The sequence below is a fragment of the Telopea speciosissima genome, chromosome 11 (genome assembly GCF_018873765.1).
Source record: "Telopea speciosissima isolate NSW1024214 ecotype Mountain lineage chromosome 11, Tspe_v1, whole genome shotgun sequence".
Lineage (NCBI taxonomy): Eukaryota > Viridiplantae > Streptophyta > Magnoliopsida > Proteales > Proteaceae > Telopea > Telopea speciosissima.
Genome location: NC_057926.1, coordinates 47,392,206 through 47,536,384, shown reverse-complemented (window position 1 = coordinate 47,536,384; position 144,179 = coordinate 47,392,206). Strand labels below are relative to the sequence as shown.

The 144,179-nt window shown below is 41.5% G+C and overlaps 5 protein-coding genes and 3 pseudogenes across 6 annotated transcripts in view; all 8 read right to left on the bottom strand.

Moving 5' to 3' along the window:
* The window catches only part of LOC122646002 (beta-glucosidase BoGH3B-like), an 18,709-nt gene extending 1,188 nt beyond the window's left edge, over window positions 1-17,521 (bottom strand). The window contains exons 1-6 of one of the 2 annotated variants that reach the window (XM_043839456.1): window positions 17,422-17,521; window positions 16,948-17,164; window positions 16,709-16,799; window positions 15,459-15,604; window positions 14,810-15,056; window positions 14,416-14,703 (exon numbers count right to left, since the gene is read on the bottom strand). In XM_043839456.1, the coding sequence (XP_043695391.1) occupies window positions 14,416-14,703; window positions 14,810-15,056; window positions 15,459-15,604; window positions 16,709-16,799; window positions 16,948-17,164; window positions 17,422-17,506 (1,074 nt within the window). In that variant the 5' untranslated portion in view covers window positions 17,507-17,521. Of the gene's footprint in view, window positions 13-117; window positions 365-791; window positions 938-1,957; window positions 2,049-2,197; window positions 2,415-2,646; window positions 2,909-14,415; window positions 14,704-14,809; window positions 15,057-15,458; window positions 15,605-16,708; window positions 16,800-16,947; window positions 17,165-17,421 lie in introns of those variants that run through there. The other variant, XM_043839455.1, reaches the window with a different exon arrangement.
* Window positions 17,522-24,342: 6,821 nt separating this feature from the next.
* Window positions 24,343-27,722, bottom strand: LOC122646004 (beta-glucosidase BoGH3B-like). The gene is made up of 6 exons (XM_043839457.1): window positions 27,556-27,722; window positions 27,317-27,407; window positions 26,309-26,454; window positions 25,631-25,877; window positions 25,237-25,524; window positions 24,343-25,140 (listed from the first exon to the last, which is right to left on the bottom strand). The coding sequence occupies exons 1-6, from the start codon at window positions 27,705-27,707 to the stop codon at window positions 24,400-24,402; spliced, it is 1,665 nt and encodes a 554-aa protein (XP_043695392.1). The 5' UTR covers window positions 27,708-27,722; the 3' UTR covers window positions 24,343-24,399.
* Window positions 27,723-41,468: 13,746 nt separating this feature from the next.
* LOC122645240 lies at window positions 41,469-43,915 on the bottom strand (annotated as a pseudogene).
* A 13,339-nt stretch (window positions 43,916-57,254) lies between these two features.
* On the bottom strand, window positions 57,255-61,449 carry LOC122646005 (beta-glucosidase BoGH3B-like). Its single transcript, XM_043839458.1, has 8 exons — window positions 61,282-61,449; window positions 61,079-61,169; window positions 60,811-60,956; window positions 60,201-60,447; window positions 59,807-60,094; window positions 58,967-59,710; window positions 58,734-58,735; window positions 57,255-57,324 (listed from the first exon to the last, which is right to left on the bottom strand). Exons 1-6 carry the CDS (start codon window positions 61,431-61,433, stop codon window positions 58,970-58,972), a joined length of 1,665 nt encoding a protein of 554 aa, XP_043695393.1. The 5' UTR covers window positions 61,434-61,449; the 3' UTR covers window positions 57,255-57,324; window positions 58,734-58,735; window positions 58,967-58,969.
* On the bottom strand, window positions 57,258-123,730 carry LOC122645999 (annotated as a pseudogene).
* Window positions 106,496-107,410, bottom strand: LOC122646000 (trihelix transcription factor GT-3b-like). The gene is made up of 2 exons (XM_043839453.1): window positions 107,074-107,410; window positions 106,496-106,936 (listed from the first exon to the last, which is right to left on the bottom strand). Exons 1-2 carry the CDS (start codon window positions 107,386-107,388, stop codon window positions 106,496-106,498), a joined length of 756 nt encoding a protein of 251 aa, XP_043695388.1. The 5' UTR covers window positions 107,389-107,410.
* A 12,804-nt stretch (window positions 123,731-136,534) lies between the features above and the next one.
* LOC122645239 (probable beta-glucosidase I) lies at window positions 136,535-137,020 on the bottom strand. The gene has a single exon (XM_043838569.1). The coding sequence runs from the start codon at window positions 137,018-137,020 to the stop codon at window positions 136,535-136,537; it is 486 nt and encodes a 161-aa protein (XP_043694504.1).
* Window positions 136,568-140,148, bottom strand: LOC122645238 (annotated as a pseudogene).
* Window positions 140,149-144,179: the final 4,031 nt, after the last annotated feature.

The window sequence follows — 144,179 nt, the reverse complement described above, 5'->3', positions numbered from 1 at the left end:
TATGACCATACCCTGTCCCATGTAGCAGCCCATACAAAGTGATGACCACTAGAGAGTCAGGACCAGGTCAAGGGTAGAAATGTAAATTCAGAGATGTTGTATGATAATTTATGCTACCTGGAAGGACATCTCTTGTTTGAGAATGCGAGTGAGGAGGAAAGGATTGGCATGCATCTTAAGCCCGTTCCAGCTAGAGTAAGAAGCCATGATAGTTGACACCCCCATGGCGATTACATCAATATAAGGGGTCATGTGGATGCGATACAGGTCGTCATATGTGGTCACCGTGTTGTACTCGTCGACCCCTCCTTGTGTCCCACCATCGCCGGCGTAGTGTTTTGCACAAGCCAGCACTTTCCTTCCCCTGTAATGGACCCATTCAATAACAATCATCATAATTTAGAATCTCCACCATTCAATAAATGACTAGAGACCACGGTTTTAGGAATCGATATCGGATTGGTCATATCAATTCATACGGATCTATGATACGATACATATAGAAGGTGAAATTGCAAATATATGATACTGGATTGGCATCTTTGAAAGCAGAACCATCACATACAAAACTTCAAATTGACTCATTAGGGCTGCGTTTGTTATGAATTCATGGAATTCATTCTAGGTCAATTTTGCATTGTCGAATAATAAGAATAGTTGTTTTCATTGTCTAAGAATGCAAAATTGACCTAGAATACATACCAAACACAGTCTAGATCAAGTATTTGTAGAGGATCCGATCTCAATAGGGGTGAAAAAGGAAATACACATTAAAAAGAAAAAGGAAGTACCCAGAAGAGAGGAAAGGGTAGCCAAGGGTATGATTGTGAGGAGGGTTGCCTTGTAGGCCTAGTATGATCTTGGCCATGCTCCTCACAATCTGTGTATCCTCGCTGTAGCTCTCGTAGCACCGACCCCACCGCGGATCCCTACACACCTGCAATTCCACACACCCAAAATCCCAACCATTTTCAAAGAGATTAATTAGTTAAAAGATGAACGAGACCACAACCGTGGTAAGAGATGTTGATTATCCAATAGTAGGTGCTACTTTTGAGGGATCGGGGACCTACTCTTTCTTCGAAATGGTATAGGAACAGCTGATACTATACTACTAGGGATTGGAAAGTTGCTCCGGTTTCTAACCCGATTAGTGACTTAGGGCTTTGAAGTGGCCTTTCCACTGGTAATTTAGGTTGGAACTAAGTTTTTTTTATTTATTTATACAAGTAGAAACTTATAAAAAAAATTTAGACCATATGATTTCTTAATCAGAATAATTAAAAATCATTTTAAATGAGAATGAATTAAAAAAAAATTCTTATCTTAACATAATTAGTGAATTAAGAGGTTGAATCCTTAAATTTCTTTTAGATAACATGTGTTTTTTTCAATGAATATAAATCATATGGAATATCATTTTATATAAATACTGCATTAAATGATTTTCGTATAATAACATATATTTTTTTATACGGTCTCTACACAATCGTGCATGAATCTTTTGGTCAATTCTTTTTTATTTCAAAGACAAATAAAGAAGGTAGAAGGCTTCTAGAAGTTGTAACCCTTATTTTTAGTTTTTCTTTTGTAAGTAGGTGAACTTTATTTAGGAGAAACATGCTACAACGAACATAACTCACGCAACCAAGGAGAAGATACTGGCCAAACTGTTGAGCACGTAAGCGACAGCCGATAGAGCCATCCGGGCCAGGGTGTCATTGCTCCTGCTACCCGTGCTTGCAACCAAAGAAATTGGATAATTTCACTCCTTTGGCTTCATAAATACTCTCTTAGGTTTTTGTATTTTTTAAAATGTCCTTTTTGATTCCATTTCTTTGGCTGTGAACCGGGTAGCATGAACAATCCTGCAACCGTTGTATAGCCTTACTGCTCTGAATGACCGACTTCGATTGCTCTTGCCGTAGAGACAGAGAGAGAGAGAGAGAGAGCTTACAGCAATACAGGGAGCAAAAGCATACGGCATTCCGGTGCCCAGAACCTCCAAAGCAGTGGCACTTCCGATCTTCACCATTAATTCCTCATCCCTTCATCAGAACAAAACAAGAAAAATGAGAAAACAGGAAAATATTGGCCAAAAATCTGATAACAATTTATCTTTCAATGATCTCAAGCTTCTGTTTCTCTCACAGTAGCATAGATTCAAACAAACAGAAAAAGAGGAAGACAGAGAAACCTTGCAGCTCCAAGGCCGATGTTATGAGGAAAAATAGTGGCACCGAGGACGTTATTATGGCCATGGACTGCGTCAGTACCATATATTATGGGAATCCCGAGCCTTGCCGACAACGCAGACTTCTGGAACCCATCGACCATGTCCGCCCACATTGCAGGGGTCGCGTTTGGTGCTATAACAGGACGACCGTTCGGCACTACTCCAGTCAATACACTCCCTGAAATTAATAATCGTCACTGTTTCATCTTCTTGAGCTTCAAAGTATTCAAGAAAATTAAGTTAAAAAAAAAAAAAGAGAGAGAAAAACTTAGTTTGTGTTTGGTATGATTCTTGTAATGTATTCTATGTTGAATTTGCATTCTCAGATGATTATCATCCTAGAATGCGTTCTAAAAACGCATATCAAACACAGCCTTAGAAAACTATAGAAAACGGAGGAGAGGACGAACCGATGGAATGATTAATAAGGACGTCAGGAGAGGCGACGGAGCGATCGATTTGGGCCATTTGGCCGATCTTTTCATGAGTGGTCATCTGATAAAGGAGATCTGAGATTCGGTATTCGATCGGGAGTGTTGAATCCTTGTAACGAGCTTGAGCTGTTTCTGCTGAAGCAGAAGGGTAGATGAAGATGAAGAGAAAGAGAAAGGAAAAGAAGTGGAGAGAAGAGTAATGGCGATTGCCATGGCTATGGGAGGTTTTGCTTCTTTGGATTTCTGTCTTCTCCATATTTTCTTAGTTTTCTGTAGAAATGACGATTAGCGACTGAATGTGGAATTCAGATTTTGAAATCTCCTCCTTTTATAGGTTTTTTTTGGTTGAAATTTTTTTAGATTTTGATGAATTCGGTTTCGTGAGACGTGAGACGACTTAGATGTTTGAATATTTCTGTGTATATCTCTTGTAAGAGGAGCAAGTTGCATGCTCATATGAGAATGGATCATCTGTCCACGTATGTGTGCAGGTGAACATATATCTTTGAGCCAATCACATGTTTATTTTATTTCCATAAACAGCACGTATGTGCAGCAGGTTGAACGTAAATTTCAGAGCTAATCACATGTTTATTTTGTTTCCATAAATACTCTTCCCCTTGTAAATGGCAAAAAATAGGACAGGTGTAGCGGTTCAATGCAAGGATTTTTAGGTGAAATCAGAGCCGCATCGTTTATTAAACGATTTCACTTATTGAAACTAAAACCATTTACTAAACAGTTTCGATTTCTCGGTTTCTAAATGGTTTTGGTTTATTGGCCCAAAATGGTTTTGGTCACGGTTTTAGATACTTAGTTCCTAAATGGTTTATCCGTTTTACATTGAATTTAATACTTGTTGGATGTACTCAACATGCCACATTGAAAAAAATATGATTTTAATTTATAGAAAATCCAAAATATTCATAGAAACATTGAATACTATTATACTAATCACTAATGTATTTAAATGAATTCAACCCAATTATGTTATTACAAATTTCACATATACATGCACTTCAACCAATCTATGTTTGACTCTCATTGTTTTCAAATTTAGCAACAACCTATTATATTAAGGCACTAATGAATTCAACCTAATTATTTTATTACAAATTTCCATAAATACTCCTCCCGTTGTAAATGGCAAAAATAGGACAGGTGGTTACCTCTCATATGTACGTGCATGTGCACGTACGTGTAGAGTTTCGTTCATTGTGTTTGGCACGCAAGAAATAGATATAAAAGGTAGGACCGAGTTTCCTTCTAACCACGGTGAATGGGATACCGTAAAGTGGAAGAGGGCGGGAAAGGATATCAAATGAGTATTTTGGAATATACTAAAACCCTAGGAAGGATTTGTGAACCCTAGGATGATGGGTGAATCGTCCTCTATTGGTGGAGGAAAACTTATTCCTAAAAGGTACTGGAAAAAAACATAATACAAAAACAAGGGAGAAATTCAACTTTGCGAGTAGGAAAACCCACAATTTGATCGTTATTACCCCTAGTGAGTTGAATATCCCAAGTACCCGTTTCCCCAATTAATGCTCACGGTGAAGTAGCCAAGTAGTACCCTTTTCCTCTCTCTTTTTTTCTTGTATTCCATATGCTCACAGTGAAGTAGCCAATTCTTGCTTAATCTAATGATGGAGAAACACTCTCGTATGTACATTACAAAATGGGAAAGAGATCGTTGTTTGATCGTGTAAGTCCCTGCATCAGCACAAGGGGCCAATGAGAATGTACGTAGGGGCATCGACATGGATGGATATTTTGATTTCACAATGGGTAAGGTAGTAAATTTGTGTGCTCCTATGGCTTAGCGGAGTAACCATACGACCAAGGAATGTTTTTTTTCCCTTACAAAATATACACTTGACATTACAAAATAGGGAGAAAGAACATTGGCAGGTTGTGTGCACGCATTTTTTTTTGCTAAAGGTCAGCAAAGTATGTATTAACTATCAAATATCAAATTACGTGTTCTGAGAGATCCCCAGATGGGGACTTTAAGATCTACAATTCTTTCTCTCTTCTTTGGCATGATGCCATCAAAGAGCAACCTACACCAACGAAATTAGGGGATCCCACCTACCCCAACTGTCATCGAAACCGAAATCGACCCCTTTCAAGTAAGTCCCACTCTATCTCGTTATGAGCAAAGCTTGGGGCTTCTTCCCACCACTGGGAGACCTGTGCACGCATACACTAGCACCTCCCTGTGTCCTCCCTCCCCCTCCCTTTGACTGTAAAAGCTAGTTTTTGAAGTGAGATCTTGGTGTTGACTCGTGTCTGTGCCTTTCTATAATCTTAGTAGGAGATTTCAACAAAGTTCTTAATTTTGATGTGAAGGTTAGAGTACTTAAATCTCGTTTCTTAGGACTGGCGTGCCTGGAGCTTTTTAATTTTGTTAATAACTTTGGTTTTGTTGACCTCCAATCAAGTAGACCTAAGTTTACATGACTAATCAAGAGAAAAATAAACCTTTTTTTAATTAAACCCTTTTTTGTCAATAATTCTGATTTCTTTTCTGGTTGGAGGAATGTTTTGATATGGGCAAGAGTTTTTTGGATCCATGTAACGAGCTTGATGTGCTTGAGCAGCAGCAGAAGGGAAGATGAAGATGAAGAGAGAGAAAGGAACAGAGGGAGAGAGGAGCTATGGCGATAACCATGGCTATGGGACGTTTTTCTTTTTTGGATTTCTGTCTTCTTCATATTTTCTTAGCTCTATGTAGAAATGACCATTAGCGACTGTACATGGAATTTAGATTCTGAAATCTCCTCTTTTTATAGATTTTTTTTGGTTGAATTTTTATTGATTTTGATGAATTTGGTTTCATGAGAGTCCGACTTAGATGTTTGAATATATCTGTGTACGTCTCTTTTAAGAACAGAATGCGGAGCAAGTTGCATGCTCATTTGAGAATGGATCATGTGCACGTATGTACAGGTGAACGTACATCTTAGAGCCAATCACATGTTTATTTTGTTTCCATAAATACTCCTCCTTCCCTTGTAATGGTAAAAATAGGACAGGTGTAATCGGATTGGTTCGGTGCAAGGATTTTTAGGTGAAATCAAAACCGAACCGTTTATTAAACAGTTTCACTCATTGAAACCAAAACCATTTACCAAACAATTTCAGTTTCTCGATTTTTAAACGGTTTCGATTTATCGACCCTAAATGGTTCTGATCACGATTTTAGATACTTTTTTTTTTTTTTTGATAGAAAAAAAGAAATATATTAAAGTTAAGATGGTAAGTACATGTGCTGAGTTTGAAGGGTATTGGGTATCCCTTCTATAGCATCTAGAGCTATTTTACCGACATAATTACATATGGATGGTTCAATGGACAGCAGAGAAGTTAGACGTTAAGTTTGCTAGTGTTTAAAAACTTGATATCTTATTCCAAGGAATTCTGGTGTTGTCAGAAGGGTGGAGGTAGTTGTTCAAGGAGATGTTGGTACACCAGACTTCATTGGGCTTGATACGTTCTTTAATTGCTGCTTTCCATCTTTCCAGTAGTTCATGTAGTTCAGCTTCTTCTTTGGTCATAGATGGTGAAGTACCTGCAGATGTTAGAATGACCTTTCCATCTAGCAAAATGCAAAATGTCCAACTTGTTATTCTTAAGTGTGGTTCAGAAAGACCTGCGCAGATTAAGATAGGCCATTGAGCATCAAGATTAGTAATATTATCAGGTAGATTATGATAAGACATAAGAGCTGTATTGAAAGTTATGAGGTAGGGGGACAAAGATTGTGGAGTGATATTGAGACCACCCAACCATTTAGATACATATCGAATAACCAAGTTTGGATCAACCTTAGCTGAACCATGGAGCACATTGTGTCTTACAATCCAAATAAAATAACAAGTTATTATATAGAAAAAAAAAAAAAAAAAAAAACAAAAAACCAAGCCAAAGATTGTCACGGGATGAAAATAGAGAATCACACAGAAGATCTAGAGACGTACTGGAGAGAAGCTCTGTTCTCAATCCAAGAGGGCCAAATGCCCAAATATGCTTAGTCCAATCACAAGAAAGGAATAGATGCCACATGGACTCATCACAACACCCACATAATACACATGTAGGATCGACCGTCGCCCATTTCCTAAGCTCGTCTTTGACAAGAAGTCTTGCATTTAAGACACGCCAAAAAAATATTTTAAATTTTGGATGTATCTTAATTTTCCAGAAAAATCACCACCTTCTTGCATTGATGGGGCTATGGTGAGATTTGGAAATGAATTTTGCAGCTAGTTGGGTGGAAAACCGCCCAGAACTTGAAAGAGACATCTCCATTGATCCTCATTGTCTGAAATGGGAATTTTTAAAATTTCAGTACCATAATTAGGAGCCAAAAGATCATAAATTAATTCCTTGTTCAAATTATAGTTTGAGATGAGATTGGACACTAAACTGATTCTCAAAGAAGGTTATAATGACTGAGATAGACATATCTTCTTGTAAGTGCTGGAAATTCCATGTTTGAGTGATCTGCACATTCAATATCACAAAGAAAGATAAAATCCGGATTTATTTTTTTAACATGATGGGTGAGGCACATCTTTGTGAAACGGCTTTGTAAGCCTCTGACATTCCAGTAGAGGATTATCATAGCTAGAAACACAACAGTGAAGAGATAGAAGTATATCATAAACTTTAAAGATAATAAGATGCAAGGGTAGAAGAAAAAAACTAAAGAATCACCTTCTAGGTATAAATTCTCGTTGTAGAGCCTTTTTACTAAGTAGGTACCATGAGAGAGATAAGCTAAGGAAAACAGTAAAATAAACAGAGAAAAAACAATAGAAATTAGAGATGGAATGAGAAGGGGGTACCTAGATTGAATCCAAACGTTCCTGTGATTCACTGAACGTATACAGATGGGCTCTTGGATGTGCATTGATCGATATCCCCTCAAAACCAGGAGTGGAGAGCTCAAAGAACCTTTCTTTGACAAGGATAAGAAGGGAGGACGGATCTGCAGATGATTTCAACGAGTTGGAGAGAAATAACTTAATCTTTTCGAAGTCTGAAACAACTTGAGCAGGCCAGTCAGGAAGGGTATATTTTCTTTTCTTGGAAAAGGAAAGGGTACTTGAATTACCCAAAGAGCAAAGAGATGGATCCAGACAGGAACGATTCTCACGTCTAGGGTTCACTTGACTCTGGTTAGTAAAAACTGAAGTGCCTTGGGAAATATTTTGCTGCAGGAACATAGATAGTTGAGGGTGTGTTGTGGTAGATCCAAACACAACATTGGTGCTAGCAACAACATGAGTCTGAGACTGGATTGGCAACACAGAGGGATTAAGAGGCTGCCAATTTAGATCCTCCGCAATGGTGAACAAGGAAGGGGCAGGACTCATAAAGTTTTCTGGTAAATCCGAGAGCATGATGTCATTGAGGTCATTTGCTCCTATAGTAATACCAGAAGCTAGAAAGTTGAGTAACGGGCCAATTGGATTAACATTGGAAGGAGGAGCTTGAGATTCTGCATTCTCCACTGAAGTCGACCGACGCGTAGGGGAGCTAGAGATGTCCATATCAGATGACGAGAGGGAACCAGTCGCAACCGACAGAGTATCCCCAACAATACCTTGATGGAAGTTGACCATAAGAGGAGGGGTCAAGGCATTATTATAGAAACCAAGTGGTGGTAACTGTGGGTCTAGGGATCCTCTAAGAAGGGACAATGAGCCAAATCATGGAAGTGTTGGGATATCCACGCATAAGGTAAAAAGAATAGTCCCACATCGGATATGAAAGGGGATGTGAGTGAGTTATTAGGTACTTGGACACCCTCTCCTCAACGGCTAGTTTTTGAGGATGGGACCCAAGTCCTTAACAGGAAGATGCGGCCACAGAAGAAGCAAATATTAAAAAGTTCAAACTTGAGCATGACTGGAAAGCTTCCCCCACGATCGTCACGAATTTTAGAAGTCACACAAATAGATCTCCTCTTTGTAAAGATTATTTAAACTCTTGCAGAATCAGGAGGTAACCCTAGTTCAGCTGGGTTCAAGTTGAAGTCAATGCTTGTCAGTTTTAGATACTTGGATCCTAAACGGGTTGCTTGTTTTACACCGAATTTAATGTTTGTTGGATGTACTCAACAAGTCACATTGAAAAGAATATGAATTTAATTTATAGAAAATCCAAAATATTCATAGAAACATTGAATACTATTATACTAGTGTATTTGAATGAATTCAACCCAATTACTTTATTACAAATTTCACATATACATGCACTTCTACCAATCCATGTTTGACTCTCATTGTTTTCAAATTTAGCAACAACCTATTATATTAAGGCACTAGAGAATTCAATCCAATTATTTTATTATAAATTTCCATAAATACTTCTCCTCCCCTTGTAAATGGCTAAAATAGGACAGGTTGTTACCTCTCATATGTATTTTTTTTTTGAAAGAATATAAATCCTATGAAATATCATTTTATATAAATACTTCATTAAATAATTTTTATATAATAACATATATTTTTTTTTTATACGGTCTCTACACAATCATGCATGAATCTTTTGGTCAATTGTTTTTATTACAAAGACAGTTAAAGAAGGTAGAAGGTTTCTAAAAGTTGTAATCCTTAATTAAATTAATCCAAACAGAGAAAAAAAAAAATTGCTACTACCCTGGTTGCAGGAATGGTTAAATACACATACCCCCTAAAATGGACCCAATATTCCGCATGCACCCCTAAGGTTCTGACAATTCCATACGCACCATCGTACGTTTAAAATTCCTTTTTATTGACCAAACTATCCTTTCTTCTAGCACCTCTATAGTTTAAAAAGACCTTTTTGCCCAACCCTCATCTTCTTCAAATCATCTTCTTCTTTTACAAATGTCCACCACCCACCATTGCCGTAGCCACCACCACCACCACCACCACTCACCATTCCAGAAATCGAAACCTGATTTGGGGTAAGAAAAAACATAGATGCTTTTTTTTTGGATTCGCAGACACAACAAAGTTGCACCACCTCTGTTCACTTAGTTCTTTCCTTGTCAATGCTTTAACTTAATTTTAATTTTCAGTCTACAACCAAGATGGTTTGGCCAATCCACTACTTTTTCTCCAGAATGCCGACCCTGGTGTCTGGGGCGTTCTCACCGCTATTTCCAACAATGCGCGCTTGGAAGAGGCCACAGGTTCTTTCCTACCATTTGTCCTTAAACCCTTATTCGTTTAGATTCACAATGTGAACACTCCATGCAAATATATTAGAACAATTGAATGGAGCTGCATGCCACATTATTGGATTGATGCCCTATGCACTGTTGTGGAGCGGAAAAAATAAAAGAAGATTAGGAAGAGGAAGAGGGCGGTGATGGAGGGTGATAGTGGGTGGTGGTAGTATTGGGTATCTACATTTATAAAAGTAAGAAAGGGCTCTTTTGTTTCGTTTCTGATTTGCCTTCTTTGAACTTTTGTTGATCGAATTCTATGTTTTGGCGAATTTTATTAGTTTTACTACGATTAAGCTATTAATTAAGGTGTTTGATACTTAGCTTTCGATTTAAAGCTTTATATACAATCTTAATGAGATCACATTTTGGCTCACTTACATTGTTATTGTGCTAAAGGTATTTTGATCATTTTGAAAATAGGCTAGCTATAATGTTTGTCTCTAATTTCCTTCAGGAACAGTTGCAGATGAAAATTATATACAGGGTCCTTCTAGGCGTCACTATCCCTAATGAAGTATAATGCTTCACTTTTGCCACTTGGTGGTCAATGTGATAGAGGACTCCTCACGCATTTTAATGGTCAAAATTTAGTCCCAAATAAGCAAGGAAAGTTGCTCAAACTCTGATTCAAAATTGGGCAAGAGTTCTTTGTGGGGGCATGTGGTTCCCGTGGGTGTGGGGAGCCAATGAGAACACCCACAGAAGCATCATGGGGGTGGGATTTCTGCCTTTCATTGGGAGTAGGGCGGTCATTTAACCTCCACTGTGTCTGAGTGTGAACAGTACACTCCCCCACAAGAAACTTTTCTCTTTCAAAGTGGTAGTAAAATTATCAAAAATGGAGATGAATATTAAATAAGAAGGAAAAATTACTTGTACACCCCCTAGACTATTGTCCGTTTTCTTAATATACCCAACTTTTCAAACAATTACTTGACACCCCTAAAACCTAACGATGTTAGTCTGCTGTTAGTGTTTAAATGAAAATATCCATTTTACTCTTATGAAATTAAATGACCAACTTACCCTTCTTCTTCTTCCTACTACAACCCACAAATATGTATTATTAATCCCAAGAAACAAAGCTTCTTCTTGGCCGAGAGGATTCTGAGGGCAGTTGCAGTAGAGGGAAGATCGCAACAATTAAGCGATTCAATAGGGTTCAAAGCTGATTGAAGCGAGGTGGTACAAGACCCAGATGGGCTGAGAAACAATAAAACAGATCAAAAGTTTGAGGAGAAAATCCCATTTCTTTCTCTTTCCATTCCTTCTCTTTGACCCTTGCTGGAAGCCATCACCCCTGGTTCTCTTTTCCTCTGAGGACCCAGTTGAAGGGATGTCCTGATGGTTCAAGACCCGACTCAATCTCACCCAATTGAGCTGCAAGAAAGCAAGGGGAAGTACCAAAACAAACGTAGAGAACCGATTTGGGTTCCATGGAATCAAGCCATCTAGGACAATCATCGTTCAAAGATGATGAGCCATTCCCGTCCCCTCTCGTGACCTTCTCGGTGGTTCTATTAACTCTTTCCCCTCTTTTAATCTTAAATTCTTTTAGAGATAAACTCTTACTATGGATGTATTTTAAATTAGGAGACAGATTTTACGGTTCTTGAGCACCAATTTCTATTCTGTCTCTGAATTTAAAATGAGATGGAATCGATCCCTAAGAACCCTAGAACCAGCCTTTGTATCTAGAAATATGGAATTCTTAGGGTTAGTTCGGCACAACATAGTCGTCTTGCAGATGTGATGCAGTAGGGACTAGGGAGTAGGGGCGGATGGGTTGCTAGAAGAAGAAGAAGAAGGAGGAGGAGGAGGAGGGGGGGTAAAAGGGTCACTTCACTACCTTTAAAGGGTAGTTTAGGTCTTTAGGATTTTTCTAACTCTTGACGTCATCACTAAATGGTGACTAACTAACGGACATGACCTACTTGAAAGAAATCGTAAAATGCTGAGAGTATTCAAGTAAGGTTTTGAAAAATGGGGAATATTAAAAAAAACAGGCAATATTCTAAAGGGTGTACAAGTAATTTTCCCAATAAAAAATGAAAATATACATCCCAGCCAGTTCCATCCAGATTCTGAGTGATAATGCTATAAAGAGTAAGAATGGACTTATCTGGATAGTCATGACTCATGAGTGAGTCATCTTATCTTGTGTCATGGATGAATCATGACTGATCCATTAAGAAAAATAGAACGAGGTAATAGATCTCCTCACGTTTAATAATCTTCACACATTTGAGTTTTGAGCATTTTGACCTTTTTTTTATAACTTTTCTTAGTTGTTAGGTTGACCTATTATTTTCTCGGGTTATCTTTTTCTCAATACATTATGTTTGAAATTTGAATTAGTATACTTGTATAAGATTGGATCAAATAAAAACATGAACTAATCTTTATTTTATTTATTTATTTTTTACAGTTTTCTTTTTAGGACGAGTTTTCCTTCAGCCACGATGAATGGATTCAGATGTGCACCGGAGGATATTTTGGGGGAACTTACAAAAACCTCATAGGGTCTTTTAATCTGGGATGGTATGGTGAATCTTCATCGCGTAGTGAAGGAAAACATTTTTCCTTTTTATTGGGAAAATTATCTTTCCATAGTCGCCTCTATGACGGTTCTTTTTATTGGTAAATTGTTTTCCTTAAGTTGGCCGGTTAATTTGGTCATTTTTTATCCGACTCAAACACATGCTTTGCTATGTTTTCAACTTTTTTTAAGCTCTTGCATTTTCTGTTGTTCAACTTTCTGTAGATACACCGAATCTTCAAAGATTAATTTCTCCACATTGCAAGATATGCGTAGGTTCAAATTGAACAGATGAATAATTAGATACTTTTTTTGTCATCAAGAAGAAATGAAAATATTATTGAAAGAAAGAAATGATCTTAAATATTAGGATGTCAGGATTTACAAAGAGAAGCCACTTTTGCTGGTGCATTAGCTTCACCATTGGTGTACCTAGTACATCAGGCTCCTGCCACTACATGGTTTGGAGGAGGCTGTTTCTTAACATGAACCCATGACCACTAGGTCGCAATGGAGCAACCTTACCATTGTGCCGAGGTCTGCTCTCTTCCAAACAAAAACACAACATGAGTAAAAAAAAAAAAAAAAAAACTGATTAAGAATGTCATTTGCTGTAAACATAGACAACTCAATCTAATATTAAAGAAGACGATTTAGAATCTGAAAATATAGTGTGTTTCAATCCTCCTCCAACAATGTGTGGAACTTCTTTTGTGACATAGATTTGATTTGATTTGATTATGGACTCCCCTATAAACGTACTCGGCAACTACTCCTCTAGTTGACGAACAACAGTGGTTCGTATACTCTATTTTATTTTATAGATTTAGCTTGCACAATTATTTGTCTCCTTTTACTAAGGCTTTCTTTCCCAAATGTTACTAGACAAGCAAAGAAAAAACTGAAAAAATGCTCAAAAAAAGTGTATGCCATCCGCTTCCCTTCATAAACTAAATAAGATTGTTACACTAGTTGACATTCCCTTCGGATTAATGGTAATTGTTTCCCCAATCGATATTCCTTGGTTGCGATTTCTACATCAACCTCTATAATCCATCTTAGATTGCCTTCGGTTCCATGAATGTAGTAGAAAAACTCCTATTATGCTTGCATGCTAAGTCGATTTCACCGATGATAAAAATAGATGAAAAAGATGATGCAGAGGAACATAAAACACCATGGCCTCTTTTATGTGATTGGATACCCATCTGGAGCCCATACCCAAACGGGTACAGTGGGTCATAATACGGATCCCCAAAATTCATCGGCAGCTGGTCGACCCGTCGGAACCATGTCGTTGGAAGCTTACCCTGGAAATCATAATCCCCAAATATAACATCAGCAATTCCTTTTCCAGCTTCACTCCCTGGAAGCCAAGCAGCCACCAATGCCTCCATCATGTCAACATAAGGTTCTATCACAACGGGTCGGCCTGACACAACGATAACTAGACATTTCACCTCCTTGCACACAGTTTTGATAGTCTCCTCCCCGTCCAGCGCTAGTCTGAGCTCTTTGCTATCACCGTCTATTTCTGCATATGGGAGCTCACCGACAACCACGATTGCATAGGAAGAATCCCGGTTCTTGTTAACAAATTGCTTGTCGGGTTTTTCTTGGAACATGACCCGGGTCTGCTTGCTAACAACCCTCTTGATGCCTTCTAAGATGGTTGTTCCTTTGGTGATGTTGCCTGAGGTGCCCTTCCATGATATAGTCCACCCTCCACATTGGTAGCCGATGTTGTGTGCATGAGACCCAACCACAAGGATCTTGGGGGCATTCTTACTCAAAGGAAGCATCTTCTCCTCTCCCTTCCCATTCTTCAACAACGCCAAGCTCTTTCTCACAGCTTCTCTTGCCAATTCCCTATGTTTCTGTGGGTCCAAAAGGTTAAAAAGTTAAACAAAATTTAATAACCAAAACACCCATATCAATAAAATCGATTAATTCAGTTAGGTTTTGGACTAACCTTGTGTCCAACCATGGGATGGAGAGACTGGTCAGCCATGGGCCGTTCGAAAAGCCCTTGAACAAACTTCACCCTAAGGATTCGCCTCACAGCATCGTCAATCCTATTGATCGGAATCTCGCCGGACGACACAAGCTCCGTCATGTATGTGAGGTATTGCTGGTATTTGTAAGGGATCATGACCATGTCGATTCCAGCGTTGATGGCTGCCTTCAGGCTTTCTTTGTAGTGTGAACTAGGTGGGTTGGTCATCCGGTCAATTGCTTCCCAGTCTGATATGACCATACCCTGTCCCATGTAGCAGCCCATACAAAGTGATGACCACTAGGGAGTTAGGACCAGGTTAAGGGTAGAAATGTAAATTCAGAGATGTTGTATGATAATTTTATGCTACCTGGAAGGACATCTCTTGTTTGAGAATGTGAGTGAGGAGGAAAGAGTTGGCATGCATCTTGATCCCGTTCCAGCTAGAGTAAGAAGCCATGATAGTTGACACCCCCATGGCGATTGCATCAATATAAGGGGTCATGTGGATGTGATACAGGTCATCATATGTGGTCACCGTGTTGTACGCGTCGACCCCTCCTTGTGTCCCACCATCACCGGCGTAGTGTTTTGCACAAGCTAGCACTTTCCTTCCCCTGTAATAGATCCATTCAATAACAATCATCATAATTTAGAACCTCTAACGTCCAATAAATAACTAGAGACCACGGTTTTAGGAATCGATATTGAATTGGTCATATCATATTATGTGTTGGTATCGGTGTTGGACTGATACCGGATTGATGATACGATACAATTAAAAGGTAAAATAGTAAATGATATTGGGGCTGCGTTTGGTATGCATTCTTGAAATGCATTCTAGATCGATTTTGCATTCTCGAATAGAAATAATACTTGTTTTTATTGTCTGAGAATGCAAAATTGAGCTAGAATACATACCAAACACAGCCTAGATCTTCAGGTACACGTATGTGAAAAGGATCCGACCTCAATAAGGGTGAAAGCGGAAGTACACTTTAAACAGAAAAAGGAAGTACCCAGAAGCGACGAAGGGGTAACCAAGGGTATGATTCTGAGGAGGGTAGCCCTGTAGGCCTAGTATGATCTTGGCCATACTCCTCACAATCTGTGTATCCTCACTGTAGCTCTCATAGCACCGACCCCACCGTGGATCCCTACACACCTGCAATTCCACATACAAAAAACCCCAACCATGTTCAAAGAGATTAATTAGTTAAAAGATGAACGAGACCACAACCGAGGTAAGAGATGTTGATTATCCATTTGTAGGTGCTACTTTTGGGGGATCGGGGACCTACTCTTTCTTCAAAATGGTATCAGAACAACGTGTACTAAACTACTAGCGATGGGAAAGCTGCTCCTGCAGTTTCTAACCTGATTAGTGAGTTGGGGCTTTGAAGTGGCATTTCCACTAGTAATTTAGGTTGGAACTAAGATATTTTTTTTAATTTATACAAGTAGAAAGTTATAAAAAAATTTTGAGATCATATGATTACTTAACCATAATAATTAAAAATCATTTTAAATGAGAATTAATTAAAAAAAATTGTTCTCTTAACAAAAATAGTGGATTAAGAAGTTGAAACCTTACTTTAAATTTCTTTTAGATAACATGTATTTTTTTTCAATGAATATGAATCCTATTATATAAATACTGCATTAAATGATTTTCATATGGGGAAAGTTTTCATACACGGCTGTGTAAGCCGTATATGTGAGAGGGTGAGAGTTTCAAGGCATTTATTAATGGGTGGGGGTTTTTAACTTTTGCAACTCTTTATGAGAGGGGACACAACCGTGCATGCTTACAGGCCGTATATGAAAACTTCCCCCTTTTCATATGATACACAATTGTGCATGAATCTTTTGGTCAAATTTTTTTATTACAAAGGCAATTAAAGTAGGTACAAGGATTCTAGAAGTTGAAACCCCTAATAAAATTAATCCCAACCAGGCAAGGGCTTCCTGTAAACTAAAAAATCTCACAAACATTTTCCATCATTTGAAAGAGAAAAAAAGAATTGTTGTTACCCAGGTTGCAAGAATGCTTCTGCTACCCGTGCTTCCAACCAAAGAAATTGAATAATTTCAGTCCTTTGGCTTCATAAATACCCTCTAAGGTTTTTGTACTTTATAAAATGTCCTTTTAGATTTCATTTCTTTGGCTGTGAACCGGGTAGCATGAACATTCATTTAACGGTTGTATAGCTTTACTGTTCTGAATGACCGACTTCGCTCTGACCAGAGAGAGAGAGAGAGAGATTACAGCTATACACGGAGCAAAAGTGTACGGCATTCCGGTTCCCTGAAGCTCCAAAGCAGTGGCACTTCCGATCTTCACCATTAAATCCTCATCCCTTCATCAGAACAAACCAAGAAAATTAGAAAACAGGAAAATATTGGCCAAAAATCTAATGACAATTTATCTTGAAATGATCTCAAGCTTCTGTTTCTCCCACAGTTGCACAGATTCACACAAACAGAGAAAGAGGAAGATAGTGAAACCTTGCAGCTCCAAGGCCGATGTTATGAGGAAAAATAGTAGCACCGAGTATGTTATTATGGCCATGGACTGCGTCAGTACCATATATTATGGGAATCCCAAGCCTTGCCGACAACGCAGACTTTTGGAACCCATCGATCATGTCTGCCCACATTGCAGGGGTCGCGTTTGGCGCTATAACAGGATGACCGATCCGCACTACTCCGTTCACTATACTCCCTGAAATTGATAACCAGAACAACCCTCATCGTCAATGTTTCATCTTCTTGAGCTTCAAAGAATTCAAGAAAATTAAGCTTCAAACAACAAGGAAAAACTTAGGCTGTGTTTGGTATGCATTCTATGTTGATTTCTTATTCTCGAATATTAAAGAAAGTTGTTTTTATCATCCGAGAATGTGAAATCAACCTAGACTGCTTTCCAAGCATACCAAATACGATCTTAAAAAAAAACTATATAAAACAGAGGGGACGAACCGATGGAATGATTAATAAGGACATCAGGAGAGGCGACGGAGAGATCGATTTGGGCCATTTGGCCGATCTTTTCATGGGTGGTCATCCTAGAAAGGAGATCATAGATTCGGTATTCGATTGGGAGTGTTGGATCCTTGTAACCAGCTTGAGCTGGTTCGGCTGAAGCAGAAGGAAAGATGAAGATGAAGAGAAAGAGAAAGGAAAAGAGCTGGTGGAGAGAGCAGCAATGGCGATCACCATGGGTATGGGAAGTTTTCCTTTGGATTTCTGTGAACTTCATATTTTCTTTGCCTTTCTGTAGGAATTAGTTTTAACGACTGTGTGTGGAATTTAGATTATGAAATCTCCTCTTTTATAGTTTTTTTTTGTGGAAATATCACCCCCTCCCCTCTAAGTATCCATAATATCAACCTAGTACCCAAATTTTGAATAATGATAATGCCCTCCCTTACTTTTGAAAGATTCTATTGACCGTACCCTAAATGGCTAACAGTATTAAAATAACAGTTCAAAAGACGATATTACCCTTTTCTTCTTTCTCCTTCTAGAGAATTTTGATTTGAGAACGGATGAGGATCGGTGCAACGGTGTTGAGTCATCTACCATTCGACTGGAAAAAGTTTCTGAGGCAATTCGTCGAGCATGGAACAGGAGATACAATGGAGCTTCTGGGACTGGATATTACCCATCTCTTTCTCTATACGAAACTGAAACCCAAGCCCTCATCTCCATCTCCAATCTTCTTCCCGCATTCTTCTTCTTCTTCTCCAAACACCCTAACCGAACCCATCTCTCTTTTCCTTCCATTAACCAAATTTATCATCACACTGTGACCCACTCCCTTTCCAAAACTCCAAAAAACGATACCCAAAATTCTGGATTCCAAAATTTGCAGGTTTTGGGTGATTTCAGATAGCAGCCAAGATATTGATCTGAAGCCCACCAAACTAAGGTCGAAGGTTACCTAGGAGATGCCAAAAGTTGGGGCTGAACAGGTTACAAAATCAGATTTAATTAACAAAGCAAACCATGCTGAAATAGGTAGAAAAATAGAGAATCCGCTGGTTTATTAAAACTGAAATTAAGCTTTGGAGATTTGATTTCTATTATCTTTTTCATTCATCTACTGTCTAGTAACCCGGATCTTTATCACCTCCAGTTTGCTGACCGGCCCAGTTCCCCAGTTCCTCTAACAAAGGGGGGCTGAAATGACCTCTCTACCCATGCCCAAACACCCTGCCCGGGTGGGGTCCACCATCCCCCTATTAGAGGAACTAGGGAACTGGGCCGGTCAGCAAACTGGAGGTGATAATTTTCCCGAGTAACCCTACTAGTTTGATCTTCAAAATATCAGCAGCAGTTGATGCTTAGATGGGGATATCGACTGAACTAGGATTTCAGCAATAAAACCCCTAGAACCAGATCGCATGCACTATTCTGTAGGTCCTTCAATCAGGAATTCAAGCAATACTTTCTCAACAGCCTTCTAACAATTGAATATGTTGTAGGAGCAGAAATTAAGAATCGATCAGGGTTGGTATTTGCAGCAGATCACAGTCACAGAATTGATTGGAATTAAAAAAAAAATAGAAAATAGAAGAAAGTAGAAGATATGATAACAGGATTGAGTCTCTCAATACTCTCTATCCCTTGCAGGGCTGGGGCATGCGAGGAAGAAGAAGAACAAGAAGATGAAGAAACGCAAAAAAGGGTTTTTGGGGAAGAAGATGAAATAAGGGTTTGGGGTTGAGAAGGGTAAAATTGGAATAAAATTATATTAAGGGTAATCTGAGGTTTTAGAAAAATTGAAAATGCCCACGTCATCACTTAATGGCGTTTTTTAACCATTAGGTACACTTGATAGAATCTTTCAAAAGTAGGGAAGGATATTATCATTATGGGTAATTTACACATACCACCCCTGAGGTTTTACGAAAGTATGATTTTACCCCCCAGTTTTGAAAAATTCTGCGTACCCCCCTGAGGTTTACAAACGTTAACAAATAAACCCATTCCGTCAGTTCATGACTAATGGTGTTAAAATCAAGGGGTAAAGTTACAAAAATACCCCTTCAAGAAAAAAAAGAAAAAAAAAAAACCTGCAACTCATCTTCCCCAAATCGATTGGGGAAGATGAGTTACAGGTATCCCCATCGATTGCTCCAACCATGGCTTCTATGGAACATCTCCGGTGAGCTTCCGATGTTAATTTGGATTAACGAAACTAGGGTTTTCTTGGTTTTTAGCATATTTCCAATGATTCAAGGCAAATTCCATTCCGGATCTGATTCCTGGGTTTTAAACCTGATGAGATGCAACTGAAGAATTAAAATTTCCAGTTTTCAAAAACAAGAATTATCAAAGCCAATTAATCAAGGCAGATCCTCTTAGATCAGAAAGAGAGTTTTTGATTAGTTAATCTTCTTCTGCAAAGGGGTTTTGAAGAAAACTCGGTTTTTTTCCTTTTCGGATGAGAAGCAAGGAAGAGGGGAGAGAGAGAGAGAGAGGTTTAAACATTAAATAACAGAGAAAATATAAGCAAAGAAAGATGCTGAAGAAGGGAGAGAGATCTTCCCCAAATCTACCTTTTACCTATCTGCTTCCTCTTCAGCTCTACTAACTGAAGCTTCAATCCCAGCAACGATTTCATACCCTCTAAACCTCCAATCCTGGTTGCCAACCCACCTCTGCCTTCGTTCGAGTCAAATCGCCGGCAACTTCCATAAGCCACCCAACCCTCTTCTCCTTCCGTTTCTGAAATCCCAAAAATGAGACTCATAATCACCAATTCCAAAATTGAGCCAATTCTAAGCAAAGACGTAGCTTGTTGGGTTCAATATGAGAAAGCCCAGGAATTGGCCCTTTAAAAAGAAAATCTGAAGTGAGAGTTCGAAGCACGTCAAGTGGTGTGATACCATCGACGGCTCGAACATTTTGATCTGCATGATGGTCGAGTAAAACAGCAACCATGTCCGGGCAGACCATTTCAGCCGCTATGTGTAGAGGAGTCTTCCCAGCCGGTGAATGCAGCCAGATGACAAATGCAACCCTAAAGTGTTTTCATGATCAGAGGAAGAAATCGTCATTCAAGTTGCTTGCAGTGTCTGGCCATGACCCATCTGAAGCTGTGTCTTCTTCGGACACGAGAAAGTGTTTTCTTCATCATCAGAGGAAGAAATCGTCGTCCAAGTTGCCTGCAGTGTCTTGCCTTGAAATTTTAGGAACACCATCTGAAGCTGGGTCGTCTGGGGGAATCAGAAAGTGTTTTCTTGCACAGAGGAATAAATCATTGGAAATATTCTAAAAGCCAAGAAAACCCTAGTTTCATTAATCCAAATTAACACCGGAAGCTCACCGGAAATGTTCCATTAGAAGCCATGGATGGAGCAATCGATGGGGATACCTGCAACTCATCTTCCCCAATCGATTTGGGGAAGATGAGTTGCAGGCTTCTTTTTTTTTTTTCCTTGAAGGGGTATTTTTGTAACTTTATCCATTGATTTTAACACTGTTAGTCATGAACTGACGGAATTGGTGTATTTGTTAATATTTGTAAACCTCAAGGGGGTACGCAGAATTTTTCAAAACTGGAGGATAAAATCATATTTTCATTAAACCTCAGGGTTGATATGTGTAAATTACCCTATCATTATTCAAAACTTGGCTACCAAGGTTGATATTATGGATAGAGGGGGATGATATTTCCCTTTTTGTTTGGGTTGATTTTTTATAAATTTTGTTGAAGTCAGTGTCTCGTGAGACGTCATGTTTGAATATTTCTGTGTACGTCTGCACGTATGTCCCCCCCCCCCCCCCACTCCCCTTTCATCTTGACGTCTTTCTGCCGCCTCCCCCCCCGCTTCCTCGTCACCCCGCCCCCTCCCTTTGACTGTAAAAGCTTGTTTCTGGAATGAGATCTCGGTGTTAGAGAGAGGTGCCAGCGAGGCCTAAGGATTAGCTACAGAGAAGGAATAGATTGTATCAGAGTCGATTACGAAGTTATGGTGGTTAGTCAAGTAGTTAGAACCAATTGGGCTACCACATTGGCTATAAATATGTAAATAAGGGTGGGATTGAGGGTTATGTGATTTTTAGTCTTCTTACCATTCTTCTGGAATGTTCTTGGAGGTTCAGTTGCCTCGAAGCCAGGTTTCTTTCTTTCAGTTTAATACGAAAGAACTTTCTTTTTTCTTCTTCTTCTTCTTGAAGGAGATTCTCATTTTTCTTCCTCTTTCAATTAAGGTCTCAACACCCGCCCGCCCCTTCCCTTTGACTGTAAGAGGTAGTTTCTGGAATGAGATCTTGGTGTTCCGCTTCCGCCCCCTCCCTTTGACTGTAAAACGTAGTTTTTGAAATGAGATAAACGGTGTTTGTCTCGTCTCTGTTGCTTTCTATAATCTTAGTAGCAGATTTCAACAAAGTTCTTAGTTTTGATGTGAAGGTTAGAGTATTTACATCTCGTTTCTTAGGACTGCCGTGCCTAGACCTTTTTAATTTTGTTGAAAAGTTTGGTTTATTGACCTCCAATTACATGACTAATCAAAAAAACCTTTTTTTAACTAAACGCTTTTTTGTCAATAAATAGATAGGGCGACTGTATAGATTCTGAAATCTCCTCTTTTTATAAATTATTTTTGGTTGAATTTATAGATTTTGATGAATTCGATTTCTGAGACGACTTAGATGTTTACATATTAGAAGATCAATCGGTCAAAATAACCATGAGCAGCTACGATATTAGAATTTCTCTTCGTAGTAGGTGATTGATGAGTTGATCCGGCACTGAATGTTTGAATATTTGTGTGCAAGTCTCTTGTAAGAAAGAAAAAAGAATAGCAGTCTTCTTCTGGGAGAGAATATGTTGATGGAGTTTTGTCTCGTTCATTGCTATCTCTTTCCCTTAAGTTTCGGGTTCCGAGCCAGGTGGGTGTCTCATTTATTTTCCCAGTATCTAGGTAAGGGATGTATCTTCAAGATTTTTTCTCCTCCAGCCACTCCGTTGTCAAGCTTGGGTACCCAATTTCTACTATCCTTCTTTTTTCGGTGTAATTATTATCACTATCCTACATTTTTAGCCTATATTTATTAAAATTACCCTACCTTAAATTTCTTTACTGAAACTATCCTTCTTTTAAATTTTTACATCTTCTACCCTCATATTTTTAAATATCCAGATTGTCCTTTATATTCACCTAGTAACCTTCTAATCTATTTAACCTACCATTCTTTTTCTATTTTTTACTATTTTTATCATTAAAATAGTAAAAAATGAAAGCATCTACCTGCTTCTTCTCTCTCTGTTTTATACTCCTTTCAGTTTTTTTTCTTCAATATTTCTACTAAATTAATTGTTATTCAACATTTCATCCTTTGTCTGTATCGTGCTATCGATACGGTATCAGTATGGTATCGGTGACTAGCAAAATCAGTACATATTACTCGATACGAACGATACGATATCAATACTTAGAACTATGATCTGTTCAAAAAAGAACGATGAAGATGAAATGTTAAATAAAAAATTAATTAAATAGAAAAATTGAAGAAAAAACAAAAACGAATGGATTAAAAAACGAGAGAGAGAAGAAGAGGGTAGGTACTTTGATTTTTTATTATTTTAATGACAAAAATAGTAAAAAATAGAAGAAAAATGATAGATTAAATAGATTAGCAGGTTACTAGGTGAAAAGAAAGGGCAACTTGAGTATTTAAAAACTTGAGGATAGAAGGAGATGTAAAAATTTAAAAATAGGATAGTTTCAATAAATAAGTTTAAGATAGGATAATTTTAATAAATATAGGCTAAGTATAGGATAGTGATAGTAAATGCCTCTATCCTGGTTTTCTTCCTTTCTCCTCTTTTTACTTTTTATCTCCTTTTTCTTTGCCTTGTACTTCACGACATCCTCCTTTGTTGCCTGGTCTGGTTTCTCTGCTCTATGATGCTTTTCCTGCTGGTTCCTCTTTCCTCTTGTTGGGCCAGCACTTCGTCCTTTTTTTCTTTGTTCTAGGTTTTGGCGTGTTTCCGTGTTTCTTTTCCCTTTAATTGCCCTTGCCGTTTGGCTTGGGTCATGATGTCGCAATCTCACTGCTTGGTTTGCCGTCTCTCTCCGGTTTGTGCTGTCTCCGCTGATGTGGATCGAAGGATATCTGGTTTGAGGGAGGATCGGTCTAACTCTACCCCGAGGGGTTCTTCTTCTGTGGTGTGGAGGACTAACGTGGTGTCGTCTTCTTCCCCTACTGGGGGTGCTGCATCGAAACCCTTATTTCGCTCAAAAATTTTGTTTGGGTTTATTTTGGGGTACCCTGGCCCGTCTAAAGATACCCTTTGTTCCAAACTTGTGGAGATGTGGGAATCTCTTGGTCTGGTTTATCTCTGTTGTTATGATCGTGGTGGGTTTACTGTAGAGTTTTAATCGAGCGCTGACCGTGATAAGGTATTTGCACTCGGTCCATGGTGGTGTGGAAGGTGCTTGAATAATCTGGTTCCACATGCTTTAAGGCTTTCTTTCCCAAATGTTACTAGTCAAGCAAATAAAAAAAACAGAAAAAAATGCTCAAAAAAAGTGTATGCCATTCGCTCCCCTTCATAAACTAAATAAAATTGTTACACTTATTGACATTCCCTTTGGATTAATGGTAGTTGTTTCCCCAATCGATACTCCTTGATTGCGATTTCTACATCAACCTCTATAATCCATATTGGATTGTCTAAGCTTCCATGAATGTAGCAGAAAAACTCCTATTATGTTTGCATTCTAAGTCGATTTCACATATGATAAAAATAATTGTTTTTATTACCTGAGAATGCAAAAACAACCTCTAATGCATTCCAAAAACATATATACCAAACACAGCCTTGGTATTTCATACATTTACATTGATCAAAACAACAATTATATGAATACTACATACCCTTCTGATCCTCATATAGCCCTTTATATACAAATTTTTTATTATAATCAATACCATAACGAATCAAATAGATGAAAAAGTTGATACAGAGGAAGATGAAACACCATGGCCTCTTTTGTGCGATTGGGTACCAGTCTGGAGCCCATACCCAAACGGGTATAGCGGGTCATAATACGGATCCCCAAAATTCATCGGCAGCTGGTCGACCCGCCGGAACCATGTGATCGGAAGCTTACCCTGGAAATCATAATCCCCAAATATAACATCAGCAATCCCTGCTCCAGCTTCACTCCCTGGAAGCCAAGCAGCCACCAATGCCTCCATCATGTCAATATAAGGCTCTATCACAACGGGTCGACCCGACACAACGATAACCAGACATTTCACCTCCTTGCACACAGTCTTGATAGTCTCCTCTCCGTCCAGTGCTAGCCTAAGCTCTTTGCTATCACCGTCTGTTTCTGCATATGGGAGCTCGCCAACAACCACGATCGCATAGGAAGAATCCTGGTTCTTGTTAACAAATTGCTTGTCGGGTTTTTCTTGGAACGTCACTTGGGTCTGCTTGCTAACAGCCCTCTTAATGCCTTCTAAGATGGTTGTTCCTTTGGTGATGTTGCCTGAGGTGCCCTTCCATGAAACAGTCCACCCTCCACATTGGTAGCCGATGTTGTGTGCATGAGACCCAACCACAAGGATCTTGGGGGCATTCTTACTCAAAGGAAGCATCTTCTCCTCTTCCTTCCCGTTCTTCAACAACACCAAGCCCTTCCTCACGGCTTCTCTTGCCAATTCCCTATGTTTCTGTGGGTCCAAAAAGTTGAAAAGTTAAACCAAATTTAATGACCAAAATACCCATATCAATGAAATCGATTAATTCAGTTGGGTTTTGGGACTAACCTTGTGTCCAACCATGGGATGGAGAGACCGGTCAGCCATTGGCTGTTCAAAAAGCCCAAGAATGAACTTCACCCTAAGGATTCGCCTCACAGCGTCGTCAATCCTGCTGATAGGAATCTCGCCGGACGACACAAGCTCCGTCATGTATGTGAGGTATTGTTGGTATTTGTAAGGGATCATGACCATGTCGATTCCAGCATTGATGGCTGCCTTCAGGCTTTCTTTGTAGTGTGAACCGGGTGGGTTGGTCATCCGGTCAATTGCTTCCCAGTCTGATATGACCATACCCTGTCCCATGTAGCAACCCACACAAAGTTATGACCACTAGGGAGTCAGGACCAGGTTAAGGGTAGAAATTTAAATTCAGAGATGTTGTATGATAATTTTATGCTACCTGGAAGGACATCTCTTGTTTGAGAATGTGAGTGAGGAGGAAAGAGTTGGCATGCATCTTGATCCCGTTCCAGCTAGAGTAAGAAGCCATGATTGTTGACACTCCCATGGCGATTGCATCAATATAAGGGGTCATGTGGATGCGATATAGGTCGTCATATGTGGTCACCGTGTTGTGCGCGTCGACCCCTCCTTGTGTCCCACCATCGCCGGCGTAGTGTTTTGCACAAGCCAGCACTTTTCTTCCCCTGTAATGGACCCAGTCAATAACAATCATCATAATTTAGAAATTCTACCAGCACTTTGCCGGCGTAGTGTTTTGCACAAGCCAGCACTTTTCTTCCCCTGTAATGGACCCAGTCAATAACAATCATCATAATTTAGAAATTCTACCGTCCAATAAATAACTAGAGACCACCCGGTTTTAGGAATCGGTATTGAAATGGTCATATCATATTATATTGGTATCGGTGTTGAACTGATACCGGATTGATGATACAATACAAATAGAAGGTAAAATAGTATAATGATATTAGGGCTGCATTTGGTATGCATTCTAGGTCGATTTCACATTCTCAAATAGTTAAAATAGTTGTTTTTATTGTCTGAGAATGCAAAATTGACCTAGAATACATAGGGGTGAAAATGAAAATACACTTTAAACAGAAAAAGGAAGTACCCAGAAGCAACGAAGGGGTATCCAAGGGTATGATTGTGAGTAGGGTAGCCCTGTAGGCCTAGTATGATCTTGGACATGCTCCTCACAATCTGCGTATCCTCGCTGTAGCTCTCGTAGCATCGACCCCACCGCGGATCCCTACACACCTGCAGTTCCACACACCAAAAACCCCAACCATTCTCAAAGAGATTAATTAGTTAAAAGATGAACGAGACCACAATCGTGGCAAAAGATGTCAATTATCCAATAGTAGGTGCTACTTTTGAGGGATTGGGGATCTACTCATTCTTCGAAATGGTATAGGAACAACGAATACTATACCACTAGGGATGGGAAAGCTGCTCCTACGGTTTCTAATCTGATTAGTGAGTTAGGGCTTTGAAGTGGCCTTTCCATTGGTAATTTGGGTTGTAACTAAGAGTGTTTTTCTTTTTTTATTTATATAGGTAGAAACTTATTAAAAAAAATATTGAGACCATATGATTTCTTAAATCCTATTATATAAATACTGCCATAAATGATTTCCATATAACAACATATATTTTTTTATAAGATCTCTACTCAATCGTGCATGAACCTTTTGGTCAAATCCTTTTTTATTACAAAGACAATTAAAGTATTCAATAAATAAAAAACAATTAAAGTTGGTAGAAGGTTTCTAGAAGTTGTAACCATTAATTAAATTAATCCTAAACAGGCAACGGCTTCATACAAACTGAAAAAATCTCACAAACATTAGCCAACATTTGAAAAGAGAAAAAAAAATTGCAGCTACGCAGGTTGGAAGAATGCTTCTGCTACCCATGCTTCCAACCAAATTGGATAATTTCATTCCTTTGACTTCATAAATATCCTCTTAGGTTTTTATATTTTCTAAAATGGCCTTTTAGATTCCATTTCTTTGGCTGTGAACGGGGTAGCATGAACATTCCTGCCATGATTGTATAGCTTTACTGATCTGAATGACCAACTACGCTCTTACAGGAAAGGGAGAGAGAGAGAGCTTACAGCAATACAGGGAGCAAAAGCGTACGGCATTCCGGTTCCCAGAACCTCCAAAGCAGTGGCACTTCCGATCTTCACCATTAAATCCTCATCCCTTCATCAGAATAACACAAGAAAATGAGAAAACAGGAAAATATTGGCAAAAAATCTGTTAACAATTTATCTTTAAATGATCTCAAGCTTATGTATTTCCCACAGTTACATAGATTCACACAAACAGAGAAAGAGGAAGATGGAGAAACCTTGCAGCTCCAAGGCCGATGTTATGAGGAAAAATAGTGGCATCGAGTATGTTATTATGGCCATGGACTGCGTCAGTACCATATATTATGGGAATCCCAAGCCTTGACGACAACGCAGACTTTTGGAACCCATCGATCATGTCCGCCCACATTGCAGGGGTCGCGTTTGGCGCTATAACAGGATGACCGATCGGCACTACTCCGTTCACTACACTCCCTGAAATTGATAACCAGAACAACCTTCATCGTTAGTGTTTCATCTTCTTGAGCTTCAAAGAATTCAAGAAAATTAGGCTTCAAACAAGTAGGAAAAACTTAGGCTGTGTTTGGTATGCATTCTATGTTCATTTCACATTATCGACTGATAAAAATAGTTATTTTTATTATCCAATAATGTGAAATCAACCCAAAACGTGTTTCAAGAATGCATACCAAACACAGCCTCAGAAAACTATAGAAAACACAGGGGACGAACCGATGGAATGATTAATAAGGACGTCAGGAGTGGCGACGGAGTGATCGATTTGGGCCATTTGGCCGATCTTTTCATGAGTGGTCATCCGAGAAAGGAGTTCTGAGATTCGGTTTTCGATTGGGAGTGTTGGATCCTTGTAACGAGCTTGAGGAGAAGGGAAGATGAAGTAGATGACGATGAGAAAGAAAAAGGAACCGAGGTGAAGAGAGGAGCAATGGCGATCATCATGGCTATGGGAGGTTTTCCTTTGGATTTCTTCAGTCTTCTTCATATTTTCTTAGCCTTTCTGTAGGAATTATGATTAACGACTGTGTGTGGAATTCAGATTCTGAAATCTCCTCTTTTTATAGTTTTTTTTAGGGTGAATTTTTATAGATTTTGATGAAGTCGGTTTCGTGAGACGACTGAGATGCTTGAATGAGGAATATTTCTGTCGACAGCTCCTGTAACAACAGAATGTGAAGCAAGTTGCATGCTCATTTGAGAACGAATCATCTGCACGTACGTCAGCCCACGGCCGACCCTCCCCGTCCGCCATTTTGGAAAGCGGAGATAGTAGGAAATTTCGACGAATCATCTGCACGTACGTCTGTGCCTTTGTGGAATTTTAGTAGGAAATTTCGACGAACTTTTTCATTTTGACGTGAAGGTTAAAGTATATATTTAAATCTCATTTCTTAGTAAGACTGGCGTGCCGGGTGCTTTTTAATTTTGTTTTTGTTAATAATTGTGGTTTTGTTGACCTCCAAACCCAAATTTACATGACTAATAAAGCAGAAAAAAACGCGTATTTTAATTAAATAAAGATAGGGTGACTGTATGTGGAATTCAGGTTCTGAAATCTTTTCTTTTTAGAAATATTATTTTAAGTTGAATTTTTATAGATTATGATGAATCCTGTTACGTGAGAATCCGACTTAGATATTTGAATATTTCAGTGTACGTCTCCTAAGAACAGAATGTTGCATGCTTATTTGAGAATGAATTATGTTTATTTTGTGCAAGTGAACTTACATCTTAGACCCAATCTCATGTATATTTTGTTTCCATAAACTGCACGTATTTGATGTACATCTCAGAGCCAATTACATGTGTATTTTGTTCCCATAAATACTCCTCAATCCCTTGTCAATTGCAAAAATAGGACAGGTGGTTACCTCTCACATGTACGTGCACCTGTACGTATGTGCAGAGTTTCATTTATTGTGTTTGCCACGCAGGAAATGGATTGGGGTCCCCTGTTGTGTGCAGCTGTGTAGACATCCTATTTTGTCTTTTCTCCCAGAGGTTTTCCGTAACGATGATGAGCACCTTCCAAGGTCTAGAGCCGGTGTATTTGTGGATGTAGTGTTAGTGTGTACCGTTTGAATCCATTTACTGATCACCCATTCCCCTTTATCGGATCCCGAACCTGAACTTCCAAGAACCCCTGGAAAGGTTAGCCATGACCCAGACTCCTTGGAACGACCAGCGTGGCCCAAACAGTCCAAACCATGCCCATCGATACTAAAACCTACATCGACACTCAATGGCCCTGAGTCGACACCGAACCCACCTTCCTTCGACATCGAGCCATACCTCTTCATTGTCGAGCAGTGCACTTTTACTGTCTATCTCACTTTGACATTCAGTCAATGGTAATCGACTCCCGATCCATTTCCCTCGATGTCGAGTCTTGTTCATCGACAACTACTCGATGTCGACCATACCCCACTTCGATGTCGAGTCGGGCACTTTCACTGTTGAATAACAACAAATCCAAGAAGCCCAAACCTTCCATATTTTGCTTCGGTTGCGATTCGTTTCGCATCCCAGCCTATTTTTAGTACTTTGGATTTCAATCTTGGCTCCCTTAGGCCCCAAGGAACACCTCAGAGACAGTACCCCCCTGCACCCATACTTAGCCCCCATTCAAAACCTTTGAGTCTTTAGCTTTGGCATCCCACTTAGCCCTGGTCTATTGCCTCTCTACCATTTGAACACCATAATCTCCAAACTTCCCCTACCTCAAGACTAGGAAACACCAATCTAGGAATCTTGACTTGACTGCGAAGTGCCCGAGTACAAGAAACAAGAGAAGCCTTACAAGCGGGGAAACTTGTTCCAACGTACAAATCTCTTGAGTTACAAAAGGGAAACCTCCACATCTTTAGTCTTTTGCTCTCATTAGGTAAGAGCTCATTCTTCCTTTACATTTACTTGATTTCTCGTTTTTAATTTCCGTTTGCATCTCCTGAAGGGGTGTGATCCCATCTCTCCAGATGATGATCACACCTTCTCTCTCCTCTCTCTCCTTCTTCCTAAGTTCATCCATATCACTCTTTTATTCGTCTCCATGCATGCACTTTTGTATGATCCCCATCCCCCGTAATTTAAGATTCCCTCATGCATTCATTTTATGAGTCTTCTCAAATGCCATGTACATATGTTTTCGTTTTTTATTATCGTTATCCACATTCCACCATATGCACAGGCCTAGCCATCATTTTCGTTTCTTTCTTTTTATCATCTCTTCATGCTTAGCCTTGAGTCCACCATGTTTAAGTTATTTAGGCCTTGAGTCCTTTATTTTAAATTCTAGTATACTAATCATTGTTTCACAGTCGAACCTCCGGGTATGTGCTCTTTTCACTCTCCTTGTGTTTTATTTTCTTTGTACTTGCATCTTACGTTCTATCAAAGCATGTTATACCATTGCTTAGCCAAGTAATAGAAAGACTGCCAAGTTCGGGCGGATTGGGGTGCATAATATATTCCTCGGACCATAATTTGACCCGTACCTAGACCAACAAACCATTTGTCCCCAAAAGGGCATTTATGAGAGTCATTACATTAAAACTTAGGTCCTAGACCATCCTCTAGGTGGCGACTCCAAATATTCAATTCACCTCTTTCTTCTCCCTAAAGAGGGATGAGGTGGAGGACACGTGGCGATCCCCTGCCATGTCATTGTCCTCACAGATTGTCTCAACTGCCTTGCTGGGTAGACATAGCAAAGGGCGCAATGACCGCTTTACCCCTGCCTGAGTACCTTGCTCGAGTGGGGATAAGATGATCATTTCATGCCTTGTTGTGTTTGCCCAGCAGAGCAGTTGGGGCAACTGCACAATAGAGGATCCGGATCTGCAAAAAATATATATAAAAGGTAGGACCAAGTTTCCCTCTACCCACGGTGAATGGGATACCATAAGGTGGAAGAGGGTGGGAAAGGATATCAAATGAGTATTTTGGAACATACTAAAACCCTAGGAGGGATTTGTGAACCCTAAGATGGTGGGTGAATCATCCTTTATTGATGGAGGACAACTTATTCCTAAAAGGTAAGGGTAAAAAAAAAAAAAAACATAATACTAAAACAAAGGGGAAAATCAACTTTGCAAATATGAAAAACTCATGATTTGATCGTTATTTACCCCTTGTGAGTTGAATGTCCCAAGAACCCTTTTCTCCAATTAATGCCCAGATTGAATTAGCCAAGTAGGTACCTCACAACCAAGGAAAGACAAGTATATATGTTTTTTCCTCTCTCTTTTTTTCTTGTATTCCATATGTAGCACTGCTTAGGTGATCATTTGCTTAATCTAATGATAAAGTAGGTTTAGGTCTACAACATTAAATGGAGAAACACTCTCGTATGTACATTACAAATGGGAAAGAGATCCTTGCTTGGTCGTGTAAGTCCTTGTATCAGCACAAGGGGGCAATGAGAACTTATGTAGGGGCATTGACATGGATGGATATTTTGAATTAACATTGGTCAAGGTAGTAAATTTGTGTGCTCCTATGACTTGGCGATGGAACCATGCGACCAAGCAATGTTCTTTTTCCCTTACAAAATATACACTTGACATTACAAAATAAGGAGAAAGAACATTGGCAAGTTGCACGCATACACTACCACCTCCCTGTGTTCCCCCCCTCCCCCTCCCCCTCCCTTTGACTGTAAAAGCTAGTTTTTGGAATGAGATCTCGGTGTTTGAGTCATGTCTGTGCTTTTCTATAATCTTAGTAGGAGATTTCAACAAAGTTCTTAATTTTGATGCGAAGGTTAGAGTACTTAAATCTCGTTTCATAGGACTGGTGTGCCTGGAGTTTTTAATATTGTTAATAATTTTGGTTTTGTTGACCTCCAATCAAGTAGACCCAAGTTTACATGGTCAAATAAAATAAAATAAAAACGCTTTTGTAATTCTGATTTCTTTTCTGATTGGAGGAATGTTTTGGTATCTATTTTACCATCCTTAGGCTGTGATCATAACTCTCTTTTGGTTAATCTGAACCCCAATAATGTTTCTTATAATTAGAAGCTTCTTAGTATGCCACCTCATGGTGTCTTGCAAATCTGGTTTCGGTAAAGTGCCATCAATGAAAACCAACTTGTTTTTTGCTTCCAATGACCATTAACATGGATCGGTGCCATGTAGGATACTTATTGCCATCTAGCAGAGGAGTCACCAAGGTTGCTCCAGGTTGATCACTCGAATAAAGATAATCGGTATAAGACATCGGCAAAGCGAGCATAATGGACGAAGCAGATGCATTCTCGGTACCCATAGAAGAAGAACCAGACTTGATGCCAGAGACCTAGACTAATGATACCATGATAAGAAGATATTAATGAGAGGATAAATGATGAGAAGATGCAATTGCATCGGTTGTCTTGAATTGAATCCGTAACGGATGATAATTACAAGAATAATTACACAGATAATGAGATCCTACGAGATATGATTGAATTTGAATATCAAATTTGACATGTGGTCCAATCAGGTCATTTCTCTTGTTTCCAGGGTTTGGAGCTGCCACATAATTTTACATTCGACAAAATTTGAGGGTGCTTGTTTAGAGAACCTCTGTAAACGTGTTAAAATTGAAATTAAATTAAAGTATTAACTACTAACCTATTAGCAAGGGCAATATTGTAACTCAAAACAAGCCAAGAGAGAAAGTACTCTGTAAGATTAGGAATTTGGATACATCATACAAGCAATGCAGAAGCATTTTGCGGGAAATATATATGTGGACGAATCGATTCACCATGATCATTTGTACCAAGTTTATGATTTTAGGTATAGAGTATCGGGGGATCAATATCGAGTATCGGTATCAGATCGGATATGGGGATGATATCAAACAGTATCGGATGTAATGAAAAGTTTTACCCTCAAAGATACCGATACCATAGGGTATTTTGACCATTATACCATTGTGATCGTAGTACCGTGCAATGATAGGATATCAGCCAGGTATTAGTGTTGGTGACAACCGACAAAGAAGTTGTCTGATAAAGTTGTTGCACATGAAAATTTTCACTTCCTAAAAAATCATAAAGGGAACATGAATGGGTAATCTTTAAACTTGATTATCAAAAGCATATGAGAGGGTGGAATCCTATTGCAGACTACTTGGCCAAGCATGTGGTGATTACGGGAGTGTCTTCGACAAACCTTCCCTTTCCTAGTCATATTGAAGAACAATTGGCTCGTGATGCTATGGGTATGCCTAGATACTGGTTTCTGTAATGGGTGGGGGGAGCTGGCTGGCATTCTCAGCCAATGGTAGTGTTCTTCGTTTCTTTCCTGTTTCTGTTTTTGGCTCTTTGTCATTTAATATAATGATCTTCTAGAAAAAAATAGGGTGGAATGAGATTACCCTTATAAAGTTAAATGAACAACTTAAAGTTATTAGACATGAAATTTTTCACTTTCTAAGAAATCATAAAGGGGACGTGCATGGATGGGTAGTCTTTAAACTTGATTGTCAAAAGCATATGATCGGGTGGAATAAGATTACCTTTATGAAGTTAAATGACCAACTTACCCTTCTTCTTCTTCCTGCTGCAGCCCACAAATATGTATTATTAATCCCAAAACTCAAAACAGGTGAGTGATTTCTCTGTTTTATTGAAGAAGATTAGGAGCCAATAATCAACGCCCTTATCTTTTCCAGATTTCTCAATAGTTCACCGATCCCCTCTTTGATTTTGCTACTGTTCTATGATCCTCAGAAACAGAGCTTCTTCTTGGCCCAGAGGATTCTGAGGGTAGTTGCAGTAGAGGGAAGATCGCAACAATTAAGGGATTCAATAGGGCTCAAAGCTAATTGAAGCAAGGTGGTACAAGACCTAGATGGGTTGAGAAAAAAATGAAACATATCAAAAATTTGAGGAGAAAATCCCATTTCTTTCTCTTTGACCCCTGCTAGAAGCCATCGCCCCAGATGAAGGGATGCCCTTATGCTTCAAGGCCCGACTCAATCTCACTCAATTGAGCTGCAAGAAAGCAAGGTGAAGTCCCAAAACAAAAGTAGAGAACCGATTTGGGCTCCATGGAATCAAGCCATCAGGGACAGTCATCGTTCAAAGATGATGAGCCATTCTCGTCCCCTCTCATGACCTTCTTGGTGGTTCTATTAACTCTTTCCCCTCTTTTAATCTTAAATTCTTTTAGAGATAAACTCTCACTGTGGATGTATTTTAAATTCGGAGACAGTTTTTAGGGTTCTTGAGCACCAATTTCTATTCTGTCTCTGAATTTAAAATGAGATGGAATCGATCCCCAAGAACCCTAGAACCAGCCTTTGTATCTAGAAATATGGAATTCTTAGGGTTATTTCAATTTTTTTTCATTTCATGGGCACAAAACAGTTGTGTTGCAAATGCGATGCAATAGAGGGTAGCCACGGATGGGTTGGAAATCTAATTCTTTGTCCTTTGCAGGGTGTAGAGTGCTTATCAAATCTGTGCTTGGTTCTTTACCTGCTTATCTCATGAATTGCTTTTATTTCCCTACCTCTATTTGAAGGAAAATTGATTCTATTTGTCATAACTTTTGAAATGGGGGTAGTGGTAAGCATAGGAAAGCTTCTCTTGTCTCTTGGAAGAATTTGTGTCGGCCATTATCTGTTGGTGGTTTGGGGTTTAGAAGAGCTAGAACCCATAATGAGGCACTTTTATTGAAACTGGGATGGAGACTTTTAACCGATGACAATGCCTTATGGGCTAGGGTTCTAAAAGCCCATTATTCCCCAAACTCTTCCTTTTTTGACCCCAAAACCATTTCAAAGAAAGGGTCTTGGACTTGGAATAGTATAACCAAGGTTGTTGGAACTCTATGATCCTTTACTTTTAGAAGGATTGGAAATGCTCAGAATATTTTTTTTTGGACTGAACCTTAGATTCCCTCTATTCCTGGTTTCTCAATCCATTTAAATACTTCACACCGAACTCACCCTATGAAAGTTTGTTTGTTTTATACCCAGTCCCTCTCTTGGGATACTGATCAGCTAAGACAGCTTGTCCCTGATCATGCCCAAACCATCTCTCTCATCCCCATTTTTTATTCTCCTGATACTTGGTGGTGCCCCTTGCTAAGGATGGCTGTTTTAATACTAAACGAGCGGCTAACTTTCTCATTTCTGATTCTCCTAACCGTGATTTTTCTTCTTTCAATTGGTGGAATATTTTTTGGAAACTTAATTTGCATCCTAAGTTTAAAATGTTTTTTTTTACGTGTATTAAATGCAAGGCTTCCAGTTAAGGATATTGTTTCGAAATGGATTTAGGTCGACCCCACTTGTGCACTATGTGGCACTTGTAATGAGACCCTCTAGCATATCTTCTTCTCTTGTGATTGGGTTAAACATATCAGGGCAGCTGGTCCTCTGGAGCTGAGAACCGAGTTTCTCACCCATCCTTCAATGGAACAGTTCTGTTTGTCTACTTTTCTCTCTCACAGGCTTGATAAGACCACTTTCAACTGGTTTTTTCTGTGTTTATTATAACTTGTTATTGTATTTGGGAAGTTAGGAACAATTTATATTTTAGGTCTGTTAAACCTAATCCTCTCTTGTTTCTGAAAACGTTAAGACTTGGCTACAGGATCTCCATATTTTCCCAACCTCAATTTCATCCCTATCTGTAAATGACTCTTGTTTGGTGGATATGTTTATTTCTTCCATGCCTGATTTAACTATTTTAGAATTTCTTGTTTTGTTATGCGCAGGGGTTGACTCCAGAGACCTAATCTCTTCTAGATGGGCCTTTGGTATTTTGTTGGATGGCAAACTCATTATGGTCAGTACAGGTTTCATTAAGAAATGTCATGATATGGAACCAGAGCTGGTTGGGATAATGACCGGGTTAAATTTTGCTAACAAGAGGTGTGAAGCTGAAAAATGTTTGGTGTTCTGACAAATCATTGCCTAGCCTTCTTCCAACTCCATCCTGATCTCCTTAGCCCTACGAGCTGCTAGCTTAGTTTTTGCAGGACTCGGAATTGTCCAAGGATATCTCTTACCGTAACATAAGTAATGAAAGAATTCTAACCTGGCTAAAATATAAGGCCAAACTAGCTGCTACACAATCTCTTCCTTGTATGTATAAACAATCTTTGCCATCTTTTTAGCATTATAAATTTATCGTTTCATAAAAAATAAAAATAAAAAAGTCTCTTGTAAGAATAGAATGTGGAGCATGTTGCTTGCTCATTTGAGAATGGATCTAATGCAACCTGGTTGAAAGATACGGATTAGGAGAGAAACTAACCGAGCACCCCAAAAGAATAACTGATGGAATCGATCCAAAAGAACCCTCAATTCTTCAAGATCGAAGGAGAAACTCGATCACCGTGGTTTCTTTGGTAAACAAGAACTCTGCTAGGTTCTAAAAATCCTCACAAAGAAGAACGTTTCTTTTTATTATCCAAAAATTATTCCCTACAGCCAAATACGTTGGCTTTTAAATAGCCTCAATTACAACCCATTGAAATTAAAATACTATTCATACTCAAAAGCTAATAACGTGAAGGTGTTATTCCTAACTAAGGACACCTAGTAAAGAACAAACTCTAAACTTCTAAACTCTTATTAAAATAAAGAAATAACAACTTCCTACTTGATCTCTAAAACAGCTCATCACCAAAACTCAAAACAACTACTAATAACGTACTACTAGTGCTGGTGTTCTATACTTGTAGGCTCGATTGGCTTAGCTGGACCATCGCCTCCTTTACGAGCTTGAATCTGTGCAGACCGCCTAATGGCCTTGGGATGATTGTGGCTCGTCTCCACCTCATTTGCGATAGTAATCGGGCCTGCATCAGGATCATCTGCACATATGTGCAGGTGAAAGTACATCTTAGAGCCAATCACATGTTTATTTGCTCCTAAAAACTGCACGTATATGACGTACATCTTAGTGGCAATCACATATTTATTTTTTTCCATTAATACTCTTCCTCCCTTGTAAATGGCAAAAATAGGATAGGTAGTTACTTCTCACATGTACGTGCACCTGCACATACCGTGCAAAGTTTCATTCATTGTGTTTGGTACGCAAGAAATGGATTGGCGTCTCTTGCTACGCACGGCTGCCCCAACTGCCCTGCTGAGCAGACATAGCAAGGCGCACAATGACCGCTTTACCCCTGCCCGAGTGGGGATAAGACGATCATTTCATGCATTGTTGTGTTTGCCCAACAGAGCAGTTGGGGCACCTGCGCAGTAGAGGATCTGGATCTGCAAAAAATAGATATAAAAGGTAGGACCAAGTTTCCCTCTACCCACGGTGAATGGGATACCATAAGGTGGAATAGAGCGGGAAAGGATATCAAATGGGTATTTTGGAACATACTAAAACCCTAGGAGGGATTTGTGAACCCTTGGATGGTGGGTCAACCGTCCTCAATTGGTGGAGGAAAGCTTAATCCTAAAAGTAAGGGAAAATTCAACTTTGCAAATAGGAAAACCCACGATTTGATCGTTATTACCCTTAGACCTTGATGTACAAAAATTTGCAACTAAAATCCATAGTCATGTTTCATAAAAAATTTCCGTAGCTAATATCCGCCTTTTGATGCACATAAATCTACAACTAAAATCCGCAACTACAAAGTTGTACCAATAAATTTTGGGACGCCAAATTCCGCAGCTAAAATCTACAGTTTTAGATTTGCAGCAAAAAAAATCTGCAGTTAAAAATTCGTAGTTATAGATTTGTGGCGAAAAAATCCACATCAAAAAATCCACAGTTATAGATTTGTTGAGCAAAAATCCACAACAAAAAATCCACAGCTATAGGTTTGATGCGGAAACATCTGCAACTAAAAATCCGTAGTTATAGATTTGTTATGGATTTTTCCACAACTACAGATTACCCTTTCCTGCGGTAGGAAATCCATAGCTATAGACTTAGCGACGACACTTGTAATTACAGATAGAAAACTGTAGGTAATCCGCAGCTATATGTAGGCTATTGCTACGGATATTTGGACCTTTTATTGCGAAAAAAATGCAGTTATATTTCCTTTTTGTTGTAGTGTTCACACATTTGAGTTTTGAGCATTTTGACTTTTTTTTATAACTTTTATTGGTTCCTAATTTGACCTATTATTTTCTCGAGTTGTCTTTTTCTCAATAAATCATGTTTGAATTAGTATACTTGTATAAGATTGGATCAACAAAAACATGAACAAATCTTCTTTTTATTTATTTCAATTGTTTGTGGTTTTTTTTAGAACGAGTTTTCCTTCAGCCACGGTGAATGGATTCAGATGTGCACCAGAAGGTATTTTGGGGAACCCACTAAAACCTTATAGGGTTTGTGAATCTTGAGATGGTGTGGTGAATCTTCACCGCGTAGTGAAAGAAATTTTTTTTCCTCTTTATGGGGAAAATTATCTTTCCATAGTCGGCTATATGATAGTTCTTTTAATCGATAAATTGTTTTCCTTAAGTTGGATGGTTAATTTCGTCATTTTTTATCCATTTCAAACACATGCGTTGCTATGTTTTCAAATTTTTTTTTACCTCTTGCATTTGCAGTTGTTCAACTTTCTTTAGATACACCGAATTTTGAAAGATTAATTTCTCCATATTGCAAGGTGTGTGTAGATTCAAATTGAACACATGAATAACTAGACATTTTTTTTTGGTCATCATGAATAAATAAAAATATTATTGAAAGAAAGAAAAGAAGATCTAATCCAATAGGATGTCAGGATTTGCAGAGAGAAGCCACTTTTGCCTGTGAATGAGCTTCACCATTGGTGTACCCAGTACGTCAAGCTCTTGCCACTGCTCAGGTTTGGAGGAGGCTGTTTCTTGACTTGAACCTGTGACCACTAGGTCGTAATGGAGCAACCTTACCATTGTATGAGGTCGGCTCTCTTCCAAACAAAAACATATTAAGATTAAAAAAATGATTAAGAGAGAATGTAAGCACATACAACTCAATCTAATATTAAAAGGGTAAATTACATGGCGATCCCTTGTGTTTCCAAAATATACACCCGGCACCTTTAAGTGGACGGTGTTAAATATAAAATTTAAATGACAATTTTGCCCTTCAATTAACCATTTTCTAATATTTTATTTTTCAAACATAAAAAGTGGGACCCACCACTATTTCTTCCTCTTCTTCTTTCTTCTTATTCTTCAACCATCGCCCCACCACCGCTGCAACCTTCGACCACCCCACTATTGTGTCTACCATCCTCTGCCTTCCTCCAGTAACCCCATATGAATGGAAAAATCGTGGCCATTTCTCCTTGGAGAAGGCCACCCCTCTTGCACGTTTAACCCCTTTATTTTTGCTTCAGTTCTGTTTTAGTGAGTCTAAGACACTCTGTTTCTTTGGGGTTCCATTGAATGGTGCAAGCTTGATTATGCTTGCTCCCCGCATTGTAAAGATTATCAGAGCTTTCAGCCTCCAAATATGAATTCCAGTAAAAGTGTACAATGAAACCGAAGAAATTGGGGCAGTAGGTTAGGGGTTTGATTGCTCAGGGAGGTTGTGGCTAGGGTCACCAAGAGAAGATGGAGCAGAAGAGAGTCCACCATATATGATTTTAACTGAGAAAGGAATGGGAGGTAATTTTCAGATCTCTGACAACCAAATCCACTGAAAAATCTCTCCAAATGGTGAACAACCCCTCTCCCCAGGACCCAGAAACCATGTCTTATTGGGATGCCTTGAAGAAGATCAAGCTAGCATCTGAAACCTCAAGATCACTATTTGGGCATTCTTGGATTTTTAGTTTTTACAGTCTGTTGATTTCTTCGCTTCTTTTTCTACTTTGATTACAATATTGTCTATCGATGGTAGTCGCTTATTAACAATATTTGAATCATGGGTGAAAATTTTTCTCATGCAACTTGTGTCAGAAGAATCTTCCACACACCATACCAATCACATTGTAGGAAACGTTTTCTTCATTAGGAGAACCACATGGTTAGAAAAGAAAGAGAGTATGAATGTGAGACCCACATGATCACAATGTGGAAGTACGAGAAAAATCCTGGTGACATTTACACCTGTAACGAAAATAGTTACAATCTTATTAACCCAGCAAAGACTTGCTTTCCTTTTTTGTGATGAAAGTGTAATCACACAAACCACACACCAATCCCAATAGATTTACTAACATTTACTTGAAAAATATTCTGCAGATACTGGTGGAAGGGACGTCACCAATCCTAGCTAGTAAGATCTATTCCACCTATTTTATCTTGGAAAGAAGACTAGTATCCATACAAGAGAAAAAGAAAGCCTTCCAATTGGCTTTTGCATTTGCATCAAGGAGCAAGCCCAGTTTCATTGTTTCCTTGCAGCCAACCCATGTTTGCAGAAGGAAGGGGGTGTGAAGTTTGGACTGCCATATGGGCAAAATGGCAAGCTCACATCCCATTAAGGGTATCTTTGTCATTTTAAGGCATCAATAGCCAACATGTCAACAACTAACAGGAATACTCTAACGGAGTGGGGCTTAGTGTAACAAGTACCCTAAACTCAGGGGATCGGAGTGTATATTTTGGAAACACAGGGGATCACACTGTATTTAATTAGGGCAAACCTCAGGGGTTGCTGTGTAATTTACCCATACTAAAAAGACGAAGAACGGTTTAAGAAAGACACTAGTTGTTTAGAGTCTGAAAATATAGTGTGTTTCAATCCTCCTCCAACAATGTGTGGAAAACTTTTTTTTTTTTTTGGACACAAATTTGATTTGATTTGATTATGGACTCCCGTATCAACACGTCAACTACTCCTCCAGTTGATGAACAACGGTGGTTCGTTATTTTGTTTTATAGCTTTAGCTTGCTCAATTATATATTTGTCTCCTTTTACTAAGGCATTCTTTCACTAATGTTACTACTCAAGCAAAGAAAAAATGAAGAACAGCTAGCTCACGATGCCATGGGTTTGCCTAGATTTCGATTTTGGTGATGTTAGGCCAGGCCCTCCTGTTGGATCCACCTGCAGTGGATTCCTTGAGGATGGGCGCTAGTGTCTGGGTTTTGTTTTCTTTGTATCTTTTTTTCTTTTCCTTAATACAATGATCTTTTAGCAAAAAAAAAAAGCAAAGAAAAAATGAAAAAAATGCTCCAAAAAAGTATATCCTATCCACTTCCCTTCATTAACTAAATAAGATTGTTACACTCAGTAACATTCCTTTTTGATTAATGGTAGTTGTTTTCCCAATCGATAGTTGCCTATATGACATGCCTCCATCATGTCAACATAAGGCTCTATCACAACGGGTCGACCGGACACAACGATAATCAAACATTTCACATCCTTGCACATAGTCTTGATAGTCTCCTCTCCGTCCAGTGCTAGCCTAAGCTCTTTGCTATCACCGTCTATTAACAAATTGCTTGTTGGGTTTTTCTTGGAACACGACCTGGGTCTGCTTGCTAACAACCCTCTTGATGCCTTCTAAGATGATTGTTCCTTTGGTGATGTTGCCTGAGGTGCCCTTCCATGAAACAGTCCACCCTCCACATTGGTAGCCGATGTTGTGTGCATGAGACCCAACCACAAGGATCTTGGGGGCATTCTTACTCAAAGGAAGCATCTTCTCCTCTCCCTTCCCGTTCTTCAACAACACCAAGCTCTTCCTCACGGCTTCTCTTGCCAATTCCCTGTGTTTCTGTGGATCCAAAAGGTTAAAAAGTTAAACCAAATTTAATGACCAAAATATCCATATCAATGAAATCGATTATTTCTGTTGGGTTTTGGACTAACCTTGTGTCCAACCATGGGATGGAGAGACCGGTCAGCCATGGACTGTTCAAAAAGCCCAAGAATGAACTTCACCCTTAGGATTCGCCTCACAACATCATCAATCCTGCTGATCAGAATCTCGCCGGACGACACAAGCTCTGTCATGTATGTGATGTATTGTTGGTATTTGTAAGGGATCATGACCATGTCGATTCCAGCGTTGATGGCTGCCTTTAGGCTCTCTTTGTAGTGTGAACCGGGTGGGTTGGTCATCCGGTCAATTGCTTCCCAATCTGATATGACCATACCCTGTCCCATGTAGCAGCCCATACAAAGTGATGACCACTAGGGAGTCAGGACCAAGTTAAGGGTAGAAATGTAAATTCAGAGATGTTGTACGATAATTTTATTCTACCTGGAAGGACATCTCTTGTTTGAGAATGTGAGTGAGGAGGAAAGAGTTGGCATGCATCTTGATCCCGTTCCAGCTAGAGTAAGAAGCCATGATAGTTGACACCCCCATGGCGATTGCATCAATATAAGGGGTCATGTGGATGTGATATAGGTCATCATATGTGGTCACCGTGTTGTGCACATCGACCCCTCCTTGTGTCCCACCATCACCAGCGTAGTGTTTTGCACAAGCCAGCACTTTCTTTCCCCTATAATGGACCCATTCAATAACAATCATCAAAATTTAGAATATCTACCGTCCAATAAATTGCTAGAGACCATGGTTTTTTTGGTATCGGTGTTGAACTGATAATGGATTGATGATACGAATAAAAATAAAAGGTAAAATAGTATAATGATATTAGGGCTGCGTTTGGTATGCATTCTTGGAATGCATTCTAGGTCGATTTTGCATTCTCGAATAGTAAAAGTTGTTGTTTTTATTGTCTGGGGATGCAAAATTGACCTAGAATACATAGCAAACATAGCCTAGATCTTTAGGTGCACGTATTTGCAGAGGATCTAATCTCAATAGGGGTGAAAATGGAAATACACTTTAAACAGAAAAAGGAAGTACCCAGAAGCGACGAAGGGGTAACCAAGGGTATGATTGTGAGTAGGGTAGCCCTGTAGCCCTAGTATGATCTTGGACATGCTCCTCACAATCTGCGTATCCTCGCTGTAGCTCTCGTAGCACCGACCCTAGTGCGGATCCCTACACATGCATTTCCACACACCAAAAACCCCAACCATTAGTTAAAAGATGAACGGGACATTATCCAACATTTGAAAAGAGAAAAAAAGAAGAAAATTGCCCTATCCAGGTTGGAAGAATGCTCCTGCTACCCGTGCTTCCAACCATAGAAATTGGATAATTTCATTCCTTTGGCTTCATAAATACCCTCTTAGATTTTTGTATTTTCTAAAATTTCCTTTTAGATTCCATTTCTTTGGCTGTGAACTGGGTAGCATGAACATTCCTTCAACGATTGTATAGCGTTACGGATCTGAATGACCGACCTCGCTCTTACTGGGCGAGAGAGAGAGAGAGAGAGAGAGAGAGAGAGAACTTACAGCAATACAGGGAGCAAAAGTGTACGGCATTCCGGTGCCCAGAACCTCCAAAGCAGTGGCACTTCCGATCCTCACCATTAAATCCTCATCCCTTCATGAGAACAAAACAAGAAAATGAGAAAAACCTTGACGGAATAGTGGCACCGAGTATGTTATTATGGCCATGGATTGCGTCAGTACCATATATCATGGGAATCCCAAGCCTTGACGACAACGCAGACTTTTGGAACCCATCGATCATGTCCGCCCACATTGCAGGGGTCGCGTCTGGCGCTATAACAGGATGACCGACCGGCACTACTCCTACTCCGTTCACTACACTCCCTGAAATTGATAACCAGAACAACCTTCATCGTTAGTGTTTCATCTTCTTGAGCTTCAAAGAATTCAAGAAAATTAATCTTCAAACAAGAAGAAAAAACTTAGGCTGTGTTCGGTATGCATTTTATGTTGATTTCGCATTCCCGAATAATAAAAATAGTTGTTTTTATCATCCAAGAATGTAAAATAAACCTAGAACGTGTTCCAAGAATGCATACCAAACACGGCCTTAGAAAACTATAGAAAACACAGGGGACGAACCGATGGAATGATTAATAAGGACGTCAGGAGAGGCGACGGAGTGATCGATTTGGGCCATTTGGCCGATCTTTTCATGAGTGGTCATCCGAGAAAGGAGTTCTGAGATTCGGTTTTCAATTGGGAGTGTTGGATCCTTGTAACGAGCTTGAGGAGAAGGGAAGATGAAGAAGATGATGAAGAGAAAGAAAAAGGATCCGAGGTGGAGAGAGGAGCAATGGCGATCACCATGGCTATGGCAGGCTTTCCTTTGGATTTCTTCTGTCTTCTTCATATTTTCTTAGCCTTTCTGTAGGATTTATGATTAACGACTATGTGTGGAATTCAGATTCCGAAATCTCCTCTTTTATAGACGACATAGATGCTTGATTGAATCATCTGCACGTACGTCCGCCGCCACCCCTTCCCCTCCGCCATTTTAGTAGGAAATTCCGACGAACTTTTTAATTTTGATGTGAAGGTTACAGTATATATTTAAATCTCATTTCTTAGTAGGACTCACGTGTCCGGAGCTTTTTAATTTTGTTAATAATTGTGGTTTTGTTGACCTCTATCTAGTAGACCCAAGTTTACATGACTAATAAAGAAAAAAAAAACGTTTTCTTAATTGAATAAAGATAGGACCCAAGCTTACATGACTAATCAAGAAAAAAAAACACGTTTTTTCAATTGAATATAGATAGGACCCAAGTTTACATGACTAATAAAGCAAAAAAAAAAAAAAAACGTTTTTTTGATTGAATAAAGATAGGGCGACTGTATGTGGAATTCAGATCCTGAGATCTTCTCTTTTTAGAAAAATTTTTTGATTGAATTTTTATAGATTATGATGAATTCTGTTTCGTGAGAATCCGACTTGGATATGTTTGAATATTTCTGTGTCCGTTTCTTGTAAAAATAGAATGTGGAGCAAGTTGCATGCTCATTTGAGAATGAATCATGTTTATTTTGTGCAGGTGAATGTTACATCTTAGACCCAGTCACATGCATATTTTGTTTCCATAAACTGCACGAATGTGACGTACATCTCAGAGCCAATTATAGGTCCGAAATTGATAGCAGACCAAGTGGAGACCCAACTCAGTCGACGGTTTAAGTTAAATTCAGTCCGGAACTTAAATGCAGTCTGGAACCAACCTAGCTGGTTTAGTTACAGCTCTACTAGACTTAAAGGGTTCCACATTAAGTAGTAGAGTGTGGGCTGGACACTCTTCATCAATTACTTCATTAATTAGAAAAGATACTATGCGTGGGAGTGTGAAGAGGCTAAACCATGTGGATGCGGATCTTCTCAATTGCAATTCCTACTTTATTGGTGCTTTCTATTTTATTGGAGTTAAATTAACAAATTTAATTCCTACTTATTAGGATTTATTCCTCTCTTTAGTTTGCGTAGGATTTATTTCTTTGAATGTAAGTTTTCTTTTGTTATTAGATTTAATCTCAACCATAGGATATTGGAGTTGAAATTGGGTTAAGGAACTTTCTTCTTGTAATGACTATGATAAATAGCCCACGTTGAGGATGAATAAAACAGTTTTTGGAGTTGAATAAAAAAAGAGAGATTATCTCCCACTCAGAACCTTGAAGAGTTTTTTTTGGATCTAGCCTTGAAGAGTTAGATTTTTTTTAGGTATTGAAGATTGCCTTGAAGAGTGATCAGTCAATCCCTACGCTATTCAATCCTGCCCCAATACAGGCTGCATCACAATCACATGTATAATTTGTTACGTATGTGACGTACATCTCAGAGCCAATTACATGTTTATTTTGTTTCCATAAATACTCCTCCATCCCTTGTAAATGGAAAAAATAGGACAGGTGGTTCCTCTCACATGTACGTGCATTTTCACGTATGTGCAGAGTTTCATTCATTGTGTTTGACATGCAAGAAATGGATTGGGGTCTCCTACTACGCGCGGCTGTGTAGACACCTCATGTTGTCTTTTACCCCAGAGGTTTCCCGTAACGATGTTGAGCACCCTCCAAGGTCTAGAGTCGGTATATCTGAGGATGTAGCGTCAGTGTGCACCACCTGAATCCGTTTACCGATCACCTATTCCCCTTTGCAGGAGCCCAAACCTGAACTTCCAAGAAACCCTAGAAAGGCTAGCCATGACCCAGACTCCTTAGAACCAGCCTGGTCCAAACAGACCAACCCATTCCCATTGACACTCAAAGGCCTCGAGTCGACACCGAACCCACCTTCCTTCGACATCGATCCATACCTCGTCACTGTCGAATAATGCACTTTTACTATCTATCTCACTTCGACATTCAGTCAATGGTAATCGACACCAGATCCATTTCCCTCAACGTCGAGTCTTGTTCATCAACAGCCACTCGATGTCTACCATACCCCACTTCGATGTCGAATCAGGCACTTTCATTGTCGAATAACAACAAATCCGAGAAGCCCAAACCTTCCATATTTCACTCCGACTGCGATTCCTTTCGTGTCCCAGCCTATTTTGAGCACTTTGGATCTCAATCTTGGCTTCCTTAGACCCCAAGGAACACTTCCTAAGACAACTAAACACTTGCCCCCCACCATTGGTCCTTACCTTTACTTTACACCCACCGTCGATGCAAAAACCCCCCGGCCACCTGGACGACTCCACCAACCCTACACGAATTTGAGAGTGCACACACCCCTCTACACCTATATATAAATACACCCCGTCTCACGTTGAGGAGGGTTAGACATTCACTTGAGAGGAGCTTTGCTTAGTCCCCAGTTCAGAGATATTGCCCCCCTACACCCATACTTAGCCTCCATTCAAAACCTTTGAGCCCTTAACTTTGACATCCCACTAAGCCCTGGTCTATTGCCTCTCTACCACTTGAATACCACAATCCTCCAAACTTCCCCTACCTCAAGACTTGGAAACACCAATCCGAGAATCTCGGCTTGACTGCGAAGTGCCTGAGTACAAGAGACAAGAGAAGCCTTACAAGCGGCGAAACTTGTTCTTACGTACAAATCTCCTTAGTTACAAAAGGGAAACCTCCACATCTTTAGTCTTTTGCTGTCATTAGGTAAGAGTCTATTCTTCCTTTACATTTTACTTGATTTCTCATTTTTAATTTTCGTTTTGTATCTCCTGAAAGGGTGTGATCCCATCTCTCTAGATGGTGATCACACCTTCTCTCTCCTCTCTCTGCTTCTTCCTAAGTTCATGCATATCACTCTTTTATTCATCTCCATGCATGCACTTTTTGTATGATCCCCATCCCCCGTAATTTAAGATTCCCTCATGCATTCAGTTTACGAGTCTTCTCACATGCCATGTACACATATTTTCGTGTTTTATTATTGTTATCCATATTCCACCTCATGCACAGGCCTAGCCATCATTTCTGTCTCTTTCTTTTTATCATCTCTTCATGCTTAGCCTCGAGTCCACCATGCTTAAGTTATTTAGGTCTTGACTCCTTTATTTTACATTCTAGTATACTAACTATTGTTTCACAGCCGAACCTCCGGGTATGTGCTCTTTTCACTCTCCTTGTGTTTTATTTTCTTTGTACTTGCATCTTACGTTCTATCAAAACATGTTATACCATTGCCTAGAGACTGACAAATCCCGGCGGACTGGGATGCATAATACCTTCCCCAGACTGTAACTTGACCCGTACCCAGACCAACAAACCATTTGTCCCCCAAAGGGCGTTTATGAGAGTCATTACATTACAATCTTGGGTCCTAGACCCTCCTCTAGGTGGCGACTCCGAACATTCAATTCACCTCTCTCTTCTCCCCAAAGAGGGATGAGGTGGAAGACACGTGACGATCCCCTGTCGGGTTATTATCCTCATAGGCTGCCCCAACTACCCTACTTTGCAGACATAGCAAGGTGCACAATGACCGCTTTACCTCTGCCCGAGCACCTTGCCCGAGTGGGAGTAAGACGTTCATTTTGTGCCTTGTTTTGTTTGCACAGTAGAGCAGTTGGGGCAGCTGCGCAGCAGAGGATCTTGATCTGTAAGAAATAGATATAAAAGATAGGACCGAGTTTCCCTCTACCCAAGGTGAATGGGATACCATAAGGTGGAAGAGGGCAGGAAAAGATATCAAATGAGTATTTTTGGAACACACTAAAACCCTAGAGAGAAAGTACTCTGTAAGATTAGGAATTTGGATACATCTTGCATAGCAATGCAGAAGCATTTTGCGGGAAATAGTTGTAAATATATATGTAGACGAATCGATTCACCATGATCATTCGTACCAAGTTTATGGTTTTAGGTATTGAGTATCAGGGGATCAATATCGAGTATCGGTATCAGATCGGATATGGGGATGATATCAAACAGTATCGGATCTAATGAAAAGTTTTACCCTCAAAGATACCGATACCAAAGGGTATTTTGACCATTATACCATTGTGATCATAGTACCGTGGAATGATAGGATATCAGCCAGGTATTAGTGTTGGTGTCAACCGACAAAGATGTTGTCCGATAAAGTTATTGCACATGAAATTTTTCACTTCCTAAAAAATCATAAAGGGGACATGAATGGGTGGTCTTTAAACTTGATTGTCAAAAGCATATGATAGGGTGGAATGAGATTACCCTTATAAAGTTAAATGACCAATTTAAAGTTATTGGACATGAAATTTTTTACTTTCTACAAAATCAAAAAGGGGACATGGATGGGTAGTCTTTAAATTTGAATGTCAAAAGCATATGGTAGGGTGGAATGAGATTACCCTTATGAGGTTAAATGACCAACTTACCCTTCTTCTCCGTTTTATTGAAGAAGATTAGGAGCCAATCATCAATGCCCTTATCTTTTCCAGATTTCTCAATAGTTCACTGATCCCATCTTTGATTTTGCTACTGTTCTATGATCCTAAGAAACAGAGCTTCTTCTTGGTTGAGAGGATTCGAGGCGTGGTGAGAGGAAACATCGCAACAATTAAGGGATTCAATAGGGCTCAAAGCTAATTGAAGCAAGGTGGTATAAGACCCAGATGGGTTGAGAAAAAATGAAACATATCAAAAGTTTGGAGAAACTCCCATTTCTTTCTCTCTTTCCATTCTTTCTCTTTGACCCCTGCTGGAAGCCATCGCCCCAGATGAAGGGATGCCCTTATGCTTCAAGACCCGACTCAATCTCACTCAATTGAGCTGCAGGAAAGCAAGGGGAAGTCCCAAAACAAATGTAGAGAACCGATTTGGGCTCCATGGAATCAAGCCACCTAGGACAGTCATCGTTCAAAGATGATGAGCCACTCCCGTCCCCTCTCGTGACCTTCTTGGTGGTTCTATTAACTCTTTCCCTTCTTTTAATCTTAAATTCTTTTAGAAATAAACTCTCACAATGGATGTATTTTAAATTCGGAGACAGATTTTAGGGTTCTTGAGCACCAATCTCTATTGTCTCTGAATTTCAAATGAGATGGAATCGATCCCCAAGAACCCTAGAACAAGCCTTTGTATCTAGAAATGTGGAATTCTTTGGGTTATTTCAATTTTTTTTTCCATTCCACGGGCACAGAATAGCCGTATTGCAGATGCGATGCAATAGGAAGTAGGGGCAGATGGGTTGCAGGAAGAAGGAGAAGAAGAAGGGTCAGTTCACTACCTTTAAAGGATAGGTGGGTATATTGGATTTTTCTTACTCTTGACGTCATCACTAAATGGTAACTAATGGACAGGACCTACTTGAAAGAAATCATAAAATGCAGGAGGTGTTCAAGTAAGGTTTTGAAAAATAAGAAATATTAAGAAAATAGGCAATATTCTAAGTGGTGTACAAGTAATTTTCCAATAAAAAATGAAAATATACATCCAGATTCTGTGGTTCATGTTAGATCCGATGGGTTCATTCATTCCCTACTGACACGGGTTTGTATACTTTCAATGGACCTTGTGTTCTATTACTTTATTTACTGATAATCTTATTATGGAATACCATAACGTCATCCGAAAGTGTTTATTCTATAAAGAGTAAGAATGGACTTATCTCGATAGTCATGACTCATGAGTGAGTCATCTTATCTTGTGTCATGGATGAATTATGACTGATCCATTAAGAAAAATAGAACGAGATAAAAGATCTCCTCACGTTTAATAATCTTCACACATTTGAGTTTTGAGCATTTTGTCCTTTTTTTTAAGGGTAAAGTACACGTACCTCTCTATAATGCATCCAATATTTCTCGTACCCCTTAAGCGGCTCAATATTTCACGTACCACCCTTGCTTTACACCCCAAATGCCAGATATGTTCAATCCATTAAACACCACCGTTAGATGCCAAAATTTTGACCATTTTACCCTTTGCTCCATTTTCTTAAATCTGAAAAGACTTAATTACCCTAAACTAATTGAAAATGATCATTTTACTTTTTGTTTTATTTTTATAAATGAAAAGACCTAATTGCCCTCATTTATGTATTACCCTAACCTAATTTGAAAAGATTATTTTACCCCTAAATACTTGTTCCTAAAAACCCCAAAATGCCCTCATCTTCCCCAAATCATCATCTTCTTTCACATACCCACCACCACCACCGCCACCGCCACCACCGCCACCGCCACCACCACCACCCAACTCGACAATCGACAATCGACAATTGATAATCGCCGCTGCCTACGCCGCCGCTGCCGCCGTGAACTGAAGGGAACCCTTTTTTGAATAAAATCTGGAACCCTGTAAACCTGCTTCTCCTCGATCCGGCACTTGCAACAACCGATCACTGAGACGAAGAACACCTTTGTTGAGAAGATGAATGGAGACCCACGTTCGATTGCAGAAATTTTCAAGTAACAGCGACTGAGGATTATTACAGACATATTAATACTTAAAATAAAAAAGGGGTGAAGAATATGAGAGAAGAGAGAAGATGGGACGGTGGAGTTCTGGTTATGGGATTGGGGTAATCAAAGAGAAAATAAAACAGGTTTCCGGTGTTGGATTTGGGTTTGGTTGAGTGGAAAGAGAAAAGAGATGGGTGGGGTTTGATATGGAATAAAAACTAGAAAATAGGAATTGAAGATAAAGAAGTGGGTTCGGTGGAGATTAGAAGAGGGATTTCATCTCTCGGAGATGGGTTTTTAGATGGAGAAGGGAGAATAGGGTATTGGAGATTGGGGTTTAAAGATGGGAAAACAAAAAACAAATGGATTTGGCAGGTCTCAGAAATTCGATGGAGATGGTAAGAAAAGAGATCAAAATAAAAGGAGAAGTGGAGAAGAAGAAGACGATGTCGGACGAGAGTCTTCTACCCCGGCTCAGGGAAGGTTCGAGCTTTCTTGTCTCAGTGCTCCTTTTTTCTTTTACTCCCTCACTCTGCTGCTCTCTGTTTCTCTCATTTGTCTTAGAACCCAAAGCCAATGGTGGGTGGTAGTGGTGGTGGTGGCGGTGGCGGTGGTGGTGGTGGGTATGTAAAAGAAGATGATGATTTAGGGAAGATGAGGGCATTTTGGGGTTTTTAGGAACAAGTATTTAGGGGTAAAATAGTCTTTTCAAATTAGGTTAGGGTAATACATAAATGAGGGCAATTAGGTCTTTTCATTTATAAAAATAAAACAAAGGGTAAAATGGTCATTTTCAATTAGTTTAGGGCAACAAATAAGTGAGGGTAATTAAGTCTTTTAGATTTAAGAAAATGGAAGAAAGGGTAAAATGGTCAAAATTTTGGCATCTAACGGTGGTATTTAATGGATTGGACCTATCTGGCATTTGAGGTGTAAAGCAGCCAAGCAGAGGTGGTACGTGGAATATTGTAGGGTGGTACGTGGAATATTGAGCCGCTTGGGGGGTACGAGGAATATTGGGTGCATTATAAGGGGTTACGTGTACTTTACCCTTTTTTTAATAACTTTTCTTAGTTCCTAGTTTGACCTATTATTTTCTTGGGTTGTCTTTTTTTCAATAAATCATGTTTGAAATTTGAGTTAAAATACTTGTATAAGATTTAAGATTGGATCAAATAAAACAATGAATTAATCTTCTTTTTTTTTCATTGCTTACGGTTTTCTTTTTAGGACGAGTTTTCCTTCAGCCACGGTGAATGGATTCAGATGTGCACCAGAGGATATTTTGGAGGAACTTACTAAAATCTCATAGGGTATTTGTGGTGAATCTTCATCGCGTAGTGAAGGAAAACATTTTTCCTTTTTATTGGGAAGTTATCTTTCCATAGTTGCCTATATGACAGTACTTTTTATCAGTAAATTGTTTTTCTTATGTTTTGGACGGTTAATTTGGTCATTTTTTTTTTATCCATTTCAAACACATGCTTTGCTATGTTTTCAAATTTTTTTAGCCGCTTGTATTTCCTGTTATTCATCTTTCTTTAGATACACCAGATTTTCAAAGATTAATTTCTCCACATTGCAAAATATGCATTGGTTCATATTGAATAGATGAATAATTAGACATTTTTTTTTTTTGTCATAAGGAAAAAATGAAAATATTATTGAAAGAAAGAAGAGAAGCACTTATCCAATAGGATGTCAGGATTTACAAAGAGAAGCCTCTTTATCCGGTGCGTGAGCTTCACCATTGGTGTACCCAGTACAACAGGCTTCTTCCACTGCATGGTTTAGAGGAGGTTGTTTCTTAACTTGAACCCAAGACCACTAGGTAGCAATGGAGCAACCTTACCATTGTGCCGAGGTCTGCTCTCTTCCAAACAAAAGCACAACATGAGTTAAGAAAAAAATGATTAAGAGAAAGGATATAATTTGTTGTAAACACAGACAACTCAATCTAATATTAAAGAAGACGATTTAGAATCTAAAAGTATAGTGTGTTCCAATCCCCATCCAACAATGTGTGGGACTTCTTTTTTGACATAGATTTGATTTGATTATGGACTCCCCTATCAACATACTCGGCAACTACTGCTCTAGTTGATGAACAATGGTGGTTCGTATACTCTATTTTATATTATAGATTTAGCCTAAACAAATTATTTGTCTTCTTTTACTAAGGCTTTCTTTCCCAAATGTTACTTGTCAAGCAAAGAAAAAACTGAATACAAAAAATGCTCAAAAAAAGTGTATGCCCTCTGCTCCCCTTCATAAACTAAATAAGATTGTTACACTAATTGACATTCCCTTTGGATTAATTGTAATTGTTTCCCTAACTGATATTCCTTGGTTGCGATTTCTACATTAACCTCTATAATCCATCTTGGATTTGTTAGATAGATTGTAATAAATGAGAGATTAAATAAATAATTTGTTACTTTTCGGTGTTTTCAGTCTTTAGTGGAACGTCAATTCAATCGTAAAATCAAGGCCATTCAAACTGATTGGGGTGGAGAATACTGAACTCTTCCCCAATATTTTTCCTCCATTGGCATTGCTCACCGAGTCTCCTGTCCTCACACTCATGAACAATAGGGTTCAGTTGAGTGACGTCACCGCCATATTGTTGAAACAGGGATCTCTCTCCTAGCCCACAACTCCACTCGTCGTTCTTATTGGCATTTTGCTTTTGAGACTGCCGTCTATCTCATTAACAGAATGCCCTCTCGAGTTTCTCATAATTTATCACCTTTTCAAATTATTCATCATAAGCCACCAGATTACTCTTTCCTTCGTATTTTTGGTTGTCGTTGTTTCCCATACTTACGTCCCTACAACACCCATAAAATGGATTTTCGGTCTACCCCTTGTGTCTTTTTGGGTTATAGCCCCTCTCACTCTGGGTATCGTTGCCTTGACTTAGTTACCAACAAGCTCTACATCTGTCGACATGTTCGATTTGATGAAACTTTGTATCCCTTTGCCAGCTCCCCCTCCTTGGGCATCCGTCCCTCTTCACCTACCTCCTACCACACCTCCTCCCCCTCCCTTGCCACGGTCCCCATCTCCCCTCCCCTAATCTCCAATACCCGAACCCATCTCCCCACACCTCCCTACACCTGAAACCTCCCTTTCCCCTCCCACCAGAACCCGAAGCCTCATTGACCCTTACAATACCCCCCACCGCTCCCATTCGTCATCCCATGCAACTGTGCCCCCACAATCATCTACAGGCTCACACCACCACGGCTACTGACATTTCTGAACCTACTTGTTTTACTTAAGCTAACAAAGTGCAGGAATGGCGGAAGAGTTTAATGCCTTAATTCACAATGGCACTTGGTCTCTGGTGCCCCATCACCCTAACATGAATTTGGTTGGTTGTAAATGGGTCTATCGGATTAAACGGCAGGCAGATGGCTCTCTTGAAAGATATAAGGCCCGTCTTGTGGACAAGGGTTTTCATCAGCAACAGGGTGTTGATTATACAAAAACTTTCAGTCCAGTGGTCAAAGCCACTACCATTCGCACTATCTTAGCCCTTGCCGTGGGTCGCGGCTGGCCCATTCGGCAACTTGATGTTCGCAATGCATTCCTTCATGGGCATCTTACAGAGGAATTATTTATGGTCCAACCCCCTGGCTTTGAAGATTCAAATCATCCTGACCATGTCTGTCATTTACACAGGTCTCTTTATGGCCTCAAGCAGGCCCCACGAGCTTGGTTCCATCGGCTCTCTTAGTTTTTAGTTCAGTTTGGATTTAAAGCGTCCAAGACTAATCCATCTCTATTTATTTATCGGTCAGGTTCTCACTCTCTCTATGTTCTGGTTTATGTTGATGATATATTAGTTACCAGCTCTGACCCTACTTAGGTCGACATGCTTCTCCTTCGCCTGGCGACTGAGTTCTCTATTAAGGATCTTGGACCACTGCATTTTTTCCTTGGTATTGAGGCCTTCATGCACTCTCAAGGTCTCTTGCTCTCTCAATCTCAGTATATTGGGGATCTTCTATCCCACACTGGTATGGCTGACTGTAAAGTAATTCAAACTCCTATGGCTTCCACGCTCAAACCATCTCTCACAAGGGGTGCACCATTCTCGGATCCTTCTCAATATCGGTCTGTGGTTGGTGCATTACAGTACATTACACTCACTAGGCCGGACGTTGCTTTTGCCGTCAATCATGCTTGCCAACACATGCACTCTCCAACTGAGGACCATTGGATCATGGTTAAGCGGATTCTTCGTTATCTTAAGCGCACAATCAGTCATGGTCTTCTCTTCAGTCGCGATTCTAACCTCACTCTATAGGCCTTCACTGATGCAGACTGGGCTGGTTATGGTGAGGACCGTAAGTCTACTGGGGGTTATGCCATCTTTCTTGGGCCTAACCTCATCTCTTGGTCTTCTGGCAAGCAAAAGATGGTTGCCCGTTCCTCCACGGAATCCAAATATAAGGCTCTAGCGGATGCCACTGCAGAACTTATCTGGTTGGAGTCTCTATTTGATGAACTTGGCATTCCTTTGCCTTCACCTCCTATTTTATGGTGTGGTAATATTGGTGCGACTTACCTATTTGCCAGTCCTGTGTTCCATGCCCGTACAAAGCATGTGGAAATCGATTTCCACTTTGTCCGTGACAGAGTCGCTCAACACAAACTCAATGTCCAGTTCATCTCCACTAATGATCAAATTGCAGACATTCTTACCAAAGCTTTGCCTACTGCCCGCTATCAATTCATGCATGACAAGTTGAAGCTTCGATGCTCTCACGCTTCACCTTGAGGGGGTGTATCAAAGGAATTAGACTTCCATTAGTATTAGGACTCTTCCATTAGCATTAGGATTCCTTTTTATATTCAACCTTGGATAGTTCAGTGGTTATCACATGTGAGGAATTAGTGTCACTCACGATAACCTCCTTTGAACGATCCAGCATTGTATATATATATATATATATATCTTGTATTCTAAACTAATTTAGATTAATGAAATATAAAACTATATCAATTCTGATAGTTAGAAAAGAAAGAGAGTATGAATGCGAGACCCACATGATCACAATGTGGAAGTACGAGAAAAATCCAACCCTGACCTTGGTGACATTTACAACTATAACGAAAATAGTTACAATCTTATTAACCCAACAAAGACTTGCTTTCCTTTTTTTTGATGAAAGTGTAATCACACAAACCACACACCAATCCCAAAAGATTTACTAACATTTACTTGAAAAATATTCAGCAGATACTGGTGGAAGAGACGTCAGACGTCATCAATCCTAGTAAGATCTATTCCACCTATTTTGTCTTAGAAAGAAGACTAGTATCTATAGAAGAGAAAAAGAAAGCCTTCCAATTGGCTTATGCATTTGCATCAAGGAGCAAGCCCAGTTTCATTGTTTCCTTGCATCCAACCCATGTCTGTAGAAGGAAGGGGGTGTGAAGTTTGGACTGCCATATGGGCAAAATGGTAAGCTCACACCCCATTAAGGGTATATTTGTCATTTTAAGGCATCGATAGCCAACATGTCAACAACTAACAGGAATACTCTAACAGAGTGGGGCTTAGAGTAACAAGTACCCTTAACTCAGGGGGTCGGAGTGTATATTTTGGAAACACAGGGGATTGCACTATATTTAGAGCAAATCTCAGGGGTTGCTATGTAATTTACCCATATTAAAAAGACGAAGAATGGTTTAAGAAAGACACTAGACATTTAGAATCTGAAAATATAGTTTGTTTCAATCCTCCTCCAACAATGTGTGGAACTTTTTTTTTTTTTACACAAATTTGATTTGATGTGATTATGGACTCCCCTATCAACACATCAACTACTCCTCCAGTTGATGAACAACGGTGGTTCGTATACTCTATTTTATTTTATAACTTTAGCTTGCACAATTATTTGTCTCCTTTTACTAAGGCTTTCTTTCCCTAATGTTACTTGTCAAGCAAAGAAAAAATGAAAAAAATGCTCAAAAAAAGTATATCCCATCCGCTTCCCTTCATTAACTAAATAAGATTGTTACACTCAGTGACATTTCCTTTGGATTAATGGTAGTTGTTTTCCCAATCGATATTCCTTGGTTGCGATTTCTACATCAACCTCCATAATCCATCTTGGATTGCCTCCTCTTCCATGAATGTAACAGAAAAGCTCCTATTATGCTTGCATTCTAAGTCGATTTCATAGATGATAAAAATAGTTGTTTTTATTCCCGAGAATGTAAAATCAACCTAGAATGCATTCCAAAAATTCATATCAAACACAGCCTTAGTATTTCATAAATTTTCATTGATCAAAATAACAATTATATGAATGCTACAACAAGCATACCCTTCTGATCTTTATATAGCCCTTTATCTACAATTTTTTTTTGTTGTAATCTATACCATAACCAATCAACTAAATGAAAAAGATGATGCAGAGGAAGATGAAACACCATGGCCTCTATTGCGCGACTAGAAGCCAAGCAGCCACCGATGCCTCCATAATATCCACATAAGGCTCTGTTACCACGGGTCGACCTGACACAATGATGACCAGACATTTCACCTCCTTGCACACAGTTTTGATAGTCTCCTCACCGTCCAATGCTATCCTGAGCTCTTTGCTATCACAGTCCATCTCTGCATATTGGAGCTCGCCAACAACCACAATTGCGTAGGAGGAATACTGGTTCTCGTTAACGAATTGCTTGTCGGGTTTTTCTTCAAAAACAACCCGGGTCTGTTTACTAACAGCCTTCTTGATGCCTTCTAAGATGGTTGTTCCTTTGGTGATGTTGCCTAAGGTGCCCTACCATAAAATACTCCACCCTCCACATTGGTAGCCGATTTTGTGTGCATGAGACCACCCCACAAGGATCTTGGGGGCATTCTTACCCAAAGGAAGCATCTTCCCCTCTCCCTTCCTGTTCTTCAACAACACCTAGCTCTTCCTCACACTTCTCTTGCCAATTCCATGTGTTTTTGAAGGGTATTTTAGGGAATTTACTAAAACTTTGTAGGGTTTGTGAATCCTGGGATGGCATGGTGAATCTTCACCTCGTGGTGATGGAAAACTTTTTCTTTTTATTAGGAAAATTATCTTTGTTAGTGGCCTATATGATGGTTCTTTTTATCGGTAAATTATTTTCCTTAAGTTGGACGCATTGGTGTACCCATTTATATCAGGCTCCTGCTTGAACCCATGACCACTAGGTCACAATGGAGCAACCTTACCATTGTTCCGAGGTCTACTCTCTTCCAAACAAAAACACAACATGAGTAAAAAAATTATTAAGAGAAAGAATGACATTTGCTGTAAACACGGTCAACTCAATCTGATATTCAAGAAGACAAAGAATGGTTTAAGAAAGACACTAGTGATTTAGAATCTGAAAATATAGTGTGTTTCAATTCTCCTCCAACAATGTGTGAAACATCTTTTTGGATCTAGATTTGATTTGATTTTGATTATGGACTCCCCTATCAACGTACTCGGCAACTACTCATCTAGTTGATGAACAATGGTGGTTCGCATACTCTATTTTATTTTAAAATTTAGCTAGCACAATTATTTGTCTACTTTTACAAAGGTTTTCTTTCGCAAATATTACTAGTCATGCAATTAAAAAACAGAAAACATGCTCAAAAAAAGTGTATGCCATCTGCTCCCCTTCATAAACTAAATAAAATTGTTACACTTATTGACATTCCCTTTGGATTAATGGTAGTTGTTTCCCCAATCGATACTCCTTGGTTGCGATTTCTACATCAACCTCTATAATCCATATTGGGTTGTCTAAGCATCCATGAATGTAGCAGAAAAACTCCTACTATGCTTGCATTCTAAGTCGATTTCACATATGATTAAAATAATTGTTTTTATTACCCGAGAATGCAAAATCAACCTATAATGCATTCCAAGAATGTATACCAAATACAACCTTGGTATTTCATACATTTTCGTTGATCAAAACAACAATTATATGAATGCTACATACCCTTCTAATCCTCATATAGCCCTTTATCTACAAATTTTTTGTTATAATCTATACCATAACGAATCAAATAGATGAAAAAGATGATGTAGAGGAAGATGAAACACCATGGCCTCTTTTGTGTGACTGGATACCCGTCTGGAGCCCATACCCAAACGGGTACAGCGGGTCATAATACGGGTCCCCAAAATTCATCGGCAGCTGGTCGACCCGCCGGAACCATGTGATCGGAAGCTTACCTTGGAAATCATAATCCCCAAATATCACATCAGCAATCCCTGCTCCAGCTTCACTCCCTGGAAGCCAAGCAGCCACCAATGCCTCCATCATGTCAACATAAGGCTCTATCACAACGGGTCGACCGGACACAACGATAACCAAACATTTCACCTCCTTGCACACAGTCTTGATAGTCTCCCCTCCGTCCAGTGCTAGTCTAAGCTCTTTGCTATCACCGTCTGTTTCCGCATATGGGAGCTCACCGACAACCACAATCGCATAGGAAGAATCCCGGTTCTCGTTAACAAATTGCTTGTCGGGTTTTTCTTGGAACACGACCTGGGTCTGCTTGCTAACAGCCCTCTTGATGCCTTCTAAGATGGTTGTTCCTTTGGTGATATTGCCTGAGGTGCCCTTCCATGAAACAGTCCATCCTCCACATTGGTAGCCGATGTTGTGTGCATGAGACCCAACCACAAGGATCTTGGGGGCATTCTTACTCAAAGGAAGCATCTTCTCCTCTCCCTTCCTGTTCTTCAACAACACCAAGCTCTTCCTCACAGCTTCTCTTGCCAATTCCCTATGTTTCTGTGGGTCCAAAAGGTTAAAAAGTTAGACCAAATTTAATGACCAAAATACCCAAATCAATGAAATCAATTAATTCAGTTGGGTTTTGGGACTAACCTTGTGTCCAACCATGGAATGGAGAGACCGGTCAGCCATGGGCTGTTCAAAAAGCCCAAGAATGAACTTCACCCTTAGGATTCGCCTCACAGCATCGTCAATCCTGCTGATCGGAATCTCGCCGGACGACACAAGCTCTGTCATGTATGTCAGGTATTGTTGGTATTTGTAAGGGATCATGACCATGTCGATTCCAGCGTTGATGGCTTCCTTCAGGCTTTCTTTGTAGTGTGAACCGGGTGGGTTGGTCATCCGGTCAATTGCCTCCCAGTCTGATATGACCATACCCTGTCCCATATAGCAGCCCATACAAAGTGATGACCACTAGGAAGTCAGGACCAGGTTAAGGGTAGAAATGTAAATTCAGAGATGTTGTATGATAATTTTATGCTACCTGGAAGGACATCTCTTGTTTGAGAATGCGAGTGAGGAGGAAAGAGTTGGCATGCATCTTAATCCCGTTCCAGCTAGAGTAAGAAGCCATGATAGTTGACACCCCCATGGCGATTGCATCAATATAAGGGGTCATGTGGATGCGATACAGGTCGTCATATGTGGTCACCGTGTTGTGAGCGTCAACCCCTCCCTGTGTCCCACCATCACCGGCGTAGTGTTTTGCACAAGCCAGCACTTTCTTTCCCCTGTAATGGACCCATTCAATAACAATCATCAAAATTTAGAATATTTGCCGTCCAATAATAACTAGAGACCACGGTTTTATTGGTATCGGTGTTGAACTGATACTGAATTGATGATACGAATCCAAATAGAAGGTAAAGTAGTATAATGATATTAGGGTTGCGTTGGTATGCATTCTTGGAATGCATTCTAGGTCGATTTTGCATTCTCGAATAGTAAATGTTGTTTTTATTGTTTGAGAATGCAAAATTGACCTAGAATACATAGCAAACATAGCCTAGATCTTCAGGTGCACGTATTTGCAGAGGATCCAATCTCAATAGGGGTGAAAATGGAAATAAACTTTAAACAAAAAAAGGAAGTACCCAGAAGCGACGAAGGGGTAACCAAGGGTATGATTGTGAGTAGGGTAGCCCTGTAGGCCTAGTATGATCTTGGACATGCTCCTCACAATCTGCGTATCCTCACTGTAGCTCTCGTAGCACCGACCCCAGCGTGGATCCCTACACACCTGCAGTTCCACACACCACAAACCCCAACCATTAGTTAAAAGATGAACGAGACCATGATTGTATTGCTTTACTGATCTGAATGACCGACTTCGCTCTTAAGAGAGAGAGAGAGAGAGCTTACAGCAATACAGGGAGCAAAAGCGTACGGCATTCCGGTGCCCAGAACCTCCAAAGCAGTGGCACTTCCGATCTTCACCATTAAATCCTCATCCCTTCATCAGAATAACACAAGAAAATGAGAAAATAGGAAAATGATCTCAAGCTTCTGTTTCTCCCACAGTTGCACAGATTCACATAAAATGAGAAAGAGGAAGACAGAGAAACCTTGAAGCTCCAAGGCCGATGTTATGAGGAAAAATAGTTGCATCGAGTATGTTATTATGGCCATGGACTGCGTCAGTACCATATATTATGGGAATCCCAAGCCTTGCAGACAACGCAGACTTTTGGAACCCATCGATCATGTCCGCCCACATTGCAGGGGTCGCGTCTGGCGCTATAACAGGATGACCAACCGGCACTACTCCGTTCACTACACTCCCTGAAATTGATAACCAGAACAACCCTCATCGTCAGTGTTTCATCTTCTTGAGCTTCAAAGAATTCAAGAAAATTAAGTTTCAAATAAGAAGGAAAAACTTAGGCTGTGTTTGGTATGCATTCTATGTGATTTCGCATTCTCGAATAATAAAAATAATTGTCTTGATCATCCGAGAATGTAAAATCAACCTAGAATGTGTTCCAAGAATGCATACCAAACACTTAGAAAATTATAGAAGACAGAGGGGACGAACCGATGGAATGTTTAATAAGGACGTCAGGAGAGGCGACGGAGTGATCGATTTGGGCCATTTGGCCGATCTTTTCATGAGTGGTCATCCGAGAAAGGAGTTCTGAGATTCGGTTTTCAATTGGGAGTGTTGGATCCTTGTAACGAGCTTGAGGAGAAGGGAAGATGAAGTAGATGACGAAGAGAAAGAAAATGGAACCGAGGTGGAGAGAGGAGAAATGGCGATCACCATGGCTATGGGAGGTTTTCCTTTGGATTGCTTCTGTCTTCTTCATATTTGCTTAGCCTTTCTGTAGGAATTATGATTAACAACTGTGTGTGGAATTCAGATTCTGAAATTCCTCTTTTTATAGCCTTTCTTGAATATGGAATATTTCTGTCGATAGCTCTTGTAAGAACAGAATGTGAAGCATGTTGCAGGCTCATTTGAGAATGAATCATCTACACGTCCGCCGTCGCCCCGCCCCGTCCGCCATTTTGGACTGCGGAGGTCTCGCTGTTTGACTTGTGTCTGCGCCTTTGTAGAATTTTAGTAGGAAATTTCGACGAACTTTTTAATTTTGATGTGAAGGTTAGAGTATATATTTAAATCTCATTTCTTAGTAGGACTGACGTGCCGGGAGCTTTTTAATTTTGTTAATAATTGTGGTTTTGTTGACCGCCAATCTAGTAGACCCAAATTTACATGACTAATAAAGAATAGAAAAACGTTTTTTTTTTGGGTTGAATTTTTATAGATTATGATGAATTCTGTTTCGTGAGAATCCGACTTGGATATTTGAATGTTTCAGTGTACGTCTCTTGTAAAAACAGAATGTTGCATGCTCATTTGATAATGGAACATGTTTATTTTGTGCAGGTGAACGTTACATCTTAGACCCAACCACATGTATATTTTGTTTCCATAAACTGCACGTATGTGATTTATAACTCGGAGCCAATTACATGTTTATTTTGTTTTCATAAATATTCCTTCATCTTTTGTAAATGGTAAAACTAGAACAGATGGTTACCTCTCACATGTACGTATGTGCAGAGTTTCATTCATTGTGTTTGTCACGCAAGAAATGGATTGGAATCTCCAGCTGAGCGTGGCTGTGTAGATACCTTATTTTGTCTTTTCTTCCGGAGGTTTTGCATAACGATGATGAACACCCTCCAAAGCCTAGAGCCGGTGTATCTGTGGATGTAGTGTTAATGTGCATCACCGAATCCGTTTACCGATCACCCATTCCCCTTTGTTGGAGCTTGAACCTGAACTTCCAAGAACCCCTGGAAAGGTTAGCCATGACCCCGAATCCTTGGAACCAGCCTGGCCCAAACAGTCCAAACCATCCCCATCGATACTAAAACCTACATCGACACTAAAAGGCCCCGAGTCGACACCGAACCCACCTTCCTTCGACATCGAGCCATACCACCTCACTGTCGAACAGTGCACTTTTACTATCTATCTCACTTCGACATTCAATCAATGGTAATCAACAGTCGATCCATTTCCCTCAATGCCGAGTCCTATTCATCAACAGCCACTCGATGTCGATCATACCCCACTTCAATATCGAATCGGGCACTTTCACTGTCAAATAACAACAAATTCGAGAAGCCTAAACCTTCCATATTTTGCTTCGATTGCGATTCCTTTAGCGTCTCAGCCTATTTTTAGCACTTTAGATCTCAATCTTGGCTCCCTTAGACCCCAAGGAACACCTCCGTAGGCAACCAAGCACTTGTCCCCCAGCCATTGGTCCTTAATTTGACTTTACACCTACCGTCGATGCAGAGACTCCTTACTTGGATGATCTGGATTCCACCAACCCTACACGAATTTGAAAGGAGCTTTGCTTAGTCCCCAGTCCAGAGACAGTGCCCCCCTACACCCATACTTAGCCTCCATTCAAAACCATTAAGCTCTTAGCTTTGGCATCCCACTTAGCCCTAGTCTGTTGCCTCTCTACCACTTGAACACCGCAATCCTCCAAACTTCCTGTTGCATCAAGAAATCGTCCGGTGGTCCCTTCGAGTGTCGTAACCTACAAAAGGACCAAAGTGACAAAGTAGAACCGGTGTGGTTCCGGCCTAGGCTCTTCGATGCCTAACTTAGATCTCTCTGAGCAAACAGATGAGTGAAGAGAATTCAAGATATTCAAGATGGATCAATGGGGGTAGAGTACCTTCCCTTTTATAGTGGAGTGTGGCGGTGTGATTTTGGGTTTATCATTTGCCCCCCACTCTCTTGGACCGGAGTGTTCAAGAGAGTAGCCTTTTTCATTCTTGTTTTTGGAGCTTTGTCTGCCTTCTGGGTGTTGTGGTTCCTTGCCCTTTGTATGTGGCAAATAGGCCTTGGTAGTCATTCAACCTTAGTGGCCTTGAGTCTTGGGGGTCTGTGGACCTTGGTGGCCTTACGCCTTAGTGGTCATTTGACCTCAGTGGTCCAAGGCCCATGGTGGCATTGCACCTTGGTGGTCTACGGACCTTGGTGGCCAACGAGCCTTGGTGGCATTACGCCTTGGCATTCGAACCATCTCGAACTTCTCAACCTCCACGAACTTCTCGGATTCTGCCTCTAAACCTTGAACTCGTGTCAAATATGACGTCTCGTACTTCCCCTTTTTTTGTTTTGTTTTTTTTTTTTTTACCGATATTGACTCGAATTGGTCTTTGGCACAGACACATCTTTGCTCGAACCCTCGTGAACTCCGACCTAGGACCTCGAACCTTCGCGAACTTCGACCTCGGACCTCGAACCTTCGTGAACTCTGACCTTGGACCTCGAACCTTGAACCACGAACCCTTATGAACTCTGACCTCGAACACTAAACCATTACGAACTTTAACCTCGGACCTCGAACCTCAAACCTCAAACCTCGTCCATTGCTTGTCACCTGTAGTCCTTGGCTGTAGCCCCTTTTTATTTTATTTTATTTGATTTGATTTGATCTTTGGCCACAGACACATCTTTGCTCGAACCTTAATCTCGAACCCTCGTGAACTTCGACCTCGGACCTCGGACCTCGAACCTCGACCTCGAACCTCATTCATGCCCATGGCCTGTCGATCGCGGTCCTTGGTCGTGGCCAAAGACCCCCTTTTTATTTTTCTTTCTTCTCTCTTTTCTTCTTTGCTTTTGGGCGGTGCCCATTGATGACGACGACGACCCTTTGGCCGTGGTCTCTAGGCCTTGGCCTCTTGGCCTCTTTCTTTCTTTTCTTTTCTTTTTCATCTTTTCTCTTCTTCTCTCTCTTGATAGGTGATGCCCATTAATGACGACCATGGCCCTTTGGCCGTGGCTTCTTGGTCGTGGTCTTTTGGCCGTGGCCTCTTTCTTTTTTTTTTCTCATTTTTTCCCTTCTTCTCTCTCTTGATAGGTGATGCCCATTGATGACGACCATGGCCCTTTGGGTGTGGCTTCTTAGTCGTGGTCTTTTGGCCGTGGTCTCTTGGCTATGGTCTCTTGTCCGTGGTCATTAACGGTCGTCCTCAGACCTCGACCTCTTGCTCTCTTTACAGTCATCCGACGCTGATCTCTTGTTATCTTGTAGCTTGGCCTCGATCACCTTCTTCCGAGCCCGTAGTACCTCGGCCATATTGGCGAACTCGTTACACCGCTCCAGAAGCTCCTTCATGGTCCTGATCTCATGAAGTGCCAGGTCTTTGATCAAGTCCATGTCTCTGATGCCCTCAACCAAGGCTGAATGTTGGGTCTGGTCGTCTAAGTCTCTGACCTCCAAGGACTCCTTGGTGAACCTGGTGACGTACTCCTTGAGGGACTACCCAGGGTTCTGTATCACGTTCAATAGATTGATCATGGTCTTCTTCTGCTTGACGCTGCTCTGGAAGCGGGTGATGAATTGCTCACACAGCTCTGCGAACGAACCTATCGACCTTGGTCGTAGTCTGGAGAACCACGAAGTGGCTGCACCCTTAACGGAGACAGGGAAGGCTCGACAGGAGACCACATCCGATCCACCGTATAGGGTTATCATCCCGTTGAAGTAGTTGATGTGATCATTAGGGTCCGTGGTATCGTTATAGAGTTCGAAGGTGGGTAACCTGAACCTGGATGGGAGTGAGGCTGACATGATCTGCTCCGAGAATGGATGCTACCCGGGGATCGAGTGTGTCTCGCCCTTGGTCTGGTTCTTCAACCCTTCCAACTTTTTGTCTAAATCTCGGAGTCTCTTATCAAGCTCCTCATCCTGTGACTGTCTCTCACGTCTGACTGGTGGTTCACTGTGACCTCGTTCTAATCTTCTCTTGGAAGTCCTCTCCCACCTTGAGTACTGGCGAGATGTTGAAGGGTCACATCGTGATGAATCTTGACGTGAATGTGAGGGGCTTTCTTCTCTGTAGGACTGGCTCCGTCCTGGTGCGTAACTCCCCCCTAGTCGACCTTGGAACACTGATCTTCTTATTGAGCCTTTTGGACTGGGTACCACGGATCTCTGCGATGGTGTTCTCCCATGGTCCGACTATACCGGGAGGTCCGCCGTTCTCCTAGGATGTTTGGAGGGATCTCCCCACAGCCTGGTGTGTCTCTCGGACCTATCACCCTTGGGAGCTGACCTCCTAGGGCTCTGCTCCTGTCGGGGATCTGTCCTGCGATGGTGGGATGTTGCACGTTGCCTCAGGCAGTCGCGGAAGAATTATTGGTTGTGGAGGATCTATCGCTGCAAGTCATTGATCTAACCCACAGTCACTAGTGCATTGGGATCAAGTACTGGCTCCGCGGTGGCGGCTTCAATGGCTACTTCAGGGTTGAGGTCGATTGCCCCAACTTGTTGGTTCTCAGGGACCTCTCTCTCCTGAGAGACATGGTCGATGGCTCTGCGGGGTGAGCTCCCTGGGGGAGGTGATCCATTCCCCTCCCTCGCAGCATTGTAGGTAGAGGGAACGGTCTTCTTACCTCGCGGCTCCACGGTATGAACAGTTATGGAAACAAGCAAGTAAGTGCGATGGCTAGCGTCGTTCCCACAGACGGCACCAATCTATTGCGTCAAGAAATCGTCCGGTGGTCCCTTCGAGTGCCGTAACCTGCAAAAGGTCCAGAGTGACAAAGGAGAACTGGTGTGGTTCCGGCCTAGGACTCTCCTATGCCTAAGTTAGATCTCTCTGAGCAAACAGATGAGTGAATAGAATTCAAGATATTCAAGATGGATCGATGGGCGTTGAGTACCTTCCCTTTTATAGTGGAGTGTGGCGGTGTGATTTTGGGTTTATCATTTTCCCTACCTCAAGACTTGGAAACACCAATTTGGGAATCTCGACTTGATTGCGAAGTGTCCGAGTACAAGAGAGAAGAGAAGCCTTACAAGCGGCGAAACTTGTTCCTACATACAACTCTCCTGACTTACAAAAGGGAAACCTCCTTTTCTTTAGTCTTTTGCTCTCATTAGGTAAGAGCTTATTCTTCGTTTACATTTTACTTGATTTCTCGTTTTTAATTTTCATTTTACATCTCCTAAAGGGGTGTGATCCCATCTCTCTAGATGATGATCACACATTCTCTGTCCTTTCTCTTCTTCTTTCTATGTTCATGCATATCACTCTTTTATTCATCTCCATGCATGCACTTTTGTATGATCCCCATCCCCCGTAATTTAAGATTCTCTCATGTATTCATTTTATGAGTCTTCTCACATGCCATGTACACATGTTTTCGTGATTTATTATCGTTATACACATTCCACCACATGCACAGGCATAGCCATCATTTCTGTCTCTTTCTTTTTATCATCTCTTCATGCTTAGCCTTGAATCCACCATGCTTAAGTTATTTAGGTCTTGAGTCCTTTATTTTACATTCCTGTATAATAACCATTGTTTTGCAGCCAAACCTCCGGGTATGTGCTCTTTTTTACTCTCCTTGTGTTTTATTTTCTTTGTACTTGCATCTTACGTTCTATCAAAGCATGTTATACCATTGCCTAGCCAAGTAATAGAAAGACCGCCAAGTTCGGGCAGACTGGGGTGCATAATACATTCCTCGGATGGTAACTTGACCCGTACCCAGACCAATATACCATTTGTCCTCGAAATGGCATTTATGAGAGTCATTATATTACAATCTTGGGTCCTAGACCCTCTTCTAGGTGGCGACTCCAAACATTCAATTCTCCTCTTTCTTCTCCCCAAAGAGGGATGAGATGGACACGTGATGGTCCCCCGCTATGTCATTGTCCTCACAGGCTGTCCCAATTGCACTGCTGCGCAGACATAGCAAGACGCGCAATGATTGCTTTACCTCTACTCGAGTGCCTTGCTTGAGTGGGGGTAAGACGGTCATTTCGTGCCTTGTTGTATCTGCGTAGTAGAACAATTAGGGTAGCTGCGCAATAGAGGATCCTAATCTGTAAAAAATAGATATAAAAGATAGGACCAAGTTTCCCTGTACCCACGGTGAATGGGATACCATAAGGTGGAAGAGGGCGGGAAAGGATATCAAATGAGTATTTTGGAACATACCAAAACCCTAGGAGGGATTTGTGAACCCTAAGATGGTGGGTGAATCGTCCTCTATTGGTGGAAGAAAACTTATTCCTAAAAGGTAAGGGTAAAAAAAACATAATACTAAAACAAAGGGAAAAATCAACTTTACGGATAGGAAAAACCCATGATTTGATCGTTATTACCCTTTGTGAGTTGAATGTCCCAAGTACTCTTTTCTCCAATTAATGCCCATAGTGAAGTAGCCAAGTAGGTACCTCACAACAAAGGAAAGACAAGTATATATGTTTTTTCCTGTCTCTTTTTTTCTTGTATTCAATATGTAGCACTGCTTCGGTGATCATCTGGTTAATCTAATGATAAAGTAGGTTTAGAATTTTTCTCCTCTCAGGTTCCCTGCCCGGTCAAGTTCGTAGGTTCCTCTCATAGGGAGGGTGGAAATGACGACCTCACCCCACCCGGGCAGTGTGTTCAGTCATTTCTGACCCCCTATGAGAGGAATCTACGAACCTGACTAGACAGGGAACCTGAGAGGAGTTAGATTTGTAGGTTTAGGTCTACAACATTAAATGGAAAAACACTCTCATATCTACATTACAAATGGGAAAGAGATCCGTGCTTGGTCGTGTAAGTCCTTGTATCAGCACAAGGGGCCAATGAGAACGTACACAGGGTCATTAACATGGATGGATATTTGTGTGCTCCAATGACTTGGCGATGGAACGATGCAACCAAGTAACGTTGATTTTCCCTTACAAATTAAACACTTGACATCACAAATTAAGGAGAAAAAACATTGACAAGTTGCACGCATACACTACTACCACCACCACCACCACCACCACCACCCCCCCCCCCCCCCGGTCCTCCCCCCTCCCCCCTCCCCCCTCCCTTTGACTGTAAAAGCTAGTTTTTGGAATGAGATCTTGGTGTTTGAAACGTATCTGTGCCTTTCTATAATCTTAGTGGGAGATTTCAACGAAGTTCTTAATTTTGATGTGACGGTTATAGTACTTAAATCTCGTTCCGTAGGACTGGCGTACCTCGAGTTTTTAATATTATTAATAATTTTGGTTTTGTTGACCTCCAATGTAGTAGACCCAAGTTTACATGTTCAAATAAAAAATAAAAAAAAAACCCTTTTGTAATTAAAGAAGTCTTAGACAGGGAAATGACAATTTCTGATTTCTTGTCTGATTGGAGGAATGTTTTGGTATCTATTTTACCATCCTTAGGCTGTGATCATAACCCTCTTTTGGTTAATCTGAATCCCAATAATGTTTCTTATAATTAGAAGCTGCGTAGTATGCCCCCTCATGGTGTCGTGCAAATCTGATTTCGGTAAAGTGCCATCAATGAAAACCAATTTGTTTTTTGCTTCCATGGCCATTAACATGGATTGGTGCCATGCGGGATAGTTATTGTCATCTAGCAGAGGAGTCACCTAGGTTGCTCCAAGTTGATCACTCGAATGGAGATAATAGGTGGAAGACATCGGCAAAGTAAGCATAGTGGACGAAGCAGATGCATTCTCGGTACCCATAGAGGAAGAACTAGAATCGATGCTAGAGACCTAGATTGATGATACCATGACAAGAAGATAATAATGAGAGGATAAATGATGAGAAGATGTAATTGCATCGGTTGTCTTGAATTGAATCCGTAATGGATGATAATTACAAGAATAATTACAAAGATAATGAGATCCTACGAGATATAGTTCACATGTTAAGTTTCAATCAAAAGAAAATTAACCATGAAACGATGTGCATGAGTGAATTTGAATATCAAATTTGACATGCGGCCCAATCAGGTCATTTCTCTTGTTTCCAAGGGTTGTTTAGAGAACCTTTGTAAACGCCTGTCTAGGATTTTTTTTCTCTTCCAATTCTTAAAATTGAAATTAAATTAAAGTAACTCAAAACAAGCCAAGAGAGAAAGTACTACAGATTAGGAATTTGGATACATCAAACATAGCAATGCAAAAGCATTTTGCGGGAAATAGTGGTAAATATATAGGTAGGCGAATCGACTCACCATGATCGTTCGTAACAAGTTTATGGTTTTAGGTATTGAGAATCGGGGGATCAATTTCGAGTATCGGTATCAGATCAGATATGGGGATGATACCAAATAGTATCGGATGTAACGAAAAGTTTTACCCCCGAAGATACCGAAACCATATGGTATTTTGACCATTATTGTTAGGGTTTAGGGTTTAAGCACAAGATTGCTTAAAGCATTACACCCTGAGTATCGAGTTTGGAATACTCAGGCTGCTGCTTCTAGCTAGTATTTATAGGGAAATTAGGGTTTAGGTCAGATGGGCTAATTACTAGATTGCCCCTCACAGCCTGAGCTTTAATACAAGTAGATTATATTAGAACATATGAAGAGATATGACATCAATACCCTTACAATTATACCATTGTGATCGTGGTACCGTGCAATGATAGGATATCAGCCAGGTATTAGTGTTGGTGTCAACCGACAAAGATGTTGACCGATAAAGTTATTGCACATGAAATTTTTCACTTTCTAAAAAATCATAAAGGGGATATGGATGGGTAGTCTTTTTTTTTTTTGCCAAAGATCAGCAATGTGTATATTAAAAGATGGATAAATTACAAAAGGGATACATTCAGACAAAACAAAAAACAAACCCAGGGCTCATTACTAAGGCTGGTTACACAATCGATGCCTAACACATTGTGCTTTAAACTTGACTGTCAAAAGCATATGATAGGGTGTAATGAGATTACCCTTATGAAGTTAAATGACAAACTTACCCTTCTTCTTCTTCCTGCTACAACCCACAAATATGTATTATTAATCTCAAAACTCAAAACAGGTGAGTGATTTCTCTGTTTTTATTGAAGAAGATTAGGAGCCAATCATCAACGTCCTTATATTTTCCAGATTTCTCAATAGTTCACCGATCCCATCTTTGATTTTGAGGGCAGTTGCAGTAGAGGGAAGATCTCAACAATTAAGGGACTCAATAGGGCTCAAAGCTAATTGAAGCAAGGTGGTACAAGACCCAGATGGGTTGAGATAAAATGAAGCATATCAAAAGTTTGAGGAGAAAATCCCATTTCTTTCTCCCTTTCCATTCTTTCTCTTTGACCCCTGCTGGAAGCCATCGTCCCAGATGAAAGGATACCCTTATGCTTCAAGACCCGACTCAATCTTACTCAATTGAGCTGCAGGAAAGCAAGGTAAAGTCCCAAAACAAACTTAGAGAACCGATTTGGGCTCCATGGAATCAAGCCACCTGGGACAGTCATCCTTCAAAGATGATGAGCCATTCCCATCCCCTCTCGTGACATTCTTGGTGGTTCCATTAAATCTTTCCCCTCTTTTAATCTTAAATTCTTTTAGAGATAAACTCTCACTATGGATTTATTTTAAATTCAGAGACAGATTTTAGGGTTCTTGAGCACCAATTTCTATTTTGTCGATGAATTTAAAATGAGATGGAACCGATCCCCAAGAACCCTAGAACCAGCCTTTGTATCTAGAAATATGGAATTCTTAAGGTTATTTCAATTTTTTTTCCATTCCACGGGCACAGAACAGTCATGTTGTAGATGCAATGCAGTAGGGAGTAGGAGCGGATGGGTTGCAGGAAGAAGAAGAAGAAGAATTGAAGAAGGGTCACTTCACTACCTTTAAAGGGTAGATTAAGCATTTCGGATTTTTCTAACTCTTGACGTCGTCACTAAATGGTAACTAACTAACGGACATGACCTACTTGAGAGAAATCATAAAATGCAGAGGGTGTTCAAGTAAGGTGTTGAAAAATGGGGAATATTAAGAAAACAGGCAATATTCTAAGGGGTGTACAAGTAATTTTTCCAATAAAAAATGAAAATATACATCCAGATTCCCTGGTTCATGTTAGATCCGATGGGTTCATTCATTCCCTATTGAGTGAGTCTTCCTATCTTGTGTCATGGATGAATCACGACTGATCCATTAAGAAAAATAGAACAAGGTAATAGATCTCCTCGCGTTTAATAATCTTCACACATTTGAGTTTAGAGCATTTTGACCTTTTATTTTCACGGGTTGTCTTTTTCTCAATAAACCATGTTTTAAATTTGAAGTAGTATACTTGTATAAGATTTAAGATTGGATCAAATAAAAACATGAATTAATATGCCCAGTCCTTCCGTTGCCTCAAGCAACCACGCCGTGAGATGGGTAGTTGCTCCCATTCCTCCCTACAACCTTAACGGGAAGAAGATTAACTTTATAATCTCGTAATTTTTGTTTGGGGTTGATTGTGTCCTTTAATTCTTCTTTGGGTTGTGTCCTTTCAGCTTGCCTTGGCTGTAGGTTGTGGAGTTTTTCTCCTTGTATTTTCTTTTCTTTCTCCTCCTTTTGGGGGGAAAGTTTCTCTCTTCTTTTATATAATTTTTTATTCATCCAAAAAAAAAAAACATGAATTAATGTTTATACTTTTTTAATTGCTTACGGTTTTCTTTTTAGGACGAGTTTTCCTTCAGCCACGGTGAATGGATTCAGATGTGCATCGGAGGATATTTTAGGGGAACTTACTAAAACCTCATAGGGTTTGTGAATACTGGGATGGTGTGGTGACTATTCATCAAGTAGTGAAGGAAAACTTTTTTCCTTTTTATTGAAAAAATTATCTTTCCATAGTCGCCTATATGACGGTTCTTTTTTATTGGTAAATTGTTTTCCTTAAGTTGGACAGTTAATTTGGTCATTTTTTATCCATCTCAAACACATGCTTTGCTATATGTTTTCAACTTTTTTTAACCTCTTACATTTGCTGTTGTTCAACTTTCTTTAGATACACCGAATCTTCAAAGATTAATTTCTCCACATTGCAAGATATGCATAGGTTCAAATTGAATAGATGAATAATTAGACATTTTTTTTCTCATAAAAAAGAAATGAAAATATTATTGAAAAAAAGAAGAGATCTTATCTATTAAGATGTCAAGATTCACAAAGAGAAGCCACTTTTGCTGGTGCATGAGCTTCACCATTGGTGTACCAAGTACATCAGGCTCTTGCCACTGCATGGTTTGGAGAAGGCTGTTTCTTAACTTGAACCTATGACCACTAGGTCACAATGGAGCAACCTTACCATTGTGCCGAGGTCTGCTCTCTTCCCAAACAAAAACACAACATGAATTAAAAAAAAAAAAGATTAAGAGAAAATGTAATTTATTGTAGACACAGACAACTCAATCTAATATTGAAGAATACGATTTAGAATCTAAAAATATAGTGTGTTTCAATCTTCCTCCCACAATGTGTGGGACTTCTTTTTTGACATAGATTCGATTTGATTATGGACTCCCCCTCAACATACTCAGCAACTACTGCTCTAGCTGATGAACAATGGTGGTTTGTATACTTTACTTATTTTATAGATTTAGCTTGCACAATTATTTGTCTCCTTTTACTAAGGCTTTCTTTCCCAAATGTTACTTGTCAAGCAAAGAAAAAACTGAATACAAAAAATGCTCAAAAAAAGTGTACGCCATCTGCTTCCCTTCATAAACTAAATAATATTGCTACACTAATTGACATTCCCTTTGGATAAATGGTAATTGTTTCCCCAATCGATATTCCTTGGTTGCGATTTCCACTTCAACCTCTATAATCCATCTTGGATTGCCTCCGCTTCCATGAATATAGCAAAAAAATTCCTATTATGCTTGCATTCTAAGTAGATTTCACATATGATAAAAGTAGTTCTTCTTATTACCTGAGAATGCAAAATCAACCTATAATGCATTCCAAGAACGCATACCAAACACAGCCTTGGTATTTCATAAATTTTCATTGATCAAAACAACAATTATACAAATGCTACAACAAAAATACACTTCAGATCCTCATATAGCCCTTTATGTACAAATTTTTTGTTATAATCTATACCATAACGAATCAAATAGATGAAAAAGAAGATGCAAAGCCTCTTTTGTGTGATTGGATACCCATCTGGAGCCCATACCCAAACGGGTATAGCGGGTCATAATACGGATCCCCAAAATTCATCGGCAGTTGGTCGACCCGCCAAAACCATGTCTTTGGAAGCTTACCCTGGAAATCATAATCCCCAAATATAACATCAACAATCCCTGTTCCAGCTTCACTCCCTGGAAGCCAAGCAACTACCAATGCCTCCATCATGTCAACATAAGGCTCTATCACAACAGGTCGACCCGACACAATGATAACCAGACATTTCACCTCCTTGCACACAGTCTTGATAGTCTCCTCCCCATCCAGTGCCAGCCTGAGCTCTTTGCTATCACCGTCTGTTTCCGCATATGGGAGCTCGCCGACAACCACGATTGCATAGGAAGAATCCCGGTTCTTATTAACGAATTTCTTGTCGGGTTTTTCTTGGAACACGACCCAGGTCTGCATGCTAACAGCCCTCTTGATGCCTTCTAAGATGGTTGTTCCTTGGTGATGTTGCCTGAGGTGCCCTTCCATGAAACAGTCCACCCTCCACATTGGTAGCCGATGTTGTGTGCATGAGACCCAACCACAAGGATCTTGGGGGCATTCTTACTCAAAGGAAGCATCTTCTCCTCTCCCTTTCCGTTCTTCAGCAACCCCACGCTCTTCCTCATGGCTTCTCTTGCCAATTCCCTATGTTTTTGTGGGTCCAAAAGGTTGAAAAGTTAAACCAAATTTAATGACCAAAATACCCATATCAATGAAATCGATTAATTCAGTTGGGTTTTGGGACTAACCTTGTGTCCAACCATTGGATGGAGAGACCGGTCAGCCATGGGCTGTTCAAAAAGCCTAAGAATGAACTTCACCCTAAGGATTCGCCTCACAGCATTGTCAATCCTGCTGATAGGAATTTCACCGGACGACACAAGCTCTGTCATGTGTGTAAGGTATTGCTGGTATTTGTAAGGGATCATGACCATGTCGATTCCAACATTGATGGCTGCCTTCAGGCTTTCTTTGTAGTATGAACCGGGTGGGTTGGTCATCCTGTCAATTGCTTCCCAGTCTGATATGACCATACCCTGTCCCATGTAGCAACCCATAAGAGTGATGACAACTAGGGAATCAGAACCAGGTTAAGGTAGAAATTTAAATTCAGAGATGTTGTATGATAATTATTTGTTACCTGGAAGGACATCTCTTGTTTGAGAATGCGAGTGAGGAGGAAAGAGTTGGCATGCATCTTGATCCCATTCCAGCTAGAGTAAGAAGCCATGATAGTTGACACCCCCATGGCGATTGCATCAATATAAGGGGTCATGTGGATGCGATACAGTTCATCATATGTGGTCACCGTGTTGTACTCGTCAACTCCTCCTTGTGTCCCACCATCGCCGGCGTAGTGTTTGCACAAGCCAGCACTTTCCTTCCCCTGTAATGGATCCATTCAATAACAATCATCATAATTTAGAATCTCTACCGTCCAATAAATAACTAGAGACCACGGTTTTGGGAATCGGTATCGATCAAATTGGTCATATCATATTATATTGGTATCAGTGTTGAACTGATACCAGATTGATGATACAATACAAATAGTAGGTAAAATAGTATAATGATATTAGGGCTGCGTTTGGTATGCATTCTTGGAATGCATTCTAGGTCGATTTTGCAGTCTCGAATAGTAAAAATAGTTGTTTTTATTGTCTGAGAATGCAAAATTTCCTAGAATACATACCAAACATAGCCTAGATCTTCAGGTGCACGTATGTGTAGAGGATCCGATCTCAATAGGTGTGAAAATGGAAATACAGTTTAAACAGAAAAAGCAAGTACCCAGAAGCGACGAAGGGGTAACCAAGGGTATGATTGTGAGGAGGGTAGCCCTGTAGGCCTAGTATGATCTTGGACATCCTCCTCACAATTTGCGTATCCTCATTGTAGCTCTCGTAGCATCGACCCCACCGTGGATCCCTACACACCTGCAGTTCCACACATTCAAAGAGATTAATTAGTTAAAAGATGAACAAGACCATAACCATGGTAAGAGATGTTGATTATCCAATAGTAGGTGCTACTTTTGAGGGATCGGGAACCTACTCTTTCTTCGAAATGGTATAGGAACAACAGATACTATACTACTAGGGATGAGAAAGCTGCTCCTGCGATTTCTAACCCGATTAGTAACTTAGGGCTTTAAAGTGGCCTTTCCACTGGTAATTTAGGTTTGAATTAAGTTTTTTTTTTAATACAGGTAGAAACTTATTAAAAAACCTTGAGACCATAAGATTTCTTAATCACAATAATTAAAATTGTTTTAAATGAGAATTAATTAAAAAAAAATCTTATCTTAACAAAAATAATGAATTAAGAAATTGAAACCTTACTGGAAATTTCTTTTAGAGAACATGTTTTTTTTTTCAATGAATATATATCCTATTATATAAATACTGCATTAAATGATTTTTATATAATAACATATATTTTTTTTGGGAAGCAGTTTTCTGTACGGGAGTGTGGCCTACGCCAACATTCCCATGTGTCTATCTCTCTCCTCCTTAAAACATGGGGCAGAGGTGCCTTTTCACATGGGTAGGAGAGAGATAGACTCGTGGGAGTGCTGGCATGAATGATCGACTTTGCTCTTTCCGTGTATAGATAGATAGATAGAGAGAGAGAGAGAGAGAGAGAGAGGGAGCAAAAGCGTACGTCATTCCGGTGCCTTGAACCTCCAAAGCAGTGGCACTTCTGATCTTCACCATTAAATCCTCATCCCTTCATCAGAACAAAACAAGAAAATCAGAAAATAGGAAAATATTTGCCAAAAATCTGATAACAATTTATCTTTAAATGATCTCAAGCTTCTGTTTCTCCCACAGTTGCATAGATTCACACAAACAGAGAAAGAGGAAGATAGAGAAACCTTGCAGTTCCAAGGCCAATGTTATGAGGAAAAATAGTGGCACCGAGGACGTTATTATGGCCATGGATTGTGTCAGTACCATATATCATGGGAATCCCAAGCCTTGCCGACAACGCAGACTTTTGGAACCCATCGATCATGTCCGCCATTGCAGGGATTGCGTTTGGCCCTATAACAGGATGACCGACCGGCACTACTCCGTTCACTACACTCCCTGAAATTGATAACCAGAACAACCCTCATCGTCAGTGTTTTCATCCTCTTGAGCTTCAAAGAATTCAAGAAAATTAAACTTCAAACAAGAAGGAAAAACTTAGGCTGTGTTCGGTATGCATTTAAAGGATAAAAATAATTGTTTTTATCTTCAGAGAATGCGAAATCAACCTAGAATGCATTCTAAGAATGTATACCAAACATGGACAGCCTTAGAAAACTATAGAAAACAGAGGGGATGAACCGATGGAATGATTAGTAAGGACATCAGGTGATACCAGCTCAAATAGGGAGGTGTCATCAACAGATGGCACTAATATAATTGGTAGACACAGGAGACCAGTCAAGAAGCCAGCCTGGCATCAAGAATATAAAATGTGAAAGGAAGGACTTAAATGTAATACTAAGAAAGTAGAATAATGGATAACAGAATTGGTTATGTACTTGTATAAATACATTTGATCAATAGAAAGGAGGATAGGTCGGAAGTTGAGAAGTTTCTCATATTTTTCTTTCTTGTTCTTTTACTCTGTTTTCTTTTCTCAAGTTCTTCTTTATTTCCCCATTTTTCTTTCTTTGTGACCCATCATTGGTGCTTTCATTGTTAACCATGACGGAAGGAACTCGAGCTCGACAGACTGAGTTGGCTCTAGAGAAGATGGCCGCTCAAATGGCAGCAATGCAAAAGGAATTTTCCCAAAAATTTGATAAGCTAACTGCAGATGTGGAAGCACAGAGGGTCAATTCACAAGAACATTCTGCGCAAGCGACAGATTCTTCGCATGCTATAATGCTAGTGTCTCAGATCAGGACTGTGAAACTAGATTTTCCAAGATTTGGAGGAGGAGATCCAACGGAATGGCTGTTTAAGGTAGACCAATTTTTTTCATTTCATCAAGTACCTGATATGCAGCGATTGCCTATGGTTTCTTTTCATTTAGATGGTGAAGCTTCAAGTTGGTTCCAATGGGTCTTACAAAGCCGACAGTTGCGATCTTGGGCTGAATTTGAGGTGGCATTGAGGTATAGATTTGGTCCTTCTCTATATGAAGACTCTCCGGGTTTATTAATTAAACTGACGCAGACTAGCTCAGTTTTGGAGTATCAGACTCAGTTTGAATCCTTATCCAGCAAGGTTTTTGGGTTATCAGAACAATTTCTCAAGAGTTGTTTCATTTCTGGGCTCAAACCAGAGATCCGGAGAGAAGTCATAGCACATCAACCACTCACAATGCATCATGCTATAGGATTGGCTAGACTGCAAGAAGATTGGTTGCAAGACATGCGGATGGCTACTAGGTCGTGGCAACCAAGAATTGGAGTATCATCCCAATCTTGAATCCAAGACCAGTTGCAGCATTGCCATCACCTTCAGAAACAAATAGAGGACCTGGAAGAAAATTGACCCAAATGCAAATTCAAGAAAAAAGAGAAAAAGGCTTGTGTTTTTCTTGCAATGAAAAATATACCCCAAACCATAAGTGTAAGAATAAAGGTGCATGTTTCTGGTTTGAAGGAGCGGATTATGAGGATTCCATACCTGTATTAGAGGAGGAAGCTAGTATAGATCCTTATGCAAGGGCTATGGAGACTGTCGATGCTAGTCCAGCCATCTGTCTTCATGCACTTATGGGTCACCAAACACCTCAGACTCTGAGAATGCAGGGCCAGATATCACACAAACTGCTGCAAGTGTTAATTGATGGGGGTAGCACCCACAATTTCATTCAAGAAAAAGTGGCTAAATTTCTTGGCTTAACCATCACTCCTTCCCCTCATTTTAGGGTGCTGGTGGGAAATGGGCAGTACATTACTTGCATTGGAATGTGTTCCAGAGTAGAGTTGGTGCTCCAGTATCATTCCTTTTGGATAGATTTTTTTATCATTCCGTTGCAAGGAGCTGATATAATTTTGGGAGTTCAATGGTTGCAGCTATTGGGCCCTATTGTCACAGATTATGGTAAGTTGACTCTGGAATTCCAATGGGAAGGCAAACGAGTGCATCTACAGGGTGAAAACAGTTCAGCTGCTGGGCTTATTTTTAGCAATAATTTGCAATTTATTCATGATCATGGAGGAACGGTATTCTGTTTGCAATTATTGCCTCAGGAGCAGTCCTTCCCATCTGCCCAGTTGTTTTCTTGTACTATTGACCTTCCTAGTGCTATCCAGAAGCTGTTACACCAATATGAGAAGGTATTTTCTGAACCACAATCTCTGCCTCCACATAGGGTAACTGATCATAAGATTGTGTTGGAGGATAATCCTAAGGCTGTCAATATTAAACCTTATAGATATCCTTATTATCAGAAGAATGAGATTGAAAAATTGGTGGATGACATGCTGACACAAGGCATTATACAGCCTAGCACCAGTGCATTTAGTTCCCCTGTGTTGCTTGTTAAAAAAAAAGATGGGACTTGGCGTTTTTGTGTGGATTATAGGGGCTTAAATGCAGTTACAGTCAAAGATAAATTTCCAATTCCTACAGTGGATGAGTTGTTGGATGAGTTGTCTGGGGCAACGGTCTTTACAAAACTAGACTTGCAATCCGAATATCATCAGATAAGAATGCATACTGAAGATGTTCATAAGACGGCTTTCAGAACCCACAATGGTCATTATGAATTCCTTGTTATGCCATTTGGTCTAACAAATGCCCCTTCTACATTTCAATCTACTATGAATCAGATTTTCCATGCTTATCTTAGAAAATTTTTGGTGGTTTTCTTTGATGATATTTTGATCTATAGTAGCAGTCTAACACAACATGAGGAGCATTTGCGTATCATTTTACAGTGCTTACAGCAGCATACTTTGTTTGCTAAACTGTCTAAGTGTAGTTTTGCTCAAGACTCTATTGATTATTTGGGGCATATTATCACTGCTAAGGGAGTTGAACCAGATCAGTCCAAAATCCAGGCCATGATACAATGGCCAACTCCAGTTAATCAGAAGCAACTTAGAGGCTTCCTTGGACTTACAGGCTACTACAGAAGATTCATCAAAGGTTATGCATCCATTGCATCCCCATTGACGGATCTCTTAAAGAAAGAGGGTGATTTTAAATGGGAAGAACAAGTTGAGTCTGCTTTTCAGACACTGAAGACTGCTATGATCCAAGCACCTGTTTTGGCGTTACCAGATTTTACTCTTCCATTCACATTAGAGACAGATGCTTCTGGGAAGGGTATAGGAGCTGTTCTCTTACAACAAGGCCATCCTATTGCCTTTTTCAGCAGGAAAATGTGCCCTAGAATGCAAGCAGCTTCTACCTATATTAGGGAGCTTTTTGCAATCACCTCTACTGTCTCAAAATGGAGGCAATACTTGTTAGGGAGCCAGTTCACCATTTGTACTGATCAGAAGAGTTTAAAGGCTTTAATGGATCAAGTAATACAAACTCCGGAGCAACAACACTATTTGGTGAAAATCTTGGGTTATAAATATGTTATCACATACAAACTTGGGAGAGAAAATGCCACTGCAGATGCTTTGTCCAGAGTCCCTGATCATAGTACACATCCGGGTTCTTTCATGGCATTATCAATACAGCAATTTGACATTTTGGATCAACTAGTTCAAGAGCATGCCTCTGATCCCGCTATTCAACAACTAATGCAATCAGTACAGCTAATTTTTAGCGTTATCCTCAATGGACTGTAAGAAACAATTTGCTATACTTCAAAGGCAAGCTTTTTTTGGGAAAATCTGCAATTTTAAAACAAGATTTGCTCAAGGAATTTCATTCCACTCCTGTAGGAGGTCATGCTGGTATTCAACGAACTTTTCTGAGATTGGGAGCTAATTTTACTTGGAAGGGAATGAAGAAAGATGTTCAACAGTTTGTTAGTCAGTGCATTCAGTGTCAACAACACAAATCTTGCAATACTCCTCCTTTTGGACTACTAGAACCACTTCCTATTCCTAATTAGATTTGGGAAGATGTTAGTCTTGATTTTATCACCAGTCTGCCTCAATCGTGTGGTTTTACAGTCATCTTGGTGGTTGTAGACAGATTGACGAAAGCTGCACATTTTGGTCCATTGCCATCTCATTTTAATGCTCATAAAGTTGTTGAGTTGTTCATGGCTATGGTCTGCAGGCATCATGGTTTACCAAGATCTATTGTGAGTGACAGAGATCCTGTTTTTCTTAGTAAGTTTTGGCAGCAACTGTTCAAGTTACAAGGGACACAGTTGAGGATGAGTTCTTCATACCATCCACAAACAGATGGCCAAACAGAGGTTGTGAATAGATGTTTGCAACAATATCTCAGAAGTTTTGTAGTAGATCAGCCTCATCAATGGACCCAATTCTTGTATCTTGCCGAGTTTCACTATAACACTGCATTTCACTCTTCTATTGGAATGACTCCTTTTCAAGCTGTTTTTGGGAGAGCTCCTCCCTCCATTCCAGTTTATTGCGGAGGGACTAGCGATGGAGTTATTGGATCAGGATTTGGGCACTAGAGAAGACATTCTACAGCGGCTTAAAACTCATTTGAGCAAGAGCCAAGCTACAATGAAGAAGCAAGTGACAAACCCAGGACTGAATTACGATTACAAGTGGGTGATTTGGTGTTAGTCAAGCTTCAACCTTATAGGCGGATCTCGTTGCCAATAGATCTTCCAATAAGCTGGCTCCAAAATTTTTGGTCCATTTCTGTTGAGCAACGAATTAATTCGTTTACACAAACTCACATTACCAGAGCATTCCAAAATACATCCGGTGTTTCATGTTTCAGCTCTTAAACCTTTCAGAGGGGATCACACCGACCTCATTCAGCCCCTCCCTTTACCTGCTGCAAATGTTGACAATTCTCCTCAATTTGAGCCCTTGGCTATGATAGCAGATAGAAGGATTCTCAGACAAGGAGTATGGGTCCCTCAAGTTTTGATTCAATGGGCAAACTTACCCTTGGAAGAGGCTTCTTGGGAGGATGCACGGGAATTTCATACTCTCTACCCAGCATTCCACCTTGAGGACAAGGTGTCTTTTGAAGACATAAGGGATGATACCAGCTCAAATAGGGAGGTGCCATCAACAGATGGCACTAATATAACTGGTAGACACAGGAGACCAGTCAAAAAGCCAGCCTGGCATCAAGAATATAAAATGTGAAAGGAAGGACTTAAATGTAATACTAAGAAAGTAGAATAATGGATAACAAAATTGGTTATGTACTTGTATAAATACATTTGATCAATAGAAAGGAGGATAGGTCGGAAGTTGAGAAGTTTCTCATATTTTTCTTTCTTCTTTTACTCTGTTTTCTTTTCTCAAGTTCTTCTTTATTTCCCCATTTTTCTTTCTTTGTGACCCATCATCAGGAGAGGCAACGGAGATATCGATTTGGGCCATTTGGCCGATCTTTTCATGAGTAGTCATCCGAGAAAGGAGATCTGAGATTCGGTATTCGATTGGGAGTCTTGGATCCTTGTAACCAGCTTGAGCTGGTTCTGCTGAAGCTGAAGCAGAAGGGAAAATGAAGATGAAGTGAAAGAGAAAGGAACAGAGGTGGAGAGAGGGGCAATGGCGATCACCATGGTTCATCTTCATATTTTCTTAGCCTTTCTAGGAATTACGATTAACGACTGTGTGTGGAATTTAGATTCTGAAATCTCCCCTTTTATAATTTTTTTTTGGTTGTATTTTTATAGATTTTGGTGAATTCGGTTTCGTGAGACAACGTAGATGCTTGAATGTGGAATATTTCTGTCGACATCTCTTGTAAGAACAGAATGTGGAATATTTCTTTATTAGTAGACCCAAGTTTACATGACTAATAAAGAAAAAAAAAACGTTTTTTTTATTGAATAAAGATAGGGCGACTGTATGTGGAATTCAGATCCTGAGATCTTCTCTTTTTAGAAATTTTTTTTGATTGAATTTTTATAGATTATGATGAAATTCTGTTTCGTGAGAATCCGACTTACATGTTTGAATATTTCTGTGTACGTCTCTTGTAAAAATAGAATGTGGGGCAAGTTGCATGCTCATTTGAGAATGAATTATGTTTATTTTGTGCAGGTGAATGTTACATCTTAGACCCAGTCGCATGTATATTTTGTTTTCATAAACTGCATGAATGTGATGTACATCTCAGAGCCAATTACAGGTCTGAAATTGGTAGCAAACCAAGTGGAGACCCAACTCAGTCAACGGTTTAAGTTAAATTCAGTCCGAACCTTAAATTCAGTCTGGAACCAACCTAGCTGATTCAGTTACAGCTCTACTAGACTTAAAGGGTTCCACATTAAGTAATAGAGTGTGGGTTGGACACTCTTCATCAATTGCTTCATTAATTAGGAAAGATACTATGCGTGGGGAGTGTGATGAGGCTAAACCGTGTGGATGTGAATCTTCTCAATTGCAATTCCTACTTTAATTTCTACTTATTAGGATTTATTCCTCTCTTTAGTTTGCGTAGGATTTATTTCTATGAATGTAAGTTTTCTTTTATTATTAGATTTAATCTCAACCATAGGATCTTAGAGTTGAGATTGGGTTAAGGAACTTTCTTCTTGTAATGGCTATGATAAATAGCCCATGTTGAGGATGAATAAAACATTTTTGGAGTTGAATAAAAAAAGAGAGACTATCTCCCACTCGGAACCTTGAAGAGTTCTATACTCAAAAACTGGAAGAGTTTTTTTGGATCTAGCCTTGAAGAGTTAGATTTTTTTAGGTATTGAAGATCGCCTTGAAGAGTGATCAGTCAATCCCTACCCTATTCAATCTTGCTCCGATATAAGCTGCATCACTTGGTATCAGAGCCAACTGGAGATTTGTCATGGCACCCATGCGTAGAGGTGACCACACACTCCAAATAAACGACCGACCTCGGAGAGGAGACTCGGCAACTTTGCCAACAAGCTACCGATGATCAATTCACAATGCATGTTGACTTTTGCAAACCTCCGATGTTCGACAAGTACCCGGACAAGAAAGCCGACAAACATGATAGTTTTCAAAGGCTTATACCAGATGTTGCATCGAAAGTGCAACGAAAATCTTGGCTGCAACATAGTGCGCCAGCAACACTCAATCCGGATGATTGTCTTACTTGCTCCAAGACAGAGTAGTCACAAATCCCCATTTTTAGGGATCTCACCATTAACTTCTCGAAGGCTGATTTAATAATGGGCTCAACAATCACAGCTCACCTTAAGGTTGGTCATGATTTCCTAGTCAGAGCATCTAGGCCCTCTGTACCATCAGATCTAGATTCACCTGTGTCCTTGGTTCTTAGTCCACTGGATTCTGTTTTGCATTATTTCCCATTTTTTTCTTCCATATCTCAAGGTTACAAGAAGAAGGACCAAGAAGAATCAGATCTCTCCTTTTTGTTGAGATCTATTTCCATGAAGTTTTGTAGCAACAACTCGTTCACACATGGAGATACAATCTCAAAACCAAAACCACATGCGGCTTTTGTATTTACAGGTTTCACATGGGATAGGATTGTCTGGTTTTCGTTTGATCCTGGTAGAAGGCGAACATATGAAGATGGTGACTCAAATTCGAAGACGAATTTTTTTAAACCAGGAGGGAATGATGCCATCCCGAAATTGGTAGCAGACCAAGTGGAGACCCAACTCAGTCAACGGTTTAAGTTAAATTCAGTCCAGAACTTAAATTCAGTCCGGAACCAACCTAGCTGGTTCAATTACAGCTCTGCTAGACTTAAAGGGTTCCATAATAAGTTAGAGTGTGAGCTGGGCACTCTTCATCAATTACTTCATTAATTAGCAACAATACTATGCGTGGAAGTGTGAAGAGGCTAAACCGTGTGGAAGTGGATCTTCACAATTGCAATTTCTACTTTATTAGTGCTTCCTATTTTATTGAAGTTAAATTAACAAATTTAATTCCTACTTATTAGGATTTGTTCCTCGTAGGATTTATTTCTGTGAATGTAAGTCTTCTTTTGTTATTAGATTTAATCTCAACCATAGGATCTTGGAGTTGAGATTGGGTTATGGAACTTTCTTCTTGTAATGGCTATGATAAATAGCCCATGTAGAGGATGAATAAAACAGTTTTTGGAGTTGAATAAAAAAAGAGAGATTATCTCCCACTCAGAACCGTGAAGAGTTCCATACTCAAAAAACCTAGAAGAGTTTTTTTTGGATCTAGCCTTGGAGAGTTAGATTTTTTTTAGGTAGTGAAGATCGTCTTGAAGAGAGATCAGTCAATCCCTACCCTATTCGATCCTACCCCGATATAGGTTGCATCACAATCGCATGTATATTTTGTTTCCATAAACTACACGTATGTGACATACATCTCATAGCCAATTACATGTTTATTTTGTTTCCATAAATACTCCTCCATCCCTTATAAATGGCAAAAATAGGACAAGTGGTTACCTCTCACATGTACGGGCATCTGCACATATGTGTAGAGTTTCATTCATTGTGTTTGGCACGCAAAGAAATGGATTGGGGTCTCCTACTAAGCACGACTGTGTAGACACCTCATTTTGTCTTTTAACCCGGAGGTTTTCCGTAACGATGATGAGCATCCTCCAAGGCCTAGAGCCAGTGTATCTGTGGATGTAGCGTCAATGTGCACCGCCCGAATCCATTTACCAATCACACATTCCCCTTTGCCGGAGCCCAAACCTGAAGTTCCAAGAACCCCTGGAAAGGCTAGCCATGACTTAGACTCCTTAGAACCAGCCTCGTCCAAACCATGCCCATCGACACTCAAAGGCCCCAAGTTGACACCGAACCCACCTAACTTCGACATCGAGCCATACCTCCTCACTATCGAACAGTGCACTTTTACTGTCTATCTCACTTGAACACTTAGTCAATGGTATTCGACACCCGATCCATTTCCCTCAATGTCGAGTCTTGTTCATCGATAACCACTCGATGTCGACCATACCCCACTTCGATGTCGAATCAGGCACTTTCACTGTCGAATAACAACAAATCTGAGAAGCCCAAACCTTCCATATTTCACTCTGATTGCGATTCTTTTTGCGTCCCAGCCTATTTTTAGCACTTTGGATTTCAATCTTGGTTCCCTTAGGCCCCAGGGAACACTTCCTAAGGCAACTAAACACTTGCCCCCCATCCATTGGTCCTTACCTTGACTTTACACCCACCGTCGATGCAAAGACCCGCCACCTGGACTATCCGGATTAACTCCACCAATCCTAGACTAATTTGAGAGTGCACACACCCCTCTACACCTATAAATACACCCCTTCTCATGTTGAGGAGGGTTAGACATTCACTTGAGAGGAGCTTGGCTTAGTCCCCAGTTCAGAGATAGTGCCCCCCTGCACCCATACGTAGCCTCCATTCAAAACCTTTGAGCCCTTAACTTTGACATCCCACTTAGCCCTGGTCTATTGCCTCTCTACCACTTGAACACCACAATCCTCCAAACTTCCCCTATCTCAAGACTTGGAAACACCAATCCGGGAATCTTGGCTTGACTGCAAAGTACCCGAGTACAAGAGACAAGAGAAGCCTTACAAGCGGCGAAACTTGTTCCTACGTACAAATCTCCTGAGTTACAAAAGGGAAACCTCCACATCTTTAGTCTTTTGCTCTCATTAGGTAAGAGTCTATTCTTCCTTTACATTTTACTTGATTTTTCATTTTTAATTTCCGTTTTGCATCTCCTAAAAGGGTGTGATCCCATCGCCCTAGATGGAGATCACACCTTCTCTCTCCTCTTTCTCCTTTCTCTCCTTCTTCCGAAGTTCATGCATATTATTCTTTTATTCGTCTCTATGCATGCACTTTTGTATGATCCCCATCCCCTGTAATTTAAGATTCCCCCATGCATTCATTTTACGAGTCTTCTCACATGCCATGTACACATGTTTTCGTGTTTTATTATTGTTATCCATATTCCACCTCATGCACAGGCCTAGCCATCATTTCTGTCTCTTTCTTTTTATCATCTCTTCATGCTTAGCCTTGAGTCCACCATGCTTAAGTTATTTAGGTCTTGAGTCCTTTATTTTATATTCCAGTATACTAACTATTGTTTCACAGCCAAACCTCCGGGTATGTGCTCTTTTCACTCTCCTTGTGTTTTATTTTCTTTGTACTTGCATCTTACGTTCTATCAAAACATGTTATACCATTGCCTAGAGACTGACAAATCCGGGCGGACTGGGGTGCATAATACCTTCCCCAGACTGTAACTTGACCCGTACCCAGACCAACAAACCATTTGTCCCCCAAAGGGCGTTTATGAGAGTCATTACATTACAATCTTGGGTCCTAGACCCTCCTCTAGGTGGCGACTCCGAACATTCAATTCACCTCTCTCTTCTCCCCAAAGAGGGATGAGGTGGAAGACACGTGACGATCCCCTGTCGGGTTATTATCCTCATAGGCTGCCCCAGCTACGCTACTTTGCAGACATAGCAAGGTGCACAATGACCGCTTTACCTCTGCCCGAGCACCTTGTCCGAGTGGGAGTAAGACGGTCATTTCGTGCCTTGTTTTGTTTGCACAGTAGAGCAGTTGGGGCAGCTGCGCAGCAGAGGATCTTGATCTGTAAGAAATAGATATAAAAGATAGGACCGAGTTTCCCTCTACCCATGGTGAATGGGATACCATAAGGTGGAAGAGGGCAGAAAAGGATATCAAATGAGTATTTTTGGAACATACTAAAACCCTAGAGAGAAAGTACTCTGTAAGATTAGGAATTTGGATACATCTTACATAGCAATGCAGAAGCATTTTGCGGGAAATAATTGTAAATATATATGTAGACGAATCGACTCACCATGATCATTCGTACCAAGTTTATGGTTTTAGGTATTGAGTATCCGGGGATCAATATCGAGTATCGGTATCAGATCGGATATGGGGATGATATCAAACAGTATTGGATCTAATGAAAAGTTTTACCCTCAAAGATACGGATACCAAAGGGTATTTTGACCATAATACCATTGTGATCATAGTACCATGGAATGATAGGATATCAGCCAGGTATTAGTGTTGGTGTCAACCGACAAAGATGTTGTCCGATAAAGTTATTGCACATGAAATTTTTCACTTCCTAAAAAATCATAAAGGGGACATGAATGGGTGGTCTTTAAACTTGATTGTCAAAAGCATATGATAGGGTGGAATGAGATTACCCTTATAAAGTTAAATGACCAATTTAAAGTTATTGGACATGAAATTTTTCACTTTCTACAAAATAAAAAAGGGGACATGGATGGGTAGTCTTTATATTTGAATGTCAAAAGCATTTGATAGGGTGGAATGAGATTACCCTTATGAAGTTAAATGACCAACTTACCCTTCTTCTCCGTTTTATTGAAGAAGATTAGGAGCCAATCATCAATGCCCTTATCTTTTCCAGATTTCTCAATAGTTCACCGATCCCATCTTTGATTTTGCTACTGTTCTATGATCCTAAGAAACAGAGCTTCTTCTTGGTTGAGAGGATTCTGAGGGCAGTTGCAGTAGAGGAAACATCGCAACAATTAAGGGATTCAATAGGGCTCAAAGCTAATTGAAGCAAGGTGGCATAAGACCCAGATGGGTTGAGAAAAAATGAAACATATCAAAAGTTTGAGGAGAAAATCCCATTTCTTTCTCTCGTTCCATTCTTTCTCTTTGACCCCTGCTGGAAGCCATCGCCCCAGATGAAGGGATGCCCTTATGCTTCAAGACCCGACTCAATCTCACTCAATTGAGCTGCAGGAAAGCAAGGTGAAGTCCCAAAACAAATGTAGAGAACTGATTTGGGCTCCATGGAATCAAGCCACCTGGGACAGTCATCGTTCAAAGATGATGAGCCATTCCCGTCCCTCTCGTAACCTTCTTGGTGGTTCTATTAATTCTTTCCCTTCTTTTAATCTTAAATTCTTTTAGAAATAAACTCTCACAATGGATGTATTTTAAATTCGGAGACAGATTTTAGGGTTCTTGAGCACCAATTTCTATTCTGTCTCTGAATTTCAAATGAGATGGAATCGATCCCCAAGAACCCTAGAACAAGCCTTTGTATCTAGAAATGTGGAATTCTTAGGGTTATTTCAATTTTTTTTTCCATTCCACAGGCACAGAATAGCCATATTGCAGATGCGATGCAATTGGAAGTAGGGGCGGATGGGTTGCAGGAAGAAGGAGAGGAAGAAGGAGAAGAAGGGTGGTCACTTCACAACCTTTAAAGGGTAGTTGGGTATTTTGGATTTTTCTTACTCGTGATGTCATCACTAAATGGTAACTAATGGACAGGACCTACTTGAAAGAAATCATAAAATGCAGGAGGTGTTCAAGTACAGTTTTGAAAATAAGAAATATTAAAAAAATAGGCAATATTCTGAGTGTACAAGTAATTTTTCCAATAAAAAATGAAAATATACATCCAGATTCTGTGGTTCATGTTAGATCCGATGGGTTCATTCATTCCCTACTGACACGGGTTTGTATACTTTCAATGGACCTTGTGTTCTATTACTTTATTTACTGATAATCTTATTATGGAATACCATAACGTCATCCGAAAGTGTTAATTCTATAAAGAGTAAGAATGGACTTATCTCGATAGTCATGACTCATGAGTGAGTCATCTTATCTTGTGTCATGGATGAATTATGACTGATCCATTAAGAAAAATAGAACGAGATAATAGATCTCCTCACGTTTAATAATCTTCATACATTTGAGTTTTGAGCATTTTGTCCTTGTTTTTTAAGGGTAAAGTACACATATCCCACTATAACGCACCCAATATTCCTCGACTCTAAGCGGCTCAATATTCTACGTACCATCTTTCAATATTCCACGTACCACCCCTGTTTTACACCCCAAATGCCAGATATGTCCAATCCGTTAAATACCACCGTTAGATGCCAAAATTTTGACCATTTTACCCTTTGTTCCATTTTCTTAAATCTGAAAAGACTTAATTACCCTCACTTATTTGTTGCCCTAAACTAATTGAAAATGATCATTTTATCCTTTGTTTTATTTTTATAAATGAAAAGACCTAATTGCCCTCATTTATGTATTACCCTAACCTAATTTGCAAAGACTATTTTACCCCTAAATACTTGTTCCTAAAAACCCCAAAATGCCCTCATCTTCCCCAAATCATCATCTTCTTTCACATACCCACCACCACCGCCACCACCACCACCACCACCCAACTCGACAATCGACAATTGATAATCGCCGCTGCCTATGCCGCCGCTGCCGCCGTGAACTGAAGGGAACCCTTTTTTGAATAAAATCTGGAACCCTGTAAACCTGCTTCTCCTCGATCCGGCACTTGCAACAACCGATCACTGAGACGAAGAACACCTTTGCGGAGAAGATGAATGGAGACCCACGTTCGATTGCAAAAATTTTCAAGTAACAGCGACTGAGGATTATTACAGACATATTAATACTTAAAATAAAAAAGGGGTGAAGAATATGAGAGAGGGGAGAAGATGGGACGGTGGAGTTCTGGTTATGGGATTGGGGTAATCAAAGAGAAAATAAAACAGGTTTCCGGTGTTGGATTTGGGTTTGGTTGAGTGGAAAGAGAAAAGAGATGGGTGGGGTTTGATATGGAATAAAAACTAGAAAATAGGAATTGAAGATAAAGAAGTGGGTTCGGTGGAGATTAGAAGAGGGATTTCATCTCTTGGAGATGGGATTTTAGATGGAGAAGGGAGAATAGGGTATTGGAGATTGGGGTTTAAAGATGGGAAAACAAAAAACAAATGAATTTGGTAGGTCTCAGAAATTCGATGGAGATGGTAAGAAAAGAGATCAAAATAAAAGAAGGAGAAGTGGAGAAGAAGAAGACGATGTCGGACGAGAGTCTTCTACCCCGGCTCAGGGAAGGTTCGAGCTTTCTTGTCTCAGTGCTCCTTTTTTCTTTTACTCCCTCACTCTGCTGCTCTCTGTTTCTCTCATTTGTCTTAGAACCCAAAGCCAATGGTGGGTGGCAATGGTGGCGGTGGCGGTGGCGGTGGTGGTGGTGGTGGTGGGGGGGTATGTAAAAGAAGATGATGATTTGGGGAAGATGAGGGCATTTTGGGGTTTTTAGGAACAAATCTTTAGGGGTAAAATAGTCTTTTCAAATTAGGTTAGGGTAATACGTAAATGAGGGCAATTAGGTATTTTCATTTATAAAAATAAAACAAAGGGTAAAATGATCATTTTCAATTAGTTTAGGGCAACAAATAAGTGAGGGTAATTAAGTCTTTTAGATTTAAGAAAATAGAGCAAAGGGTAAAATGGTCAAAATTGTGGCATCTAATGGTGGTATTTAACGGATTGGACCTATATATCGGGCATTTGGGGTGTAAAGCAGCCAAGTAGGGGTGGTACGTGGAATATTGTAGGGTGGTACGTGGAATATTGAGCCGCTTAGGGGGTACGAGGAATATTGGGTGCATTATAAGGGGTTATGTGTACTTTACCCTTTTTTTAATAGCTTTTCTTAGTTCCTAGTTTGACCTATTATTTTCTCAGGTTGTCTTTTTCTCAATAAATCATGTTTGAAATTTGAGTTAAAATTCTTGTATAAGATTTAAGATTGGATCAAATAAAACCATGAATTAATCTTTATTTTTTTTAATTGCTTACGGTTTTCTTTTTAGGACGAGTTTTCCTTCAGCCACGGTGAATGGATTCAGATGTGCATCGGAGGATATTTTGGAGGAACCTACTAAAATCTCATAGGGTATTTGTGGTGAATCTTCATCGCGTAGTGAAGGAAAACATTTTTCCTTTTTATTGGGAAGTTATCTTTCCATAGTTGCCTATATGACAGTACTTTTTATCAGTAAATTGTTTTTCTTACGTTATGGACGGTTAATTTGGTCATTTTATTTTTATCCATTTCAAACACGTGCTTTGCTATGCTTTCAACTTTTTTTAGCCGCTTGCATTTCCTGTTATTCATCTTTCTTTAGATACACCGGATTTTCAAAGATTAATTTCTCCACATTGCAACATATGCATTGGCTCATATTGAATAGATGAATAATTAGACATTTTTTTTTTGTCATAAGGAAAAAATGAAAATATTATTGAAAGAAAGAAGAGAAGAACTTATCCAATAGGATGTCAGGATTTACAAAGAGAAGCCACTTTATCCGGTGCATGAGCTTCACCATTGGTGTACCCAGTATAACAAGCTCCTTCCACTGCATGGTTTGGAGGAGGTTGTTTCTTAACTTGAACCCAAGACCACTAGGTAGCAATGGAGCAACCTTACCATTTTGCCGAGGTCTGCTCTCTTCCAAACAAAAACACAACATGAGTTAAGAAAAAAATGATTAAGAGAAAGGATATAATTTATTGTAAACACAGACAACTCAATCTAATATTAAAGAAGACGATTTAGAATCTAAAAGTATAGTGTGTTCCAATCCCCATCCAACAATGTGTGGGACTTCTTTTTTGACATAGATTTGATTTGATTATGGACTCCCCTATCAACATGATACATCCAATATTCACCGGGCCAATCAACGACCGCCATGTGTCACAGACGACCCGCTCCATAGCTAAGGGGAACGAACCGGGGTCCCAGCACCACTCGGGGGAGCGGCCACCACTCGGGCGCTGCCCCGCATCAGGGCGCGGCCTCACCCAGGCGCGGCCTCCTCACCCAGGCGCGGCCTCACCCAGGCGCAGCCTCCTCACCAGGGAGTGGCCTCACCCAGGCCGCGGCCTCCTCACCAGGGCGCGGCCTCACTCAGGCGCGGCCACCACTTGGGCGCGGCCTTACCTAGGCGCAGCCACACATCCAGGCGCAGCCTCACCCAGGCGCGGCCTGCACCCAGGCACAACATCGTGGGCACGTGAGGTGGGGGCCACCCATCTACGATCCGATCGTATCGCTAAGACTCATGTCACTACCAGGACTCTAGACCGCCGCTTAGAGGTCACGTCATCCAGACGGATTCAAGCACCAAGGACGTTATCACCACACGCGGGTATCTATCCACCAAGGATCCTGATGCCACCAGGACACTCCCTCCCACGGGGAGATGGCCAATCAGGATAGAGCCCCGTTACCCAGGGCCTCTATCCACTCAACGGCACAATCGCCATCAAATGGGGACTCTCCACACCGCCATACACCGCCATATGCTACTATAAAAGGCAAGGTACGCAACCCCATCAAGGGACATCTAAACTCATACTGAATAATCACTATTCATCTATTTGCGCCAGGAGATCTAACTTTGGCATCGGAGAGCCCTAGGCCGGGACCACACCGGTTCTCTCTGTTGACCCCTTTGCTCGACGATTTCTTGACGCAACAGATTGGCGCCGTCTGTGGGAACGACGCTAGCCATTACAGCTACTAGCTCGCTCCCATACTCATTCAATGGCACGAAGGAAGACTACCACCACCAACAACGGAGCAAGGAATGGATCACCACCCCCAGAGTGCTCTCGCCGCAGAGCCAACAACCAGGACCATGTCCCTCTAGAGGAGGAGATCCCCCTTAATGACCAGTTCGTGATCGCCGAGCCCAACAATGACGAGGCCGACGATGTGGTGGTGGAGGTGACACCTGACCCCAATGCTCCAGCCACTGTGGGTCAGATCAACGACCTGCAACGACAGATCCTCGATGAACAACGACTCTTTCGAGAATACCTGACGCAGCGTGCGACATCTCACCGTCGGAGGACTTCACCATCAGCTAGGGTGGAGTCCATACCTCAACAAGAGCCAAACCCTAGGAGATCATCTCCCAGGGGTGCGAGATCAGAGAGACTTGCGCGACAGGCAACCCCCACTCCGCAGCGGGGGGAGCCTTCCCAGCATCCCAGGAGAACAAGAGACCTCTCGCAACGGTCAGAACGTGGGAGGACGCCAACACCCAGGGCGAGGGTGTCTAGCCCGCAGAGATCGGTCCGGAGGTCTGTGTTCGACGGACGACTGGAAGAAGGTCACATACCACGACGAAGCCGGACCTGCAGAGAAGAAAGCCCCTCACCTTCACGACAGGGTTCATCACGGCATGACCATTCACCATCCCGCCAACACTCAAGGCGGGAGGGGACATCCAGGAGAGAGCGTGAATGGGGTCGCAGCGAACGTCCGGCTAGGCGTGGGGGGCAGACACGGGACGAGGAGCTCGATCAAAGACTCCGCGACCTGGATGAGAAGCTGGAAGGGTTGAAGAAGCAGACCAAAGGCGAGACATTCCATACCTGGACAACACCCCTTCTCGGCAGAGATCATGTCAGCCACACTACCTTCCAGGTTTCGACTACCCACCTTTGAACTCTACAGTGGTACCACTGACCCTAATGACCACATCAACTACTTTAATGGCATGATGAAGCTGTATGGGGGGCCGGACGTGGTATCCTGTCGGGCATTCCCTGCGTCCCTCAAGGGAGCAGCCACATCATGGTTCTCCAGGCTACGATCGAGATCTATATGCTCGTTAGCAGAGCTATGCGAACAGTTCGTCACCCATTTCCAAAGCAGCGTCAAGCAGAAGAAGACCACCGTCAATCTACTAAACGTGGTACAGAACCCTGGGGAATCTCTCAGGGAATACGTTACCAGGTTCACCAAGGAGTCCCTGGAGGTTCGAGACTTGGATGACCAGACACAGCATGCAGCCCTAGCAGGAGGTATTAGGGACCTGGACTTGATCAAAGACCTGGCACGTCATGAGACCAGGACTATGAAAGAGCTCCTGGAGCGGTGCAATGAGTTTGTAAATATGGCCGAGGTACTACAAGCTAGAACAAAAATAATCGAGGCCAAGCCACAGGACAACAAGAGGTCAGCACCTGATGACCGCAAAGAGGGTAAGAGGTCGAGGACAGAGCGCCGACAAGAGAAGAGCGACCGCCCATCTAGGAGGACAGACCGCCGCCCAGAGAGAAGTGAGAGGGCAAGCACCCCTGAGTTCACACCACTGAACACCACCAGGTCCCAAATACTCATGCAGATCCAGGACCGTGACCTACTCCATTGGCCACGACCAATGCTAGCAGCGCCAGAGAAGCGAAACCCTAACAAATATTGTCTCTTCCACAAAGAGAATGGGCACGACACAGAGGAGTGCTATCAATTGAAGAGAGAGATAGAACAACTGGTAAGAGCAGGAAGCTTGAACAAGTATGTGAAGGGGAGACGTGACAACCGCTCAGGCCAAGGAGATAGAGGTTGCGACGGAGACAGAGTGGAACCGAGATGAGAAGAAAGAAGAACAGATCGAGAGAGAGACTGCCCAGAAGAGCGGAGAGATGCCACAGAACCTAGTGGCACCAAGGGACCTCCTATCCTCACCAAACTTGGAGGACCAGGGCAAGAGTCCACCAGAAAAGCTAAAGCTCCTGCCAGGTTCGTGGGAGTGGCAGAGAAGCCCAGTAAGATAGCCAAGACTGAGGCGGTGATCTCCTTCTCGGATGAAGACCTGAAAGGACTAAACTTCCCGCATGAAGATGCCTTAGTAGTACAGGTGGAGGTAGCCAATCGACCTGTACACAGGGTACTGATAGACACAGGGGCGTCTGTTGACGTACTCTCCTTGGATGCCTATCGACAGTTCGGGTTCGGGGATGACCAGCTCAAACCAGAGCCCACTTATCTCCATGGATTCTCAGGTGCCACCGCCTCCATCAGAGGTACCATAGAGCTACCCGTCACCTACGGGGTACACCCTCAACAAGTAACCATCATGGTAAATTTCATGGTAGTCAAGTCCGTGGTGTCCATCAACGGCCTCTTAGGGCGACCATCACTGACAGCCCTTAGAGGAGTCATATCACCACTTCACCTGAAGATGAAGTTCCCCACCGAGAATGGGGTAGGCGAAGTCCGAGGAGATCAGAAGAAAGCAAGGGAGTGCTATGCCACCTTCATGAAAAAGAATAATGGCAACACCCGTGGAATGGCACTCTGCCTAGAGAGCATGATCAGTGACCAGAGAGATGAACTGACAGAGAGAAGGGGAAGGCCAGTGGAAGACCTCATCCCATGGCCCCTCAGCCAGGATGACCCCTCCAAGGTCGTTCAGGTCGGCTCGCTGCTAAGCAAGGAATAGAAAGAAGGGCTTGGATACCTCCTCTAAGCGAACATGGATGTCTTCGCATGGTCGACCTCCGACATGCCAGGAATACCACGTTCCATAGCTGAACACCGACTACATGTCGACCCAACCAGGAAGCCCGTTCAACAGAAGCGGCGTAACTTCGCCCTCGACCGACAAGCAGCAATCAAGGAGGAGGTCGAGAAGTTAAGCCAATCAGGGTTCATCAGAAAGGAGAAGTTCCCAACCTGGCTCGCCAACGTGGTCATGGTACCAAAGCCAAGTGGGAAGTGGAGGATGTGTGTCGACTACACCGACCTGAACAAGGCATGCCCAAAAGATGAGTACCCACTGCCCCGGATCAACCTACTGATCGACGCCACCGCCGGCCATGAGATGCTGAGTTTCATGGATGCCTACTCCGGATACAACCAGATCCTCATGTATGAGGATGATGAGTCTTACACTGTATTCCGGACGGACAAAGAGAACTACTGCTACAACGTCATGCCGTTCGGGTTAAAGAATGTAGGGGCCACCTACCAGAGAATGGTCAACAAGATGTTCGAGGAGCAGATCGGGCGCAACATGGAGGTATATGTGGATGACATGCTCGTGAAAAGCGTCCACACCAACCAACACCTGACCGACCTAGAGGAAGCATTCACAGTACTGAGGAGGAACCAGATGAAGCTAAACCCTGCAAAGTGCGCCTTCGGTGTAACGTCAGGAAAATTCCTGGGGTTCATGGTCTCAGTCCGTGGAATAGAAGCCAACCCATCCAAGATCAAGGCCATCTAAGAGATGGCACCTCCTCGAACGGTCAGGGAAGTGCAGAGGTTGAATGGAAGGGTTGCCGCCCTTTCCAGGTTCATGTCACGATCAGGTGATAAGTGCTTACCATTCTTCAAAACATTGAAGAACCTCCGAAGCCCTAAGGACTTCACATGGACGGAAGAGGGCCAAAAGGCGTTCGGAGAATTGAAGGAGTACCTAGAGAGCCCACCCCTGCTTGGGCGACCGGAACCTAACGAAGAGTTGCAGCTCTACCTGGCCGCTACCCCTGTCGCGGTCAGCGCAGTATTGCTGAAGGAAGAAGACAAAGTCCAGAGGCCCATCTACTACGTCAGCCATGTCCTGATCGATGCAGAGACCAGGTACACTAGGATCGAGAAGGTAGCCAGGAAGCTACGACCATACTTCCAAGCCCATACCATCACAGTCCTCACAGACCTACCCTTGAAGAAGATATTGCACAAACCGGACGTCTCCGGACGATTGATAGCATGGGCGGTGGAGTTAAGTGAGCATGACATCAGGTTCCAACCAAGGACAGCCATCAAAGGCCAGGCTCTTACAGATTTCATTGCAGAGTGTACCCAGTCTGAGATCGAGTCACAAACAGGGGAGCCCGAAGAGAAGGATCACGGATCGTGGGACATGTTCATGGACGGGTCGAGCAATGCGGCAGGAAGCTGCGCTGGGCTCATATTAACCAGCCCCGAGGGATTTCGTATCTAATATGCTCTCTGGTTCACCTTCCAAGCATCCAATAATGAAGCAGAGTACGAGGCATTACTAGCTGGACTCCGGGTGGCCAAAGCCATCCAAGTCACACACCTATCCGCCCGGAGTGACTCCCAGCTCGTGGTGAATCAGGTGAATGGAGAGTATGAGGCAAAAGATGAGAGGATGGCATCATACCTAGCACGCGCTCAAGCATTGATCGAGGGTTTCGAGAAGTTTGAGATGGTTCGAGTTCCCAGGGAGGAGAACGCCACCGCTGACGCCCTATCCAGGCTCGCCAATGAGGAACTCCAAAATTTGGCTAGCGCAGTCTATGTTGAGATCCTGCATGAGCCAACGTATAAGGAAAAGCAGGTTAACGAGATCACGGAGGGACCTAGCTGGATGGACCCTCTACTCAACTACCTCCAGAACGATGTCTTACCAGAAGACAAGGCCGAAGCAAGGAAGATCAGGATGAGAGCTGCAAAGTACACCGTCCTAGACAAGGTACTGTACAAGCGGGGGGCAACAGCACCACTACTCCGGTGCCTAGGACCCAAGGGGGCAGAGTACGCCCTAGCCGAAGTCCATGAGGGGATATGTGGAAGCCACATGGGGGGACGAGCCCTAGCCTACAAAATCCTCCGCTAGGGACTATACTGGCCACGAATGCAAGAGGAGGCCATCCAATATGCCAAGAAGTGCGAGCAATGTCAGTTGTTCACCCCAGTACCCCATCTACCCGCCACCAAGCTGACATCAATCCTCAACCCCATACCTTTTGCCATGTGGGGACTAGACATCTTAGGCAACTTCACCGCAGCACCAGGAAATAGAAAGTACCTGGTCGTCGCGATCGACTACTTCACCAAGTGGGTTGAAGCTAAACCCTTGGCCAAGATAACAGAGACAGAGATGGAGAAGTTCATCCGCGACGACGTCATCTACAGGTTCGGGGTACCACGGATCCTCGTCTCAGATAATGGAAAACAATTCAACAACCCTATTCTAAGCATTCTGTCACAGCTACAACATCGACTATCGGCCTGTGTCGGTAGCATACCCACGGCCAATGGTCGGTGGAGGTCACCAACGAACGCTATCGGAAGGAGTCAAGAAAAGGCTAGAAGGAGCCAAAGGCAAGTGGGTAGAAGAGCTACCAAGCGTCCTGTGGGCATACCGAACTACACAGACGGACGCCCACAGGAGAGAGCCCATTCCGCCTAGCATATGGCATCAAGCATTGGCGCCGGTAGAGGTCTACGCTATGTCCCATAGGGTTCGCACTTCAATGAACGCACCTATGTCGACGGATCTGCGGAGAACCTAGACTTTATAGATGAGGTCAGCGAAAGAGCACTACTAAGGAACGTCGCCTACCAGCAACGTTCGCCAGTACTATAACGCCAGGGGTCAAGGAAAGGCTATTCCACCAGGGAGATTTAGTACTACGGAGGGCAAGTGCATCGCAGCCACGAAGGCGGGGAAGCTGTCACCCAACTGGGAAGGACCCTACATAGTCTCCAAGCAGATACGCCCAGGGACTTACCGCTTGAAGACTCCAGGGGCAAGAAGGTAGACCGTACTGGAACTCGAACATCTCGAAGAAGTACTACCAGTAGAAGCATAGCAGTAGAGTGGTAGTGATAATGACGAGAGCGATAGGAGTAGCAAGAGACGACATCAAGGACAATGTGAATTTCAGTCAAAATAAAGAAATGTTGCAAGAATACTTGTCTTCTCCTACCACTCAATCGAATCACGGCCACTACATTAAGGCAACATGCCAACATCGAGTCTTCATGCCTAAGGCGAGATGCCAACACTGAGGCTTCGTGTCTAAGGCGATATATCAACATCGAGGCTTCGTGCCTAAGGCGATATGCCAACACTGAGGCTTCGTGCCTAAGGCAACATACCAACATTGAGGCTTCATGCCTAAGGCGATATGCCAACACTGAGGCTTCATGCCTAAGGCGATATGCCAACACTGAGGCTTCGTGCCTAAGGCGATATGCCAACATCGAGGCTTCGTGCCTAAGGCGATATGCCAACACTGAGGCTTCGTGCCTAAGGCAACATGCCAACATTGAGGCTTTATGCCTAAGGCGATATGCCAACACTGAGGCTTCATGCCTAAGGCGATATGCCAACACTGAGGCTTCATGCCTAAGGCGATATGCCAACACTGAGGCTTCATGCCTAAGGCGATATGCCAACATCGAGGCTTCAGCCTAAGGCGATATGCCAACACCGAGGCTTCGTGCCTAAGGCAACATGCCAACATTGAGGCTTTATGCCTAAGGCAACATGCCAACATTGAGGCTTTATGCCTAAGGCGACATGCCAACATTGAGGCTTCATGCCTAAGGCGACATGCCAACACCGAGGCTTCAAGCCTAAGGCAACATGCCAACACTGAGGCTTCATGCCTAAGGCGCCATGCCACCATTGAGGCTCTACGCCTAAGGCGTTAACTATCAAGGGTCAGAGAGCATCAACGCGCAAATAATCACCAAGAGACAAGGCAATCAAAGAAAAGCAAAAGCGATCACATAGAAAAGTCATAGTAGTTACAACTCAAGTTCAAAAAAAAAATAAGAAGGAAAAAGGTTGAGACGTCTACAGGATCGGGATGACCATAAGGTCAAGGGATCACAGAGTGGTGGGTCACCTCTGACCCAGCTGGAGACATCATGTCCGCCTCAGGAGGACGCGCAGCAGCACCCCCCTCAGGCAGGGCAGCCTCCACCTCTGACACCGGAGCGCTCTCCACCACAGCTACACCCGGAAGCGCCGCAGCAAACTCAGAGAACCCCAAGACAGAGAAGTCATAGTCAGGGGTCACCTCCAGGACACAAGCGGCTAAGTCCCGGACCCCTCCCTCATAGGCGGGCTGAAGCTGCGCCTGATACAGCGTCGAGAACGCAGAGGATGCCTGGAACTCAGCCACAGCTCGCTCACCTGCAGATGCCAGCTCCACCTCATGCCTTCCCCTCAATGAATGAAGCTCCTCCTCCAAAGCAAGAACCCTAGCCGAGCTCTCGGCCGCACCAGCAGAGGTCACACGCAGCTCCTCAGACACCTCTAGGAGCTTCCCGGACGCCACAGCGAGCTCCCCCGACACCCTCTGCGCGTCAGCCTCGGCCCTCTCACGGGCATCGACCTGACCCTGGAGCTCCCTCTCCACGTCACGCAGGGTGCGTTGTATCTGCACCTCACGAGAAGCGTGACCCTCCAGTCGAAGCACCGCCTCAGCAATACGGTGATGGACCTACAATCAACATGGCAAGCGATAAAATAATGTAAAAATAAATGGAGCAATGGACATGATGAGACAGAAAAGGAATAACTCACCGAAGCCATGTCATGGTAGAGGGTCTGAGCCAGACAAGCATCGCTAAGCCTCTGCAAGGCCATCCTCGCGGTAGGGAGCCTGCCCCTATCCACCCACTCCCGCGACACGCCGGCTTCGGCTAAGGTCGAGCCCTCCGGCACGCCCAAGGTGATCACCAGGGACTCACCCAGCGTGGGAAGATCAGTGGCAGTACCGCTAGAGGAACTCACACCTTTCCCCTTGGAAAGGGGCAATACAGAAGATCCAGAAGGAACAACAGAGGGAGGCAGAGGCACAGAGCCTGGAACGCCATCGTCACCAGGAGAAGTACGGGGAAGGAGGACCCGCACGCCAGAGCTCGTCACGCGGGCATGTCCTGGTCCACCCTTCCGCTTCGCTCAAACAACCACAGGCGCAGAAGCACCACTAACATCGGTCACTCCAGCAGATGGACCACCCTGAGAAGCGGCCTTCCTCCGCAGATTGCCGCGGAGCAAACTGAAGTCCGGACGCGTATCCACTGTATAGATCGACCAACCAATCAGATGACACATACATTCAAACACCAACATGCCAATCAAGTACAAAAGACAATGCTCTTACCAAGACTCAGCTTCCAGAGAGATAGGAAGGCCTCCGAGTCCAACTCCTGGACGTGGAACGGATCACGACCCAGGCACAGCTTGAGGGAGTCACCCTCAAAATCACTCAGCTCAAGCCCCTGATTGACCCTCTTGAGGTCAATAATTTCCCTAACAGTCCGTAATGGGCATCGGGGGACCGTGGCAAAAAAGAAGCGATCCCTCCAATACTTCACGTGACTAGTGATCCCCGTGAGAAGCTCCACAGAGGCATAGGGCCCCTTGAGCATGCGGCGAGCCAAGTGATAGCATCCATGGTTCCCCTTCTTCAATAGATAAAAGTGGGAGAAAAGGGAAACAGTGGCGGCACGCCCCAGGCGGGCGAAGAAGACATAGAAACCCAAGATCACCCTCCAAGAGTTGGGCAACACCTGCCCAGGGGTGAGGTGCCAATGCTCTAACACTAACTCGACAAACCGAGGGATAGGAAGGCGAAGGCCCTGGAGGAAAAATGAACGGTAGAGACAGATCTCCCCCGCACGATGAGAGAAGGCATACTCGCTAGGCTCAGGAGCACGCAACATGACCTCGGCGGGAATATGGAACTCCTCACGGAGGGAAACCAAGTCAGAAGGTGACAAGATGCTAGCAACAGGGCCTAACCTATCAGCAGGACCGGCGGCTGAGGATGTCGCTCCAGAGGGCTGACGATCCCTACGGGGACCGGAGACACTAGAAGGTCCCACACCTCCATCAGTATCACTAGGGGAGGGTATAGAGGAGGGAGTACCCACAGAAGAAGGCGATCCGGGGGAACGCTCCTCTGAAGATCCAACCCCGACTGAAGCAGGGCCAAGGTCACCCGGGAACGACATGAAGGACAAGAGGGGAATGAACTACTTACTCGAGAAAGCAATCTCCCCGAAGCTGGCAAGAAAAATGAAAAGAATGCCACCTGCGAAATATAAACAGCAGATCCATCACATACAAGAGGAAGAACAGGGAAGAAGAGCGAGGGTCCATCACACCCACGCCACGGCCACCATAGGCGGGGCTTCACCAGCAAGGCGCAGCCACACCTAGGCGCGGCCAGCTGGGCGCGGCCACACCCACAAGGTGCGGCCAGTTGGGCGCGGCCACACCCACAAGGCGCGGGCCACACCAAAGCCGGCCACACTCAGGCGCGGCCACCCCTGCGAGGCCACATCCGCAGGGCGCGGCCTCACCGCGGCCACACCCACAGGCGCGGCCTCGCCGCGGCTACACCCGCAGGGCACGGCCTCACCGCGGCCACACCAGCAGGCGCGGCCTCACCGCAGCCACATCCGCAGGGCGCGGCCTCATCGCGGCCACACCCGCAGGCGCTGCCTCACCGCGGCCACACCCGCAGGCGCTGCCTCACCGCGGCTACACCCGCAGGGCGCGGCCTCACCGCGGCCACACTAGCAGGCGCGACCTCACCGCGGCTACATCCGCAGGGCGCGGCCTCACCGCGGCCACACCAGCAGGCGCGGCCTCACCGCGGCCACACCCCGCAGGCGCGGCCTCACCGAGACCGAGGAGACACCATACAAAAAAAAAAAAAAGGTGGGGATCGATTTACCTCAGAAAAAAGGTGACCACGCGGAAGGGCAAGCACACGGCGATGACGTAGCCACACCATGAGGCACAATCAAGGGATAGAGGTCACAAGAGGTAAGGCACTCAAGCCAAGCACCACTCAAGCCTTCCAAGCAAACCAAGGCACCAAGATAACACAATCCCAACACAAGGACCCAAAATCAAGCAAAATGGATACTAGTGGAGGTGACCCAAAAACAAGCACATGGTGGGCACCAAAGAGAAGACAAAAGACAAAAAGGGGGAATTAAAGGAGAGCAAAAGGGGAGACAAAAAGTAAGAAAGAGAAATGAGAAGTGAAAGAAGAAGGGAGAGGAAGAAACATATACCTACAAAAAACAAAAAGAAAAAGTGTAGGAGGTAAGGTTTGAACCCCCAACCTCTCCTACCTCATTAGTGGATTTACAGGCAAACCCCACAGGAAAGTCTATTCGCAGCAGACCCCTCACTATGCAAAGACACCTACTCTCTTGGACATCCTATCCCAAGAGAGTGGGGGGCAAATGATACATCCAATATTCACCGGGCCAATCAACGACCGCCACGTGTCACAGACGACCCGCTCCATAGCTAAGGGGAACGAACCGGGGTCCCAGCACCACTCGGGGGCGCGGCCACCACTCCGCCGCGGCCCCGCATCAAGGCGCGGCCTCCTCACCCAGGCGCGGCCTCACCAGGGCGCGGCCTCACCCAGGCACGGCCTCCTCACCCAGGCGCGGCCTCCTCACCCAGGCGCGGCCTCCTCACCAGGGAGCGGCCTCACCCAGGCCGCGGCCTCCTCACCAGGGCGCGGCCACCACTTGGGTGCGGCCTCACCTAGGCGCAGCCACACATCCAGGCGCAGCCTCACCCAGGCGGCGGCTTGCACCCAGGCACAACATCGTGGGCACGTGAGGTGGGGGCCACCCATCTACGATCCGATCGTATCGCTAAGACTCATGTCACTACCAGGACTCTAGACCGCCGCTTAGAGGTCATGCCATCCAGACGGATTCAAGCACCAAGGACGTTATCACCACACGCGGGTATCTATCCACCAAGGATCCTGATGCCACCAGGACACTCCCTCCCACGGGGAGATGGCCAATCAGGATAGAGCCCCGTTACCCAGGGCCTCTATCCACTCAACGGCACAATCGCCATCAAACGGGGACTCTCCACACCGCCATACACCGCCATATGCTACTATAAAAGGCAAGGTACGCAACCCCATCAAGGGACATCTAAACTCATACTGAATAATTACTATTCATCTATTTGCGCCAGGAGATCTAACTTTGGCATCGGAGAGCCCTAGGCCGGGACCACACCGGTTCTCTCTGTTGACCCCTTTGGTCTACTTGCAGGTGACGGCACTCGCAGGACCGCTCGACGATTTCTTGACGCAACACAACATACTCGGCAACTACTGCTCTAGTTGATGAACAATGGTGGTTCGTATACTCTATTTTATATTATAGATTTAGCCTAAACAAATTATTTGTCTTCTTTTACTAAGGCTTTCTTTCCCAAATGTTACTTGTCAAGCAAAGAAAAAACTGAATACAAAAAATACTCAAAAAAAGTGTGTGCCATCTGCTTCCCTTCATAAACTAAATAAGATTGTTACACTAATTGACATTCCCTTTGGATTAATTGTAATTGTTTCCCTAACCGATATTCCTTGGTTGCGATTTCTACATTAACCTCTATAATCCATCTAGGATTGCCTCCGCTTCTATGAATGTAGCAGAAAAACTCCTATTGTGCTTGCATTCTAAGTCCATTTCACATATGATAAAAATAGTTGTTCTTATTACCCGAGAATGCAAAATCAACCTATAAGGCTATAATGCATTCCAACAACGCATACCAAACTCAGTTTTGGTATTTCATAAATTTTCATTGATCAAAAAAAAATTATGCAAATGCTACAACTAAAATACCCTTCTGATCCTCATCTAGTCCTTTATGTACAAATTTTTTGTTATAATCTATACCATAATGAATCGAATAGATGAAAAAGAAGATGCAGAGCCTCTTTTGTGTGATTGGATACCTATCTAGAGCCCATACCCAAACGGGTACAGTGGGTCATAATACGGATCCCCAAAATTCATCAACAGCTGGTCGACCCGCCGGGACCATGTCTTCGGAAGCTTACCCTAGAAATCATAATCCCCAAATATAACATCAGCAATCCTTGCTCTAGCTTCACTCCCTAGAAGCCAAGCAGCCACCAATGCCTCCATCATGTCAACATAGGGCTCTATCACAATGGGTCGACCTGACACAACGATAACCAGATATTTCACCTCCTTGCACACAGTCTTGATAGTCTTCTCTCCGTCTAGTGCCTAGAGCTTTTTAATTTTTTTAATAATTTTTTGGGTTAATGTTCTCTGTGCCGCAGCACAGCCTGCGCCCAGACACATGGGCCTGCCATTCAGGGGGGTAGGGTGATCATTTCGTCCACCCCCATATGTCTAGGCGCAGCCTGCACCCATAGTATAGAAAACATTCTCTCCTGTTTTTGTTTTGTTGACCTCCAATCTAGTAGACCCAAGTTTCATCAAACTTTTTTTGGTTAATATTTAGATAGGGCCACTGTATGTGGAATTCAGATTCTGAATTCTCCTCTTTTTATAGTTTTTTGGGTTTTTTACAATTACCATCCTAAAATCTTTACTATCTACTATTATCCTTCCAAAAACTTTCAAACAACTGTTACCCCCCTCTGATGCATATTAACCACTAACTGACCCCCACCGTTACATTTTCGTCACGGTGGAGGTTAGTCGTGAACGTGTGCCATTGTCACGAATTTTCTAAGACCAAAATGCCCTTTTGGGGTGGTAATTGTTAAAAAAAAAAAAAAAAAAAACCCATCACCGATTCACCGTCCTTCTCCTTCTTCTTCTTCCTCCTCTGCAACCCCAAACAGAGAGGTTAAAAGGGCATCTCTCTCCTCTACTCTTCTCTCTTCCCTCATCCTCCTTTGCTCCATTTCACTTCATTTCAAGTTTCAAACCTTCATAGTCTTTACTGATAAAACTAATCAAAATCGAGTCCAAAAACAAAATTGCTTAAAAAGGCATCTCTAATATATCCATTTCCAAGTTAGAATCAATGGCGACAGAGTGAGACGAACTATAGCAAGAAGGAGCCTTTATCACTGTTGCTTTAACAACCTCCTCTCTTGAGCCCTCCTCTTCATTTTCTCCCTCCACTGCATCTCCATCCTCTGCTGCTGATTAAAGAACTCTTGCAACATCTCCTGAATGCTCCCACCATTAATCCTCACTGATCTCTCCGAGGTCCTCGGCTGCTGTGGATGCTTCTCCTTATCAGCTTTCCTCTTCCGGCGGTTTCCACTCCTCGTGAGTCGCTCTTCTTCGCTTTCATCTTCATCCTCTTCATTGTCCTCTGAGAAATCATCAGAAGATCGATCTCCCCCACTCAGCTTCTTCACCTTCTTCTTCGCCTGCACATTCCCAACCTCTGATTCCAATAATAATCTCTGCATATTCTTCTCCCTTTCAAAGAAAACCGCATGTAGCTCCTCAAAGAACGGACATTGCCGTCCATTGTCTGGATCAGATGTCTCTTTCCCCTGCATAAAAAATTAACCCAAAAAAATCAGGCCAAAAAAATAGTAGGCAATTTTTTTCAACCCAAAAAATCAATCCCTAAAAAAAGGTGGCAAATTTCGATCTGTGTTTTTCAAGAAATGATCAGATTAGGAATCACCTTGTATCGATTAACAAGATTCTTCCACTTGCACTTGCACTGATTAGGGCTTCTTCTGTAGCATCTCTTCTTCATCTTTATTGCAACGCTCTCCCACAGCGTCTTGTTTCGCTTCGTAACAGTGAAATCCCTCTCTAATTCGGCTCTGATCGCGATAAAATCTTTCATCTCTTGATGGCTCCACTGAGGAACTCTATCGTCCTTCTTGAGTGAAACGCTCGTCGATTGCATCTCGCTGGTGGATGGTTGCACTTGCAGCAGCAAAGATGAGATCATGTTCAGTCGACCTAAGCCTTCGTTCTCTCCACTTCCCATCTTCTTTCTCTCTCTCAGGTTTGGGGTTGCAGAGGAGGAAGAAGGAGGAGGAGAAGGACGATGATGGTTTTTTTTTTTTTTTTTTTTTTTTTTAACAATTACCACCTCAAAAGGGCATTTTGATCCTAAAAAATTTGTGACAACGGCACACTGTCACGACTAACCCCCACCGTTACGAATGTAACGGTGGGGGTCAGTTAGTGGTTAGTATACATCAGAGGGGGTAACAATTGTTTGAAAGTTTTTGGGGGGTAATAATAGATAGTAAAGATTTGGGGGTGGTAATTATAAAAAACCCTAGTTTTTTTTTGTTGAATTTTTATTGATTTTTATGAATTCGGTTTCGTGAGACGACTTAGATGTTTGAATGTTTCTGTGTACGTCTCTTGTAAGAGGTGCAAGTTGCATGCATGCTCATTTGAGAATGGATCATCTCTGTCTCCACGTATGTCCGCCCCCCGTTTCCAAAGATCTCGGTTTTTTGTATCGTCTCTGTGGCTTTCTATAATCTTAGTAGGAGATTTCCACAAACTTTTTCGGTTCTTAGGATTGGCGTGGCTGGAGCTTTTTAAATTAATTTGTTAATAATTTTTGTTTTGTTGACCTCCAATCAAACCGACTTCAACAAACTTTTTCATTTTGATGTGAAGGTTAGAGTATTTAAATCTCATTTCTTAGGACTGGCGTGCCTGGAGCTTTTTAATTTTGTTAATTTATTTTGTTGACCTCCAATCTAGTAGACCCAAGTTTCATCAAACCTTTTTTGGTCAATAATTAGATAGGGCCACTGTATGTGGAATTAAGATTCTAAAATCTCCTCTTTTTATAAATTTTTTTTTTTTTGTTGAATTTTTATAGATTATGATGAATTCGGTTTGGTGAGATTCCGACTTAGATGTTTGAATATTTCTGTGTATGTCTCTTGTAAGAACAGAATGTGGAGCAAGTTGCATGCTCATTTGAGAATGGAATCTGTTTATTTTGTGTGAATGTACATCTTAGAGCTAATCATATGTTTATTTTGTTTCCATAAAATGTACATATGTGACGTACATCTCAGAGCCAATCACGTGTTTATTTCGTTTTCATAAATACTCCTCCCCTTGTAAATGGCAAAAATAGGACAGGTGGTTACCTCTCACATTTACGTGCATCTGCACGTATGTGCAGAGTTTCATTCATTGTGTTAATTTGGCACGCAAGAAATGGACTGGGGTCTCCTGCTGCGCCCGGCTGGCTCAATTGCCCTACTACACAGACATAGCAAGGCACGCAATGATCACTTTACCCTTGCCCGAGTGGGGGTAAGATGGTCATTTTGTGACTTGTTGTGTATGCACAGCAGAACAGTTGGGGTAAGTACACAATAAAGGAGGATCTGCAAGAAATAGATATAAAAGGTAGGACCGAGTTTCGCTCTACCCACGGTGAATGGAATACCATTAGGTAGAATAGGGCAGGAAAGGATATTAAATGAGTATTTTGGAACATACTAAAACCCTAGGAGGGATTTGTGAACCCTAGGATAGTGGGTGAACCGTCCCCCATTGGTGGAGGAAAACTTAATTCTAAAAAGTAAGACTCAGTTTGTTTCGATGTAAAATTTTACTTGAAACTTTTCACTTCAAAAAATTTTAAATGTTGAAAAGTGTTCCAAGGTTTATTTTTTTGTGGAAACAAACATTAGAAAAAATTTCAACATAAAATTTTACATGTAAGAAGAAAAATTTGTCGCGTAAAATTCCAAGTCAAATTTTTTGTTGAAACAAACAGAGACTTAGGGGCAAAAAATAATACAAAAACAAAGGGAAAATTCAACTTAGCGAATAGGAAAACCTCAAAACCCATGATTTGATAGTTATTACCCCTTGTGAGTTGAATGTCCCAAGTACCCTTTTCCCCAATTAATGCCCACAATGAAATAGCCAAGTAGGTACCCACAACAAAGGAAAAACAAGACCTTTTGGTATTGGTGTGTGGTTTGTGTGATTACACTTCACTTTGTTGTTTCATCAAAAGAAAAGGGGGTGGGTTTAGTCTCACATCGGGTGTGTGTGTGGTGTATGTGTTGTGTATATCCGTCATTCCACGGTTTCAAAAGTCGGTTAACCTTTTGGGATTGGTGTGTGGTTTGTGTGATTACACTTCACTTTGTTGTTTCATCAAAAAAAAAAAAAAAAAAAAAACAAAGGAAAGACGAGGTATGTATGTTTCTTTCCTCTCTCTTTTTTTCTTGTATTCCATATATAGCACTACTTAGGTGAGCATGTGCTTAACCTAATATCCACAGTTATAGCTTTTGAAGCACATAAATCTACAACTGAAATTCGCAACTACAAAGTTATAGCTATAAATTTTGGGACGCCAAATTCCGCAGCTAAAATCCGTAGTTATAGATTTGCTGTGGAAATATCTGCAATTAAAAATCCATAGTTATAAATTTGTTGCGGAAAAATCCATAGCAAAAAATCCACAGTTATAGATTTGTTGAGGAAAAATCCACAACAAAAAATCCACAGTTATAGGTTTGATGCGGAAACTTCCGCAACTAGAAATCCGCAGTTGTAGATTTGTTGTGGATTTTTCCACAATTACAAAGTACCTTTTCCTGCGGTAGGAAATCCGTAGCTATAGACTTAGCGACGACACTTGTAGTTGCGGATAGAAAACCGTAGGTAATCCGTAGCTATATATAGACTATTGCAACGGATTTTTGGACCTTTTATTGCCAAAAAAACCACAATTATATTTCCTTTTTGTTGTAGTGTTCACACATTTGAGTTTTGAGCATTTTGACTTTCTTTATAACTTTTATTGGTTCGTAATTTGACCTATTATTTTCTCGGGTTGTCTTTTTCTCAATAAATCATGTTTGAATTAGTATACTTGTATAAGATTGGATCAAACAAAAACATGAACAAATCTTCTTTTTTATTTATATCAATTGTTTACGGTTTTTTTTAGGACGAGTTTTCCTTCAACCACGGTGAATGGATTGAGATGTGCACCGGAAGGTATTTTGGGGAACCTACTAAAACCTTATAGGCTTTTCGAATCTTGAGATTGTGTGGTGAATCTTCACCGCGTAGTGAAGGAAAATTTTTTTCCTCTTTATTGGGAAAATTATCTTTCCATAGTCGCCTATATGGATGTATGACGTTTCTTTTTATTGGTAAATTGTTCTCCTTAAGTTGACGGTTAATTTCATCATTTTTTATCCATTTCACACATGCGTTGCTATGTTTTCAACTTTTTTTTTTTTTCCTCTTGCATTTGCAGTTCAATTTTCTTTAGATACACCAAATTTTCTAAGATTAATTTCTCCACATTGCAAGATGTGCGTAGGTCCAAATTGAACACTTGAATAATTAGACAAATTTTTTGGTCATCAAGAAGAAATAAAAATATTATTGAAAGAAGGAAGAGAAGATCTTATCCAATAGGATGTCAGGATTTACAGAGAGAAGCCACTTTTCCCTGTGCATGAGCTTCACCATTGGTGTACTTAGGACGTCTCAGTACGTCAGGCTCCAGGCACTGCACAGGTTTGGAGGAGGCTGTTTCTTGACTTGAACCCATGACCACTAGGTCGCAATGGAGCAATCTTACCATTGAGCCCAGGTGGGCTCTCTTCCAAACAAAAACATATCAAGATTAAAAAAATGATTAAGAGAAAGAATGTCAGCACAGACAACACTCAATCTAATATTAAAAGGGTAAATTACATGGCGACCCCCTGTGTTTCCAAAATATACACCTGGCACCTTTAAGTGGACGGTATTAAGTATAAAATTTAAATGGCAATTTTGCCCTTCAATTAACCATATTCTAATTTTTTTTATGTTTCTAACCTAAAAAGTGGGACTCACCACTATTTCTTCCTCTTCTTCTTTCTTCTTATTCTTCAACTACCGCCCCACCACCGCTGCAACTTCTGACCACCCCACTATTGTGTCTATCATCCTCTGCCTTCCTCCAGTAACCCCATATGAATGGAAAAATCGTGGCAATTTCTCCTTGGAGAAAGCCACCCTCTTGCACGTTTAACCCCTTTATTTTTGCTTCAGTTCTGTTTTAGTGAGTCTAGGGCACTCTATTTCTTTGGGGTTCCATGGAATGGTGCAAGCTTGATTATGCTCGCTCCTTGCATTGTAAAGATTATCAGAGCTTTCAGCCTCCAAATATGGACTCCAGTAAAAGTGTACAATGAAACCAATGAAATTGTGGCTGTAGGTTGTGCAGGTCGCAGAGTTGGGGGGGGGGATATTGTAAATAGGTTAGAGGTTTGATTGCTCAGGGAGGTTGCAGCTAGGGTCACCGAGAGAAGATGGAGTAATAGAGTGTCCACCATGATTTTAACTGAGAAAGGAATGGGAGGTAATTTTCAGATCTCTGACAACCAAATCCACTGAAAAATCTCTCCAAATGGTGAAGAACCCCTCTCCTCAAGACCCAGAAACCATGCCTTATTGGGATGCCTTGAAGAAGATCAAGCTAGCATCTAAAACCTCAAGATCACTATTTGGGCATTCTCGGCTTTTTTGTTTTTACAGTCTTTTGCTTTCTTTACTGCTTTTTCTACTTTGATTACAATATTGTCTATCTATGGTAGTAGCTTATTAACAATATTTGAATCATGGGTAAAAGGGTTTCTCATGCAACTTGTGTCAGAGGAATCTCCCACACCATACCAATCACGATGTAGGAAACGTTTTCTTCAATAGGAGATCCACATGGTTAGTATCAACGGAATTAGACTTCCATTAGTATTAGGACTCTTCCATTAGCATTTGGATTCCTTTTTATATTCAGCCTTGGATAGTTCAGTGGTTATCACATGTGAGGAATTAGTGTCACTCACGATAACCTCCTTTGAACGATCCAGCATTGTATATATATATATATATATCTCTTGTATTCTAAACTAATTCAGATTAATGAAATACAAAACTATATCAATTCTAAACTATTAATGAACGATCCAAGAAGTTTGTTGAAGTGAGCTTGAGACTGATATGGTATCACGAGTCTTTGGCTAACGCCTCCTCTCTTTTGATCCCTCTTCCTGGATTGACTCACCAGCGTGAGTTCTTTCCTCCATTACCCTTCTTTCTACAACAACTATGACGACTTCTCCAGCAGCCGCTCCTCTTCCAGCAGCCCACCATTATCTCAGTCTTAAGCTCACTTCAACAAACTTCCTTCTCTGGAAGGTGGAGCTTATGTTGGACAAGTGTGTGTCCATCAAACCCGGTTTGGTCCGGTTCAATCCGGTTCACCTTTGTATTGAACATTTATACATTTTAGTTTAATATTGTCACATGCGATATAAACTTTTTGAGCATTATGCGTCCGTAAGTTATACTTAAAATGGTAGTCACGACTAGGGTTTGGGCTGGGCACCCTTATCATATGGTCGTCGCATTGGGTATGCCTAGACATGTGATGTCAGGGTACGAATGCGAGTGCTCACATGTTTGATGTGTGCATTGGCGAAGAATCTACTTTGTCGATTCCCTCATGTATTACTACCAGATGTAGGAAGGGATAGACATGTGTCACCGACACCCTGTACCTGAGGGAACCCTGTCACTGCAAAGTGTGATCGCATTCTTTGGTTCATCAATGAATGAGACTCAAGCGAGTCAAAGCCGGTGTTATGGGAATGCGTGAACACTTTGTGAGTGAAGGAGTTATCCAACACGGTTACCACTGCCCGATTGGGGAACACCAAGATAGAGACTGTCTGTGCATGGTCGGATCAGAATCTGGATCCAGTACCGTTTTGGAAATGGTTTTTGCAAAATTTATTTTACATAAAATGATACATTATTTATAGTTATTTCAAATAAAGTGTTTTATCGAGTTTTGCAGGACCCAATCGGATGCACAAACGCTCTTATATGGACATGTACTATGGATTGGGGTTTGGCAGTACATGTGTACATGCCCTAGATTCCATAATGATGGTGTTGATTAGTAGGGGGGTTGTATGTGATAAATTGTTATCATATAGGGAGTTATTTGGAATTTACTAATTTAATTGGCCTCTTTATTTAATTAATGGATTTGGTGCTAATTGTAATTATCCATTAATAATTAAATAAAGAATCTAATTAATACTTTCCCAATTAGATTCTGCTTCTTCACCTGTGTAGCACTTTGAGTTTAAATAGAACTGCCAGACTGAGAGAGAGAGAGTCAGACTCTCACTAGGGCTCTATTAAATCTATCTAGGATTTAATTAAACCCTATTATTATAAATAGGGGACCATAAAATGCAGAAGAGTGCAGCTCTCCATGTTTTTGGAGCAGACACTCTCTCTCCTATGTTTTTGGTTTCTCTCTCTCCCTCTTGTGATCTCTCTTCTTCTTCTTGCTTCTCTCACCTGTGTGTGAGAGTTAGGGTTTGTGAAACCCTATATCTGTGCTAAGGAGTTTGAGGGCATCTGGGACTGGCGTGTAGAACCTTGGTAGCACCATTGGAGGTTCAGATCTGTTTGCTTGGAGCACTCGCTGGAGGAAGAACTACTGTCTATTGGAGGAGCAACACTTGAGGCTCACCAGGTTAGCAGTTCTTCATGAATTCCTTCAGTTTATTGATTATTAATATTTATGGGACGCGAAAGAAACTCGAATTGACCTTTTCCGCTGCGCATTCGAGTTAGGGATGGATCTCTCTTGCCATGTGATGGACTAGGGATGAGTTTCTTCGTCCACACTGTGATAATAAATTTTATGGGACACATGAGGGAAGCAGAAACCCTAACAGGGATGCACCAGGGTTCCCATGGGCGACCATGGAAAACCCTAAAAATTAAAATGGGGCACCCATGGGACACCATGGGCTAACCCAGGGCATGCAAAACCCTAAGGATATATATCTTGGTCTCCCTAGGGAACCATGGTTTGATCCCTGGACCGTTGTTTGGCCAACAACTTACTCCTTTCCTCACCGGCCAAAATCTATTTGGCTACCTCGATGGAACCGTCACTCCATCTGCAGATCCTGATTCTGGTGCTAAATGGAAACAACAGGATGCTCTCATCCTCAGTTTATTGATCTCCTCTTTGTCTACCGAAGTGCTCCCTCTCATTATTGGAAAGGATACAAGTAAGGCTCTTTGGGATGCTCTTCATGTCGCCTATAGATCCACGTCGAGCACTCACATTATGTCTCTCAATTTGGCCCTTAATGAAATTTCTCAAAAATATGAAGAATCTGTGGCTCTCTTTCTTCAACGAGCCCGCTCCATTGCCGATGAACTGCAGGCTGCCGGCAAGACCCTTGCCCCGGAGGACTTTAATGTCCATATCTACCATGGCCTTCTTCCTGAATTGAAGCCCATCGTCCCTTCTCTTCTTACTCAGAAGCCGGCTCCATCCTTCACCGACTTACTTGGGTTCCTACAGAGTCATGACGTGTTAACCTCCTTCACAAAGCTTGCTGCCTCTGATGCTTCTCCTACCTCCATAGCCCCTTCTGCACTCTTTGTCAACCGTGGCTCTGTCTCTGATCAGTCCACCTCCAATAGGGGATCTTCTCGTGGTCGTGGCGGTCATGGTCTTGGCTGTGGTGGTCGTTCCCAACACAATAATCATTGGTGTACCATCTGCCATCGCCTCTATCATACTGCCCAAAATTGTCACTACAAGGACCAACCCCATCTTTTCCATCATCCAACCCCCTCCCCTCCATTCCCCACCTCCAATCATCCCTACTCCACCCATACCTCACCCGCGGCCTATACTACCCAACCACCCCTCTTTCCCACACCCCCCTCCACAGCTTTAACTTGGTACCCAGACACTGGTGCCACACATCATGTTACACCTGACATTGGCTCCCTATCTGCATACAACGACTATTCTGGTAATGATTAGCTTCACATTGGCAACGGTAAGGGTTTATCTATTGTTCATATTGGTGATGCTTCCCTTCCCTCCCCCACTCTGATCTTTCTTTTCGCCTATCTAATATTTTGCATGTTCCTACAATTAACAAACCACTTCTTTCTGTTCAAAAGTTTGCACAAGATAATAATGTATTTTTTGAGTTTCACCCTTCTTTTTTTCTTGTCAAGGATTCCACAACCAAGGCAATGCTCCTTTCTGGACAGAGTAATGGTGACTTATACACTCTTTCCTTTGCTTCCACCAACCCACCTTTTGCAAGTATCTCTGAACGCACCTCAATTGATAGCTGGCATCATCATTTAGGTCATCCACATGAAAGTCTTCTTCGTCATATATTACATGTTAATAATTTATCGTGTCAGTCCACATGGCTCAGTCATGTCTGTTCTGCCTCTCAATTGGGCAAGTCTTGTCGTTTATCATTAAGGGAGACTAGTTCTCATAGTTTATTTCCTTTGGATCTTATTTTTAGTGATGTTTGGGGACCCTCTCCCACCCGCTCTATTCATAGACATAAATATTTGGTAATTTTTGTGGATGATCATAGTAAATATATTTGGTTTTATCCCTTGTCTGTTAAATCTGATGTTTTCATTACTTTTCAGTGTTTTCAGTCTTTAGTGGAATGTCAATTCAATCGTAAAATCAAGGCCATTCAAACTGATTGGGGTGGAGAATACTGAACTCTTCCCCAATATTTTTCCTCCATTGGCATTGCTCACCGAGTCTCCTGTCCTCACACTCATGAATAATAGGGTTCAGTTGAGCGACGTCACCGCCATATTGTTGAAACAGGGCTCTCTCTCCTAGCCCACAGCTCCACTCCTCGTTCTTATTGGCATTTTGATTTTGAGACTGCCGTCTATCTCATTAACAGAATGCCCTCTCGAGTTTCTCATAATTTATCACCTTTTCAAATTGTTCATCATAAGCCACCAGATTACTCTTTCCTTCGTATTTTTGGTTGTCGTTGTTTCCCATACTTACGTCCCTACAACACCAATAAAATGGATTTTCAGTCTACCCCTTGTGTCTTTTTGGGTTATAGCCCCTCTCACTCTGGGTATCGTTGCCTTGACTTAGTTACCAACAAGCTCTACATCTGTCGACATGTTCGATTTGATGAAACTTTGTATCCCTTTGCCAGCTCCCCCTCCTTGGGCATCCGTCCCTCTTCACCTACCTCCTACCACACCTCCTCCCCCTCCCTTGCCACAGTCCCCATCTCCCCTCCCCTAATTTCCAATACCCGAACCCATCTCCCCACACCTCCCCACACCCGAAACCTCCCTTTCCCCTCCCACCAGAACCCGAACCCTCATTGACCTTTACAATACCCCCCCCCACCACTCCTATCCCTCATCCCATGCAACTGTGCCCCCACAATCATCCACAAGCTCACACCACCACGGCTACTGACATTTCTGAACCTACTTGTTTTACTTAAGCTAACAAAGTGCAGGAATGGCGGAAGAGTTTAATGCCATAATTCGCAATGGCACTTGGTCTCTGGTGCCCCATCGCCCTAACATGAATTTGGTTGGTTGTAAATGGGTCTATCGGATTAAATGGCAGGCAGATGGCTCTCTCGAAAGATATAAGGCCCGTCTTGTGGCCAATGGTTTTCATCAACAACAGGGCGTTGATTATACAGAAACTTTCAGTCCAGTGGTCAAAGCCACTACCATTCGCACTATCTTAGCCCTTGCCGTGAGTCGCGGCTGGCCCATTTGGCAACTTGATGTTCGCAATGCATTCCTTCATGGGCATCTTACAGAGGAATTATTTATGGTCCAACCCCCTGGCTTTGCAGATTCAAATCATCCTGACCATGTCTGTCATTTACACAGGTCTCTTTATGGCCTCAAGCAGGCCCCACGAGCTTGGTTCCATCGGCTCTCTCAGTTTTTAGTTCAGTTTGGATTTAAAGCGTCCAAGACTGATCCATCTCTGTTTATTTATCGGTCAAGTTCTCACTCTCTCTATGTTCTGGTTTATGTTGATGATATATTAGTTACCAGCTCTGACCCTACTCAGGTCAACACGCTTCTCCTTTGCCTGGCGACTGAGTTCTCTATTAAGGATCTTGGACCACTGCATTTTTTCCTTGGTATTGAGGCCCTCACGCACTCTCAAGGTCTCTTACTCTCTCAATCTCAGTATATTGGGGATCTTCTATCCCGCATTGGTATGGCTGACTGCAAAGTAATTCAAACTCCTATGGCTTCCATGCTCAAACCATCTCTCACAGGGGGTGCACCATTCTTAGATCCTACTCAGTATCGGTCTGTGGTTGGTGCATTACAGTACGTTACACTCACTAGGCCAGACGTTGCTTTTGTCGTCAATCATGCTTGCCAACACATGCACTCTCCAACTGAGGACCATTGGATTATGGTTAACCGGATTCTTCATTATCTTAAGTGCACAATCAGTCATGGTCTTCTCTTCAGTCGCGATTCTAACCTCACCCTATAGGCCTTCACTGATGCAAACTGGGCTGGTTATGGTGAGGACCGTAAGTCTACTAGGGGTTATGCCATCTTTCTTGGGCCTAACCTCATCTCTTGGTCTTCTCGCAAGCAAAAGACGGTTGCCCGTTCCTCCACGGAATCCAAATATAAGGCTCTAGCGGATGCCGCTGTAGAACTTATCTGGTTGGAGTCTCTATTTGATGAACTTGGCATTCCTTTGCCTTCACCTCCTATTTTCTGGTGTGGCAATATTGGTGCGACTTACCTATTTGCCAATCCTGTGTTCCATGCTTATACAAAGCATGTGGAAATCGATTTCCACTTTGTCCGTGACAAAGTCGCTCAACACAAACTCAATGTCCAGTTCATCTCCACTAATGATCAAATTGCGGACATTCCTACCAAAGCTTTGCCTACTGCCCGCTATCAATTCATGCCTGACAAGTTGAAGCTTCGATGCTCTCACCCTTCACCTTGAGGGGTGTATCAATGGAATTAGACTTCCATTAGTATTAGGACTCTTCCATTAGCATTAGGATTCCTTTTTATATTCAACCTTGGATAGTTCATTGGTTATCACATGTGAGGAATTAGTGTCACTCACGATAACTTCCTTTGAACGATCCAGCATTGTATATATATATATATATATATATATATATATCTTGTATTTTAAACTAATTCAGATTAATGAAATATAAAACTATATCAATTCTGATAGTTAGAAAAGAAAGAGAGTATGAATGTGAGACCCACATGATCACAATGTGGAAGTACGAGAAAAATCCAACCCTGACCTTGGTGACATTTACAACTATAACGAAAATAGTTACAATCTTATTAACCCAACAAAGACTTGCTTTCCTTTTTTTTTGATGAAAGTGTAATCACACAAACCACACACCAATCCCAAAAGATTTACCAACATTTACTTGAAAAATATTCAGCAGATACTGGTGGAAGAGACGTCAAACGTCATCAATCCTAGTAAGATCTATTCCACCTATTTTATCTCAGAAAGAAGACTAGTATCTATAGAAGAGAAAAAGAAAGCCTTCCAATTGGCTTATGCATTTGCATCAACGAGCAAGCCCAGTTTCATTGTTTCCTTGCATCCAACCCTTGTCTGTAGAAGGAAGGGGGTGTGAAGTTTGGACTGCCATATGGGCAAAATGGTAAGCTCACACCCCATCAAGGGTATATTTGTCATTTTAAGGCATCGATAGCCAACATGTCAACAACTAACAGGAATCCTCTAACAGAGTGGGGCTTAGAGTAACAAGTACCCTAAACTCAGGGGGTCGGAGTGTATATTTTGGAAACACAAGGGATTGCACTATATTTAGAGCAAATCTCAGGGGTTGCTATGTAATTTACCCATATTAAAAAGATGAAGAATGGTTTAAGAAAGACACTAGTCATTTAGAATCTGAAAATATATTTTGTTTCAATCCTCCTCCAACAATGTGTGGAACTTTTTTTTTTTACACAAATTTGATTTGATGTGATTATGGACTCCCCTATCAACACATCAACTACTCCTCCAGTTGATGAACAACGGTGGTTCGTATACTCTATTTTATTTTATAACTTTAGCTTGCACAATTATTTGTCTCCTTTTACTAAGGCTTTCTTTCCCTAATGTTACTAGTCAAGCAAAGAAAAAATGAAAAAAATGCTCAAAAAAAGTATATCCCATCCTCTTCCCTTCATTAACTAAATAAGATTGTTACACTCAGTGACATTTCCTTTGGATTAATGGTAATTGTTTTCCCAATCGATATTCCTTGGTTGCGATTTCTACATCAACATCCATAATCCATCTTGGATTGCCTCCTCTTCCATGAATGTAACAGAAAAGCTCCTATTATGCTTGCATTCTAAGTCGATTTCACAGATGATAAAAATAGTTGTTTTTATTTCCGAGAATGGAAAATCAACCTAGAATGCATTCCAAAAATCCATATCAAACACAGCCTTAGTATTTCATAAATTTTCATTGATCAAAATAACAATTATATGAATGCTACAACAAACATACCCTTCTGATCTTTATATAGCCCTTTATCTACAATTTTTTTTTGTTGTAATCTATACCATAACCAATCAACTAAATGAAAAAGATGATGCAGAGGAAGATGAAACACCATGGCCTCTATTGCGCGACTAGAAGCCAAGCAGCCACCGATGCCTCCATAATATCCACATAAGGCTCTGTTACCACGGGTCGACCTGACACAATGATGACCAGACATTTCACCTCCTTGCACACAGTTTTGATAGTCTCCTCACCGTCCAATGCTATCCTGAGCTCTTTGCTATCACAGTCCATCTCTACATATTGGAGCTCGCCAACAACCACAATCGCGTAGGAGGAATACTGGTTCTCGTTAACGAATTGCTTGTCGGGTTTTTCTTGGAAAACAACCCGGGTCTGTTTACTAACAACCTTCTTGATGCCTTCTAAGATGGTTGTTCCTTTGGTGATGTTGCCTGAGGTGCCCTACCATAAAATACTCCACCCTCCACATTGGTAGCCGATTTTGTGTGCATGAGACCCAACCACAAGGATCTTGGGGGCATTCTTACTCAAAGGAAGCATCTTCCCCTCTCCCTACCTGTTCTTCGACAACACCAAGCTCTTCCTCACACTTCTCTTGCCAATTCCATGTGTTTTTGAAGGGTATTTTGGGGAATTTACTAAAACTTTGTAGGGTTTGTGAATCCTGGGATGGTATGGTGAATCTTCACCTCGTGGTGATGGAAAACTTTTTCCTTTTTATTAGGAAAATTATCTTTGTTAGTGGCCTATATGATGGTTCTTTTTATCGGTAAATTATTTTCCTTAAGTTGGACGCATTGGTGTACCCATTTATATCAGGTTCCTGCTTGAACCCATGACCACTAGGTCACAATGGAGCAACCTTACCATTGTGCCGAGGTCTACTCTCTTCCAAACAAAAACACAACATGAGTAAAAAAATTATTAAGAGAAAGAATGACATTTGCTGTAAACACGGTCAACTCAATCTGATATTCAAGAAGACAAAGAATGGTTTAAGAAAGACACTAGTGATTTAGAATCTGAAAATATAGTGTGCTTCAATTCTTCTCCAACAATGTGTGAAACATCTTTTTGGATCTAGACTTGATTTGATTTTGATTATGGACTCCCCTATCAACGTACTCGGCAACTACTCATCTAGTTGATGAACAATGGTGGTTCGCATACTCTATTTTATTTTAAAATTTAGCTGGCACAATTATTTGTCTACTTTTACAAAGGTTTTCTTTCCCAAATGTTACTAGTCATGCAATTAAAAAACAGAAAAAATGCTCAAAAAAAGTGTATGCCATCTGCTCCCCTTCATAAACTAAATAAAATTGTTAAGCTTATTGACATTCCCTTTGGATTAATGGTAGTTGTTTCCCCAATCGATACTCCTTGGTTGCGATTTCTACATCAACCTCTATAATCCATATTGGGTTGTCTAAGCATCCATGAATGTAGCAGAAAAACTCCGACTATGCTTGCATTCTAAGTCGATTTCACATATGATTAAAATAATTGTTTTTATTACTCGAGAATGCAAAATCAACCTATAATGCATTCCAAGAATGTATACCAAATACAACCTTGGTATTTCATACATTTTCGTTGATCAAAACAACAATTATATGAATGCTACATACCCTTCTAATCCTCATATAGCCCTTTATCTACAAATTTTTTGTTATAATCTATACCATAGCGCAACGAATCAAATAGATGAAAAAGAAGATGTAGAGGAAGATGAAACACCATGGCCTCTTTTGTGTGATTGGATACCCGTCTGGAGCCCATACCCAAACTGGTACAGTGGGTCATAATATGGATCCCCAAAATTCATCGGCAGCTGGTCGACCCGCCGGAACCATGTGATCGGAAGCTTACCTTGGAAATCATAATCCCCAAATATCACATCAGCAATCCCTGCTCCAGCTTCACTCCTGGAAGCCAAGCAGCCACCAATGCCTCCATCATGTCAACATAAGGCTCTATCACAACGGGTCGACCGGACACAACGATAACCAGACATTTCACCTCCTTGCACACAGTCTTGATAGTCTCCCCTCCGTCCAGTGCTAGTCTAAGCTCTTTGCTATCACCGTCTGTTTCTGCATATGGGAGCTCACCGACAACCACAATCGCATAGGAAGAATCCCGGTTCTCATTAACAAATTGCTTGTCGGGTTTTTCTTGGAACACGACCTGGGTCTGCTTGCTAACAGCCCTCTTGATGCCTTCTAAGATGGTTGTTCCTTTGGTGATATTGCCTGAGGTGCCCTTCCATGAAACAGTCCATCCTCCACATTGGTAGCCGATGTTGTGTGCATGAGACCCAACCACAAGGATCTTGGGCGCATTCTTACTCAAAGGAAGCATCTTCTCCTCTCCCTTCCCGTTCTTCAACAACACCAAGCTCTTCCTCACGGCTTGTCTTGCCAATTCCCTATGTTTCTGTGGGTCCAAAAGGTTAAAAAGTTAAACCAAATTTAATGACCAAAATACCCATATCAATGAAATCGATTAATTCAGTTGGGTTTTGGGACTAACCTTGTGTCCAACCATGGAATGGAGAGACCGGTCAGCCATGGGCTGTTCAAAAAGCCCAAGAATGAACTTCACCCTTAGGATTCGCCTCACAGCATCGTCAATCCTGCTGATCGGAATCTCGCCGGATGACACAAGCTCTGTCATGTATGTGAGGTATTGTTGGTATTTGTAAGGGATCATGACCATGTCGATTCCAGCGTTGATGGCTGCCTTCAGGCTTTCTTTGTAGTGTGAACCGGGTGGGTTGGTCATCCGGTCAATTGCTTCCCAGTCTGATATGACCATACCCTGTCCCATATAGCAGCCCATACAAAGTGATGACAACTAGGGAGTCAGGACCAGGTTAAGGGTAGAAATGTAAATTTAGAGATGTTGTATGATAATTTTATGCTACCTGGAAGGACATCTCTTGTTTGAGAATGCGAGTGAGGAGGAAAGAGTTGGCATGCATCTTAATCCCGTTCCAGCTAGAGTAAGAAGCCATGATAGTTGACACCCCCATGGCGATTGCATCAATATAAGGGGTCATGTGGATGCGATACAAGTCGTCATATGTGGTCACCGTGTTGTGCGCGTCTACCCCTCCTTGTGTCCCACCATCACCGGCGTAGTGTTTTGCACAAGCCAGCACTTTCTTTCCCCTGTAATGGACCCATTCAATAACAATCATCAAAATTTAGAATATTTGCCGTCCAATATTAACTAGAGACCATGGTTTTATTGGTATCGGTGTTGAACTAATACTGGATTGATGATACGAATACAAATAGAAGGTAAAGTAGTATAATGATATTAGGGCTGCGTTTGGTATGCATTCTTGGAATGCATTCTAGGTCGATTTTGCATTCTCGAATAGTAAATATTGTTTTTATTGTTTGAGAATGCAAAATTGACCTAGAATACATAGCAAACATAGCCTAGATCTTCAGGTGCACGTATTTGCAGAGGATCCAATCTCAATAGGGGTGAAAATGGAAATAAACTTTAAACAGAAAAAGGAAGTACCCAGAAGCGACGAAGGGGTAACCAAGGGTATGATTGTGAGTAGGGTAGCCCTGTAGGCCTAGTATGATCTTGGACATGCTCCTCACAATCTGCGTATCCTCGCTGTAGCTCTCGTAACACCGACCCCAGCGAGGATCCCTACACACCTGCAGTTCCACACCAAAAACCCCAACCATTAGTTAAAAGATGAACGAGACCATGATTGTATTGCTTTACTGATCTGAATGACCGACTTCGCTCTTAAGAGAGAGAGAGAGAGAGAGCTTACAGCAATACAGGGAGCAAAAGCGTACGGCATTCCGGTGCCCAGAACCTCCAAAGCAGTGGCACTTCCGATCTTCACCATTAAATCCTCATCCCTTCATCAGAATAACACAAGAAAATGAGAAAACAGGAAAATGATCTCAAGCTTCTGTTTCTCCCACAGTTGCACAGATTCACATAAAATGAGAAAGAGGAAGACAGAGAAACCTTGAAGCTCCAAGGCCGATGTTATGAGGAAAAATAGTTGCATCGAGTATGTTATTATGGCCATGGACTGCGTCAGTACCATATATTATGGGAATCCCAAGCCTTGCAGACAACGCAGACTTTTGGAACCCATCGATCATGTCCGCCCACATTGCAGGGGTCGCGTCTGGCGCTATAACAGGATGACCGACCGGCACTACTCCGTTCACTACACTCCCTGAAATTGATAACCAGAACAACCCTCATCGTCAGTGTTTCATCTTCTTGAGCTTCAAAGAATTCAAGAAAATTAAGTTTCAAATAAGAAGGAAAAACTTAGGCTGTGTTTGGTATGCATTCTATGTGATTTCGCATTCTCGAATAATAAAAATAATTGTCCTGATCATCCGAGAATGTAAAATCAACCTAGAATGTGTTCCAAGAATGCATACCAAACACTTAGAAAATTATAGAAGACAGAGGGGACGAACCGATGGAATGTTTAATAAGGACGTCAGGAGAGGCGACGGAGTGATCGATTTGGGCCATTTGGCCGATCTTTTCTTGAGTGGTCATCCGAGAAAGGAGTTCTGAGATTCGGTTTTCAATTGGGAGTGTTGGATCCTTGTAACGAGCTTGAGGAGAAGGGAAGATGAAGTAGATGACGAAGAGAAAGAAAATCGAACCGAGGTGGAGAGAGGAGAAATGGCGATCACCATGGCTATGGGAGGTTTTCCTTTGGATTGCTTCTGTCTTCTTCATATTTGCTTAGCCTTTCTGTAGGAATTATGATTAACAACTGTGTGTGGAATTCAGATTCTGAAATTCCTCTTTTTATAGCCTTTCTTGAATATGGAATATTTCTGTCGATAGCTCTTGTAAGAACAGAATGTGAAGCATGTTGCAGGCTCATTTGAGAATGAATCATCTACACGTCCGCCGTCGCCCCGCCCCGTCCGCCATTTTGGACTGCGGAGGTCTCGCTGTTTGACTCGTGTCTGCGCCTTTGTAGAATTTTAGTAGGAAATTTCGACGAACTTTTTAATTTTGATGTGAAGGTTAGAGTATATATTTAAATCTCATTTCTTAGTAGGACTGACGTGCCGGGAGCTTTTTAATTTTGTTAATAATTGTGGTTTTGTTGACCGCCAATCTAGTAGACCCAAATTTACATGACTAATAAAGAATAGAAAAACGTTTTTTTTTTTGGGTTGAATTTTTATAGATTATGATGAATTCTGTTTCGTGAGAATCCGACTTGGATATTTGAATGTTTCAGTGTACGTCTCTTGTAAAAACAGAATGTTGCATGCTCATTTGATAATGGAACATGTTTATTTTGTGCAGGTGAACGTTACATCTTAGACCCAACCACATGTATATTTTGTTTCCATAAACTGCACGTATGTGATTTATAACTCGGAGCCAATTACATGTTTATTTTGTTTTCATAAATATTCCTTCATCTTTTGTAAATGGTAAAACTAGAATAGATGGTTACCTCTCACATGTACGTATGTGCGAGTTTCATTCATTGTGTTTGTCACGCAAGAAATGGATTGGAATCTCCATGAGCGTGGTCGTGTAGATACCTTATTTTGTCTTTTCTCCCGGAGGTTTTGCATAACGATGATGAACACCCTCCAAAGCCTAGAGCCGGTGTATCTGTGGATGTAGTGTTAATGTGCATCACCGAATCCGTTTACCGATCACCCATTCCCCTTTGTTGGAGCTTGAACCTGAACTTCCAAGAACCCCTGGAAAGGTTAGCCATGACCCCGAATCCTTGGAACCAGCCTGGCCCAAACAGTCCAAACCATCCCCATCGATACTAAAACCTACATCGACACTAAAAGGCCCCGAGTCGACACCGAACCCACCTTCCTTCGACATCGAGCCATACCACCTCACTGTCGAACAGTGCACTTTTACTATCTATCTCACTTCGACATTCAATCAATGGTAATCGACAGTCGATCCATTTCCCTCAATGCCAAGTCCTGTTCATCAACAGCCACTCGATGTCGATCATACCCCACTTCAATATCGAATTGGGCACTTTCACTGTCAAATAACAACAAATTCGAGAAGCCTAAACCTTCCATATTTTGCTTCGATTGCGATTCCTTTAGCGTCTCAGCCTTATTTTAGCACTTTAGATCTCAATCTTGGCTCCCTTAGACCCCAAGGAACACCTCCTAAGGCAACCAAGCACTTGTCCCCCAGCCATTGGTCCTTAATTTGACTTTACACCTACCGTCGATGCAGAGACTCCTTACTTGGATGATCTGGATTCCACCAACCCTACACGAATTTGAAAGGAGCTTTGCTTAGTCCCCAGTCCAGAGACAGTGCCCCCCTACACCCATACTTAGCCTCCATTCAAAACCATTAAGCTCTTAGCTTTGGCATCCCACTTAGCCCTAGTCTGTTGCCTCTCTACCACTTGAACACCGCAATCCTCCAAACTTCCTGTTGCATCAAGAAATCGTCCGGTGGTCCCTTCGAGTGTCGTAACCTACAAAAGGACCAGAGTGACAAAGTAGAACCGGTGTGGTTCCGGCCTAGGACTCTTCGATGCCTAACTTAGATCTCTCTGAGCAAACAGATGAGTGAAGAGAATTCAAGATATTCAAGATGGATCAATGGGGGTAGAGTACCTTCCCTTTTATAGTGGAGTGTGGCGGTGTGATTTTGGGTTTATCATTTGCCCCCCACTCTCTTGGACCGGAGTGTTCAAGAAAGTAGCCTTTTTCATTCTTGTTTTTGGAGCTTTGTCTCCCTTCTGGGTGTTGTTGTTCCTTGCCCTTTGTATGTGGCAAATAGGCCTTGGTAGTCATTCAACCTTAGTGGCCTTGAGTCTTGGGGGTCTGTGGACCTTGGTGGCCTTACGCCTTAGTGGTCATTTGACCTCAGTGGTCCAAGGCCCATGGTGGCATTGCACCTTGGTGGTCTACGGACCTTGGTGGCCAACGAGCCTTGGTGGCATTACGCCTTGGCATTCGAACCATCTCGAACTTCTCAACCTCCACGAACTTCTCGGATTCTGCCTCTAAACCTTGAACTCGTGTCAAATATGACGTCTCGTACTTCCCCTTTTTTTGTTTTGTTTTTTTTTTTTTTTACCGATATTGACTCGAATTGGTCTTTGGCACAGACACATCTTTGCTCGAACCCTCGTGAACTCCGACCTAGGACCTTGAACCTTCGCGAACTTCGACCTCGGACCTCGAACCTTCGCGAACTCTGACCTTGGACCTCGAACCTTGAACCACGAACCCTTATGAACTCCGACCTCGAACACTAAACCATTACGAACTTTAACCTCGGACCTCGAACCTCAAACCTCAAACCTCGTCCATTGCTTGTCACCTGTAGTCCTTGGCTGTAGCCCCTTTTTATTTTATTTTATTTGATTTGATTTGATCTTTGGCCACAGACACATCTTTGCTCGAACCTTAATCTCGAACCCTCGTGAACTTCGACCTCGGACCTCGAACCTCGACCTCGAACCTCATTCATGCCCATGGCCTGTCGATCGTGGTCCTTGGTCGTGGCCAAAGACCCCCTTTTTATTTTTCTTTCTTCTCTCTTTTCTTCTTTGCTTTTGGGCGGTGCCCATTGATGACGACGACGACCCTTTGGCCGTGGTCTCTAGGCCTTGGCCTCTTGGCCTCTTTCTTTCTTTTCTTTTCTTTTTCATCTTTTCTCTTCTTCTCTCTCTTGATAGGTGATGCCCATTAATGACGACCATGGCCCTTTGGCCGTGGCTTCTTGGTCGTGGTCTTTTGGCCGTGGCCTCTTTCTTTTTTTTTTCTCATTTTTTCTCTTCTTCTCTCTCTTGATAGGTGATGCCCATTGATGACGACCATGGCCCTTTGGGTGTGGCTTCTTAGTCGTGGTCTTTTGGCCGTGGTCTCTTGGCTATGGTCTCTTGTCCGTGGTCATTAACGGTCGTCCTCAGACCTCGACCTCTTGCTCTCTTTACTGTCATCCGACGCTGATCTCTTGTTAACTTGTAGCTTGGCCTCGATCACCTTCTTCCGAGCCCGTAGTACCTCGGCCATATTGGCGAACTCGTTACACCGCTCCAGAAGCTCCTTCATGGTCCTGATCTCATGAAGTGCCAGGTCTTTGATCAAGTCCATGTCTCTGATGCCCTCAACCAAGGCTGAATGTTGGGTCTGGTCGTCTAAGTCTCTGACCTCCAAGGACTCCTTGGGGAACCTGGTGACGTACTCCCTGAGGGACTCCCCAGGGTTCTATATCACGTTCAATAGATTGATCATGGTCTTCTTCTGCTTGACGCTGCTCTGGAAGCGGGTGATGAATTGATGTGATCATTAGGGTCCGTGGTATCGTTATAGAGTTCGAAGGTGGGTAACTTGAACCTGGATGGGAGTGAGGCTGACATGATCTGCTCGGAGAATGGATGCTACCCGGGGATCGAGTGTGTCTCGCCCTTGGTCTGCTTCTTCAACCCTTCCAACTTTTTGTCTAAATCTCGGAGTCTCTTATCAAGCTCCTCATCCTGTGACTGTCTCTCACGTCTGACTGGTGGTTCACTGTGACCTCGTTCTAATCTTCTCTTGGAAGTCCTCTCCCACCTTGAGTACTGGCGAGATGGTGAAGGGTCACATCGTGATGAATCTTGACGTGAATGTGAGGGGCTTTCTTCTCTGTAGGACTGGCTCCGTCCTGGTGCGTAACTCCCCCCTAGTCGACCTTGGAACACTGATCTTCTTATTGAGCCTTTTGGACTGGGTACCACGGATCTCTGCGATGGTGTTCTCCCATGGTCCGACTATACCGGGAGGTCCGCCGTTCTCCTAGGATGTTTGGAGGGATCTCCCCACAGCCTGGTGTGTCTCTCGGACCTATCACCCTTGGGAGCTGACCTCCTAGGGCTCTGCTCCTGTCGGGGATCTGTCCTGCGGTGGTGGGATGTTGCACGTTGCCTCAGGCAGTCGCGGAAGAATTATTGGTTGTGGAGGATCTATCGCTGTAAGTCATTGATCTAACCCACAGTCACTAGTGCATTGGGATCAAGTACTGGCTCCGCGGTGGCGGCTTCAATGGCTACTTCAGGGTTGAGGTCGATTGCCCCAACTTGTTGGTTCTCAGGGACCTCTCTCTCCTGAGAGACATGGTCGATGGCTCTGCAGGGTGAGCTCTCTGGAGGAGGTGATCCGTTCCCCTCCCTCGCAGCATTGTAGGTAGAGGGAACAGTCTTCTTACCTCACGGCTCCACGGTATGAACAGTTATGGAAACAAGCAAGTAAGTGCGATGGCTAGCGTCGTTCCCACAGACGGCACCAATCTATTGTGTCAAGAAATCGTCCGGTGGTCCCTTCGAGTGCCGTAACCTGCAAAAGGTCCAGAGTGACAAAGGAGAACTGGTGTGGTTCCGGCCTAGGACTCTCCTATGCCTAAGTTAGATCTCTCTGAGCAAACAGATGAGTGAATAGAATTCAAGATATTCAAGATGGATCGATGGGCGTTGAGTACCTTCCCTTTTATAGTGGAGTGTGGCGGTGTGATTTTGGGTTTATCATTTTCCCTACCTCAAGACTTGGAAACACCAATTTGGGAATCTCGACTTGATTGCGAAGTGTCCGAGTACAAGAGAGAAGAGAAGCCTTACAAGCGGCGAAACTTGTTCCTACATACAACTCTCCTGACTTACAAAAGGGAAACCTCCTTTTCTTTAGTCTTTTGCTCTCATTAGGTAAGAGCTTATTCTTCGTTTACATTTTACTTGATTTCTCGTTTTTAATTTTCGTTTTACATCTCCTAAAGGGGTGTGATCCCATCTCTCTAGATGATGATCACACATTCTCTGTCCTTTCTCTTCTTCTTTCTATGTTCATGCATATCACTCTTTTATTCATCTCCATGCATGCACTTTTGTATGATCCCCATCCCCCGTAAGTTAAGATTCTCTCATGTATTCATTTTATGAGTCTTCTCACATGCCATGTACACATGTTTTCGTGATTTATTATCGTTATACACATTCCACCACATGCACAGGCCTAGCCATCATTTCTGTCTCTTTCTTTTTATCATCTCTTCATGCTTAGCCTTGAATCCACCATGCTTAAGTTATTTAGGTCTTGAGTCCTTTATTTTACATTCCTGTATAATAACCATTGTTTTGCAGCCAAACCTCCGGGTATGTGCTCTTTTTTACTCTCCTTGTGTTTTATTTTCTTTGTACTTGCATCTTACGTTCTATCAAAGCATGTTATACCATTGCCTAGCCAAGTAATAGAAAGACCGCCAAGTTCGGGCAGACTGGGGTGCATAATACATTCCTCGGACGGTAACTTGACCAGTACCCAGACCAATATACCATTTGTCCTCGAAATGGCGTTTATGAGAGTCATTATATTACAATCTTGGGTCCTAGACCCTCTTCTAGGTGGCGACTCCAAACATTCAATTCTCCTCTTTCTTCTCCCCAAAGAGGGATGAGATGGACACGTGATGATCCCCCGCTATGTCATTGTCCTCACAGGCTGTCCCAATTGCACTGCTGCGCAGACATAGCAAGACGCGCAATAATTGCTTTACCTCTACTCGAGTGCCTTGCTTGAGTGGGGGTAAGACGGTCATTTTGTGTCTTGTTGTATCTGCGTAGTAGAACAATTAGGGTAGCTGCGCAATAGAGGATCCTAATCTGTAAAAAATAGATATAAAAGATAGGACCAAGTTTCCCTGTACCCACGGTGAATGGGATACCATAAGGTGGAAGAGGGCGGGAAAGGATATCAAATGAGTATTTTGGAACATACCAAAACCCTAGGAGGGATTTGTGAACCCTAAGATGGTGGGTGAATCGTCCTCTATTGGTGGAAGAAAACTTATTCCTAAAAGGTAAGGGTAAAAAAAACATAATACTAAAACAAAGGGAAAAATCAACTTTACGAATAGGAAAAACCCATGATTTGATCGTTATTACCCTTTGTGAGTTGAATGTCCCAAGTACTCTTTTCTCCAATTAATGCCCATAGTGAAGTAGCCAAGTAGGTATCTCACAACAAAGGAAAGACAAGTATATATGTTTTTTCCTGTCTCTTTTTTTCTTGTATTCAATATGTAGCACTGCTTCGGTGATCATCTGGTTAATCTAATGATAAAGTAGGTTTAGAATTTTTCTCCTCTCAGGTTCCCTGCCCGGTCAAGTTCGTAGGTTCCTCTCATAGGGAGGGTGGAAATGATGACCTCACCCCACCCGGGCAGTGTGTTCAGTCATTTCTGACCCCCTATGAGAGGAATCTACGAACCTGACCAGACAGGGAACCTGAGAGGAGTTAGATTTGTAGGTTTAGGTCTACAACATTAAATGGAAAAACACTTTCATATCTACATTACAAATGGGAAAGAGATCCTTGCTTGGTCGTGTAAGTCCTTGTATCAGCACAAGGGGCCAATGAGAACGTACACAGGGTCATTAACATGGATGGATATTTGTGTGCTCCAATGACTTGGCGATGGAACGATGCAACCAAGTAACGTTGATTTTCCCTTGCAAATTAAACACTTGACATCACAAATTAAGGAGAAAAAACATTGACAAGTTGCACGCATACACTACTACCACCACCACCACCACCACCCCCCCCCCCCCCCGGTCCTCCCCCCTCCCTTTGACTGTAAAATCTAGTTTTTGGAATGAGATCTTGGTGTTTGAAACGTATCTGTGCCTTTCTATAATCTTAGTGGGAGATTTCAACGAAGTTCTTAATTTTGATGTGACGGTTATAGTACTTAAATCTCGTTCCGTAGGACTGGCGTGCCTCTCGTTTTTAATATTATTAATAATTTTGGTTTTGTTGACCTCCAATGTAGTAGACCCAAGTTTACATGTTCAAATAAAAAATAAAAAAAAATCCCTTTTGTAATTAAAGAAGTCTTAGACAGGGAAATGACAATTTCTGATTTCTTGTCTGATTGGAGGAATGTTTTGGTATCTATTTTACCATCCTTAGGGTGTGATCATAACCCTCTTTTGGTTAATCTGAATCCCAATAATGTTTCTTATAATTAGTAGCTGCGTAGTATGCCCCCTCATGGTGTCGTGCAAATCTGATTTCGGTAAAGTGCCATCAATGAAAACCAATTTGTTTTTTGCTTCCATGGCCATTAACATGGATTGGTGCCATGCGGGATAGTTATTGTCATCTAGCAGAGGAGTCACCTAGGTTGCTCCAAGTTGATCACTCGAATGGAGATAATAGGTGGAAGACATCGGCAAAGTAAGCATAGTGGACGAAGCAGATGCATTCTCGGTACCCATAGAGGAAGAACTAGAATCGATGCTAGAGACCTAGATTGATGATACCATGACAAGAAGATATTAATGAGAGGATAAATGATGAGAAGATGTAATTGCATCGGTTGTCTTGAATTGAATCCGTAATGGATGATAATTACAAGAATAATTACAAAGATAATGAGATCCTACGAGATATAGTTCACATGTTAAGTTTCAATCAAAAGAAAATTAACAATGAAACGATGTGTATGAGTGAATTTGAATATCAAATTTGACATGCGGCCCAATCAGGTCATTTCTCTTGTTTCCAAGGGTTGTTTAGAGAACCTTTGTAAACGCCTGTCTGGGATTTTTTTTCTCTTCCAATTCTTAAAATTGAAATTAAATTAAAGTAACTCAAAACAAGCCAAGAGAGAAAGTACTACAGATTAGGAATTTGGATACATCAAACATATCAATGCAAAAGCATTTTGCGGGAAATAGTGGTAAATATATAGGTAGGCGAATCGACTCACCATGATCGTTCGTAACAAGTTTATGGTTTTAGGTATTGAGAATCGGGGGATCAATTTCGAGTATCGGTATCAGATCAGATATGGGGATGATACCAAATAGTATCGGATGTAACGAAAAGTTTTACCCCCGAAGATACCGAAACCATATGGTATTTTGACCATTATTGTTAGGGTTTAGGGTTTAAGCACAAGATTGCTTAAAGCATTACACCCTGAGTATCGAGTTTGGAATACTCAGGCTGCTGCTTCTAGCTAGTATTTATAGGAAAATTAGGGTTTAGGTCAGATGGGCTAATTACTAGATTGCCCCTCACAGCCTGAGCTTTAATACAAGTAGATTATATTAGAACATATGAAGAGATATGACATCAATACCCTTACAATTATACCATTGTGATCGTGGTACCGTGCAATGATAGGATATCAGCCAGGTATTAGTGTTGGTGTCAACCGACAAAGATGTTGTCCGATAAAGTTATTGCACATGAAATTTTTCACTTTCTAAAAAATCATAAAGGGGATATGGATGGGTAGTCTTTTTTTTTTTTGCCAAAGATCAGCAATGTGTATATTAAAAGATGGATAAATTACAAAAGGGATACATTCAGACAAAACAAAAAACAAACCCAGGGCTCATTACTAAGGCTGGTTACACAATCGATGCCTAACACATTGTGCTTTAAACTTGACTGTCAAAAGCATATGATAGGGTGTAATGAGATTACCCTTATGAAGTTAAATGACAAACTTACCCTTCTTCTTCTTCCTGCTACAACCCACAAATATGTATTATTAATCTCAAAACTCAAAACTCAAAACTCAAAACAGGTGAGTGATTTCTCTGTTTTTATTGAAGAAGATTAGGAGCCAATCATCAACGTCCTTATCTTTTCCAGATTTCTCAATAGTTCACCGATCCCATCTTTGATTTTGAGGGCAGTTGCAGTAGAGGGAAGATCTCAACAATTAAGGGACTCAATAGGGCTCAAAGCTAATTGAAGCAAGGTGGTACAAGACCCAGATGGGTTGAGATAAAATGAAGCATATCAAAAGTTTGAGGAGAAAATCCCATTTCTTTCTCCCTTTCCATTCTTTCTCTTTGACCCCTGCTGGAAGCCATCGTCCCAGATGAAAGGATACCCTTATGCTTCAAGACCCGACTCAATCTTACTCAATTGAGCTGCAGGAAAGCAAGGTAAAGTCCCAAAACAAACTTAGAGAACCGATTTGGGCTCCATGGAATCAAGCCACCTGGGACAGTCATCCTTCAAAGATGATGAGCCATTCCCATCCCCTCTCGTGACATTCTTGGTGGTTCCATTAAATCTTTCCCCTCTTTTAATCTTAAATTCTTTTAGAGATAAACTCTCACTATGGATGTATTTTAAATTCAGAGACAGATTTTAGGGTTCTTGAGCACCAATTTCTATTTTGTCGATGAATTTAAAATGAGATGGAACCGATCCCCAAGAACCCTAGAACCAGCCTTTGTATCTAGAAATATGGAATTCTTAAGGTTATTTCAATTTTTTTTCCATTCCACGGGCACAGAACAGTCATGTTGTAGATGCAATGCAGTAGGGAGTAGGAGCGGATGGGTTGCAGGAAGAAGAAGAAGAAGAATTGAAGAAGGGTCACTTCACTACCTTTAAAGGGTAGATTAAGCATTTCGGATTTTTCTAACTCTTGACGTCGTCACTAAATGGTAACTAACTAACGGACATGACCTACTTGAGAGAAATCATAAAATGCAGAGGGTGTTCAAGTAAGGTGTTGAAAAATGGGGAATATTAAGAAAATAGGCAATATTCTAAGGGGTGTACAAGTAATTTTTCCAATAAAAAATGAAAATATACATCCAGATTCCCTGGTTCATGTTAGATCCGATGGGTTCATTCGTTCCCTATTGAGTGAGTCTTCCTATCTTGTGTCATGGATGAATCACGACTGATCCATTAAGAAAAATAGAACAAGGTAATAGATCTCCTCGCGTTTAATAATCTTCACACATTTGAGTTTAGAGCATTTTGACCTTTTATTTTCACGGGTTGTCTTTTTCTCAATAAACCATGTTTTAAATTTGAAGTAGTATACTTGTATAAGATTTAAGATTGGATCAAATAAAAACATGAATTAATATGCCCAGTCCTTCCGTTGCCTCAAGCAACCACGCCGTGAGATGGGTAGTTGCTCCCATTCCTCCCTACAACCTTAACGGGAAGAAGATTAACTTTATAATCTCGTAATTTTTGTTTGGGGTTGATTGTGTCCTTTAATTCTTCTTTGGGCTGTGTCCTTTCAGCTTGCCTTGGCTGTAGGTTGTGGAGTTTTTCTCCTTGTATTTTCTTTTCTTTCTCCTCCTTTTGGGGGGAAAGTTTCTCTCTTCTTTTATATAATTTTTTATTCATCCAAAAAAAAAAACATGAATTAATGTTTATACTTTTTTAATTGCTTACGGTTTTCTTTTTAGGACGAGTTTTCCTTCAGCCACGGTGAATGGATTCAGATGTGCATCGGAGGATATTTTAGGGGAACTTACTAAAACCTCATAGGGTTTGTGAATCCTGGGATGGTGTGGTGACTATTCATCAAGTAGTGAAGGAAAACTTTTTTCCTTTTTATTGAAAAAATTATCTTTCCATAGTCGCCTATATGACGGTTCTTTTTTATTGGTAAATTGTTTTCCTTAAGTTGGACAGTTAATTTGGTCATTTTTTATCCATCTCAAACACATGCTTTGCTATATGTTTTCAACTTTTTTTAACCTCTTACATTTGCTGTTGTTCAACTTTCTTTAGATACACCGAATCTTCAAAGATTAATTTCTCCACATTGCAAGATATGCATAGGTTCAAATTGAATAGATGAATAATTAGACATTTTTTTTCTCATAAAAAAGAAATGAAAATATTATTGAAAAAAAGAAGAGATCTTATCTATTAAGATGTCAGGATTCACAAAGAGAAGCCACTTTTGCTGGTGCATGAGCTTCACCATTGGTGTACCAAGTACATCAGGCTCTTGCCACTGCATGGTTTGGAGAAGGCTGTTTCTTAACTTGAACCTATGACCACTAGGTCACAATGGAGCAACCTTACCATTGTGCCGAGGTCTGCTCTCTTCCCAAACAAAAACACAACATGAATTAAAAAAAAAAAAGATTAAGAGAAAATGTAATTTATTGTAGACACAGACAACTCAATCTAATATTGAAGAATACGATTTAGAATCTAAAAATATAGTGTGTTTCAATCTTCCTCCCACAATGTGTGGGACTTCTTTTTTGACATAGATTCGATTTGATTATGGACTCCCCCTCAACATACTCAGCAACTACTGCTCTAGCTGATGAACAATGGTGGTTTGTATACTTTACTTATTTTTTAGATTTAGCTTGCACAATTATTTGTTTCCTTTTACTAAGGCTTTCTTTCCCAAATGTTACTTGTCAAGCAAAGAAAAAACTGAATACAAAAAATGCTCAAAAAAAGTGTACGCCATCTGCTTCCCTTCATAAACTAAATAATATTGCTACACTAATTGACATTCCCTTTGGATAAATGGTAATTGTTTCCCCAATCGATATTCCTTGGTTGCGATTTCCACTTCAACCTCTATAATCCATCTTGGATTGCCTCCGCTTCCATGAATATAGCAAAAAAATTCCTATTATGCTTGCATTCTAAGTAGATTTCACATATGATAAAAGTAGTTCTTCTTATTACCTGAGAATGCAAAATCAACCTATAATGCATTCCAAGAACGCATACCAAACACAGCCTTGGTATTTCATAAATTTTCATTGATCAAAACAACAATTATACAAATGCTACAACAAAAATACACTTCAGATCCTCATATAGCCCTTTATGTACAAATTTTTTGTTATAATCTATACCATAACGAATCAAATAGATGAAAAAGAAGATGCAAAGCCTCTTTTGTGTGATTGGATACCCATCTGGAGCCCATACCCAAACGGGTATAGCGGGTCATAATACGGATCCCCAAAATTCATCGGCAGTTGGTCGACCCACCAAAACCATGTCTTTGGAAGCTTACCCTGGAAATCATAATCCCCAAATATAACATCAACAATCCCTGTTCCAGCTTCACTCCCTGGAAGCCAAGCAACTACCAATGCCTCCATCATGTCAACATAAGGCTCTATCACAACAGGTCGACCCGACACAATGATAACCAGACATTTCACCTCCTTGCACACAGTCTTGATAGTCTCCTCCCCATCCAGTGCCAGCCTGAGCTCTTTGCTATCACCGTCTGTTTCCGCATATGGGAGCTCGCCGACAACCACGATTGCATAGGAAGAATCCCGGTTCTTATTAACGAATTTCTTGTCGGGTTTTTCTTGGAACACGACCCGGGTCTGCATGCTAACAGCCCTCTTGATGCCTTCTAAGATGGTTGTTCCTTGGTGATGTTGCCTGAGGTGCCCTTCCATGAAACAGTCCACCCTCCACATTGGTAGCCGATGTTGTGTGCATGAGACCCAACCACAAGGATCTTGGGGGCATTCTTACTCAAAGGAAGCATCTTCTCCTCTCCCTTTCCGTTCTTCAACAACCCCACGCTCTTCCTCATGGCTTCTCTTGCCAATTCCCTATGTTTTTGTGGGTCCAAAAGGTTGAAAAGTTAAACCAAATTTAATGACCAAAATACCCATATCAATGAAATCGATTAATTCAGTTGGGTTTTGGGACTAACCTTGTGTCCAACCATTGAATGGAGAGACCGGTCAGCCATGGGCTGTTCAAAAAGCCTAAGAATGAACTTCACCCTAAGGATTCGCCTCACAGCATTGTCAATCCTGCTGATAGGAATCTCACCGGACGACACAAGCTCTGTCATGTGTGTAAGGTATTGCTAGTATTTGTAAGGGATCATGACCATGTCGATTCCAACATTGATGGCTACCTTCAGGTTTTCTTTGTAGTATGAACCGGGTGGGTTGGTCATCCTGTCAATTGCTTCCCAGTCTGATATGACCATACCCTGTCCCATGTAGCAACCCATAAGAGTGATGACAACTAGGGAATCAGAACCAGGTTAAGGTAGAAATTTAAATTCAGAGATGTTGTATGATAATTATTTGTTACCTGGAAGGACATCTCTTGTTTGAGAATGCGAGTGAGGAGGAAAGAGTTGGCATGCATCTTGATCCCATTCCAGCTAGAGTAAGAAACCATGATAGTTGACACCCCCATGGCGATTGCATCAATATAAGGGGTCATGTGGATGCGATACAGTTCATCATATGTGGTCACCGTGTTGTACTCGTCAACCCCTCCTTGTGTCCCACCATCGCCGGCGTAGTGTTTGCACAAGCCAGCACTTTCCTTCCCCTGTAATGGATCCATTCAATAACAATCATCATAATTTAGAATCTCTACCGTCCAATAAATAACTAGAGACCACGGTTTTGGGAATCGGTATCGATCAAATTGGTCATATCATATTATATTGGTATCAGTGTTGAACTGATACCAGATTGATGATACAATACAAATAGTAGGTAAAATAGTATAATGAAATTAGGGCTGCGTTTGGTATGCATTCTTGGAATGCATTCTAGGTCGATTTTGCAGTCTCGAATAGTAAAAATAGTTGTTTTTATTGTCTGAGAATGCAAAATTTCCTAGAATACATACCAAACATAGCCTAGATCTTCAGGTGCACGTATGTGTAGAGGATCCGATCTCAATAGGTGTGAAAATGGAAATACAGTTTAAACAGAAAAAGCAAGTACCCATAAGCGACGAAGGGGTAACCAAGGGTATGATTGTGAGGAGGGTAGCCCTGTAGGCCTAGTATGATCTTGGACATCCTCCTCACAATTTGTGTATCCTCATTGTAGCTCTCGTAGCATCGACCCCACCGTGGATCCCTACACACCTGCAGTTCCACACATTCAAAGAGATTAATTAGTTAAAAGATGAACAAGACCATAACCATGGTAAGAGATGTTGATTATCCAATAGTAGGTGCTACTTTTGAGGGATCGGGAACCTACTCTTTCTTCGAAATGGTATAGGAACAACAGATACTATACTACTAGGGATGAGAAAGCTGCTCCTGCGATTTCTAACCCGATTAGTAACTTAGGGCTTTAAAGTGGCCTTTCCACTGGTAATTTAGGTTTGAATTAAGTTTTTTTTTGAATACAGGTAGAAACTTATTAAAAAACCTTGAGACCATAAGATTTCTTAATCACAATAATTAAAATTGTTTTAAATGAGAATTAATTAAAAAAAAATCTTATCTTAACAAAAATAATGAATTAAGAAATTGAAACCTTACTTGAAATTTCTTTTAGAGAACATGTTTTTTTTTTCAATGAATATATATCCAATTATATAAATACTGCATTAAATGATTTTTATATAATAACATATATTTTTTTTGGGAAGCAGTTTTCTGTACGGGAGTGTGGCCTACGCCAACATTCCCATGTGTCTATCTCTCTCCTCCTTAAAACATGGGGCAAAGGTGCCTTTTCACATGGGTAGGAGAGAGATAGACTCGTGGGAGTGCTGGCATGAATGATCGACTTTGCTCTTTCCGTGTATAGATAGATAGATAGAGAGAGAGAGAGAGAGAGAGGGAGCAAAAGCGTACGGCATTCCGGTGCCTTGAACCTCCAAAGCAGTGGCACTTCTGATCTTCACCATTAAATCCTCATCCCTTCATCAGAACAAAACAAGAAAATCAGAAAATAGGAAAATATTTGCCAAAAATCTGATAACAATTTATCTTTAAATGATCTCAAGCTTCTGTTTCTCCCACAGTTGCATAGATTCACACAAACAGAGAAAGAGGAAGATAGAGAAACCTTGCAGTTCCAAGGCCAATGTTATGAGGAAAAATAGTGGCACCGAGGACGTTATTATGGCCATGGATTGTGTCAGTACTATATATCATGGGAATCCCAAGCCTTGCCGACAACGTAGACTTTTGGAACCCATCGATCATGTCCGCCATTGCAGGGATTGCGTTTGGCCCTATAACAGGATGACCGACCAGCACTACTCCGTTCACTACACTCCCTGAAATTGATAACCAGAACAACCCTCATCGTCAGTGTTTTCATCCTCTTGAGCTTCAAAGAATTCAAGAAAATTAAACTTCAAACAAGAAGGAAAAACTTAGGCTGTGTTCGGTATGCATTTAAAGGATAAAAATAATTGTTTTTATCTTCAGAGAATGCGAAATCAACCTAGAATGCATTCTAAGAATGTATACCAAACACGGACAGCCTTAGAAAACTATAGAAAACAGAGGGGATGAACCGATGGAATGATTAGTAAGGACATCAGGTGATACCAGCTCAAATAGGGAGGTGTCATCAACAGATGGCACTAATATAATTGGTAGACACAGGAGACCAGTCAAGAAGCCAGCCTGGCATCAAGAATATAAAATGTGAAAGGAAGGACTTAAATGTAATACTAAGAAAGTAGAATAATGGATAACAGAATTGGTTATGTACTTGTATAAATACATTTGATCAATAGAAAGGAGGATAGGTCGGAAGTTGAGAAGTTTCTCATATTTTTCTTTCTTCTTCTTTTACTCTGTTTTCTTTTCTCAAGTTCTTCTTTATTTCCCCATTTTTCTTTCTTTGTGACCCATCATTGGTGCTTTCATTGTTAACCATGACGGAAGGAACTCGAGCTCGACAGACTGAGTTGGCTCTAGAGAAGATGGCCGCTCAGATGGCAGCAATGCAAAAGGAATTTTCCCAAAAATTTGATAAGCTAACTGCAGATGTGGAAGCACAGAGGGTCAATTCACAAGAACATTCTGCGCAAGCGACAGATTCTTCGCATGCTATAATGCTAGTGTCTCAGATCAGGACTGTGAAACTAGATTTTCCAAGATTTGGAGGAGGAGATCCAACGGAATGGCTGTTTAAGGTAGACCAATTTTTTTCATTTCATCAAGTACCTGATATGCAGCGATTGCCTATGGTTTCTTTTCATTTAGATGGTGAAGCTTCAAGTTGGTTCCAATGGGTCTTACAAAGCCGACAGTTGCGATCTTGGGTTGAATTTGAAGTGGCATTGAGGTATAGATTTGGTCCTTCTCTATATGAAGACTCTCCGGGTTTATTAATTAAACTGACGCAGACTAGCTCAGTTTTGGAGTATCAGACTCAGTTTGAATCCTTATCCAGCAAGGTTTTTGGGTTATCAGAACAATTTCTCAAGAGTTGTTTCATTTCTGGGCTCAAACCAGAGATCCGGAGAGAAGTCATAGCACATCAACCACTCACAATGCATCATGCTATAGGATTGGCTAGACTGCAAGAAGATCGGTTGCAAGACATGCGGATGGCTACTAGGTCGTGGCAACCAAGAATTGGAGTATCATCCCAATCTTGAATCCAAGACCAGTTGCAGCATTGCCATCACCTTCAGAAACAAATAGAGGACCTGGAAGAAAATTGACCCAAATGCAAATTCAAGAAAAAAGAGAAAAAGGCTTGTGTTTTTCTTGCAATGAAAAATATACCCCAAACCATAAGTGTAAGAATAAAGGTGCATGTTTCTGGTTTGAAGGAGCGGATTATGAGGATTCCATACCTGTATTAGAGGAGGAAGCTAGTATAGATCCTTATGCAGGGGCTATGGAGACTGTCGATGCTAGTCCAGCCATCTGTCTTCATGCACTTATGGGTCACCAAACACCTCAGACTCTGAGAATGCAGGGCCAGATATCACACAAACTGCTGCAAGTGTTAATTGATGGGGGTAGCACCCACAATTTCATTCAAGAAAAAGTGGCTAAATTTCTTGGCTTAACCATCACTCCTTCCCCTCATTTTAGGGTGCTGGTGGGAAATGGGCAGTACATTACTTGCATTGGAATGTGTTCCAGAGTAGAGTTGGTGCTCCAGTATCATTCCTTTTGGATAGATTTTTTTATCATTCCGTTGCAAGGAGCTGATATAATTTTGGGAGTTCAATGGTTGCAGCTATTGGGCCCTATTGTCACAGATTATGCTAAGTTGACTATGGAATTCCTATGGGAAGGCAAACGAGTGCATCTACAGGGTGAAAACAGTTCAGCTGCTGGGCTTATTTTTAGCAATAATTTGCAATTTATTCATGATCATGGAGGAACGGTATTCTGTTTGCAATCATTGCCTCAGGAGCAGTCCTTCCCATCTGCCCAGTTGTTTTCTTGTACTATTGACCTTCCTAGTGCTATCCAGAAGTTGTTACACCAATATGAGAAGGTATTTTCTGAACCACAATCTCTGCCTCCACATAGGGTAACTGATCATAAGATTGTGTTGGAGGATAATACTAAGGCTGTCAATATTAAACCTTATAGATATCCTTATTATCAGAAGAATGAGATTGAAAAATTGGTGGATGACATGCTGACACAAGGCATTATACAGCCTAGCACCAGTGCATTTAGTTCCCCTGTGTTGCTTGTTAAAAAAAAAGATGGGACTTGGCGTTTTTGTGTGGATTATAGGGGCTTAAATGCAGTTACAGTCAAAGATAAATTTCCAATTCCTACAGTGGATGAGTTGTTGGATGAGTTGTCTGGGGCAACGGTCTTTACAAAACTAGACTTGCAATCCGAATATCATCAGATAAGAATGCATACTGAAGATGTTCATAAGACGGCTTTCAGAACCCACAATGGTCATTATGAATTCCTTGTTATGCCATTTGGTCTAACAAATGCCCCTTCTACATTTCAATCTACTATGAATCAGATTTTCCATGCTTATCTTAGAAAATTTTTGGTGGTTTTCTTTGATGATATTTTGATCTATAGTAGCAGTCTAACACAACATGAGGAGCATTTGCGTATCATTTTACAGTGCTTACAGCAGCATACTTTGTTTGCTAAACTGTCTAAGTGTAGTTTTGCTCAAGACTCTATTGATTATTTGGGGCATATTATCACTGCTAAGGGAGTTGAACCAGATCAATCCAAAATCCAGGCCATGATACAATGGCCAACTCCAGTTAATCAGAAGCAACTTAGAGGCTTCCTTGGACTTACAGGCTACTACAGAAGATTCATCAAAGGTTATGCATCCATTGCATCCCCATTGACGGATCTCTTGAAGAAAGAGGGTGATTTAAATGGGAAGAACAAGTTGAGTCTGCTTTTCAGACACTGAAGACTGCTATGATCCAAGCACCTGTTTTGGCGTTACCAGATTTTACTCTTCCATTCACATTAGAGACAGATGCTTCTGGGAAGGGTATAGGAGCTGTTCTCTTACAACAAGGCCATCCTATTGCCTTTTTCAGCAGGAAAATGTGCCCTAGAATGCAAGCAGCTTCTACCTATATTAGGGAGCTTTTTGCAATCACCTCTACTATCTCAAAATGGAGGCAATACTTGTTAGGGAGCCAGTTCACCATTTGTATTGATCAGAAGAGTTTAAAGGCTTTAATGGATCAAGTAATACAAACTCCGGAGCAACAACACTATTTGGTGAAAATCTTGGGTTATAAATATGTTATCACATACAAACTTGGGAGAGAAAATGCCACTGCAGATGCTTTGTCCAGAGTCCCTGATCATAGTACACATCCGGGTTCTTTCATGGCATTATCAATACAGCAATTTGACATTTTGGATCAACTAGTTCAAGAGCATGCCTCTGATCCCGCTATTCAACAACTAATGGAATCAGTACAGGCTAATTTTTAGCGTTATCCTCAATGGACTGTAAGAAACAATTTGCTATACTTCAAAGGCAAGCTTTTTTTGGGAAAATCTTCAGTTTTAAAACAAGATTTGCTCAAGGAATTTCATTCCACTCCTGTAGGAGGTCATGCTAGTATTCAACGAACTTTTCTGAGATTGGGAGCTAATTTTACTTGGAAGGGAATGAAGAAAGATGTTCAACAGTTTGTTAGTCAGTGCATTCAGTGTCAACAACACAAATCTTGCAATACTCCTCCTTTTGGACTACTAGAACCACTTCCTATTCCTAATTAGATTTGGGAAGATGTTAGTCTTGATTTTATCACCAGTCTGCCTCAATCGTGTGGTTTTACAGTCATCTTGGTGGTTGTAGACAGATTGACGAAAGCTGCACATTTTGGTCCATTGCCATCTCATTTTAATGCTCATAAAGTTGTTGAGTTGTTCATGGCTATGGTCTGCAGGCATCATGGTTTACCAAGATCTATTGTGAGTGACAGAGATCCTGTTTTTCTTAGTAAGTTTTGGCAGCAACTGTTCAAGTTACAAGGGACACAGTTGAGGATGAGTTCTTCATACCATCCACAAACAGATGGCCAAACAGAGGTTGTGAATAGATGTTAACAACAATATCTCAGAAGTTTTGTAGTAGATCAGCCTCATCAATGGACCCAATTCTTGTATCTTGCCGAGTTTCACTATAACACTGCATTTCACTCTTCTATTGGAATGACTCCTTTTCAAGCTGTTTTTGGGAGAGCTCCTCCCTCCATTCCAGTTTATTGCAGAGGGACTAGCAGTCTGGAGTTATTGGATCAGGATTTGGGCACTAGAGAAGACATTCTACA

Excerpts from the sequence above, each read along its gene's own strand:
- LOC122646004 (XM_043839457.1), bottom strand. The coding sequence starts at position 27,707 with ATGTGGGCGGACATGATCGATGGGTTCCAAAAGTCTGCGTTGTCGTCA. Across the intron at positions 26,455-27,316 it reads CTTTTGCTCCCTGTATTGCT|GTGTGTAGGGATCCGCGGTG; the intron begins GTAAGCTCTCTC and ends GTGGAACTGCAG. Across the intron at positions 25,141-25,236 it reads ATCCCATGGTTGGACACAAG|AAACATAGGGAATTGGCAAG; the intron begins GTTAGTCCCAAA and ends TTGGACCCACAG.
- LOC122646005 (XM_043839458.1), bottom strand. The coding sequence starts at position 61,433 with ATGTGGGCGGACATGATCGATGGGTTCCAAAAGTCTGCGTTGTCTGCA. Across the intron at positions 60,448-60,810 it reads TACCCCTTCGTCGCTTCTGG|GGGAAAGAAAGTGCTGGCTT; the intron begins GTACTTCCTTTT and ends GGTCCATTACAG. Across the intron at positions 60,095-60,200 it reads AACAAGAGATGTCCTTCCAG|GGTATGGTCATATCAGACTG; the intron begins GTAGCATAAAAT and ends TATATGGGACAG.
- LOC122645239 (XM_043838569.1), bottom strand. The coding sequence starts at position 137,020 with ATGCAGACCCGGGTCGTGTTCCAAGAAAAACCCGACAAGAAATTCGTT.
- LOC122646000 (XM_043839453.1), bottom strand. The coding sequence starts at position 107,388 with ATGGGAAGTGGAGAGAACGAAGGCTTAGGTCGACTGAACATGATCTCA. Across the intron at positions 106,937-107,073 it reads ATCTTGTTAATCGATACAAG|GGGAAAGAGACATCTGATCC; the intron begins GTGATTCCTAAT and ends TTTTTTATGCAG.